The sequence below is a fragment of the Oncorhynchus mykiss genome, chromosome 10 (assembly GCF_057628025.1).
Source record: "Oncorhynchus mykiss isolate SJ-2025 chromosome 10, ASM5762802v1, whole genome shotgun sequence".
Classification (NCBI taxonomy): domain Eukaryota; kingdom Metazoa; phylum Chordata; class Actinopteri; order Salmoniformes; family Salmonidae; genus Oncorhynchus; species Oncorhynchus mykiss.
In genome coordinates this window covers 9,393,130-9,515,025 of record NC_143031.1, presented here as the reverse complement: position 1 = coordinate 9,515,025, position 121,896 = coordinate 9,393,130, and the positions used below count along the sequence as shown (strand labels likewise).

The following is a 121,896-nucleotide window of genomic DNA, read 5'->3' as shown; positions in this document are numbered from 1 at the left end:
AATCTCAGACGATACGGAAGAGAGGTTGAACAGGCTAGTAATAGGGGTTGCAACAATTTTGGCAGATAATTTTAGAAAGAGAGGGACCAGATTGTCTAGCCCGGCTGATTTGAAGGGGTCCAGATTTTGCCGCTCTTTCAGAACATCAGCTATCTGGATTTGGGTAAAGGAGAAATGGTGGGGGCTTTGGCGGGTTGCTGTGTAGGGTGCAGGGCAGTTATCGGTGGTGACTGTTTCCTAGCCTCAGAGCAGTGGGCAGCTGGGAGGAGGTGCTCTTATTCTCCACGGACTTTACAGTGTCCCAGAACTTTTTTGAGTTAGTACTACAGGATGTAAATTTCTGTTTGAAAAAGCTAGCCTTAGCTTTCCTAACTGCCTGTGTATATTTGTTCCTAACTTCCCTGAAAAGTTGCATATCATGGGGGCTTTTCGATGCTAATGCAGAACGCCACAGGATGTTTTTGTGCTGGTCATGGGCAGACAGGTCTGGAGTGAACCAAGGACTATATATATTCCTAGTTCTACATTTTTTGAATGGGGCATGCTCTTGATTGAAAACAGCAGAGGTGTATTTGGAGGGCGAGTTAGTTAAGATGACATCAATGAGGGTGCCCGTGTTTACAGATTTGGAGTTGTACCTGGTTGGTTCAATGATCATTTGTGTGAGATTGAGGGCATCAAGCTTGGATTGTAGGATGGCCGGGGTGTTAAGCATGTCCCAGTTTAGGCGTATTAATGCATACTTTTACATGTGTGAAATAGGACAAACATAAGCACCAGCCAAATTATTAGGGAATAGGGAAGCTGGTCATTCCACTGACATCTTTGACTTTGTTTAGCAATCAGCTATCCCCTATACCTATAGTATTTGAACTACAGATGGTCACTGTAGAATGTGTTTACCAAGCCTGATTATTTGACCCTGCTGGTCATTTATGAACATTTGAACATCTTGGCCCATGTTCTGTTATAATCTCCACCCGGCACAGCCAGAAGAGGACTGGCCACCCCTACATAGCCTGGTTCCTCTCTAGGTTTCTTTCCTAGGTTTTGGCCTTTCTATGGAGTTTTTCCTTAGCCACCGTGCTTCTACACCTGCATTGCTTGCTGTTTGGGGTTTTAGGCTGGGTTTCTGTACAGCACTTTGAGATATCAGCTGATGTACGAAGGGCTATATAAATACATTTGATTTGATTTGATTTGTGATACCGTACCTAAATGGAGAGATTTGTTTTACCACTGCAGGAAGTGCTTCCTCGGGGGTTTACTGACCGTCAACCGAAATGGCGCCAGTGGTTAAACCACACAAACTCTCTATTATCATAGCACACAATGTTCCCAGAGTATCTCCAGTGACTGGTAAACATGATCGGAACAGAAAGAGTGTAGGTAAAAACAGTGTTTTGCAAACCCCATATAACTTCATCATCAGTAAGGAAAATAAAACAAGGAATTACAAGAATGAGAACTACCTGTAAATTTGACTGTGAAAAGCTGTGTTTTATTTTTGCCATTTTCATTCTGAAAACATTTCTCAAGTTGATGTTTCATCAAATTGCAGTTTACATCAAACTCTTGTCCTTATTCCTCTATTTTTTTTTTTTTTAACAAAACGTTTCATTTCTAGCATCATTGATGGTTCAAGCCTCACTCTATCAATCAGTGAAATAGAAGCAAGTACATAATGAATGATCTTTCACCTTCAGAATTTCTTCTGCGTTTCTGTTTTTATTTTTTTATAGGTTTATTATTTTTGGTATAACCAAATGTTAGATCAAAACATGAGCAGCATGTTGTTTTACACTATAAATACATATTAACATACATTTGACAGAATACAGAAGCATACAAACAAACTGCCAGTGCACTCTGAACATAAAAAAGCAAGTACAAATCTGAATAAGTACCACTTACGTATTAAATAAATACATTATTTAAAGGACTGATTGATACAATACACCAATACTACAATGAGAAATTCTGGTAAAAACCACATAGAAAGATTGAATGGAACATAGGCACTTTGCACCCTTTTCTACAAATAATGAAACATTTTAGATGGAGAAGGAAAACTCCACACAGCTGAGAGCCCACAATAAATTCCCTATTGTCATACTGTACGTCAGATAGCTTGAGGGATGAGCGTCACGTTGGTAGTGACACCAACTGACAACAATCTAAATTCCCTAAATTCTCTCCACGGTCTGTTTTAATTCCTCCGTGTCATGTAAAATGACTTCAGTCAAGTTAGTGTGCCCCAATTAGTTAATGGAGATTTCTGTTCCAATTGGGAAATGGCCCACGCATACAATCATGGTTCCGGACTGTCTTTCAGGAGGTCTGTCAGACCATGCCGGGCAGGTTTCCTACGTGGTAAACATAATCCATCTCCCCCCTACATCGCCACAGGTTCCTCTTGGGGATGAACTTTATCTTAAAATGAACTGAGGTAGAATTGTCATCCTCCTAGCTGGAATAGAGCACATGGAGAAACAATAAGCAACCACCTATTTACTTCACTTTATGACAATGCCTCAGACAACAAACAAAAAAAACAGTACGGGGTCATGAATCATTATGCAATAGAAAGACACTCACTCTGTCACTAAATTCTCAAGGATATGCGACCGCCTCAAGCTTGACCTTCTCCTCATTTTCAAGGTTGTATTGACCTTGCTTATGATACCTGATATGACAAAGGAGAAAAACAATACGTGTTATTTGTGGACAGGACAGAGGCAAGTTGGTGATCCTGAAACATCTCAAACCTTTCCAAAAGACAGAAAAACAAGCTCTGAGGCACACTGACCTGATGGCCATTAATATGGCGATGACTGTCAGACACAGAAAGGACACAACCACTGCCACCACAGCCAGTGCTATTGTCCTGTTGTAGCCTTCTGCTTCCTTTGTCACTGGCAGGGTGAAAAGGTGACACCGCTCACCAGAGTATCCAAGCAAACATCTACAAAGAAATACAGTAAACAGTGACTTGAGTTTGGAGACACACACACACACACACACACAGACAAATACACACACACACACACACATACATACATACATACATACATACACACACACACACACACACACACACACACACACACACACACATATACACACACACACACACACATATACACACACACACACACATATACACACACACACACACACACGATAAGTGTCTAACACAATACGGATATGGTGCTGAATGAGAGGACGGGGCTCACATGCAGGATGGCTCTCGTAGTTCTCTCAGGTATTGGCAGACCCCATGAATGCAGTAGTCTTTATACTTCCTCAGACAGGGGTTCCTCTTCTTACCCTTTCCTTTTCTCTTGCCCTCCCTTGTCCTGACTGTGTAAGGAGCCACGGGCAGATCTTTCGGCTTGGTGGAAAATGCCACTGGAGATGAGAGGAAGATCGGAACAATACATTTATTAACAACAAATAATTGGGATTCAGAGATATAAGATCCATATACATTGTATAAATAGGTTCCTTATTAAACATTCCATATGCAAAACGTGAATCTTTGAAAACGTTCTAGACTGGAGGGGCTGATGAATAAACTACTGGTAAACTACTGTACCTTTTGGAAACTGCATTTCATAATCCCCAGACAGATAGTCCTCATCACCATGTTCATAATAGTATTCCTCCTCGTCATATTCTAGCTGGTTGTCTCTTATTTCCTTATCATTGTGGAGGAGACTGACCACAGCTAATTGGACAGGAGACTTATCCCCGTGCCTGTCAATGGTATTGGCAGAGGTACCACTTGATATCCTGAAAGACACTGGAGACACACATAGGAAACTTTATTTACGTGAGATTGAATGCAGCCACACAAAGTAGGACAATTCCTCCCGAGCGATAGCAAGAGAGAGAGAGAGAGGAAACACGCTCCGACTACAGTTCATTGACACTTTAAATAGTTTGACATATTAGGCTATACATCTTAAAACATGCTATAAATGTTAATATATTGCATATAGCCTACTATTATATATTCCTAAAGATGTTATTCTATACATTGTTAGAGCGGCTGGGCGAGCCTATATAATATACCCCTATAAACAAATCGCTGCAACATTGTCACGATTTGGTTTTAAGTGCAGACCAGTCATTGGTCCCGACTCACTCACCTGATCCATAAACTATAAAGATTGCAAATCTGAGATAAATATTCATCGCTGTTTTTCTTTTGAGTTGGCGAAAATACACTCAGAACGAGGCGTAAATCCTTTTGATGTAAATTCCACGGTACGATCTATTCCGAGTTAAACGTGTCCAGTAAGCTAAAGGTGTCGCTGCTTCTCTGCTTGTGACCTCTGTATCCCAGTCTACTGCCTTGGGCGCACAGTTGGAAAAGAACTGTTTCCTACTGGTGCAATTATGTATGTTGCCTCCCAATGATTCATGGCCACACCTTTCAATAGAGGCAGAACCTATACTGTAGTGTGAATTTCATGGCAGATAATATATTGGCTATGCCTCGTATTCAATGAGAGGACATCCTAATGTCATTATTTTTGACATTCCGTAGCCTCCAGTGTGATGATCAATCCAGCAGCAAGCCAGGGACGACGGCAGGTTATATACACCCTGATATCCAATTGTACCTGCCTATCCTCTAATAAAAGGAAGCCTTCAGTGTATACCTACCTACCTATTCATGCACGTGCTAGAACATGTCAGTTTTTTAGACTTTCAATTTACAAATCTCAAGCGATCACTATAATTATTTTATTATAAAAACCTTTGATTTGTCCGAGAATGTAAGTTGATAGAATATGTCAAATAAATAAAAACGGACGGTATTTAGCCTAACGCGCGCATATGGACAGGCACGTTGTCGACCAGTACCGGTGCGCCTAATGTAGGTTAGGGGGCTATTACCAGAAGTGTGCGGCGAAGAAGAAAGAGGTATTTTGCCTCGCACAATTGGCCCAGCGTAGTCCGGGTTACGACGTCATTGTACATTTATATTTTTTATTTTACCTTTATTTCACCAGGTAGGCTAGTTGAGAACAAGGTCTCTTTTACAATTGCGACCTGGCCAAGATAAAGCAAAGCAGTGCGACACATAGAACACTGAGTTACACATGGAATAAACAAAACATACAGTCAATAATACAGTACAAAAACAAGGCTATATACGATGTGAGCAAATGAGGTGAAATAAGGGAGGTAAAGGCAATAAAAAGGCCACGGTGGCAAAGTAAATATAATATAGCAATTATAAACACTGGAATTGTAGATTTGCAGTAGGTGAATGTGCAAAGTAGAAATACTGGGGTGTGAGCTGTATAATAAATAAATACAGTAGGGGTTGAGGTCATTCTTGGGTTATGTACAGGTGCAGTGATCTGTGAGCTGCTCTGACAGCTGGTGCTTAAAGCTGGTGAGGGAGATAAGTGTGTCCAGTTTGAGAGATTTTTGCAGTTCGTTCCAGTCATTGGAACTGGAAGGACAGGCGGCCAAAGGAGGTATTGGTCCTGGGGGTGACCAGTGTAATACACCTGCTGGAGCATGTGCCGCTATGGTGACCAGCGAGCCGAGATAAGGCAGGGCTTTACGTAGCAGAGTCTTGTAGTTAACCTGTAGCTAGTGGGTTTGGCGACGAGTATGAAGCGAGGGCCAGCCAAGGAGAGCGTACAAGTCGCTGTGGTGGGTAGGGTATGGGGCTTTGGTGACAAAACGGATGGCACTGTGATAAACTGCATCCAGTTTGTTGAGTAGAGTGTTGGAGGCTATTTTGTAAATAAGAATGTGGCTGACTTGCCTAGTTAAGAATTATTATTATTTTTAAACAAAGCACAAGTATTCACTAAATAGGTCAACAGCGCCACCAAGTGTTAGAATGGGGTAGTAGGAACTAACAGAATGTCAATGAGCATTCTTCTTATACCAGGAATAGCCTTTAGTTGTCTGGGAAACAGGCTTGTGGTGAATGCCCCAAAATATATGGCTTTAAAAAGGAATGACAAGAGAAAATATGTTAACAAGTTTATTAACGATGCCCAATAGAATCAAAACCAAGACAGTGAGAGGGGATGAGACAACTATGACAAGGTTTAAAACATTTAGCAGTTGAGTCAACCAAAAAGAATATCCTGTTTAAAAAAAAAAAAAAAAGCTATTTCAACATGCTCTTTAACATTATAAAAATCCCTCCGGCTCAAAGCAAGTTTATAGGAACTATGAAAAAGGATCTGAAAATGTTTCTTGGAGGAGCAGTCATGATTACCATATTTACAAAAGCACACGTTGCTTCACACACAATCCAGTCATTCAGGCTTTAACTACAGGTATAACTAGGGCGGAACCGAAATCCATCAGCCCATGAGGTCTCAGATTCACAATACAAAAACAAAAGAAAACATATTATACTGACTCCAGTGAGTTAAGGTTAAGAAAGGCTTGGATAAAAACATGCCCTCCCCTCATCTTTCATACATTAGAGTTGAGCCACTGTACAGAATCTGTAACACTCGCAAAAAACAAAACATGACATACTTTGCCAACAGCGAAGAACCTAGTTTTCCAGCTGCCCGCCCCCTCCCGGAACCCCTACATGCCCCATCCCGCTCCGATGCCGCCATTCATGCCCACGGAGCCACGGCTGCTGCCATAGTAACTGTTGCTCATCCCGCTCTGATTACCTAACAGGAAATAGAAATAGCAGCATTATTACCGACGCAGACTTACCTTCTCCAATACAAACTACGCAAAAATATACATAAAGTGGATACTCAAGACCTCCCGGGTGGCGCAGTGGTTAAGGGCGCTGTACTGCAGCGCCAGCTGTGCCACCAGAGACTCTGGGTTCGCGCCCAGGCTCTGTCGTAACCGGCCGCGACCGGGAGGTCCGTGGGACTACGCACAATTGGCCTAGCGTCGTCCGGGTTAGTCCGGTCTCATCGCGCACCAGCGACTCCTGTGGCGGGCTGGGCGCAGTGCGCGCTAACCAAGGTTGCCAGGTCTCCTCCGACACATTGGTGCGGCTGGCTTTCGGGTTGGATGCACGCTGTGTTAAGAAGCACTTGGTTGGGTTGTGTATCGGAGGACGCATGACTTTCAACCTTCGCGATGAGACAAGATAGTAGCTACTAAACAATTGGATACCACGAAATTGGGGAGAAAAAAAAAGGTTAAATTAAATTTAAATTAAAGTTAAATTAAAATTAAAGAAAGGATGAGCAACGGCAAAATGTCAACAAAATTGTCATTTTTTTGGAGACATGTTAAAATAGTGTAGCTAAAAGTTAGCTAATAGTTTAACTAAAACATTTTAGCTGGCTAGCTAATCATCTTAGGGGGCAAACAATTCCGTTATTTACCATTCATTTTTGGGATTGGGGTACACAAAAAAAAAATGTGCTAGTTACCTAATGATATTATTTTACGATAAATTGTATTGACAATATTGCAATATTATTTTTGCGCTATTTGGCTGTACCTGCACCAACACTCCAGTATTTTTTCCTTCTGTAGCTTGTTCTCCAAAAAGATCCATCTCCATCTTTTTAAATAGGGAGCCAATATGTTTTCAGCACATTTATTACAATGACCGATCAAAACAATCATGGCTTTTCCATCCCCCTGCAGCAGACATATGATGAGCAATGGCCCGACCGCGATGTAAAAATCACCGTATGGAATCACAATACATATAGAATCACGAGAATCTCAATGCATATCGTATCGTGAGGTCCGTTGGCAATTCCAAACCCTAGTTCAAATTTGCCACAACAACTCTCTTTGCTAGTAAACGGGACGCTGTCTCCACAATGGCAATGTGTCTCCAGCAATGTAAATAACTTTGACATCTCCACTTTCCAAGCATATATGACCTCATGTAATATTTTGATTAGTGATGCAAATCGTGAACAATATAGGGCCATGTAAACTATATGTAGAGGTTAGGAATTTTTCTTATCTGACATGGTAAGTAAAAGTAAATTTAAGAAAGAAACTGGCTTAATGTTAGTAACAACTCTCCTGTGACAGGCAGCAGAGAGCTGACACTTACTGTAATCATTGTACCCCCCCATGCCGGACTGGCTGCTGTAACCACCTGTATAACCAGTACTCATCTGTTGGCTTCCTCCATAGGAAGATTGGTTGGCTGTGGAAAATAGAACTCTGTCAAATAAAATACCGTACAACAATATGGTGCATGTCCCAATTAAAGACAAACTGATTCTGCACACAGAACTACACCCGTTGGCCCAGAATATACTTTTATGCCTTCATCTACTTCCCATAAAAACTCACCCATAGCCCCCATCATCTGTCCACCATAGCCACCATTGCTGCCCCCTGCTGTCGAGTTGAGGAACAACTCAACATAACGGTGCTCTGAGGAAGAGAGGGCAGTGTGAAACAAGGCAAACATCCTGATTGGATTTAAAAAAATAAAAAAAATTTTAAAAGACAGAATGTTTAGGATGCAACTACCCAGACAGGAGCAGTGATGATGACCCACACACAGCACATTAAATTACTGCAGACTCACGCATGTTGGCTTTATCCTTGGACATGGCGGCCACAGCGTCCTCATGCGTCGCAAACTCCACGTCGGCCTCTCCAGTCACCCTCCCGTCTGGCCCGACCTCGATGTGCACACGCACTGGGTTCAGCGGAGAGAAAAACTACACGGGAGCGGGGGGGGGGGGGGTGGCAACAATTAGCATTACAAGTCAGTGACTTGAGTGTGTATATAACGTAACTAGTTCTGGTACTCACACTGTAGATGTCAGTCTCTGTTGCCCGGTAAGGAAGACCTCTCATGTGCACGCAGTGTCCGGTCGTACTCTGAAAACTTGAACCACTGTCACCATAACGATCTGAACCTATAGACGTGCACAGAGTTAGAAAGTTTATGATTAGTCCCACCCACGAATACAGTAGAAATATACGGAACTCCGGTACGCATTCTAACACCCAAAAACACGTTTGGTTTTCCCATGCCGATGTGTCCCATCATCACCATCCACCGGTGATCTCCAAAGACAGAGCAGAAACGTGAAGAGAGAAAAAGAAGAAGAAGAGGGATGGCAGGGAACTGAACTATAATCTCACCAGCCTCACCTCCACCGTAGCCCCCACGACGCATCCTGTCGAAAGAGCCTCCTCGGCTCATGCCGTTGTAGCCACGGCCGCCTCCACCACCGGGCCGGTCGTAGGGGCCTGGTCTCTGCATGCCGCCCATGGTTTTGCGTGGGGGCTCGTAGTTCGTCCGCACCTCTGCATTGCTGCTCTTGAATATCTCAATATACCTAAAAAGGCACACAGACGAGCATTAGGCCACAGTGCTAGTACCAAATTGTTTAACGACTATTGAGGAGAATACTGTACACGAGCAAAACAAAAATCGGGTAGCACTAAGGACATAGGAATGTAGCATTTGCATCCTGTTACTCACATCCATGCATGTCAATCATAATATCGATAAGAGAAGTAATGTCTCAAATTAGTTTCTCTTGTTAGGGTTAGTGACATACAGCCACTGAATGCTACAGCTATTTTCCTGTTGATGTTTTAATAAACTATCACTGAGAAATCCAGAAAATGTAAAAAACCTTTTCTTATGGTTACTCAATAGAACCATAGAGAAGTACACTGTCAGTGTTGCCATTATGCAATTAAGAAATAAATGCCATTATTGACCCCCAGAAAATCAAAGCTTTCCTTGTGACTGCAGGATCCATGGCCCAAGGAAGACTGGGTCTCAGTTACATCTGTATGCCATGAGGGCCTGTGGATTAGTGCAGAGTGAAAACTGGTACCATCTTGGGCAAAAACACCATGGTGTCAAGGTGCCATTTTTAGAGAAGACATTTAAATTAAATTCTAAATTAACTAGATTTGGGGAGAGGTAAATGAAAAGCATTTGATTTGTTTCTGGCCCAGTTTAGTGATATATATTCTGAATTCTCCATTTACAGTACAAAAGGTGTTTCCTGACACCTTTGAGTGGAAGTCAATCGAAAACCCAAGCCCAGGACAATCACTCAGCACTAAAGTGTGTTTTGGCCCAAAAATACGAGGTGCGTCTCTGAATTCGAAGAGACTATGGGGGGGGGGGGGGGCGATGATCTGAAATGGATACATGTATGAATAGTCCTTGTAGCATGTGCAGGTTCTTGGCATGTGTCATTACCACAGGAGACGATTGTGGTAACAGGTGAATACCATAAGAAAAGCAGCTTAGCCAGCCAACCATCCATCCCCACCTGTGCCCTATTCTTTCCTTGTGTTTCTTTAGAGCCTTTTCAGCTATATCCTGTGAAGCAAACTGCACGAAGGCCTCCCCCGTACTCCTCCCCTGGAAGTCCATCGGCAATGTTATCCCATTTGGCACGATTTCCAACCCTTCAACCCAAGGACAGATAACCCCAGCAGGGTGGGGGGGGGACATATTAAATCACATGCCCATTCACAGAGTTGTTGCTCTTTTTCTTAAAAAAAATAACAAAATGAAAAAAGAAAGAAAACAACCACATCAGACATGAGAACCCCTATGGAAAAAGAAGAACCGTATGAACAGCGTGCCAGGTGACTGTCAGCATTTGGATAATTCATTTACTTACTGTATTTTCTACTTAATTTTGGGAACATAAAACAAAATAAAGAGGGAGCCATAGAATAGCAGGGAGAAATGAAGTTAGTGCTTGTTTGCACCAATTAATAAAAAGTGGTGCTGTTGTTGCGTGGACGACTAATGTAAGATTCACCCAAAACAGAAGTATCCATCTAGGCTCGAATTAAGTCTCAGGTCTGATGGGACTATCATAGTGATGACATTTAATTGGGATCTGATCTCCGTGATATGACAAGAGGCCATTAAGATAAGAATTTTTCTTCAGCCAAGTCTAGAACTACAGGCAGTGTATTTTCAAAGCTATGTTGATATCAACTGAGGGCGATAATCTTAATTGTACTGGAGGACAAAGGGCAAAAAACACACCTAAGAAGAACTGGACAATCTCCTCCTTGCTACAGCCGAAGGGAAGGCCACGCAGCCTCACAAGCCCGTCCCCCTCAGTCTCTGGGCTGTTTGGACCGGTGTGCTTCATGACCCAGTCCATCTCCACGTTGTTCGACTTGAATACTGAGACAGAAAACAGAACACGGGGATTCTTTAGCATCTAATCTCATATCAGAACCTGTTCGCACAATCACCTTGAAGATAATCATAATTCAAAGATACTATTGGAATCAGAAGACAAACCAAATTAATGAATACCTTCCACATATCGGTGACCCAGGGTCTCTCGGTCTTTCTTGACAGCAATCTTGAGGTCGTCCTCTGACTCCAGCTCTACGAAGGCCTCGCCGCTAGGCCTACCCTCGCGAGTGTAGGTGAAATGGATGCTTGTCCCATTGTTTGCAACTTTACAATCTGGAATATTATTGCACCAATTTAGTCACCTGAAAAACTTACGATATACTTACAGGCTTTGTTTTTATTAGGGGGAGAAAAAAGTATCCCCGTTTTTTTTTTACCAGAGAAAAATCTTGCCACTTCATCCACAGCGCAAGACCAGGGAAGGCCACGAATACGCACCACAAATCCCTCTCCATCTGCCATGGTTATTTTATAATCCGTCAGCCCTGGCTTGAGAGAGACAGTCAAAGTAAGCTACTATACATCAGGGATCGGCAACAAGCTGACCTCGGGCCAAAACATACCAGCGAGGGATTTTTTTATGCCCCTCCGGCAGTTGTTTGTTTTGGGTATAAAAAAAATGTATATCACCAGGATTTTCAGCAAATAAAATTGTTTAATTGCCAAATCTGTTCCCAGGTATTCCCACTAGAAGACATGTGATCATGTGGCTGCTTTGTTGTCTCCACCTTCTTGCCCTTTGTGCTGTTGTCTGTGCCCAATAAAGTTCGTACCATGTTTTGTGCTGCTACCATGCTGTGTTGCTGTCTTGTAGCTACCATGCTGTGTTGCTGTCTTGTAGCTACCATGCTGTGTTGCTGTCTTGTAGCTACCATGCTGTGTTGCTGTCTTGTAGCTACCATGCTGTGTTGCTGTCTTGTAGCTACCATGCTGTGTTGCTGTCTTGTAGCTACCATGCTGTGTTGCTGTCTTAGGTCTCTCTTGTTGTGATGCGTGTTTTGTCCTATATTTATATTGTATTTATTTTAAATCCCAGGCCCTGTCCCTGCAGGAGGCCTTTTGGTAGGCCGTCATTGTAAATAATAATTTGTTCTTTACTGACTTGCCTAGTTAAATAAAACGTTGTTTTCTTAAATGGTGTTGCAGTGTAATTAATGTATGTAATTGTTATTTACAAATAAAATGTGTTTTTGTGCTAAATTGTGGACAATTTGCAGTGTACAAATAATATTATCAGTATTAGTTCTGGCCCACAACCATCGATCAGAAATAAATGACCCGCAGCTTAATCTAGCATGCCAGTGCAATACAGTCAGTGCATCTAGATGGGGAACTAGCATTTATTAAAGATGCACTATGCAGAAATCACCCCGCCATTTCCTGGTTGCTAAAATTATAATAGTAAGCTTAATTTCAGTTTATGGTGACAAAACAAGTATACTGTAGAGAATCATTGTTCCATCTAAACCGCTGTTTGAATCTCTTTTCCATAACCAAACATATTGTATTTTCAGTTGGTGTACAAAAACGAAAGTAAAACATGCGCAAATTAAATTTAAAGGGAAGCATAGAAATAACGCAAATAGAACACGTCTACCGCTTCTTACGCTTGTTTAATGAGAATGACAACACACACTTCTATGTGAATTTGGTCCATTCGCCCAAAAATCTCCTATTGCAGATTTAACGATAACTGGCCATATTAAAAAGGAACATGATATAGCGTTCTCGAAAGTATAAAATGTTTGTCCATCTCGCAAGAGTGTGGGACTTTGCTGAAACCACAGCTGACTATCAAGGAGAATAAACGGGTCAGGCGGGAGCCATTTTGGGAGGTAAAGCCAGAGCTCACCACATCTTCTTCAAATCAGACCCCGGGAAATCACTAGCTAAGCTAACGTTACTAGATAGGCTTACTGTAATACATCATATTTTACACCAGAGTCTATTAAACTCCTGTACCAATGGCATGGCTATTTGAGTTGCTAGCTAAACAGTACTATTTTATTTGGAGGGGGTTCTCCTATATCAATCTCTGGCTGACCTAAAAAAAAAGAGCCAACATTTTAATTAATGAGTAGGTAACCTTAGATAACTAGTTAGATTATGAGTTTAGACTTATAATTATCTTGCACGTCTGTTATTCGTTAGCGAGTAAATGCCTGAATTATACATTTACAAAACCAGCAACAATGTTGGTCGTTTTCTAGTTAGCTACACAAAGCATGCTATCCGCACGCAGACAAAGACGTCGCAGGCCTCAAGACTCCCATGCCCTAGCAAGCGACCCGTTCATTAATCGAGATCAGTCTGCAATTAGAAAAATAATGTATAAATGCTTATACTTGAAACCTGCGTTAACTAACATTTCGGCTTTAATAGAATGCGACCACCAAAATGAAAATACCTTGATGTCTTTTGTAGTCGTGTGTTCGGCGTGGCTCCTGTCTGGACTAGAGAGCCTACAAAGCCGAAACCGCTAAACAAAGATTGCGAAGTTCTTCTTCTTTGAATTTGTATTGGCTGATCGCAACCAACTGAAAGGTGCGTACACCGCCACCTACTGTAATGGAGTGTGAGGACTCCCTATTAATCTATTTATCTTATCTAGCCCTGTGCTTCCGGCTACTGTTCTGGCGTATGAATTAATTACACTATGTGACGCAAAAGGGAAGGGAAATAGGACGGGGAAATGGAAAGAAAAATTGCCCTACCAAATAACCAACCCTACGCTCATTAAAACCTCACCACTATCCCACTACTTAGCCCTATCTGATCCTACAGCAGGCCGGCTGCCTGGGAGGACGGGACAATATTGTTCAACACACATTGAAACTCATCTGCAGTGAAATCTCGTACATACAAGTAGTTATCTGCCGTTGCTACCACAACTATTTATCCATTTTTCGTGATTTATGTTCCGGTTCCGCTATGCAGTTGGTAACCATGGTTATGAACAGATGCAATAAAATGCTAATTAATTACTTAAAAATCATACAATGTGATTTTCCGTCTCTCACAGTTGAAGTAAACCTATGATACAAATTACAGACCTCTACATGCTTTGTAAGTAGGAAAACCTGCAAAATCGGCAGTGTCTCAAATACAGTGCCTTGCGAAAGTATTCGGCCCCCTTGAACTTTGCGACCTTTTGCCACATTTCAGGCTTCAAACATAAAGATATAAAACTGTATTTTTTTGTGAAGAATCAACAACAAGTGGGACACAATCATGAAGTGGAACGACATTTATTGGATATTTTAAACTTTTTTAACAAATCAAAAACTGAAAAATTGGGCGTGCAAAATTATTCAGCCCCTTTACTTTCAGTGCAGCAAACTCTCTCCAGAAGTTCAGTGAGTATCTCTGAATGATCCAATGTTGACCTAAATGACTAATGATGATAAATACAATCCACCTGTGTGTAATCAAGTCTCCGTATAAATGCACCTGCACTGTGCTAGTCTCAGAGGTCCGTTAAAAGCGCAGAGAGCATCATGAAGAACAGGGAACACACCAGGCAGGTCCGAGATACTGTTGTGAAGAAGTTTAAAGCCGGATTTGGATACAAAAAGATTTCCCAAGCTTTAAACATCCCAAGGAGCACCGTGCAAGCGATAATATTGAAATGGAAGGAGTATCAGACCACTGCAAATCTACCAAGACCTGGCCGTCCCTCTAAACTTTCAGCTCATACAAGGAGAAGACTGATCAGAGATGCAGCCAAGAGGCCCATGATCCCTCTGGATGAACTGCAGAGATCTACAGCTGAGGTGGGAGACTCTGTCCATAGGACAACAATCAGTCGTATATTGCACAAATCTGGCCTTTATGGAAGAGTGGCAAGAAGAAAGCCATTTCTTAAAGATATCCATAAAAAGTGTCGTTTAAAGTTTGCCACAAGCCACCTGGGAGACACACCAAACATGTGGAAGAAGGTGCTCTGGTCAGATGAAACCAAAATTTAACTTTTTGGCAACAATGCAAAACGTTATGTTTGGCGTAAAAGCAACACAGCTGAACACACCATCCCCACTGTCAAACATGGTGGTGGCAGCATCATGGTTTGGGCCTGCTTTTCTTCAGCAGGGACAGGGAAGATGGTTAAAATTGATGGGAAGATGGATGGAGCCAAATAGAGGACCATTCTGGAAGAAAACCCGATGGAGTCTGCAAAAGACCCGAGACTGGGACGGAGATTTGTCTTCCAACAAGACAATGATCCAAAACATAAAGCAAAATCTACAATGGAATGGTTCAAAAATAAACATATCCAGGTGTTAGAATGGCCAAGTCAAAGTCCAGACCTGAATCCAATCGAGAATCTGTGGAAAGAACTGAAAACTGCTGTTCACAAATGCTCTCCATCCAACCTCACTGAGCTCGAGCTGTTTTGCAAGGAGGAATGGGAAAAAATTTCAGTCTCTCGATGTGCAAAACTGATAGAGACATACCCCAAGCGACTTACAGCTGTAATCGCAGCAAAAGGTGGCGCTACAAAGTATTAACTTAAGGGGGCTGAATAATTTTGCACGCCCAATTTTTCAGTTTTTGATTTGTTAAAAAAGTTTGAAATATCCAATAAATGTCGTTCCACTTCATGATTGTGTCCCACTTGTTGTTGATTCTTCACCAAAAAATACAGTTTTATATCTTTATGTTTGAAGCCTGAAATGTGGCAAAAGGTCGCAAAGTTCAAGGGGGCCGAATACTTTCGCAAGGCACTGTACTTGTTCTCCCCACTGTACATGTGTGTATATATATATATATAAATAGTGGTCAGACTGATAGGCAGTGGGGACCAGCAGGAGTTGGGCTTGAACAGGGGGACTGCTTTCGCCCAAACTTTAGACTTCTAATTAATTACATCATGAATTACTGGGCGAGTTCATTTTGCATCTTCCAGTGGGTAGAAATTTCACTTTTGGACCAATGGGCACTGGGCAATGCAAAACTAATTCGCCCAATGAAACGAGGTCTAATCGCTTTCCACATAGGCAATTCATGTGAGATAAATCTGAGAAATGACTGAGAAATGATCTGCTTAGGGAGATGGATACAGACATCCTGGTCACATGGATGAGCTGTGCTTTCATAAGCAGTGTGGGAATGCTCATCATGTCGGCACCGTTGAGAACTACAGTGTCTGAGATTCTGTCCTGCCACTTGATACTCAGGAACTTCCTCAAACAGTTCAGGTGAAAATGACCTGGTTTCCTGGCATAGCGTTCGTAGACTGGCAGACAGGATTTGCAGCCATAAGTAAGGGTCGGTAATGTGACTGCCTGGTAAACCGTTTTGTTTCCAGTTTGATGCCTGTCCTTTCCCACACCAAATCTCACAGACGGCCAAAGGCTGCACTAGCCTGGGCGATCCTGATGTTTGTTTCATTGTTTATGTGAATACCGCAATAAATTCCGCTACCAAGATAGGTGAATTTGACCACAGCGGACAGTTTCTGACCTTTCAAATCAAATCACATCAAATATTATTCGTCACATGCGCCAAATACAACAGTGAAATGCTTACTTACGAGCCCCTAACCAACAATGCAGTTTAAAAAAAATATGGATAAGAGTAAGAGATAAAAGTAACAAGTAATTAAAGAGCAACAGTAAAATAACAATAGCGAGACTATATACAGTGGGTACCGGTACAGAGTCAATTTGCAGGGGCACCGGTTAGTTGAGGTAATATGTACATGTAGGTGGAGTTATTAAAGTGACTATACAGAGATGACAACAGAGAGTAGCAGTGATGTAAAGGGGGGGGGGGGGCACTGCAAATGGGTAGCCATTTGACTAGATGTTCAGGAGTCTTATGGCTTGGGGGTAGAAGCTGTTTAGAATAGGTTTTGTTGTGCCCTCTTCACGGCTGTCTTAGTGGGCTTGGACCATTTTAGTTTGTTGGTGATGTGGACACCAAGGAACTTGAAGCTCTCAACCTGCTCTACTGCAGCCCCGTCAATGAGAATGGGGGCGTGCTCTGTCCTCTTTTTCCTATAGTCCACAATCATCTCCTTTGTCTTGATTACATTGATAGGGAGGTTGTTGTCCTGGCACCACACGGCCAGGTCTCTGATCTCCTTCCTATAGGCTGTCTCGTCGTTGTCGGTGATCAGGCCTACCACTGTTGTGTCATCGGCAAATTTAATGATGGTGTTGGAGTTGTGCCTGGCCGTGCAGCCATGAGTGAACAGAGAATACAGGAGGGGGCTGAGCACGCACCCCTGAGGGGTCCCTATGTTGAGGATCAGCGTGGCGGATGTGTTGTTATCTACCCTCACCACCTGGGGGCGGCCCGTCAGGAAGTCCAGGATCCAGTTGCAGAGGGAGGTGTTTAGTCCCAGGGTCCTTAGCTTATCGATGAGCTTTGAGGGCACTATGGTGTTGAACGCTGAGCTGTAGTCAATGAATAGCATTCTCACATAGGTGTTCCTTTTGTCCAGGTGGGAAAGGGTGGTGTGGAGTGCAACAGATATTGCAACATCTGTGGATCTTTTGGGGCAGTATGCAAATTGGAGTGGGTCTAGGGCAGGGGTGTCAAAGTCAAATGGACGGAGGGCCAAATAAAAAAATCAGCTACAAGACGAGGGCCGGACTGTTCGAATGTTCATTGAAAAATTTTTAAATGACGCATATAGTCTAGTGAACCTAATTGAACCTACTGAAAACCTAACAAATATATTACAATATGATCAGATAAATAAAGCAATATTTTCTTATGGCTCTGTCAGTAATCTTTAATTTTCAACAGACACAAAAGACAAATTTCCTTTATATAAATATCCCCATAACATGAACATTAAATGAAAGAAACCGGTATTCAAGGCACCATCAGTAGACTATATTTTCTATTTTAGCAAAAGTGGGCTAAATTTACTTCAAAGAAAAAACAATAATAGCAATTTTCTATCATCCACTCAACTGAAATATTTTTAAAATATAATTGGATTGAAATACAAAAAAATAAAGTGCAAAAATCTATTAATCAAAAACAACACTTTGTTTAAGGAGAAGTAACATGCAGTGAAAACAAATATTAAATTTTAACTTTTAAACTTGAACTGAGTAAAAACTCTAAATATGTGATTGCACAGTAATGTTCACTTGTTTGAGGTTGAGGGTGATACTTGGTGGTGTCCCATCTTTTCCACAAGTTCATCAATGTTCGGGGTAAGGCTCTGAGCTGAAGAAATCCTCAGAATTGAGTGGAGGTGTTCAGCAGTAAGTCGACTTCTGTGTGATGTTTTGTTCAGGTTCATCAAAGAAAACAGTTGTTCACACAGGTATGTGCTGCCAAACATAGACAACGTTTGAGCAGCCTGGATGCGCAGCTGGGGCATTGTGCCGGGGAGGAAACGGGCGAACTCCGCAGCACCCACTGCCGCATATTTTGCCCTCAGTGCATCATTGCATTGGAGGTCAATCAACTCCATTTGGAGGTTTGGTGGTGAGCTTTCCACGTCAACAGCAAATGGGTTACCGAGCAGTTCCAACCTGCTTTTTTGTGCTTCAAAGTCAGCAAATCGGCGTCGAAAGTCAGCGGCAAGCATACCTATTTTATCAGCCAACTGTGTGCTCGGGAACGCACTGGTAGAGAGCTTCTCTTTCATGGTCTGGCAGCTGGGAAAGTGGCTCAAATTTTCTTTCCGCATCTGCGTCTCCCACAGAGTCAGTTTGGTTTTAAATGCCTTCACTGTACTGTACATATCAGAGATGACACGATCCCGACCCTGCAGCTGCAAGTTTATTGCATTCAGATGACTCGTAATGTCACACAGAAAAGCCATTTCACACAGAAACATTTTGTCTCGGAGTTGTGTTGTGTCTTTCCCTTTGCTGTCCAAGAACAGACAAATCTCCTCACGAAGCTCGAAACATCTTTGAAGCACCTTTCCCTGGCTTAGCCATCGCACCTCTGTGTGATAAGGCAAATCACCATGCTCCGTTGAACTGGCGGTGATTCAAACCTTTGGCTCTGATAAAGTTAACTGTGCGCGTGATGATGCTCATTACATGCTCCATTTTCAAGGCTTTACCGCACAACGCTTCCTGGTGTATGATACAATGATAAGCTGTCAGCTCACCTGTCGCGTTTTCCTCTTGCATCTTTTCCCGTATCTTCGCCACCAGTCCGCTCCTGTGTCCACACATCGCAGGTGCTCCGTCGGTTGTCAAACCCACGAGTTTTTCCCAAGGCAGCTCCATCTCATTTACACATCTTGACACCTCTTCATACAAATCATGCCCCGTAGTTGTGCCATGCATAGGACGTAAAGCCAAAAACTCCTCTGTCACGCTTAGGTTGGAGTCCACTCCGCGGATGAAAATTGACAACTGGGCAATGTCAGAAATGTCGGTGCTCTCATCCACAGCCAAGGAATATGCAATAAAATCTTTTCCCTTTTTCACAAGCTGCTCTTTTAGATTGATGGACAACTGGTCTACTCTCTCGGCAATGGTGTTTCTGCTCAGACTCACATTTAAAAAGAGTTGCCTTTTTTCTGGGCAAACTTCGTCACAAACTTTAATCATGCAGTTTTTGATGAAATCCCCCTCCGTAAATGGCCGGGCTGATTTAGCGATCTCTTCTGCCAAAATAAAACTGGCCTTGACAGCAGCCTGGCCTTGTGATTTGGCTTTTTTGAACAGAGCCTGTCGAGATTTGAGGCCTCGTTTGAATTCCTCTGCCTTTTGTAGCCTTTGTTCCATGTCCATATTCTTGTTTTTGTCCGCGTGTTTCGTTTCATAATGTCGTCTCAGATTATACTCTTTCAGTACCGCCACACTTTCTCCACACAGAAGACACACAGGTTTTCCAGCTACCTTCGTGAACATATACTCCGACTCCCACCTTGTTTGAAACCCCCGGTTCTCAGTATCCACCTTCCGTTTTGCCATTTTTGATGGGTATCTGAAAGTTAATTTTACTGTGATGCTGACGACTGCTGTGCCAATAAATATTGAAATGAAGCAGCCTACTGCTCGGTGCGTCACCTTTGCATTGTGGGAAATGTAGTATTGGTGCGTGTAAAAGATCTGCGGGCTGCCGGCTTGCTGCGGGCCGGTTCTAATAATAAATCAAGATCATCCCAGGGGCCGTAAAAAACCTTCTTGCGGGCCGGATGTGGCCCGCGGGCCTTGACTCTGACATATGTGGTCTAGGGTTTCTGGGATGATGGTGTTAATGTGAGCCATCACCAGCCTTTCAAAGCACTTCATGGCTACAGACGTGAGTGCTACGTGTTGGTAGTAATTTAGGCAGGTTATCTTAGTGTTCTTGGGCACAGGGACTGTGGTGGTCTTACAGACTTGGACAGGGAGAGGTTGAAAATGTCAGTGAAGACACTTGCTAGTTGGTCAGCGCATGCTCGCAGTACACATCCTGGTAATCCGTCTGGCCCTGCTCACATCGGCTGCGGAGAGCGTGATCACACAGTCTTCCGGAACAGCTGGTGCTTTCATGCATGTTTCAGTGTTATTTCCCTCAAATCGAGCATAGAAGTAGTTTAGCTCATCTGGTAGGCTCGTGTCACTGGGCAGCACTCGGCTGTGCTTCCCTTTATAGTGTTTAATGGTTTGCAAGCCCTGCCACATCCGACGAGCGTCAGAGCCGGTGTGGTTCAACTCGATCTTAGTCCTGTATTGACGGTTTGTCGGAGGGCATAGCGAGATTTCTTATAAGCTTCCGGTTAGAGTCCCGCTCCTTGAAAGTGGTAGCTCTAGCCTTTAGCTCAGTGCGGATGCTGCCTGTAATCCATGGCTTCTGATTGGGGTATGTACGTACGGTCACTGTGGGGACGACGTCTTTGATGCACTTATTGATGAAGCCAATGACTGATGTGGTGTACTCCTCAATGCCATCGGAGGAATCCCGGAACATATTCCAGTCTGTGCTAGCAAAACAGTCCTGTAGCTTAGCATCTGCTTCCTCTGACCTCTTTTTAATTGATCTAGCATCGGGTGATTCCTGCTTCAATTTTTTGCTTGTAAGCAGGAATCAGGAGGATAGAATTATGGTCAGATTTGCCAAATGGAGGGTGAGGGAGAGCTTTGTATGCGTCTCTGTGTGTGGAGAAAAGGTGGTCCACAGTTTTCCCCCCCTCTGGTTGCACAATTAACATGCTGATAGAAATTAGGTAAAACAGATTTAAGTGTCCCTGTATTAAAGTCCCCATCTACTAGGAGCGCCGCCTTTGGGTGAGCGTTTTCTTGTTTGCTTATGGCGGTATGCAGCTCATTGAGTGCGGTTTTAGTGTCAGCATCAGTCTGTGGTGGTATGTAGACAGCTACGAAAAATACAGATGAAAACTCTCTAGGTAGAAAGTGTGGTCTACAGCTTATCATGAGACACTCTACCTCAGGCGAGCAAAACCTTGAGACTTCCTTACATATCGTGCACCAGCTGTTATTTACTTATATGAATAGGCTCCCGCCTCGTGTCTTACCAGAGGCTGCTGTTCTATCCTGCCGATAGAGTGTTTAACCTGCCAGCTGTATGTTCTTAATGTCGTCGTTCAGTCACAACTCGGTGAAACGTAAGATATTACAGTTTTTAAAGTCCCGTTGGTAGGATATACGTGCTTTCAGTTCATCCCATTTATTTTCCAGCAATTGAACATTAGCTAACAGGACAGAAGGCAAAGGCAGACTAGCCACTCGTCGCCTGATCCTCACAAGGCACCCTGAACTTTTTCCGCAAAATCTCAGTTTCCTTCTCCAGCGAATGACTGGGATCTGGGCCTGGTCGGGTGTCTGTAGTATCTCCCTCCCATCCGACTCATTGAAGAAAAACTCTTTGTCTTATCTGAGGTGAGTAATTGCAGTTCTGATGTCCAGAAGCTCTTTTCGGCCATAAGCGACGGTAGCAGCAACATTATGCACAAAACAAATTACGAACAGAGCGAAAAAACAAACAAAAAAGCATGGTCGGTTAAGAGCTGATAAGACGGCAGCCACCCACTCCGGCGCCATCTTCACTTTATTTACATATCAGTTTACCACATCATATGTTATCGCAATCTGGTGTGCCCGACAGCACAGTCGAGGACGTGGCACGCCACCATTGGTTGATGTAATGCGATGCCTGCCCATCTAGCCGGGCAGGAGCTCAACCAAGGCTTGAACACGACCTTGTGGTACAGGGTGAGCCATAAAGGTCTTGATCTTGGATTCTTTCTACTAAAACATCAGACTTGCCTTTTATAAACCAGCTGTAGACCCACCAAAATTGGGGATTTTTGAAGTATGGGGAGGCATGGGGTTGAATAGATATCTCCATGACTCAATGGAGAGCATTTCCATTGAGGAATTTCTGTGTATTCAACATTCACGGCTTTAATGCCCCAGAAGACTGTGAATGTACAAACTACACGAAGCTTGAATAATACTTGTAGTTCGGTGTCTTGTGGGTTATGTAGTATTGATGCTTTGGTCCACCCCCGGAAGTAGTAACATATATATATCCTCGGCGCGGAATTCAATTTCATCTGATTATCGCGCTACTCTGCTCCTGTATGTCACCTTGGGCTCACTTCGGTAACTTGGCTATATCTAGGTTTTGAGTTCATAACTAGCTAAATAATTGATCCAATATCTCCTTCTTTATAATGGCAACACCTCCTAAGAGAATATGTTCAAGTCCAAGTTTTGACAACAGTTTTGAGAAAAGAACTAAGAAGATATCCATTGAAGGAAACATTGGTGAGTTTGCACAGCCAGCTGGCTACACATTTAACGTACACAATGTGAGAGCTAGCTATCGACATATTTCTAAAATTAGATAGCTAGTTAACTACCTATGTGGATGTTTAACTCCAACATGTTTGGTCTGATTTTACTCAACTCATCCTGCCGAATCAACAGCAAGTGTACATTGCATTCTGTTCACTGTAAACAAGTATTGGCGCCAAAACCATACATTCTCAATCTTAGTCTGCATTTTATTACTCCGAAATACTTAACGTTATCTAGTTGTAATGGCCAAGTTAGCTAAATTGATTAGGCTGGCGAAAAATAACTACACTAGTTAGGTTTGCATCCAATTAGACATTTTAATGCATATATTCTGCATTTTCCCACGAGATGTTTCCATCAAAATGACTTGTTGCGCACAAAAGGCTGTGAGTGATTACCTTGTGCAGTTACATTCTCATGTACCGACTAATTAAACACAAACTAAATGTGTTTCAATATCATTTTCATATCTACTTATGGTTTGTTTACGAAAAATGTTTTTTATATAGTGTGCCCACCCTAGTATTGGTACGCGCGCTCCAGCCCGCGGGTCCAGGTCGGGTTTAGGTTGCGGATAAACGGCAGCCAAGTATCCATGATCATGTCACCAGAATAAAACCCTCGATATTTATTGGAAAATAATATCAAACTCATCTGTTACCTTGCACTTTTACCACCCTGTGAAGTTAATGTATTTAATCTGTAGCCTAATAAACTACATGTTTCCCGAGTGGTAGTGGGAGGACCACATGTGGCTTTAATTTAACATTGGAATTTACTGCCTTGGGAGCAGAAATTTTATATTTGGATTAAGATCACTTAAGAGCCTCTGGGGCAGCATAATTGTTCCCCCCCCTTGTATATGTACCTTATTCAACTTAACATTTCTATAAAGCAAATGTTAGCTGACTTGTGTATTTGACTGCTAGCTAGTTTGCTAGCTTTATATATTAATTCAACATGAGTAGAAGTTGCAAAATGCTTCGCTAACTAGCTTGCTTTGATTAGTTTAGCATGTCGTTGCTAGCTGTTACATTTGACACAACTGGTCTCCTGAAGAGTCTTAGATATTGTCACATTTGTCTGACTACTGTAACTCAACTTGTAACTCAACGTTTTATTTACAAGATTCTCAGTTCAAACGTCTGCCCTGTTTTAAAAGTTTTGTATCTGTTGTACTCTGCCCTTTAAATTTTTTTTTTCATTTATTCTGCCCTAAACCAATTATTGATTCTGCCGCCCAAACCAATGTATGCAAATTAGTATCCAATGTATGCAAATTAGTGCAAATTATTCTGTTTAACTAGCTAACTTAAAAATAAAAATGTTTTCTTGTTTTCCCTAATATATGTTATGTTGGGATACTGCTTGAAAAGTGTTTCTATGTGTTGCAGCTGCAGGGAAGTCTACACTTGTGCACATTTTAGAAAAGTCTTCGGAAGAATGGGAAGTCATACCGGAGCCCATTGGGAAGTGGTGCAACGTTCAAAACACTGACAATGAGTATGAGGTAACTACAATGTTATGTCCAGTACATAATGTTACCTAAAATGTTATCCCATTTTTAATGTTAAATTCATGTGAGTCACAATGTTGGACAATTGATCCTCCGCTTGACCATTTATGTGTTCCCTGTTCCAGGAGCTCAGCACATCTCAGAAGAGTGGAGGCAACCTGCTGCAGATGCTGTATGACAAACCGAGCCGCTGGTCCTACACATTCCAGAGTTACGCCTGTCTGAGTCGTGTGCGTGCTCAGCTGCAGCCCCCTTCTGCAAAGTTGCAACAGGCAGAGAAACCTGTCCAGTTCTTTGAGCGCTCTGTTTACAGTGACCGGTGTGTACCCGTCTGGTGTTTGATTGGTTTAGTTGGAAAATCAGAAGAAGACCTGAGGACCTGTGGTAGTGCTATGACTGTCTTTATTTCACTGAGTCTGACTTGTATATTGTGTCTCTTTTGCCAGGTATATATTTGCCTCCAACCTATTTGAGTCTGGGGACATGAATGAGACTGAATGGGCCATTTACCAAGACTGGCACGGTTGGCTGCTCTCTCAGTTTGAGTCTCAAATCGAGCTGGATGCCATGATCTACCTTCGGGCTGACCCACAGGTGAGTAAAGCCTTTACATCCTCAGTTCAAGTGTTTGAACTCCAGACAGTTTCGTGGTCAGATTACTTTTAATTTTTTTTTATGGTGGTCAGATTACTTTCTAATTTTTTTTATTATTATTTTTTAACACAGCCATGTACTTAAGGATTTAATTTTCATCTTTTGAGGATTTCATTTTCAATTTTACATTCTACTAAAGTGCTTACATGGTCTATATATTTCGGCCTGGTAGAGAAACGAACCCAAAAAATGAAATCTGTCTTTCAGAGATGTATGCAGAGGCTGCACTGCCGAGGACGGGAGGAGGAACAAGGAATTCCAATTGAATATCTGGAGCAGCTGCACTATAAGCACGAGTGCTGGCTGTACCACCGCAGTACTCAGTAAGTGTTTTTTATTTATTTATATATATATATATATATATAGCGCATTCAGAAAGAATTCAGACCACTTGTCTTTTTCCACATTGTGTTGGGTTACAGTCTCCTTATTCTAAAATGAATTTCAAATCTACATCAATCTACACACACATACATACACAACCCCATAATGACCAAGGTTTTTTTTTTTATTTTTTTATATATATTTGCAAATGTATTAAAAATACTGATCATATTTACGTAAGTATTCAGATGCTTTACTCAATACTTTATTGAAGCACCTTTTGGCAGCGATTACAGCCAAGTTTTATAGGGAATGATGCTATAAACTTGGCACACCTGTTTTTGGGGAGTTTCTCCCGTTCTTCTCTGCAGATCCCCTCAAGCTCTGTCACTACGCAGCTATTTTCAGGTCTCTCCAGAGATGTTAGATCGGGTTCAAGTCTGGGCTCCGGCTGGGCCCTTCAAGGACATTGAGACTTGTCCTGAAGCCACTCCTGTGTTGTCTTGGCTGTGTGCTTAGGGTTGTTGTCCTGTTGGAAGGTGAATCTTCACCCCAGTCTGAGGTCCTGAGCGCTCTGGGGCAGGTTTTCTTCAAGGATCTCTCTGTACTTTGCGCCGTTCATCCTTCCCTCAATCCTAACTAATCTCCCAGTCCATGCCACTGAAAAACATCCCCACAGCATGATGCTGCCACCACCATGCTTCACCGTAGGGATGGTGCCAGGTTTCCTCCAGACGTGACGCTTTGCATTCAGGCCAAAGAGTTGAATCTTGGTTTCATCACACCAGAGAATCTTGTTTCCTTTTTACTGAGGAGTGGGTTCCGTCTGGCCACTCTACCAAAAAGGCCTGATAGGTGGAGTGCTGCAGAGATGGTTGTCCTTCTGGAAGGACTTCGGGAGCTTTGTCATATTGACCATTGGGTTCTTGGTCACCTCCCTGATCAAGGCCCTTCTCCCCTGGTTGCTCAGTTTGGCTGGGCAGCCAGCTCTAGGCAGAGTCTTGGTGGTCCCAAACTTTGTAATTAATCTGCAAAAAAATTATGGGGTGTTTTTAGATTGAGGCAAAAAAAATATATATACAATTTTAGAAAAATGCTGTAACAATGTGGGGAAGGGGTCTGAATATTTTTTGTAATGCACTGTATAGATTTCACATGCCTTGGATTACAGATATGCATCTGTTTGGTCACAGATGCCTTGAAAAGAGGTAGTTGTGTAGATCAGAAAACCAGTCAGGATCTGGTGTGACCACAATTTGCCTCATGCAGTGCGACACATCTCCTTTGCTTCGAGTTGATCAGGCTGTTTATTGTGGGATGTACGTACATACCCCAACCAGAAGCCATGGATTACAGGCTACATTCGCACTGAGCTAAAGGGTAGAGCTGCCGCTTTCAAGGCGCGGGACTCTAACCTGGAAGCTTATAAGAAATCCTGCTATGCCCTCCGAACGATCAAACCGGCAAAGCGCCAATACAGGGCTAAGATTGAATCGTACTACACCGGCTCCGACCCTCAACTTTGATTTGATGTTGTCCCACTCCTCTTCAATGACTGTGCGATGTTGCTGGATATTGGCAGGAACTGGAACACGCTGTCATACACGTCGGTCCAGAGCATCGCAAACATGCTCAATGGGTGACATGTCTGGTGAGCATGCAGGCCATGGAAGAACTGGGACATTTTCAGCTTCTGTGAATTGTGTACAGATCTTTGCGACATTGGGCTGTGCATTATCATGCAGAAACATAACATGAGGTCGTCGGATGAATGGCACCACAATGGGCCTTGAGGATCTCCTCCCGGTGTCTCTGTGCATTCAAATTGCCATTGCTAAAATGCAATTGTGTTCGTTGTCCGTAGTTTATGCCTGCCCATACCGTAACCCCACTGTCACTATTGGGCACTCTGTTCACAACGTTGATATCAGCAAACTGCTCGCCCACGTGACGCCATACACGTGGTCTGCGGTTGTGAGGCCGGTTGGACATACTGCCAAATTCTCTAAAACTAGTTGATGCTAAGGAAATAAACATTCAATGCTTTGCTGGACATTCTTGCAGTCAGCATGCCATTTGCACCCTCCAACTTCATACAACCGTGGCATTGTGTTGTGACACAACTACACATTTTAGTGGCCTTTTATTGCCCCCAGCACAAGGTGGACCTGTGTGATCAACATGCTTCTTTAATCAGCTTCTTGATATGCCACACCTGTCAGGTGGCTGGATCATCTTGGCAAAGGAGAAATGCTCACTAACAGGGATGTAAACACATTTGAGATCATTAAGCTTTTTGTGCATATGGAACATTTCTAGGATCTTATTTCAGCTCATGAAACATGGGACTAAAACTTTACATGTTGTGTTTTTTGTTGAGTGTGTTTTAGCCAATATGCCACTTGGTTTTTTTTTCTGGGCTGGTATTAAGTGTTAGGCTATCATGGCGTCTTTCGTCCCATTTTGACAGCATAGATTGAGTGGTTTCTTTTGTCAAAGGGCTGGCATTTTACTAGGAATTTGGGAATGTTATCAGTGTGATATTGTTTCCTACTTCTAGACTTGATTTTGAGTACCTGAAAGATATCCCTATCCTGGTCCTGGATGTTAATGACGACTTCAAGAATGATCGAATTAAGCAGGAAGCTGTGCTGGACAAGGTTAGTGTTGCTTTGCACTTGTATCACCAAGAGTTTGTTTTTAGTTCACCTCGAATCAGAATTTGTTATGGCTTACATGTTGTTGTTTTCATCCCCGGTTTCCACACAGGTCAGAGAATTCCTCAGCACGCTGTGAGCTAGAAAGGAGACCAATGTTAGACTGCACCAGCTCACTTGTCTTATGCTACAGACTGCATCATTCCTGACAGTTTATATCAACTTCCATGCCTCCAAGATTACACTGGTCCTCCATGCCTTAGAGAATACTAGCAGAGAAGATTTGGTAATTTTCTAACTTTATGCAATTCTCATTTTCCCATTGGGTGGAGAAAAATGTGTTCAGTTTTTAATGACTTTTGAGTGACTTACAAAATCAGTTGGGGGGTCCCCCTGTTAGTAATTTGACCATGATTAGATGGTTGGTGGTATATTAGTCTAATCTTTTAAAATTGTTAGCTGACATTGGCTTATTGACTGATTCAGTTACTGACATACAGTGAGACAAACTGCTGCACAACACAATTTAGAATTTGCTCTGGTATATGCTATTCTAACTCTAAACAGTAAATTGAAACTTCGACTGAGTTACTAAAAATAACATTTGATCCACGGGCATATTAAAGGGGCCGCCAGTTTCCCCATCCCTGGTCTGGAGACTGAAGATAAGTTGAACAGGTGTATTAATGCTGAGGTAGAACAAAGCATGCATACAACAGTAGGACTAGGTGGTTGGACACCTGCCTTACCAACTACACCAGCTCACTGGTCTTCTTGTGTCATTCAGACTAAAGATTAACAGGCATTTGGGGGAAAAAAATGTATTTGCCTGCTCACAACAGTCGGTATACTTGAAAATGTATGATTTTAGGGTTGCCAGATTTAGGTGAAACTTTATCTTTTTTAAATGTAATGTGTGAAAGGTGCTGTGTGCTTTATTTTTTTAATGTAGTCAGTTAATTTACTTTTTTTCTTTTGTATTTATATTGTGATATATTATTGTACATAAAAGCACAGATTTAAGCCTAGTCCTTGACTAAAAGTTATTTCAATGGAGATTCTCAATTGAGAATACTTTTTTTTTAGTCCAGAACTAGGCTTAATCTGTATTTGGGAAACCGGACCCAGGAGTTTCTGCAGGATGTTACACTGACTGAATTCTTGATTCAGAAAGTTTTGGTACCACCACCATTGATCATTAGGTGTAAAGGTTCTCTTATGGCTGTTTTTTTAAGTCTGATTGAATCACCGAACTTTCACTTCACAAGTGTTGTACGTGTTACAATTTTAGATTTAAATGGCTCTTTCTTACCCAGCCACATGATGTGCAGTACATCTGTGGCAGGTGGCTGTCGTTTCGTTCAAAAGGGTTCAATTTTTTTTTTGTGTGTAATATGCTGTGATGAAATATACCACTTACAATTTGTTGTTTGATGGGAGTTACATTATTTGTTTCTGAAATAAATGGTCAAGAATGGTGAATGTTATATTCATTGCTATATATAGTGACCATTGTCGTCATAAAAAAATATTGTCATTAAATGTATATATATGACTGATCATTTAGCCTCAGGTATGCTTTTGAAAACTGTTTGTTGTAGAAACCATGGGACTGACTGGTGTTTTGCTTTCAGTTGGCTTGACTGAGGATATTCAATACTATAGTGGCCATCTAGCACAGATAATGCTGTGCATGCTAAATCACTATTGGCTTCATTTACGGGGCAATCTGCAGTTGAACCAACAGTGGATTCTTCGCACCTCTGTCACAAGTGTAACCACTCTAAAATTCGTAGACAGTGCTATGGATGCATGGACTGACCACCAAAGGTAGCGAAATTATAGTTTTGAGGCTGTAAGGTGTTTGTTTATTTTCTATGTTTACAGACATTGGAGTAAAACAAGCTTATATTTTGGCTTCTGATGTGGTACAGTACGCTAAACTCGAGACATTTCTAAGTTATATTCTTCAAGTATCAGTGAGTATATCATTTATGTCCAAAAAAGGGCGGTAAGATTGCTTATATCCAAGATGGCGTAGCAGTCGGATGTGTGTCCTGTCCCGTAAATTTTCCCGTGTATTTTAATCTCACTTTCCATCTACGGACTGAATATCCTTTCCTGCAACCCGCCACACCCAATGTGGTACGGATCTGCTATTTTTATACTTTAGAACCGGAACCCCCCCCCATCAGTAGCTAGCCAGTTGTCAGTTAGCCACTAGCGGTTTTCACCGTTATCTCGGACGCCTGCCAGCCTCAGTTCGGTTAATACCTGCCAGTCTGCACAGTGCGATATCAACCCTTCTCTACCACGTCTCCTGATTCCTAACGCAAGCTCTGAACCTTTACACCGGATCATCACAGCTAGCCAGCTGCTGTCTGAGTGGCTACTCCTGGCTAACATCTCTGTCCCAAAGCAAGCACCAGTTAGCCTGGAGCTAGCCTCAAAATAGGCTCATCTCCCAGCTAGCCGAAGAGGTCCACCAGCTAACTCTTGGGCTACAATTCCTCTTGCCAATTGGCCTGGACCCTTTACTGCCGACACGGAGCCCCGCCGATCCATCACGACTGGTCTGCTGACGTAATTCGTCCGAGGTGGTTTCAACAGGCTTTTCCGTTGTGACGTCGCCAAAGGCCCCTCTGCTAGCCCCGGCCCGCTAGCTGAATCTCTCTGGACTCTAGCTTACCTAGCGTAGTAGCGACTACTGAATCGGCTCCCTGACTCACCTATTGCTACTCATTGGACCCTATGATCACTCGGCTACGCATGCCTCTCCCTAATGTCAATATGCCTTGTCTATTGCTGTTTTGAATAGTGATTGTCTTATTTCACTGTAGAGTCCCCTGCCCTGCCCAATATGCCTTACCCCATTTGTCCCACCCCCCACACGTGGTGACCTCACCTGGCTTAACTGGTGCCTCTAGAAACAAAACCTCACTCAATGCCTAGGTTTATCTCTACTGTACTCACATACTACCATACCCTTGTCTGTACACTATGCCTTGAATCTATTCTTCCACGCCCAGAAATCTGCTCCTTTTACTTGTTTTTTGGAACACACTAGACGACCAGTTCTTATAGCCTTTAGCCGTACCCTTAACCTACTCCTCTGTTCCTCTGGTGATGTAGAGGTTAATCCAGGCCCTGCAGCCCCCAGCACCACTCCCATTCTCCAGGCGCTCTCATTTGTTGACTTCTGTAACCGTAAAAGCATTGGTTCCATGCATGTTAACATTAGAAGCCTCCTCTAAGTTTGTTTTATTCACGGCTTAGCGCACTCTGACAACCCTGATGTCCTAGTCATGTCTGAATCCTGGCTTAGGAAGGCCACCAAAAATCCTGACATTTCCACCCCCAACTACAACATTTTCTGATAAGATAGAACTGCCAAAGGGGGTGGAGTTGCAATCTACTGCACAGTTCTGTCATGCTATCCAGGTCTGTGCCCAAACAATTTGGGCTTCTACTTTTAAAAATCCACCTTTCCAGAAACAAGTCTCTCCATTGCCGCTTGTTATAGACCCCCAGCTGTGCCCAGGACACCATATGTGAATTGATTGCCCCCCCCCCCCCCCCCAATCTATCTTCAGAGTTCGTACTGTTAGGTGACCTAAACTGGGACATGCTTAACACCCCGGCCATCCTACAATCTAAGCTAGATGCCCTCAATCTCACAAAAATTATCAATGAACCTACCAGGAACAACCCCAAATCCATAAACACGGGCACCCTCATAGATATCATCCTGATCAACCTGCCCTCCAAATACACCTCTGCTCTCTTCAACCGGGATGACAGCAATCACTGCCTTATTGCCTGCTTATATTTGTCCTATTTCACACATGTACAAGTGTGTATTAATACTCCTAAACTGGGACATGCTTAGCACCCCAGCCATCCTACAATCCAAGCTTGATGCCCTCAATCTCACACAAATTTATCAATGAACATACCAGGTACAACTCCAAATCCGTAAACACGGGCACCCTCATAGATGTTATCCTAACTAACTCGCCCTCCAAATACACCTCTGCTGTTTTCAATCAAGATCTCAGCGAACAATTCCTCATTGCCTGCGTCCGTAATGGGTCTGCGGTCAAATGACCACCCCTCATAACTGTCAAGCGCTCCCTAAAACACTTCAGCGAGCAGGCCTTTCTAAATGACCTGGCCCGGGTATCCTGGAAGGATATTGACATCATCCCGTCAGTAGAGGATGCCTGGTTGCTCTTTAAAAGTGCTTTCCTCACCATCTTAAATAAGGTCCCAGACAGGATTTACACATGCTGTACATACACAATAGAAAAATTTATGTTTGTTTATGTGTAACTCTGTTGTTGTTTTTGTTGCACTGCTTTGCTTTATCTTGGCCAGGTCGCAGTTGTAAATGAGAACTTGTTCTCGACTGGCCTACCTGGTTGAATAAAGGTTAAATTAAAAAAAATATGGAAATGCCATGTCCCATATGCCAACCTCATCAGTGGCTTTAGGAAAGGGTTTTAATGGTCTAATAAAAGTGGCATGGTTCTGAGAGATTGAGTTGAAATACAGGTGACATTTGTACATTTATGGACAGATACTGACATGAAAATGGAAAGAAGTGGCCTCTTTACTATTGCATTGTTTATGTACCCCTGAAAAATCTTGCCAAAGATTTAGCTCGAATCCTAAGTTGCTAAATATATTGTTGGACTTATAAATTAATGATATATACCCCATTGATATTTCAAAAATTGTTTTTATAAATTCCTGATTAGCTTAGTTCAGCTGTCATACCCCATCATAACCCACCATATAAGCCTGTTTTACTCCCAATGTTTAAACAATTTAAAAACACTATGGACTCAACATGGTATAAACTATTTTGATTTCATGGATGGTCGGTCTTTGCATCCATACCTGTCTATGAGTGTGAAAGTGGTTACATGTATCCAGGCCCACCCCTTAATTAGATTTACGTGTGTTTTGGTTATATGTTGTGAAACTGTTACGATATTACTGCACTGTCGGAGCTAGAAACACAAGCTTTTCTCGCTACACCCGCAATATCTGCTAAACACGTGTATGTGATAATTGCAATTCGATTTGATCCCTCAGCTTTGTACCAAAACGGAAGCAGGGTGTCGTATTGTATCAATTAAGGGTTTCTAAATTTGATAAAGCGGCAATACATTATTAATATTTGTAAGGATAGGCGTATCACGGAGGTGCCACTTTTTGTGACAGACGTGCAGGTGTCCAATCATCTTCCAAATATTTCGTTTCAATTTGTTCTCGTAAACCGACCTTGACGTCGCGTGCTTTTTACTGATAAGCATCTATTCTAGCCAACGATATGTTGGTATTGTATTTTCCTGACCAATTATGCGCATGGATTCTGAATAGAGGCGGGCTAAGTGCGAACTATAGCGAAGCATGTTAGGTTGTTAGAAAGTTAATGGCTTGGAGGAAAGAGACGCTCTTCTCGCTTCAGGATTTTACTGAAGTATAAACATAATTACTAACAACCTCAAAGAAAGTTTAAGACAATATTGCGTCTATTAGAATACAAAATACTAAGGAAAGTATGCAGGATGCAGTAGCCGGGACGGCAATGCTGACGGACGGCTTCGAGGACGAGATTGACTCTGTGACTCCGCGCTCCCCTGCCGTAGGAATGGGGGTTGGAGCCACACCAGGAGCCGGACTCGGGGGTTTAGGGATTGGTGTTGGTGGAAAGAAAGTCCGCTTGTTTGGCGAGGCTGGTGGGCCTGCAGCTGACCGGCTTGATTTCCAGCTCGCAGCGGCCGCAGTGCTTTCCTCCGGCCCTGGATCTGCCAGCGACGATGATGAGGTATCTGAGGTAAGCAACTCATGCTAGCTAAAACTAACCCAGCGAAACTGGACAAGATTCACGTTAGTTAACGTTGCCTAGTCTCTTTCGACGATATCATTGAACCCTCATTACTTTCTTATATCAACAAAAATAATATCAGTCAGATGTCTTGCAATTTTTTGGCGGATAGTTTTGCAGAGACTTGTGGCTAACAAGCTAGTAACATGTTCTGCTATTTGTCATATTATGAGCAGTATTTTTTTTGGCGGAGGGCTTCGATTTAGGCCCGACGTAGTGGGAACACACGGCGCCATCAACTGCTAAAGTTAGCTTGCTTGTGAAATTTAGCTAGGTAGTGAGTGAGTGTAGCTAGCTAGTTAATGTTAACCACACGTTTGTTAGCCTGTTATAGGACAAACTGGTCAGGTGTTTTGAACAGGTAACAAGGTGACGACGCATGTTAATAGTGTCAGATATGGTAACTGGCAATCAATCATGCATTCACTTATTCATTGTCACCCCAGTTGTCTTATTTGGCTCTAACGTTGCTTAACTAGCCAGCTGGCTAGACACATTCGCCCTCATCTTTGAATAGCAAGCTAATTAGTTACAAGTCCTCTTTAACTTGACATGCAGTTTATGAATTTCTTTATTACTTCGCCAGGGTTGATGGCACACTTTCCAAACACAACACGGCCTGACGTGATGTTTGTTGAGAAGCATGATGCCGAGCTGTCAGTCAAGATGCTTACTGGAGTGGTGATGTAACATAATTCAGCAAAGGTTTAGAAATGCCCCGGTGATCAAATCAAACGTGACATTTCAGAGCGAGCTAGTTCTTTCCTCTACCTATTCTAAAATGACTAATCTCATATGTAGGATAAAGTACTGTTCAAGCAAGACACACTCACACTTTGATTCACACTGGACTGGGAATATTTGCAAAAATATTGCAAAAATAAATAGCCAGAATATTTGGTTTGTTTACACTTATTTTCCGCTTCTTAACTGTACACTTTGTAAATGTCTACTCTCAGACTGTGAAGGTGTGTCTGACCAGTTTGAAGAGAGTGTTGGAATAGGGTGATGTGCCTCTACCACCTGGTTCCTCTGTGTGTTCTCACACTCACCTCAAGGAAATTCAAAGATATATTTTTACACAATTTTCTTTTTCCTCTATTTGGTATTTAAGTTAGTCGACTTTTGGTCACAGAAATGTTTGAGAAATACATTTTGAAATTAGCTGTTAATTAAAGGGATCCTAACGATTTTAATTGACTTCACCTATGAAAATAGGTGATGTCAGAACAGTGTAGAGACACGCACATCATCGCAACACATTTCTGTCTGCAGGACAAGGGTGTCTGTTGCCTTGCATAGCTCACTTCCTCCCCTTGGGTTGTTGGTATTTTGGTTTGAATTAAGGGGTGTAATAGAGGGGGAGGGGTCAGCGGGGTATAGTTACTAGCACTGCCCCAGGTAGACTCACCATTAGTCTGCGTTCTTAGATCAGGCAGCCATTTAAAGGCCCTGGCGGCCACACAAGCTGTTTATTAGGGCTGTGACAATGTAATACTTTTTTCCAGGGCAAAAATGAATACACGAAGCAGCCCAAACTCTTAGGTCCTTTAAAAACCTGCTGCATGTGAAATATTGGTTGCTATAGCTTGGAAAATAAATGTGAATCTGGATGACAAAATAATTGTTTTCAACATTAGGGCTGTTTTCATAAAGAAGTTAAATCCATATTTTGTTGCATTGCTACGATACTAACGAGTATCGCGATACTGGTATCGTCCTGCTCCTAATATTTATTTTTATTCAAAAGAATGCATTCATACAGTACAGTTGCTTATAGGGTTCCCCACAACTCAGAATGTATGTGTGCTATGCTTTTGAGATGTGATGTTCATTCCAGAATGTTCTCAACAGAACAACAGGAAGAGGTATGTCTAACATGCACAGCTCCTGGTGGTTGTTGTAAAGTTGGTCATGGTGTTGTCGGCTGCAGGTAGCCTAGCGGTTAGAAGCGCCGGGCCAGTAACAGAAAGGTTGCTGGTTTGAATCCTTGAGCCGACTAGGTGAAAAATCTGTCTGAGCAAGGCACTTAACCCTAATTGCTCCTGTAAGTCGCTCTGGATAAGTGCGTCTGCTAAATTACATGCCTACTTTGTGGGGAGAATCAGCCTTGATTGCTGTAGTCATGTGAATGAGACTGGGTGAAAGCCAGGCTGGTGAGACAGAAGTATAGGGGTCCACTCCACAATGAAAGCCATGCTGGTGAGCCAGAAGTGTAGTGGTCCACTCCACAATGATCCAACTGTCACTTCCTCTTTCAGAGATGGAGCTTGACCCAACTTGACATTGGTATTGATCTGTAGATTTTACCACAGCATGTTTTGTAAGTACAAAGCGGTACAACATTTAGGTAACAGTTCAAATGTTCCAATATCCAAGAGGGGTCCACTGTGCTGCTAGTGAAGGTTTTGCACACGCATGTAAAGGTTATGCAAATTCTGGCTCATCTCACAGCTGGTCATTTTGTTTTATACTTTAATACCGGATCACATTCTCTTGCACAACGGCATGTTGCGTGAATTAGGTTAGTGATTTGATAATGATTTTTAGGTCAAATGCACTATAGACAACGTGACACTTTATCAGTAACCCAACCCCATACAGATTTCTATGTCAAAATAATGAATAGTAAGAAAACACTGATGATTCAGTGACACTTTGAGGGCTTCCTTCCCTGTTTGTGTTGGAGTGACGGCAGATTGACTGGGATTATTCAAGGCCCCTTGACCACAGGATGTTTGTCGTTAATTCCCTGTGAATCTATTAGGCAAACATATTTCCATTTGAAGGTTTAAATACTGTAGCAGCTCAGTAATGTGAGTGTGTGTGTGTGTGTGTGGCTGAGGGTCAGGGGTCGACTATTGGACAGGAGATGCTTAGTTATCGGTGCCATGTACAACAGAAGTTATTGCTGCCGTAAGTCTTCCCCCTCATTGTTATTTATGTATGTGTTTTTGTGGACTTTGACTTTCAGGTAAAGGCTTGTCACAGTGTACTGTACTAGTTTATATTTTCTTTGTCATGAGGTTCACATGGGGGGGGGGGGGGGGGCAAGTCAGAGATTAGATGTACCGGGGTAATTGTAGAGCAAAATAATTTATTTCATTTTTATTTTATTTCACCTTTATTTAACCAGGTAGGCAAGTTGAGAACAAGTTCTCATTTACAATTGCGACCTGGCCAAGATAAAGCAAAGCAGTTCGACACAAACAACAACACAGAGTTACACATGGAATAAACAAAACATACAGTATAAACAAGTCTATATATGAGGTGAGATAAGGGAGGTAAAGGCAAAAAAAGGCCATGGTGGCAAAGTAAATATAATATAGCAAGTAAAACACTGGAATGGTAGATTTGCAATGGAAGAATGTGCAAAGTAGAAATAAAAATAATGGGGTGCAAAGGAGCAAAATAAATAAATAAATTAAATACAGTAGTGAAAGAGGTAGTTGTTTGGGCTAAATTATAGGTGGGATATGTACAGGTGCAGTAATCTGTGAGCTGCTCTGACAGTTGGTGCTTAAAGCTAGTGAGGGAGATAAGTGTTTCCAGTTTCAGAGATTTTTGTAGTTCGTTCCAGTCATTGGCAGCAGAGAACTGGAAGGAGAGGCGGTGTAATGTGCCAAATACCATGATTGTGTGCAACTAACCACGTTTCTATCCACTTCACGGTCGCTGTGATGGAAACAGGAAGTTTCGGTAAAATTTTATAAATGCTGTTCGTTTGACACGGTGGGATGTTTTTGTGTCAGTAAAATTATTGCAGGAATGGCGGTTGAAACGCCCTCATGCGCAAATGTTTTATATAATAGCCATCATATCAAAAATAAACTTGGAGTCACACGATAATGTGGTGTGTGGTTCTTCCACTACGACTTGGGGAAACCATGCAGTTTTATAGGCTAATGAAGAACTTCACAGGATGGTCAAAGTACACAGTGATGAGCTTGGTGCTCCTTTTCAATACATATTGAGGGTCTTATTCTGGTGACATGATGATAGATGCTTGACTGCCCTTAGTGAGAATATATTCTTAAATATTGTAACTAACAATCTTAGTTTACAAGATTAGGAATGAAAAGTCAGTTTAGTGGTGGAATGTCATTTTAATTTTCCTCATTGTGCTCCAGCTGAGAGGTCTCAGAAGTGCAGGACATTTTGGCAGAAGTGGGATTTGACCAAAGAAACTAGCTAGTTTGTAGGGAGCAATGATGTCATGTTTCATGACAAGTATTAATGATCTTCACATGATCTGTTTTTAATAAGGCATTCTATGATTTTAGTTTCCCGCCCTCACCAGCATTACCCGCCTAAGTGTAATGTAGAACGTAAGATCATTTACAGGCTCCATCTCTTTCTCCGTCCCGCCCTGCATCAGGGTCTGTCTCACACACACACACGTACGTAGACAGATGCGTGGATGAGGTAATCAGTTACTTGTTTATGTGGCCTCTTGGTCAGACACACCCTGAGATGTACGCACAAATAAAATTGTATTTGTCACATGCTTCGTAAATAACAGGTCTAGACTAACAGTGAAATGTAATTTTCCAACAATGCAGACGTAAAGATATGTACAGTGGGGAGAACAAGTATTTGATACACTGCCAATTTTGCAGGTTTTCCTACTTACAAAGCATGTAGAGGTCTGTAATTTTTAATCATAGGTACACTTCAACTGTGAGAGACGGAATCTAAAACAAAAATCCAGAAAATCACATTGTATGATTTTTAAGTAATTAATTAGCATTTTATTGCGTGACAAGTATTTGAACACCTACCAACCAGTAAGAATTCCGGCTCTCACAGACCTGTTTTTTTTTTTTTTTAAGAAGCCCTCCTGTTCTCCACTCATTACCTGTATTAACTGCACCTGTTTGAACTCGTTACCTGTATAAAAGACACCTGTCCACACACTCAATCAAACAGACTCCAACCTCTCCACAATGGCCAAGACCAGAGAGCTGTGTAAGGACATCATGGCTAAAATTGTAGACCTGCACAAGGCTGGGATGGGCGACAGGACAATAGGCAAGCAGCTTGGTGAGAAGGCAACAACTGTTGGAGCAATTATAAGAAAATGGAAGAAATTCAAGATGACGGTCAATCACCCTCGGTCTGGGGCTCCATGTAAGATATCACCTCGTGGGGCATCAATGATCATGAGGAAGGTGAGGGATCAGCATAGAACTACACAGCAGGACCTGGTCAATGACCCGAAGAGAGCTGGGACCACAGTCTCAAAGAAAACCATTAGTAACACACTACGCCGTCATGGATTAAATTCCTGCAGCGCACGCAAGGTCCCCCTGCTCAAGCCAGCGCATGTCCAGGCCCGTCTGAAGTTTGCCAGTGACCATCTGGATGATCCAGAGGAGGAATGGGAGAAGGTCATGTGGTCTGATGAGACAAAAATAGAGCTTTTTGGTCTAAACTCCACTCGCAATGTTTGGAGGAAGAAGAAGGATGAGTACAACCCCAAGAACACCATCCCAACCGTGAAGCATGGAGGTGGAAACATCATTCTTTGGGGATGCTTTTCTGCAAAGGGGACAGGACGACTGCACCATATTGAGGGGAGGATGGATGGGGCCATGTATCGCGAGATCTTGGCCAACAACCTCCTTCCCTCAGTAAGAGCATTGAAGATGGGTCGTGGCTGGGTCTTACAGCATGACATGTGTGAAACACACAGCCAGGGAAACTAAGGAGTGGCTCCATAAGAAGCATCTCAAGGTCCTGGAGTGGCCTAGCCAGTTTCCAGACCTGAACCCAATAGAAAATCTTTGGAGGGAGCTGAAAGTCCGTATTGCCCAGCGACAGCCCCGAAACCTGAAGGACGTGGAGAAAATCTGTATGAAGGAGTGGGCCAAAATCCCTGCTGCAGTGTGTGCAAACCTGGTCAAGAACTACAGGAAACGTATGATCTCTGTAATCGCAAACACAGGTTTCTGTACCAAATATTAAGTTCTGCTTTTCTGATGTATCAAATACTTATGTCATGCAAATTAATTACTTACAAATCATACAATGTGATTTTCTAGATTTTTGTTTTAGATTCCATCTCTCAGTTGAAGTGTAACTATGATAAAAAAAATTACAGACCTCTACATGCTTTGTAAGTAGGAACCTGCAAAATCGGCAGTGTATCAAATATTTGTGCTCCCCACTGTATATTTAAAAAAAAAAAAAAAAATAGAAATGGTGACATGAGGAATAAATACAGTCAATAAATAGTAAAATAACATTTTTATATATTTATCCAGGGACTACAGAGTCGGTGCAGGGGTACGAGGTAATTGAGGTAGATATGTACATACACAGCGTTCGGAAAGTATTCAAACCCCCTTTTCCATATTTTATGTTACAGCCTTGTTCTAAAATGGATGGAATATATTGTTTTATAATCAATCTACACACAACACCCCATAATGACAAAGCAAAAACAGGTTTAGAAATGTTTGCAAATGTATTAAAAAAATTAAAAAAAACTTTATTTACATAAGTATTCAGACTCTTTGCTATGAGACTGAAAATTGAGGTCAGGTGCATTCTGTTTCCATTTATCATCCTTGATGTTTCTACAACTTGATTGGAGTCTACCTGTGGCAAATTCAATTGATTGGACATTATTTGGAAAGGCACACAACTGTCTAGATAAGGTCCCACAGTTGACAGTGCATGTCAGAGCAAAAACCAAGCCATGAGGTCCAAGGAAATGTCCATAGAGCTCTGAGAGGATTGTGTCTGCACAGATCTGGGGAAGGGTACCGCTGCATTGAAGGTCCCCAAGAACACACTGGCCTCCATCATTCTTAAATGGAAGCTATTTGGAACCTCGTAGACTTTTCCTAGAGCTGGCCGCCTGGCCAAACTGAGCAATCAGGGGAGAAGGGCCTTGGTCAGGGAGATGACAGATCACTCTGACAGAGCTCCAGAGTTCCTCTGTGGAGATGGCAGAACCTTCCAGAAGGACAACCATCTCTGCAGCAGTCCACCAATCAGGCCTTTATGGTAGAGTGGCCAGACGAAGCCACTTCTCAGTAAAAGGCACATGACAGCCCTCTTGGAGTTTGCCAAAAGGTACCCAAATGACTCTGACCATGAGAAACAAGATTCTCTGGTGTGATGAAACCAAGATTGAACTCTTTGGCCTGAATGCCAAGTGTCACGTCTGGAGGAAACCTGGCACCATCCCTACGGTGAAGCATGGTGGTGGAGGCATTATGCTGTGGGGATGTTTTTCAGTGGCAGGGACTGGTAGACTAGTCAGGATCGAGGGAAAGATGAACGAAGCAAAGTACAGAGATCCTTGATTAAAAACTTGCTCCACAGCACTTAGGACACCCGACTGGGGTGAAGGAGCACCTTCCAACAGGACAATGACCCTAAACACACAGCCAAGACAATGCAGGAGTGTCTTCTGGCCAAGTCTCTGAATGTCCTTGAGTGGTCCAGCAAGAACCTGGACTTGAACCCAATCGAACATCTCTGGAGTGACCTGAAAATAGCTGTGCAGAAACGCTCCCCATCCAACCTGACCGAGCTTGAGAGGATCTGCAGAGAAGAATGGGAGAAACTCCCCAAATACAGTTGTCAAGCTTGTAGCATCATACCCAAGAAGATTCGATGCTGTAATCGCTGCCAAAGGTGCTTCAACAAAGTACTGAGTTTTTTTTTATTTATTGGGGAGGTGGGGTAGATCACCTTTAATAGCACAGATTGTATCTTCCATCAATGCAATTGTCTGCAATATTTACAATCTGTATATGTAAATATATACAGTACCAGTGAAGTTTGGACACACCTACTCATTCCATGGTTTTGTTAGGGTTCATTCCTTACGTCCTTCCTTGTCAATCATTGGTTCATTCCCGCCTTAGTGATGTCACTGACTACGTCATTACCTTTTTACTCCTGAGACCCAAACCCTGCATCCATAGCTATACAAAACCGTTTCAGTGTTATTAAAGCTAGGCAATAAATGTCACCTCCCCAAAGTTGATTTATTGTGGAATGTCCTGAGTAGTCTCTTATCTCCCACACTCCCCTTAAGAGTTCTGTCTGTCACACATCTTTGAGAGAGAGTCTATATAACCCCTCCCCTGCTATTAATATAACATAAGCATAATCAATTATTCTAATACATCAAACATTTGTACAGCCCCAATCATGACCCCTAGGTGAACCCTGACGCAGTTTCTTTATTTGTACTATTTTCTTCATTGTAGAATGATACTGAATATATCAAAACTATGAAATAACACATGGAATCATGTAGTAAGCAATAAAGTGTGAAACAAATCAAAATAATATTTGAGATTTGTGTAAGTAGCCACCCTTTGCCTTGACAACTTTTCACACTCATGGCATTCTCTCAACCAGCTTCATGAGGTAGTCACCTGGAAAGCATTTCACATAACAGGTGTGCCTTGTTAAAAGTTTGTGGAATTTAAATCTTCTTTAATGCGTTGTGTTGTGACAAGGTAGGGGTAGTATACAGAATATAGCCCTATTTGGTAAAAGACCAAGTCCATATTATGGCAAGAACAGCTCAAATAAGCAAAGAGAAATGACAGTCCATCATTGACTGACCTTCATGTCTTAAAGTAATCTGACTCAGTTACACCAAGTGCAGTTCAAAAACCATCAAGCGCTATGATGAAACTGGCTCTCAAGGACCACCACAGGAAAGGAAGACCCAGAGTGAACTATGCTGCAGAGGATACTTTCATTAGTTAACTGAACTAATAAATGCTTCAGAGTTAAAGTAACACACATCTCAAAATTAACTGTTCAGAGGAGACTGTGTGAAATCAGGCCTTCATGGTCAAATTGCTGCAAAGAAACCACTACTAAAGGACACCAATAATAAGAAGAGACTTGCTTGGGCCAAGAAACACAAACAATGGACATTAGACCGGTAGAAATCTGTCCTTTGGTCTGATGAGTCCAAATTTGTGTTTTTTTTTGTTCCAACCGCTGTGTCTTTGTGAGACGCAGAGTAGGTGAACGGATGATCTCACCATGTGTGGTTCCCACTGTGAAGCATGGAGGAAGTGGTGTGGGGGTGCTTTGCTGGTGACACTGTCTGTGATTTATTTAGAATTCAAGGGACACTTAACCAGCATAGCTACCACAGCATTCTGCAGCGATACGCCGTCCCATCTGGGTTGGGCTTAGTGGAACTATTATTTGTTTTTCAACAGGTCAATGACCCAACACACTTCCAGGCTGTGTAAGGGCTATTTGACTGAGAGTGCTGCATTAGATGACCTGTCTTCCACAATCACCTGACCTCAACCCAATTGAGATGGTTTGGGATGAGTTGGACCGCAGAGTGAAGGAAAATCAGCAAATGAGTGCTCAGCATATGTAGGAACTCCTTCAAGACTGTTGGAAAAGCATTCCTCATGAAGCTGGTGGAGAGAATTCCAACTGTGCATAGCTGTCATCAATGCCAAGGGTGGTTACTTTGAATAATATATATGTAAATGTGAATACTTATGTTAATGTGATATTTCAGTTTTTAATATATTTTATACATTTAATACCTTTGTCTTTATGGGGTGTTGTGTGTAGATTGGGGGAAAGAAAGATAAATTCCTATTTTTAGAATAAGGCTGTAACTTAACAAAATGGGTGAAAAGTCGAGGGGTCTGAATACTTTCAGAATGCACTGTAGGTAGGGGTAAAAGACACACCCCCGAGACGACAGACGCTCCCCTCAGCTGGAGCACAGAGCACAACATTCCCAGCCATTCCGCACCCTCAGCACAGAGAAATACCCCGGGTATGGTTTCAATTACATTCACCGCAGTCTTTTTTTTTTCTCTCTCTTTCTCAAAGAAAAATGAAAACGGAGAGTTGCTGATCACACCCTCGGTTCAGGTCATCGGGTCAGTTCTTTTGGCACAGCCTCAGGTCCATTTGTGCCGGTGACGCTTGCTGATATCGGGCAGCTATAGAGTTGTTAGTCGTCCGGTCTGTAAAGAACATTGTTGGATATTGTACGGTTGGGTACGTCCGTCTTAGTAAACAGATTTGCTTCATGTACAGCTTTTAGTCTACTGTTATTCCCGTGATCCAACACACCGCTCTGTCCCTGGATAGTGACCGACGGTGATGGCTGGAATGTATTGGCACACTCTGGTGCTCTTCTGCACTGAAGACCCTCACATGGTTGGACAGCTTGCTCAGTGTCCTGTCCAGTGCAGGAAGTCCTTCCCTGTGGGCCATAAGGCAGGTACAGAGAGAGAGTAGGGGAAACGTGCTGATCAGCTCATCTTGGCGCTTAATGTAATTCAACCAAGGCTCAGGGCCTAAGCACTGTCCAGCTCTGTCTCCTGGCAACATGCTAGAGGGGATGGAGCTTAGGGATTTAAAAAAAACTTTGTCACTGGTGCCCTCGTGCCAATTACTAGGCTATACCTGCATGTGTTGTCACAAAATGGTCCTGCCCATGCCTCTGTCAGAATATGCAAAAAAAAATGTCAACGTTTTACCAGCGTACAGTGTACAAAACATTAGGAACACCTTCCTACTATTGCGTTGCACCCCTCCCTTTTGCCCTCAGAACAGCCTCAATTCGTTGCCATGGACTCCACATGGTGTTGAAAGCATTCCACAGGAATGCTGTCCCTCGTTGAGTCCAATGCTTCCCAAGGTTGTCCAAGTTTTCTGGATGTCTTTTGGGTGTTGGACAAATCAAATCATTCTTCATACACACAAAATGTTGTGTGGAAAAACCCAGCAGCGTTGCAGTTCTTGACACAAACTGGTGCACCTGTCACCTGCTACCATACCCCGTTCAAAGGCAAATCTTTTGTCTTGCCCATTCAGCCTCTGAATGGCACACATACACAAACCATGGCTCAATGGTCTCGAGGCTTAAAAATCCGTCTCCTCATCTACACTGACTTTGAAGCGAATTTAACATGTGACCTCAAAGGATCATAGCTTTCACCTGGATAGTAAATAGGCATGACGGGAACCACACTTGCGGAAACCATCCGTTCATCTACTCTGCGTCTCACAAAGACACAGCTGTTGGAAACACAAATCTCTAATTTGGACTCATTAGACCAAAGGACAGATTTCCACCAGTCTAATGTCCATTGCTCTTGTTTCTTGGCCCAAGCAAGTCTCTTCTTCTTATTTGTGTCCTTTAGTCGTTTCTTTGCAGCAATTTGACCATGAAGGTCTGATTTCATGCAGTCTCTCCTGAACAGTTGATGTTGAGATATGTCTGTTACTTTAACACTCTGAAGCATTTACTTGGACTGCAATCTGAGGTGCAGTTAACTAATGAACTTATCCTCTGCAGCAGAGGTAACTCTGGATCTTTCTTTCCTGTGGTGGTCCTCATGACAGCCAGTTTCATCATAGCGCTTGATGGTTTTTGCGACTGCACTTGAAGAAACTTTTAAAAGTTCTTGACATTATCCAGATTGACTGACCTTCATGTCTTAAGGTAATGGACTGTCACAACCTTGTCACAACACAACTGATTAGCTCAAACACATTAAGAAGGCAAGAAATTCCACAAATTAACTTTTAACAAGGCACACGTTAATTGAAATACATTCCAGGTGACTGCCTCATGAAGCTGGTTGAGAGAATGCCAAGGGTGTGCGACTCTGTCATCAAGGCAAAGGGTGGTTACTTTGACGAATCTAAAATATTTGAACACTTTTTGGTTTCTACATTATTCTGTGTGTATTATTTCATAGTTTTGATGTCTTCAATATTATTTTACATTGTAGACCATTAATAAAAACAGCAAGAACCTCTTGAATGAGTAGGTGTGTCCAACATTTTGACTTGTACTGTATGTACAGTGGCCTGTGAAACTATTTTTCCCCTTGGCATGTTTCCTATTTCATTGCCTTTTATTCCAGGCTGTATCATTTGATTTACCCAACATGCCTACCACTTTGAAGATCCAAAATATTTGTTATTTTGAAACAAACAAGAAATTAAACTTAACTTCATAACTATTCAGCAATTGCAGCTGCAAGTATCTTGGGTTATGTCTCTAAGCTTGGCACATGTAGCCACTGGGATTTTTGCCCGTTCTTTAAGGCAAAACTGCTCCAGCTCCTTCAAGTTGGATGGGTTCTGCTGGTGTAAAGCAGTCTTTATGTCATACCACAGATTCTCAATTGGATTGTGGTCTGGACTTTGACTTGGCCATTCCAAGACATTTAAACTTTTCCCTTAAACCACTTGAGTGTTGCTTTAGCAGTATGCTTAGGGTCATTGTCCTGCTGGAAGGTGAACCTCCATCCCAGTCTCAAATCTCTGGAAGACTGAAGCAGGTTTCCATCAAGAATCTCCCTGTATTTAGCACCATCCTTCAATTCTGACCAGTTTCCCAGTCCCTGCCGATGGAAAAACATCCCCACAGCATGATGCTGCCACCACCTTCCTTCACTGTCGGGATGATTTTCTTTGGGTGATGAAAGGTGTTAGTTTTGCGCCAGACATAGCGTTTTCCTTTGGCCAAAAAGCTCAATTTTAGTCTCCTCTAACCAGAATACCTTCTTCCATATGTTTGGGCAGTCTCCCACCTGCCTTTTGGCTAAAACCAAATGTGTTTGCTTATTTTTTATATTTTTTAAGCAATGGCTTTTTTCTGGGCACTCTTCCGTTAAGCCCAGCTCTGTGGAGTGTCCAGCTTAAAGTGGTCCTATGGACAGATACTCCAATCTCCACTGTGGAGCATTGCAGCTCCTTCAGGGTGATCTTTGGTCTCTTTGTTTCCTCTCTGATTAAAACTTCTTAGAGCCAGGTGAGATGCCAGCGTCTCACCTAGCCAACAGGAAATGGAAGTGCGCAACGCCAAATGCTAATAGTACTCGATAAAACTCAAACTTTCATTAAAACACACATGCAGGGTACTGAATTAAAGCTACACTTGTTGTGAATCTAGCCAACATGTCAGATTTTTAAAATGCTTTTCGGCGAAAGCATGAGAAGCTATTATCTGATAGCATGCAACACCCCGGAATACCTGAAGGGGACGTAAACAAAATAATTAGCGTAGCCGGCGCTACACAAAACGCAGAAATAAAATATAAAACATTCATTACCTTTGACGAGCTTCTTTGTTGGCACTCCTATATGTCCCATAAGCATCACAATTGGGTCTTTTTTTCGATTAAATCCGTCCATGTATACCCAAAATGTCCAAAACGCAACGTCATTTTTTAAAATTAAAAAAGTTGCCTATAAACTTTGACAAAACACTTCAAACTACTTTTGTAACCCAACTTTAGGTATTAGTACACGTTAATAATCGATCAAATTGATCACGGGGCGATCTGTATTCAATAGCAGCTACTCTGGAAATCATGGTCCACATTCTCTCTTCCATTAACTTCCTGTTGTTTACTCGACGAGAGGAAGTGCCTATTTCTCATATCACCAAGGATTAACTTCAATAGAATTGCCAATACTGGTGACATCGTGTGGAAGCTGTAGAAACTGTAAACTGACCGCTATCTATCTATTTTCCCTTGCCATAGACAATTCAGAGACTGGCGGATGGATACTGTTTTTTTTGTTTTTGTGACCAGGTTTTTCTTGGGATTTCGCTTGCTATTCACGTTCTGTTATAGTCACAGACATGATTTAACCCGTTTTAGAAACTTCAGAGTGTTTTCTATCCACACATACTAATCATATGCATATACTATATTCCTGGCATGAGTAGCAGGACGTTGAAATTTTGCGCGATTTTTAACAAAATGTTGAAAAAATTCTAGAGAGCCTTAAAAGGTTTTAAGGCCTTCCTTGCCTGGTCTGTGAGTTTGGTGGTCGGACCTCTCTTGGCAGGTTTGTTGTGGTGCCATATTCTTTCAATTTGTTAAATAATGGATTTAATGGTCCTCTGTGGGATATTCAAAGTTTCTGATATTTTTTTATAACCAAATCGGTATCTGTACTTCTCCACAACTTTGTCCCTGACCTGTTTGGAGAGCTCCTTGGTCTTCATGGTGCCGCTTGCTAGGTTGTGCACCTTGCTTAGTGATGTTGCAGATTCTGGGGCCTTTCAGAGCAGGTGTGTGTACAGTTGAAGTCGGAAGTTTACATACACCTTAGCCAAATACATTTAAACTCAGTTTTTCACAATTCCTGATATTTAATCCTAGTAATAATTCCCTGTCTTAGGTCAGTTAGGATCACCACTTTATTTTAAGAATGTGAAATGTCAGAATAATAGTAGAGAGAATAATTTATTTCAGCTTTTATTTCTTCATTCCCAGTGGATCAGAAGTTTACATACACTCAATTAGTATTTGGTAGCATTGCCTTTAAATTGTTTAACTTGGTTAACCGTTTCGGGTAGGCTTCCACAAGCTTCCCACAATAAGTTGGGTGAATTTTGGCCCATTCCTCCTGACAGAGCTGGTGTAACTGAGTCAGGTTTGTAGGCCTCTTTGCTCGCACAAGCTTTTTCAGTAATGCCCACAAATGTTCTATAGGATTGAGGTCAGGGCTTTGTGATGGCCACTCCAATACCTTGACTTTGTTGTCCTTAGGCCATTTTGCCACAACTTTGGAAGTATGCTTGGGGTCATTGTCCATTTGGAAGACCCATTTGCGACCAAACTTTAACTTCCTGACTGATAATGCCATCTATTTTGTGAAGTGCACCAGTCCCTCCTGCAGCAAAGCACCCCCACAACATGATGCTGCCACCCCCGTGGTTCACGGTTTGGATGGTGTTCTTCGGCTTGCAACTGCCCTTTTTCCCTCCAAACACAATGATGGTCATTATGGCCAAACAGTTCTCTGGTCTGATGAAACAAAAATTGTACTTTTTGGAGAAATGTTCTATCTTTGTCCCCATGTACACTTGCAAACCGTAGTCTGGCTTTTTTATGGCAGTTTTGGAGCAGTGGCTTCCTTGCTGAGCGGCCTTTCAGGTAATGTCGATTTATAGGGCTCGTTTTACTGTGGATATAGATACTTTTGTACCTGTTTCCTCCAGCATCTTCACAAGGTCCTTTGGTGTTCTGGGATTGATTTGCACTTTTCTCCAAATACGTTCATCTCTCTCATCTGACGTTGTCCCATGGTGTTAATACTTGCGTACTATTGTTTGTACAGATGATCATGGTACCTTCAGGCGTTTGGAAATTGCTCCCAAGGATGAACCAGACTTGTCGAGGTCTACAATTTTCCCAATTTTCTTGGCTGATTTCTTTTGATTTTCCCATGATGTCAAGCAAAGAGACACTGAGTTTGAAGGTAGGCCTTGAAATTAGAGGTCGACAACTTAATCGGAATGGCAGATTAATTAGGGCCGATTTCAAGTTTTAATAACAATCGGAAATCGGTATTTTTGGGCGGCAATTTCCGATTTATTATTTTTGTATTTATAAAAATAAAATACAAATGTATACCTTTTTTATTTAACTAGGCAAGTCTGTTAAGAACACATTCTTATTTTCAATGACTTCCTGTGAACTGTGGGTTAACTGCCTTGTTCATGGGCAAAACGACAGATTTTCACCTTGTCAGCTCAGGGGTTCCAATCTTGCAACCGCACAGTTAACTAGTCCAACGCTCTAACCATTGCACTCCACGAGTAGCCTGCCTGTTACGTGAATGTAGTAGAAGCAAGGTAAATTGCTAGCTAGCATTAAACTTCTTATAAAAAACAATCAATAATTATCACTAGTTATAACTACTGATCCAGTTTAGCAGGCAATATTAACCAGGTGAAATTGTCATTTCTCTTGCATTCATTGCACACAGAGTCAGGGTATATGCAACAGTTTGGGCCGCCTGGCTCATTGCGAACTAATTTGCCAGAATTTTAGGTAATTATGACATAACATTGAAGGTTGTGCAACGTAACAATAATATATAGACTTAGGGATGCCACCCGTTAGATAAAATACGGAACGATTCCGTATTTCACTGAAAGAATAAACGTTTTGTTTTCGAAATGATAGTTTCCGGATTCTATCATATTAATGACCAAAGGCTCGTATTTCTGTGTTATTATGTTTGTCTGGTTTGATAGAGCAGTCTGACTGAGCAGCAACAGGCCCATAATCATTCATTCAAACAGCACTTTCGTGCGTTTTGCCAGCAGCTCTTCGCAAGCACAGCGCTGTTTGACTTCAAGCCTATCAGCCTAATGGCTGGTGTAACCAATGTGAAATGGCTAGCTAGTTAGCTGGGTGTGCGCTAATACTGTTTCAAACGTCACTCGCTTTTAGATTTGGAGTAGTTATTCCCCTTGGCGGCTTTTGTGGAGCGATGGGTAACGATACTTAGTGTGACTGTTGTCTGTGTTCCTGGTTCGAGCCCAGGTATGGGCAAGGAGGGGAACGGAAGCAATACTGTTACACTGGCAATACTATAGTGCCTATAAGAACATCCAATAGTCAAAGGTATATGAAATACAAATGGTATAGAGAGAAATAGTCCTATAAATACTATATTAACTACAACCTAAAACCTCTTACCTTGGAATATTGAAGTCTCATGTTAAAAGGAACCACCAGCTTTCATATGTTCTGAACAAGGAACTCAAACGTTAGCTTTTTTACATGGCACATATTTTTACATGGCACATATTACTTCTCCAACACCTTGTTTTTGCATTATTTTAACCAAATTGAACATGTTTCATTATTTATTTGAGGCTAAATTGATTTTATTCATGTTTTATATTAAGTTAAAATAAGTGTTCATTCATTATTGTTGTAATTGTCATTATTACAAATTAAAAAATCGTACGATTAATCGGTATTGGCGTTTTTGGTCCTCCAATAATCGGTATCTGCGTTGAAAAAAATCATAATCGGTCGACCTCTACTTGAAATACATCCACAGGTACACCTCCAATTGACTCAGACTACTTGACATAATTTATCAGAAGCTTCTAAAGCCATGACATCATTTTCAGTAATTTTCCAAGCTGTTTAAAGGCACAGTCAACTTAGTGTATTTTAACTTTTGACCCACTGGAATTGTGATACAGTGAAATAATATGTCTGTAAACAATTGTTGGAAAAATGACTTGTGTCATGCACACAGTAGATGTTCTAACCGACTTGCCAAAACTAGTTTGTTAACAAGACATTTGTGGAGTGGTTGAAAAACGAGTTTTAATGACTCCAACTTAAGTGTATGTAAACTTCCAACTTCAACTGTATGCTGCCACCACCATGTTTGACAGTGAGGATGGTGTGTTCAGCTGTGTTGCTTTTACGCCAAACATAACGTTTTGCATTGTTGCCAAAAAGTTCAATTTTGGTTTCATCTGACCAGAGCACCTTCTTCCACATGTTTGGTGTGTCTCCCAGGTGGCTTGTGGCAAACTTTAAACTACACTTTTTATGGATATCTTTAAGAAATGGCTTTCTTCTTGCCACTCTTCCATAAAGGCCAGATTTGTGCAATATACGACTGATTGTTGTCCTATGGACAGAGTCTCCCACCTCAGCTGTAGATCTCTGCAGTTCATCCAGAGTGATCATGGGCCTCTTGGCTGCATCTCTGATCAGTCTTCTCCTTGTATGAGCTGAAAGTTTAGAGGGACGGCCAGGTCTTGGTAGATTTGCAGTGGTCTGATACTCCTTCCATTTCAATATTATCGCTTGCACAGTGCTCCTTGGGATGTTTAAAGCTTGGGAAATCTTTTTGTATCCAAATCCGGCTTTAAACTTCTTCACAACAGTATCTCGGACCTGCCTGGTGTGTTCCTTGTTCTTCATGATGCTCTCTGCGCTTTTAACGGACCTCTGAGACTATCACAGTGCAGGTGCATTTATACGGAGACTTGATTACACACAGGTGGATTGTATTTATCATCATTAGTCATTTAGGTCAACATTGGATCATTCAGAGATCCTCACTGAACTTCTGGAGAGAGTTTGCTGCACTGAAAGTAAAGGGGCTGAATAATTTTGCACGCCCAATTTTTCAGTTTTTGAATTGTTAAAGTTTGAAATATCCAATAAATGTCGTTCCACTTCATGATTGTGTCCCACTTGTTGTTGATTCTTCACAAAAAAATACAGTTTTATATCTTTATGTTTGAAGCCTGAAATGTGGCAAAAGGTCGCAAAGTTCAAGGGGGCCGAATACTTTCGCAAGGCACTATATATATATATATATATATATATATATATATATATATATATATATATATATATATATATATATATATATATATATATATATATATATATATATATGATCTCATTTAGGGGCCTCATAGCAAAGGGGGTGAATACATAATCACTCACCACTTTTACGTTTTTTTTTTTTGGTTGAACTTTTTGAAACAGGTCATTTATTTTTCAGTTCACTTCACCAATTTGGGCTATTTTGTGTATGTCCGTTACATGAATTACAAATACATGTCTATTTAAATTACAGGTTGTAATGCAACAAAATATGAACAACGCCAAGGGGGATGAACACTTTTGCAAGGCACTGTATATCCATAAAAAATTATACTGATTCTTGATTTCGACCGGCTGAGAAAAGCTGCCTTCACTTTCATTACTATGCGACAGCCGGCGATCGAATTTGAATATTGAAACAATGTTGCAAATGTCGGAGAAAGACAGCAAGGTTTATTCAAATCTCCGCTGTTAAACTATATGTTAGTCTAAAGGAAATGTGAGAACGTCTAGATGCCTTTTTGATGGTGGAGATTAAGTTTATAAATTGCCTGGCTGGGCTGATGAGACGGTGGATAGCGCAGTCAGATGGAACAGAGTAAATAGGCTTTTTTAAAGTCATATTTAGCTGGTGGTAACTCGTGGAATAGGCACCGGCTGTAATGTGGTTTTAACCAATCAGCATTCGGGATTAGACCCGCCTGTTGTATAAAGCACTGTGTAATAGGAACCACTATTGTTCTCATAAGCTGATATGTATAAAAAATATATATATTACAATGACTCCTTAAGGCGATGGGTTTCTCCCAGCAACTATCTCGAGCAAAATAAACATCAGCATGCTTCCTAACTTTCTCATCTTTCTCCTTGTTTCTAGGTGGAGTCCTTCATATTAGACCAGGAAGACCTGGACAACCCCATGCTAAAGACGGCATCAGAGCTGCTCCTGTCCAGCGCTGCCGACGGAGCTGATCTCAGAACAGTGGACCCAGAAACACAAGCCAGATTGGAGGCTCTGTTGGAAGCAGCCGGTACGTATCGTAGTGGTGTGAACCCTTCACCTGTTACTTTATTTTAATTTTAATTTATTTTGAATGCACTTGATTGATCACTTTTAAATTACGAAGATGTTACATGCTACGGCCGCTTCAGTCCTGTTCTCTTTATCAAATAGGACTGCTGCCCTTTTGGGACTTTGAATGCTGAAACCTGCTTGAAACTCCGCCCAATTTAGTATCAATGCTTAATTAAGGCCTACAATTTAGTTTGTACTTACATACTTTTCTGACGTTGTCAGGCCTGTGTCTGGTGTTTCTGTTCCTACCACTGTGCTGGGACATGACCTCGTAGGTGTGTAGAGATGGCACGTTGCCAGGGAGAAATACCTGCGTAACAAACGCAAGTGCTCAAAATAGATGCTGCACTACAAATCAAATGTATTTCTAAAACCCTTCGTACATCAACTGATCTCTCAAAGTGCCGTACAGAAACCCTCAGCCTAAAACCCCCAAACGGCAAGCAATGCAGGTGTAGAAGCACTACAGCCTGCGTTTACCCTGCTTTGCATGTGGTTGTGTTTTGGTTTCTGTCGTCCACCTACTTCCCATGTTGGATTGTCTATGGGGGAGGGGGTGGGGTAACACTGATCAATTACAGTGATCAGTAAATTTGACTGCAGGGTGCTCACAGGCTAAGTGTTGCAAGGCAATTATCAAACCGGCTACAACTCTCGCTCAGGCCTCTGTTGAGCTAAGCTGAACCAGCCCGTCAAAGCACTTAGCCTTGGTCTGTATAGTTAGTGCCTCACTGCTGCCTCTTTAGAGAAACTAAAAAGCTTTCTGAAACAATGAAAGAAGTCTTTGCGTCTAATTTGATGCGCATGAACCTGTGGGATGGATGGATGGTGTGGTGTGCATCAGGAAGACATGCAGTGTGTTAGCCAGGTCCCAGCCAGTCAGTCAGTGTATGGGGAGTTGGTACAGGCTAGCGCAGCACATGAGATGGTAGGTAGCTAGGCTCGCGGGGGCACCACGGGGAAGATTAACATGAGCAATGGATTTCGATAGAGCAGCAACAGCTTCCGTCATGACTCAACCTTTAGTACACTGCTTCTGTGCATGTCTGCCTCCCATCTATCGTTGTCTGTGTGCAACTGTGTGCATGTCTGCCTCCCATCTATCGTTGTCTGTGTGCAACTGTGTGCATGTCTGCCTCCCATCTATCGTTGTCTGTGTGCAACTGTGTGCATGTCTGCCTCCCATCTATCGTTGTCTGTGTGTAACTGTGTGCATGTCTGCCTCCCATCTATCGTTGTCTGTGTGCAACTGTGTGATTGTGTGTGTGTGTACATTTTAACATCTATGTAACCAATCATGTGGCGCATGCAGTGGTTTTTTGCATACCGCTACTAATACTGGACTCTGTTGCTTCTGTTCTTAAGCTTCAATGTTGGCCGATCATCAGATTCTCTTCCATTAATCGTTAATACGCCCACTTACTCAGTCATGTGATTAGGTCCCGCCCCCCCCCCCCCCTTTGATATGTTTCCTCAACGCTGTGTTCACAACTTGATAATCCAGACAATGTGTTTGTTCTCTTTACACCTTGTTGCATAGTTTAATTGTGTGTTGCGTGTGTGTGTGTTGCGTGTGTGTGTGTTGCGTGTGTATGCTGCTGTGTGTGTATGCTGCTGTGTGTGTGTGTGTGCGTCTGAAGGTATTGGTAAACTGTCCACCACCGATGGAAAAGCCTTCGCAGATCCAGAGGTGCTACGCCGCTTGACGTCGTCCGTGAGCTGTGCGCTGGACGAGGCCGCCGCCGCTCTCACACGCATGAGGGCCGAAAACACACTCAACGCCAGCCAGGCAGACAAGTATGTATCCCCTCTGCGCTAAGTCTAAACGTTAAGTGCACTACACCATATTCAGGGATCCTCCCTCACACCAGTCTTGTCTAGGCCATATGTTTCCTTTCGACTTGTTGTGCTTTCTTCAAGTTCGCGTGAACATCTGACAATTCCTTAGGTGAGAATCTTTTAAAAGGGGAACAAAATCTTATTCCTATAATTTACAGTGTTACAAATGTTTAATTTTGTCGTTTTAATAATGTTGGTAGCGACGCGTGGAAAAAAAAGTTGCGCCGATCTGTTGCAGTTCAAGTCGACTACAAAACCCGCAATACAATGGTCTCGCTGGGCCGTCTTTAGCATGGGGTTGTCCAGGTCTTCCTGGTCTAATATGAAGGACTCCACCTAGAAACAAGGAGAAAGTTAGGAAGCATGCAGATGTTTATTTTGCTCGAGATGGGTTTCTCCCAGCAACTATCGCCTTAAGGTAGCTAGTTTGCAAACATAACTACGCACAATAATAGCAAAGTCAATAACGGCATGTGAAGTAGCTACAGTAGTTAGCTGTAAAATTGCCTAAAACAAACTGCACTATCAATTTAGGAGTCTACAATCTCACCGTGTTCACCCTGCAGAGTGGAGTCTGATATTTGCAACGGTACCATGAAAAGCACCCTGGACTGAAGAGGCAGACCAATAAGGGAGATGTGTTAGGACCTCTGTTAAATTACACATTTCTGGAGGTTGTTATATTGCAAAACTATTATCAATGGCTCATTTCTAGAGAAGACACCCTCCTGCGTTATGACATCGGCCAGTATTGAAATCTGACGCTTTATTACTGCAACGTTGAAGCTAGGAACGCAAGCATTTCACTGCACCCGCTATAACAACTGCTAAATATGTGTTTGCGACCAATTTAAAAATGTATTTGATTTGTGTGATGTTTTCACAGTGTAAAAGGCATGCCTATTAATTTCCAGTGTCGTGAGGGAGACTTTCTCAATGCTACGTCATACTGGCCGAATTTCTGCCTGCTTCCACGGATATCTGATACACCTGAAAACGTGAATCGATAGGACATCGCACAGAATGAATCTTAACTTCAGCTGTCCTTTCTCCTGGCCTTTGTATTAAGACTGTGGTTGATTTTTAAGTCCAGTGGCAGCTAGCTGATGCTCTGAATAACGCCCATGATTCATAGAAGATGCGTTTTGTCTCTACTGTTCTCTGACTTGATCACTGTTTTACTGAAAAGCTTTAAGGTGCCATATTGGGTCAAAGGCCGTTCATGAAATGTACTGCTCAGTCCTGAGTGAAAATTAATTATTATCAGGTTGAAATAACTTTTTTCAGTTTCCTTGTTTCTTCTATCGGCTATTGAAAATGAGCACGTTTAATGTATTAGTTGGTTTACAGATTACATTAATAGTAATCTGGCCCCCCCAAAAAACGTTTTATTCTGTCTACAAGGAAGGTAACGAACGGAGGACATGTTTCCAATGACTTGTTCAATCACATGCAGCCCAGATAATGTTTTGTAGACAAAGAGACAAAAAGGTGTGAAATAATATAATAAATCCAGAAAAGGGGGAAGACAGACGCTGTTAGAAATATTTAAAAAAAAATTAACAGAGATCCACATGTGGTGGTTCCTGGGGCTCCATCTTCTTACAATGTCTGATATTGTAGCTAAATCTAAATGTACAAATTATATCGATTTAAATAAATACTGCGTGAATTGTGACAACTCCGTTCATCCTATTGATGCTTTGGTCTGCGCAGCCACAGTCCCAGTAATTGTAGCAGTCTGGTTATTTTCAGCCGTAGCTTGGCGGAGGCGTGCTCCGACGGGGACGTCAACGCTGTGAGGAAGCTGCTGGATGAGGGGAGGAGCGTCAACGAACACACAGAGGAGGGAGAGAGTCTGCTCTGCCTAGCCTGCTCTGCTGGTTACTATGAACTTGCACAGGTATAGCGAACACACACACACACACACACACACACACACACTGACCTTTAGCCACTCACAGTATACTGCTAACATTGTTCTGCCTTTCTGTCATAGTTTCCATCCAGTTCGGTAAGCAAATGTAGTTGTATATCCAAATGTTGCAGAGCCAAAACCTGATCCTTTGTGGTTGTTTGGATGTCTGTTTTTAAAACCCCCCGACCGACGTGTGTCCTCCTGCAGGTCTTGCTGGCCATGCACGCTAACGTTGAAGATCGGGGCATCAAGGGTGACATCACGGCCCTCATGGCCGCAGCCAGCGGCGGCTACGTAGACATCGTCAAACTGCTGCTGGTACACGGGGCTGACGTCAACGCGCAGTCCTCCACAGGTGAACACACACACACACGTCAAACACCACTAGGTGCTGTGACCGAGACCAGAAACCAATCACATCTACTTCCCTAAAACACGGACAACTCTGTCCCCGTCAGGTAACACGGCGCTGACGTACGCGTGTGCGGGCGGCTTCCTGGACGTGGTGAAGGTGCTGCTGAAGGAAGGCGCCAACATCGAGGACCACAACGAGAACGGCCACACCCCCCTGATGGAGGCGGCGAGCGCGGGTCACGTGGAGGTGGCCCGGGTGCTCCTGGAGTACGGGGCTGGTATCAACACACACTCCAACGAGTTCAAGGAAAGTGCTCTTACGCTGGCCTGCTACAAAGGTACGTCCTGGACAATGAACCCTTTAGCCGTGCACCGGAGAGATCAGAGGTCTTTATCCAGAAATCAGTGACTCAAGTGATCCACTTATGTTGACAAACCAGTGTGTGAAACAGGAAATGTAATTGTAGGGATGAAGCACCCAGAGCGTTTTTCCCCCTCTTGTCACCACACACAGGGCACCTGGACATGGTGCGCTTCCTGTTAGAGGCGGGGGCTGACCAGGAGCACAAGACCGACGAGATGCACACAGCACTCATGGAGGCTTGTATGGTGAGACGCACACAGAGACGCACACAGAGACGCACACAGAGACGCACACACTATTAAATTGAAGGTGCAGTATGACCGATGAGGTCTCCTGTTCCTCTGCCCCTCTTCAGGATGGGCATGTGGAGGTGGCGCGGTTGCTGTTGGACAGCGAGGCGCAGGTCAACATGCCCGCTGACTCTTTCGAGTCTCCGCTGACGCTGGCGGCCTGTGGGGGCCATGTAGAGCTTGCTGCCCTGCTGATGGAGAGGGGCGCCAACCTGGAGGAGGTTAACGATGAGGGATACACCCCCCTCATGGAAGCTGCACGAGAGGGCCACGAGGAGATGGTGGCGCTGCTTTTGGCACAAGGTATGGCCTTCTCTTGCTCTCTGGTTTGAATGAAACTAGTGTTCCCAGTAGATAGGTTCTCCCTACTATATTGAGCCTCCAGCTTTGTGTAAATACAAAAATATTTTTTTTCTCCTTTTTTTTAATGTAATGAAAGGCGAAGGGAGGATACCTAGTCAGTTGTCCAACTGAATGAAAGGGAGGATACCTAGTCAGTTGTCCAACTGAATGAAAGGGAGGATACCTAGTCAGTTGTCCAACTGAATGGAAGGGAGGATACCTAGTCAGTTGTCCAACTGAATGGAAGGGAGGATACCTAGTCAGTTGTCCAACTGAATGGAAGGGAGGATACCTAGTCAGTTGTCCAACTGAATGGAAGGGGGGATACCTAGTCAGTTGTCCAACTGAATGGAAGGGAGGATACCTAGTCAGTTGTCCAACTGAATGGAAGGGAGGATACCTAGTCAGTTGTCCAACTGAATGGAAGGGGGGATACCTAGTCAGTTGTCCAACTGAATGAAAGGGGGGATACCTAGTCAGTTGTCCAACTGAATGAAAGGGGGGATACCTAGTCAGTTGTCCAACTGAATGGAAGGGGGGATACCTAGTCAGTTGTCCAACTGAATGAAAGGGGGGATACCTAGTCAGTTGTCCAACTGAATGAAAGGGGGGATACCTAGTCAGTTGTCCAACTGAATGAAGGGGGGATACCTGGTCAGTTGTCCAACTGAATGAAAGGGGGGGGGGGGGGATACCTAGTCAGTTGTCCAACTGAATGAAAGGGGGGATACCTAGTCAGTTGTCCAACTGAATGAAAGGGGGGATACCTAGTCAGTTGTCCAACTGAATGAAGGGGGGATACCTGGTCAGTTGTCCAACTGAATGAAAGGGGGGGGGGGGGGATACCTAGTCAGTTGTCCAACTGAATGAAAGGGGGGATACCTAGTCAGTTGTCCAACTGAATGAAAGGGGGGATACCTAGTCAGTTGTCCAACTGAATGAAAGGGGGGATACCTAGTCAGTTGTCCAACTGAATGAAGGGGGGATACCTGGTCAGTTGTCCAACTGAATGAAAGGGGGGGGGGGGGGATACCTAGTCAGTTGTCCAACTGAATGAAAGGGGGGATACCTAGTCAGTTGTCCAACTGAATGAAAGGGGGGATACCTAGTCAGTTGTCCAACTGAATGAAAGGGGGGATACCTAGTCAGTTGTCCAACTGAATGGAAGGGAGGATACCTAGTCAGTTGTCCAACTGAATGAAAGGGAGGATACCTAGTCAGTTGTCCAACTGAATGGAAGGGAGGATACCTAGTCAGTTGTCCAACTGAATGGAAGGGAGGATACCTAGTCAGTTGTCCAACTGAATGGAAGGGAGGATACCTAGTCAGTTGTCCAACTGAATGGAAGGGAGGATACCTAGTCAGTTGTCCAACTGAATGGAAGGGAGGATACCTAGTCAGTTGTCCAACTGAATGGAAGGGAGGATACCTAGTCAGTTGTCCAACTGAATGGAAGGGGGGATACCTAGTCAGTTGTCCAACTGAATGAAAGGGGGGATACCTGGTCAGTTGTCCAACTGAATGAAAGGGGGGATACCTAGTCAGTTGTCCAACTGAATGAAAGGGGGGATACCTAGTCAGTTGTCCAACTGAATGAAAGGGGGGATACCTAGTCAGTTGTCCAACTGAATGGAAGGGAGGATACCTAGTCAGTTGTCCAACTGAATGAAAGGGAGGATACCTAGTCAGTTGTCCAACTGAATGGAAGGGAGGATACCTAGTCAGTTGTCCAACTGAATGAAAGGGAGGATACCTAGTCAGTTGTCCAACTGAATGGAAGGGAGGATACCTAGTCAGTTGTCCAACTGAATGGAAGGGAGGATACCTAGTCAGTTGTCCAACTGAATGAAAGGGGGGGGGGGATACCTAGTCAGTTGTCCAACTGAAATGTGTCTTCCGCATTTAACCCAACCCCTCTGAATCAGAGGTGCCCTGGGGGGAGGGGGGTTGCCATAATCGCCATCTGATGGCGTTCGAAGCCCGGGGAACAGTGGGTTAAATGCCTTGCTCAGGGGCAGGACGGCAGATTTTCACCCTGTCAGCTCTGGGATTCGATCCAGCAACCTTCTGGTTACTGGAAGGAATGTAATGAAGTCACATGATAATATTTTGAGTTTTGAGCTCATGATCTAATTGGGTTGATGCCGAAGGGACAAGATGGGAGTAGGTTTAGTACTGTTTTTAAAGTGTGTTCCCAGCTGAACCATCTTGAATCCTCCCTCTGTTGTCTGTGTGGTCTGCAGGTGCCAACATCAACGCTCAGACGGAGGAGACCCAGGAGACAGCCCTGACGCTGGCCTGCTGCGGGGGCTTCCTGGAGGTGGCCGACTTCCTCATCAAGGCCGGGGCCGACATCGAGCTGGGCTGCTCCACGCCTCTCATGGAGGCTGCACAGGAGGGACACCTGGAGCTGGTCAAGTACCTGCTGGCTGCTGGTGAGCAGAACCACTCCCCTCTGGACAGCCTCTCTGTCTGTCTCAAAACAAACTCCACCAACCGGTCCTCCCCGCACATTGACTCTGTACCGGTACCCCATCCCCTGTATATAGTCTCGCTATTGTTATTACTTCTGCTCTTTAATTACTTGTTACCCTTTTCATTTATTATTCTTATCCATATATATTTTTTAAAACTGTATTGTTGGTTAGGGGCTCGTAAGTAAGCAGTTCACTAAGGTCCACCACACCTGTTGTTTTCGGCGCATGTGACAATTTTTAAAAATCAACAATTAAAATAAAATTGGATTTTGATCATCATTTCATAAATTATTGAAATTGACTCGGTTATTCCCAAAAACCCACATTTTATATTTGAAGTTTGTAGTTGTTACACCCTCTGTGTGTAATTTGACACCTGTGCTCTTGTCCCCAGGAGCCAATGTCCACGCCACCACGGCGACGGGGGACACGGCGCTGACCTACGCCTGTGAGAACGGACACACAGACGTGGCTGACGTGCTGCTGCAGACGGGGGCTGACCTGGTGAGACCTCCCCCTCTGGAGAAACACACTTCATGTCCATGCACAGACCTATTTTCTTTTTTTGTAGTTGAGTTGTTCACACGTTTGCATAAGTGTGTGTGGGCTTCTTGAATGGCACCCTATTTGTTTTCTAGTGCACTACTTTTGACTGGCGCCCATAAGGCTCTGATCTAAAGTAGTGCACTATATAGGGAATAGGGTCCCTATAGGACTCTGATCAAAAGTAGTGCACTATATAGGGTCCCTATAGGGCTCTGGTCTAAAGTTGTGCACTATATAGGGAATAGGGTCCCTATAGGGCTCTGGTCTAAAGTAGTGCACTATATAGGGAATAGGGTTCCATTTGTGACGCTGTCTCTGTGTTGTGTAGATGCTGGATACGTCGCTGCTTGAATAGGCTCTCTGTTTCTACTTGTGCACGTTACACACTCCTGTCTCTGTTTGTCTTACAGGAGCATGAATCGGAGGGGGGCAGGACCCCTCTAATGAAAGCCGTTAGAGCGGGCCACCTCTGTACTGTACAGTTCCTAATCAGCAAAGGTGTGCTTCTGCTCCTTCACTGTGTAGCAACGCCACACAAAACCACACACACCAGACATCTGACACGTTGTAGCTTGAGCCGCGTGGCTCATCAGATCAGAAACAGTAGAGTATATAAACGTTATAGGGTTGCTGTTGTTTTCCATATGGCCTCAGATTGACCCTGTTCTTGGTCTCTCTCCCTCCACCAGGAGCTAATGTGAACAGGGCGACGGCCAACAATGATCACACAGTAGTGTCTCTAGCCTGTGCCGGGGGCCACCTGGCCGTGGTGGAGCTGCTGCTGTCCCATGGGGCTGATCCTACACACAGACTGAAGGTGAGATCACTTGTCCCAAACTCCTGGGCACAACGGTCTCAGAAGTGACCAGGAAGGAAATCTGATATTAAGATTGTCACACTGCAAGCCTTATAATGGACACCTGTGTAAATAAATCTTTCTCTAACCCCTGTGTAAACAAACCTTTCTCTAACCCCTGTGTAAACAAACCTTTCTCTAGCCCCTGTGTAAACAAACCTTTCTCTAACCCCTGTGTAAATAAACCTTTCTCTAACCCCTGTGTAAATAAATCTTTCTCTAGCCCCTGTGTAAACAAACCTTTCTCTAACCCCTGTGTAAACAAACCTTTCTCTAGCCCCTGTGTAAATAAACCTTTCTCTAGCCCCTGTGTAAACAAACCTTTCTCTAACCCCTGTGTAAACAAACCTTTCTCTAGCCCCTGTGTAAACAAACCTTTCTCTAACCCCTGTGTAAATAAACCTTTCTCTAACCCCTGTGTAAATAAATCTTTCTCTAGCCCCTGTGTAAACAAACCTTTCTCTAACCCCTGTGTAAACAAACCTTTCTCTAGCCCCTGTGTAAATAAACCTTTCTCTAGCCCCTGTGTAAACAAACCTTTCTCTAGCCCCTGTGTAAACAAACCTTTCTCTAGCCCCTGTGTAAACAAACCTTTCTCTAACCCCTGTGTAAATAAACCTTTCTCTAACCCCTGTGTAAATAAACCTTTCTCTAACCCCTGTGTAAACAAACCTTTCTCTAACCCCTGTGTAAATAAACCTTTCTCTAACCCCTGTGTAAACAAACCTTTCTCTAGCCCCTGTGTAAACAAACCTTTCTCTAGCCCCTGTGTAAATAAACTTTTCTCTAGCCCCTGTGTAAATAAACCTTTCTCTAACCCCTGTGTAAATAAACCTTTCTCTAGCCCCTGTGTAAACAAACCTTTCTCTAACCCTTCTGTAAACGCAGAACTGTCTCCATGTATTTGTTCCTTTTTTAATTCTTGATCAAATTCTCCCAAGATCCTGATACTAACGATGACGTGTGTTTTTGTGTCAATCTCTCACCCAGGATGGCTCCACCATGCTGATCGAAGCTGCTAAGGGCGGTCACACCATCGTGGTGTCCTATCTCCTCGACTACCCCAACAACGTCCTGTCGGTCCCCGTGACAGACTTGTCTCAGCTCACACCCCCATCCCATGACACCTCTCCGGTAGGGACTTCTACAAACATGTTTGTTTACTGTTGATGCCAGTTACAAGTATTGATACTAAATATACTTTTCTAATATCCTACCCTAACCCAAACAGGCTCCACGAGTTCCATTCCAAGCCCTGGCCATGGTGGTGCCTCCTCAAGAGCCAGACAGAGTGCCCTCCAACATCACAACACCTCCATCCGTCATCACAAAAGGTCAGATCATACAACGTGTTAACAGCAAATACATTTTCCAACTTTGCCAAGAAGAAAGACCACTAGACCACCATTTGACTGCACAAGGAATCAAAGTGTTACAATATTGCAGTAATCATTGAATGTATGGTACAACCTTGTAGCTAACTGGTTGTGTTGTCCTGTGTGGCTGTCTCAGGTGGCTCCAAGCAGAGGCTGAGCCCCCTACAGGGCAGCCCCGTCGCCGCAGGAGGTCCGGACGTGGACCTGCTGCCTCCTTTCCACCCGTACCAGCCCCTAGAGTGCATCGTGGAAGAGACTGAGGGCAAGCTGAACGAGCTTGGCCAGAGGATCTCCGCTATAGAGAAGGCCCAGCTGCAGTCCTTGGAGCTCATCCAGGGAGAGCCTCTCACCAAAGACAAGATCGAGGAGCTGAAGAAGAGCCGCGAGGAGCAGGTCCAGAAGAAGAAGAAGATCCTCAAGGAGCTGCAGAAGGTGGAGCGCCAGCTGCAGCTCAAGACACAGCAGCAGTTCACCAAAGAGTACATGGAGGCCAAAGGCCTGAAGGACGACCCGGGGCAGCTTGGCCAGGCGGCAGGGGTGGAGCAGCCCGGCACCCCCCTGCCCTTGCAGGCTGCAGAGCCGGGCTCCGACACCGAGGGGGACGGGGAGGGCATCCACCACCATGATGGACAGCCCCACCCCGCCGCTGAGGAAGAGGACGATGAGGAGGAGGAGGAGGAGGAGGAGGACTACGCCAAGCTACCTCAGGTGGACACCATCCTGTATAGACAGGCCCAGGAACCCCCGCCACCCGCTCCTTCTCACACCCAGGCCCTGCCGAGTCCTGCTCCTCCTCACACCCAGGCCCTGCCGTGTCCCGCTCCTCCTCACACCCAGGCCCTGCCGTGTCCCGCTCCTCCTCACACCCAGGCTCTGCAGTGTCCCGCTCCTCCTCACACCCAGGCCCTGCCGAGTCCCGCTCCTCCTCACACCCAGGCCCTGCAGTGTCCCGCTCCTCCTCACACCCAGGCCCTGCAGTGTCCCGCTCCTCCTCACACCCAGGCCCTGCAGTGTCCCGTTCCTCCTCACACCCAGGCCCTGCAGTGTCCCGCTCCTCACACCCAGGCCCTGCCGTGTCCCGCTCCTCCTCACACCCAGGCCCTGCAGTGTCCCGCTCCTCCTCACACCCAGGCCCTGCCGAGTCCTGCTCCTCCTCACACCCAGGCCCTGCCGTGTCCCGCTCCTCCTCACACCCAGGCCCTGCCGAGTCCCGCTCCTCCTCACACCCAGGCCCTGCAGTGTCCCGCTCCTCCTCACACCCAGGCCCTGCAGTGTCCCGCTCCTCCTCACACCCAGGCCCTGCCGTGTCCCGCTCCTCCTCACACCCAGGCCCTGCCGTGTCCCGCTCCTCCTCACACCCAGGCCCTGCAGTGTCCCGCTCCTCCTCACACCCAGGCCCTGCAGTGTCCCGCTCCTCCTCACACCCAGGCCCTGCAGTGTCCCGCTGCTCCGCCCCTCCTGCAGGCCCATTTCTTACCCTCCCATCTCCTGGCCACCCAGCAGTCCACAGACTTCAGTACGGCAGACTACCCCGTCAGCTCCAGCCCCGATCTGGAGAGGGTGATGGTGAACCAGCAGCAGATGTTGTGGCAGCAGTTGACAGACCTGGGACCGGGCCTTCTCACCCAGGCCCCTGAAGGACTCATGGTGGCCACCCCAGCACAGACCCTCACAGATACTTTGGACGACATCATGGCAGGTGTGTTCATTAACACGGTCCTCTCTTTGCTTTGTGCTCTCAGTCCAGGTCTCTTTTTAAAATTTTTAACTCGACTAAAATCAGGAAATAAAACCTCTAACCATTTAAGGACCGCTTGATCACTCATCCTTTTCATTAGCACTGAACTTGGTTTCAGTACATTTTCAACAGACTTTTTCAAATGGTTTTAATCCATCTTGAATTCGAATGGGATGTAGTTATATTTTGAAGGTGGACTAACAACTCTCCTTCCCTCTCGCCCCTGTGACAGCAGCGGTGAGCAGCAGAGTCCCCATGTTGAGCACGACGGCCTCGCCACCAGCACAGACGCCCATCCATTCAGTGTCCCCACACTCTATGCTCCCCCTCTACCCCTCCGTAGACATCGACGCACACGTACGTCACACCACATGTCTAACAATAACACGCTAGTGGGCCTCCCGGGTGGCGCAGTGGTTAAGGGTGCTGTACTGCTGTGCCAGTTGTGCCACCAGAGACTCTGGGTTCGCGCCCAGGCTCTGTCGTAACCGGACATGACCGGGAGGTCTGTGGGGCGACGCAAAATTGGCCTAGCGTCGTCCGGGTTAGGGAGGGTTTGGTCGGTAGGGATATCCTTGTCTCATCGCTCACCAGTGACTCCTGTGGCGGGCCGGGCGCAGTGCACGCTAACCAAGGTGGCCAGGTGCACGGTGTTTCCTCCGGCACATTGGTGCGCCTGGCTTCTGGGTTGGATGTGCGCTGTGTTAAGAAGCTGTGCGGCTTGGTTGGGTTGTGTATCGGAGGACGCATGACTTTCAACCTTCGTCTCTCCCGAGCCCGTACAGGGGTTGTAGCGATGAGACAAGATAGTAGAAACAAAATTGGATACCATGAAATTGGGGAGAAAAAAGGGTTAAAAATTGAAAATAAATAAATAAATAAAACAAAAAAAACAACACGCTAATTTAGCTAATAATAGTCAAACGGGTTTGTCTGGTCTGTCTGTCTGGTCTGTCTGTCTGTCTGGTCAGGAAAATAACACCCGCCTGTATCTCTTGTCAGACGGAGAGTAATCACGACACCGCTCTGACGCTGGCCTGTGCCGGCGGTCACGAGGAGCTGGTGTCGGTGCTCGTCGCCCGCGGGGCTAACATCGAGCATCGGGATAAGAAAGGTACACAACTCCCATACTTTGTCTTTTTAAAAAATATATGTTTTGTAGCAATAAAAAAACAATAAAAAAAACATGTTGGGATCAATTATCAGGGAACTTGATCATTTGTGTTTAGAAGTGGGAGTCCGTCTGTAAGGTTGGAAACTGATTGGATGACTAGATTTAACGGATGGGCATTTGACCGTTTTTTTCTTTTTTTCACTGTTTGAGTCCTGGCAGGATTTATTTTCTAAGTACTTAAATGAAAAATATTATTTGGACACAAGGCATGTACTCAAAATACATATGTGCACATTGATCTATAGGCCTATGCCAACGGTGTGCGACAAATTCCAATTTTTCCTAACCATTACAGAGAACACATCCATAATGACAAAGCAAAAACGGATATCACATTTCCACAAGTATTCAGACCCTTGACTCAGTACTTTGTTGAATCACCTTTGGCAGCGATTACAGCCTCAAGTCTTCTTGGGTATGACGCTACAAGCTTGGCACACCTGTATTTGGGGAGTTTCTCCCATCCTTCTCTGTAGATCCTCTCAAGCTCTGTCAGGTTGGCTGGGGAGTGTTGCTGCACAGCTGTTTTCAGGTCTCTCCAGGGGAAGTTAGATCGGATTCAAGTCCGGGCTCTGGATGGGCCACTCGAGGACTTTCAGAGACTTGTCCCGAAGCCACTCTTGCGTTGTCTTGGCTGTGTGCTTGGGGTTGTTGTCCTGTTGGAAGGTGAACTTTCGCCCCAGTCTGGTGTCCTGAGCGCTCTGGAGCAGGTTTTCATCAAGGATCTCTCAGTACTTTGCTTCGTTCGTCTTTCCCTTGATCCTGACTAGCTCCCAGTCCCTGCCGCTGAGAAACATCCCCACAGCATAATGCCTCCACCACCATGCTTCACCGTAGGGATGGTGCCAGGTTTCCTCCAGACGTGACGCTTGGCATTCAGGCCAAAGTGTTGAATCTTGGTTTCATCAGACCAGAGAATCTAGTTTCTCGTGGTCTGAGAGTCCTTTAGGTGCCTTTTGGCAAACTCCAAGTGGAGTGGGAGTGGCTGCCGTTTGGCCACTCTACCATAACGGCCTGATTGGTGGAGTGCTGCAGAGATGATTGTCCTTCTGGAAGGTTCTGCCATCTCCACAGAGGAACTCTGGAGTTCTGTCATCGGATGATTGTGGAGGCCAGGTCATCTGATGCAGCACTCAATCACTCTAATTCTTGGTAAAATAGCCTTACACAGCCTGGAGGTGTTTTTGGTCATTGTCCTTTTGAAAAATAAATGATAGTCCCACTAAGCTCAAACCAGATGGGATGGCGTATCGCTGCAGAATGCTGTGGTAGCCATGCTGGTAAAGTGTGCCTTGAATTCTAAATAAATGAGACCGTGTCACCAGCAAAGCACCCTCACACCATAATACCACCACCTCCGCAATTTACATAGAGAAATACACATACGGAGATCATCCGTTCACCCACACCGCGTCTCACAAAGACACGGCAGTTGGAACTAAAAATCTGTAAAATGGACTCCAGACCAAAGGACAGATTTTCACTGGTCTAATGATCATTGCTCTTGTTTCTTTGCCCAAGCAAGTCTCTTCTTCTTATTGGTGTCCTTTAGTAGTGGTTTCTTTGGAGCAGTTTGACCATGAAGGCCTGATTTTTAACGCAGTCTCCTCTAAACAGTTGATGCTGAGATGTGTCTGTTACTTGAACTCTATGAAGCATTTATTTGGACTGCAATCTGAGGTGCAGGTAACTCTAATGAACTTATCCTCTGCAGCAGAGGTAACTCTGGGTCTTCCTTTCCTGTGGCGGGCCCCGTGAGAGCCAGTTTCATCGTAGCGCTTGATGGTTTTTGCAACTGCACTTAGACATTTTCCAGATTGACTGACCTTCATGTCTTAAAGTAATGATGGACTGTCGTTTCTCTTTGCTTATTTATTTGAGCTGTTATTGCCATAATACGGACTCGGTCTTTTACCAAATACCTCATGAAGCTGGTTGAGACAATGCCAAGAGTGTGCAAAGCTGTCATAAAGGCAAAGGGTGGCGACTTTGAAGAATTTAAAATACATTTTGATTTAACCCTTTTTTGGTTACTACATGATTCCATATGTGTTATTTCATAGTTTGGTATCTTCACTATTTTTCTACAAACTAGTAAAAAATAAAGAAAAACCCAGCAGTCCAATTGACTGGTACTGTATATATTTAGTCAATAGAAAAGCAAGTGTAATATAAGATAATTGTTTTGAAACCGTAATATCATTATATTATATCGTTGTACACAGTCTTCAAGAACCTCTGCATTGGCACTTGCATTTGAGGCCTTTTGGCTCTGCAATGGCATAGCCTTGCTTAGTTAATTTATCAGACAAGACGCTTATATTTCCCCGAGTCCTTATCACAGTCAAGACACGAATATTATAGTAAAAAAAAATCATTTTTTTTAATATAACAGAATAAAAATATATTTTTCCAAATGAAAAAGGTGGCACTGCAAAAGTGATCCGTATCTCACGTCTGAAACAGTTGTCAGAGATCATTTGAAACCGGGGCTCAAACACAATTTGGGTTTTCGATATGCACAGCTCAAAAAAATAAAGGGAACACTTAAACAACACACTGTATTCTTTCATTCTCCCAGCCTCCTTTCCTTTTATCTCTGAGTTCCTATTATAACTGACATATACACTGCTCAGAAAGGGGTTGAACCTCGACCTAGCAACATTTAATTTTAAGAAAGGGGTTTTATCGGTGTGTTGCTTTTTTATTTTTTATACAGTTCTTCTGAAGATTAATTGCATGTAGGAAATGTCATGCTAAACGGCACAGTAGCAAATAGATGGGCAGCAATGATTCCAAAACTGCAGCTGTTTGTTGGAACACAGAGTTTCCTACTTCAGGATTAAACTGTCATCTTTTGGCTAGAAATGTAGCAGTTAGATACGTTTTTCTAGGTGTTTATTTCTGTCGGACTAAACGGGAGCTTGTGAGCGCTCAGCACCTGGCACGTAGGAAGCGGTCGGAACGCAATTGGGTGAATGAGACATGGAGGGGAAAGGGAATTTGGAAGAAAACGCAAACGCACATGTACACATGGAACACTACAGTCGAGGGAATTATTTTTAAAGACAAAAAAATATATAATTTGGACCATTTTACTTGCCCCCCAGAAAGCACATTTCACCCAATAGTTTTACAGTATTATTTATTTTATTTTTTTTTTAATCTCTGGTTAAAGATTTACCTTTTGTCGGTTCAAGCAGTCGAGTATTCATGCCCATCCTTAGTATGTTGGAGAGTAAATCTAAATGTCTCTAACCATCTGTCCCCAGGTTTCACTCCTCTGATCCTGGCTGCTACAGCGGGTCATGTTGGCGTGGTGGAGATCCTGCTGGATAAAGGAGGGGACATCGAAGCCCAGTCGGAGAGAACCAAAGACACTCCTCTCTCCCTGGCCTGCTCTGGAGGAAGACAGGAGGTGCTGCTCTGCTTGTTATATTTTGTGAACAACAGGATGAGGCAGTGCCGTAAAGCGAGACATTTTAGCGTAGCCACTTTCCCCACAGCACTCTCACCGCAGCTAACCCCAGAAGTCCCAACACTAGCATTCATGCAATTGCAAACACAGCTTTAATTTATTGCATCGAACATACTATATGCTACATTAAGGCTACATCGACCCAAAATACCATGTAGGCCTAAGACATAAGTCTAATGTCCAGAATTTAATCAATATCATTTGTAAATTAGATTTAGCTACAATATCAGACATTGTAAGAAGATGGAGCCCCAGGAACCACCACATGTGGATCTCTGTTTATATTTTTTTAAATATTTCTAACAGCGTCTGTCTTCCCCCTTTTCTGGATTTATTATATTATTTCACACCTTTTATCTCTTTGTCTACAAAACATAATCTGAGCGGCATGTGATCGAACAAGTCATTGGAAACGTCCTCCGTTCGTTACCTTCCTTGTAGACAGAATAAAACGGTTTTTGGGGGGGCCAGATTACTATTAATGTAATCCGTAAACCAACTAATACATTAAACGTGCTCATTTTCAATAGCCGATAGAAGAAACAAGGAAACTGAAAGAAATAGTTATTTCAACCTGGTAATAATTAATTTTCTTTCAATTTGCTCTAGAATCGAATTATCAATATAATAAAGCTTGGCGTAGGATATTTCCTTAAAGTAGACTCAAACAGCTTATGTTGTATATGAATTGGCTTTAGCAAGATGCTGTGCAGATTTAATTCATTTTCAGCACATTGAATTAAAAAATATCTATATATTCTTAGAGATTCTACACAGCGGCTTGTTCTGGCCAATCCTCTCAATCTCTTCATCCATTGGTTGGGCTACTGGTCATTTCCACCAATAGGCTATGGTAGCCCGGTAGCCTATAAAGAAGCTACCAGGTGCATTTTTTTTTTTTTTTTTTTAGATATGAAAGAAGACGTTAAATGTGATTAACAGGTAGGAAAGTGTGGAGATGAGTGTGTGCTGATTGACCAGTAGGATAGGTGTGAATGAACGTCTTCTCAACTGGCCTACCTGGTTCAATAAAGGTAAATTAAGGTGTGAATGTTCTGAAAGCTTAATTTTAATCAATCATATGAATACCCCGTTGAGACCTGATGGGTCATCAGCAGGACAATAGTCTTGCTGTGTCTATGACATGGTACGCCGATGAAGACTGTTATGCTCCACAATGCTCCCTAAATTTCATGTTCATCATCTGCTACTGTCTACATGATTTACAGCGGGTTCCAGTAAGATTCAACAGAGAAAGCATCAAGGAGTAATTACTTTTGTTTTCTGTCTGTCGGACTGGACAGTCTACTGTGCAATTGTGTAGGATAGGCTATTGCGTAACACCCAACAATATTTTCCTTTCTATTATTTAGGACCATGGGCTTAAAAACAAAACGATCAGAGGATAATTCACAAGGGATTTGTTTTTTCCCCAAACGTTTTTCATTCAGGTCAGTCTTTTGACAGAAACCTGGAGGATCCCTAGTCAAATTAAAATATGAACACATATTTTAGGCCGTAGCCTGAAGAAAAAAAAAAAAGCCAGACATGATTTTATGAAAAGCAGTGAACATACACATGGTTTCACCTTCTTGAATAACAGACTCACGAACATGCTTGCATCACAGCTGTTTCTGCCCAGGGAAGCTCAACGTATTGTAGCCTACAGTGCGTTAAGGGCGAGTACGCAGCGTAGAGTAGCTGCTGCTGCATAGAAACAGCTAATGGTGACCCTAATAAAACAACAAAAATAACCTGTGGTGAAACAAGAGGCAGAACGACAACCTTGACAGACACAAACTCACTGTCCGAACCAGCTTAACACGGCATACATTTAGATAAACAATTAGAAGTGTTCTGTGGATTGACTAACCTGTGGTCCGTTCACTCCAGGTGGTGGAGCTGTTGCTGCTGCGCGGGGCCAACAAGGAGCACCGTAACGTTTCAGACTACACTCCTCTCAGCCTGGCCGCCTCGGGGGGCTTCGTCAACATCATCAAGATCCTCCTCAACACTGGAGCTGAAATCAACTCCAGGTATCCACAACCAGCCCTCCTTGCCACAGTTTGTGCAGGCTGTGCCTCTGTCCCAATCTTGAACAGTTTGTGTAATCATCCCTCTCGCCCTGTCTGTTCCCCTCGCCCTGTCTGTTCCCCTCGCCCTGTCTGTTCCCCTCGCCCTGTCTGTTCCCCTCAGGACTGGGAGTAAGCTGGGTATCTCTCCTCTGATGCTGGCTGCCATGAACGGTCACGTCCCTGCGGTCAAGCTGCTGCTGGACATGGGTTCCGACATCAACGCTCAGATCGAGACTAACCGCAACACGGCGCTGACCCTGGCCTGCTTCCAGGGACGGGCGGAGGTGGTCAGTCTGCTGCTGGACCGCAAGGCCAACGTGGAGCACCGCGCCAAGGTGGTAGCAGCTGCAGCAGGCTGGAGCCCGACATGTCCTCATGTTGTCTGGGCTTGTGTCAAAGACATTAGAAATGATGTTCTGGTGTTTGGTCTGTGTGGTGCAGTCTCACTGACCCATTATACGTTCTCTCTCAGACTGGGCTGACCCCCCTCATGGAGGCGGCATCGGGTGGCTATGCTGAGGTGGGGCGGGTGCTGCTGGATAAGAGCGCTGACGTCAACGCCCCACCCGTCCCCTCCTCCCGAGACACCGCGCTCACCATCGCTGCAGACAAGGGCCACTACAAGTTCTGTGAGCTCCTAATCAACCGGTAATACATCTTTTTAATGTACAAGTATGACCGTGAGAAGTACCTTTTCAGTCAGAATATCATTCCTCTCCAGTCTCTCTTCCTCCCTCTACTCAGCCTGTTGTCCTTCTCACAGAGGTGCTCACATTGACGTGCGCAATAAGAAGGGAAACACTCCCCTGTGGCTGGCGGCCAACGGCGGCCATTTTGACGTGGTGCAGCTGCTGGTGCAGGCTGGGACCGATGTCGACGCAGCAGACAACCGCAAGATCACACCACTCATGGCTGCCTTCCGCAAGGTGGTGTACACACACACACACACACACACACACACACACACACACACACACACACACACACACACACGTATGAAATAGCGGAGGCTGCTGAGGGAGGACGGCTCAAAATAATGCCTGGAACGGAGCGAATGGAATGAAATCAAACACATGGAAACACCTGTGTTTGTTGTATTTGATACCGTTCCACTTAATCCACTCTAACCATTACAACAAGCTCATCCTCCCCAATTAAGGTGCCATCAACCTCCTGTGGTATGAAACTAAACTGTGATTAAACACTAGTGTCACTTGCTCCTTTAAGTAAATTGGTTCTGATACTGATACACAGTTGAATATCTCGTATATGACGTGTGCTCCCCGTTCATTTCCTGTTCTTAGCTAATGACCCCGGTGGAGTGTAAATGGAAGTGAATGTATAATAATCCCAGGAGGCTGACCTCTGAACTCTGTCTCACAGGGCCATGTGAAGGTGGTTCAGTACCTGGTCAAGGAGGTCAACCAGTTCCCCTCGGACATCGAGTGCATGAGATACATTGCCACCATCACGGACAAGGTAAGCTGAAATGGACAAGAACAACAACACATTCATTGAAAATGACAAAGGGGGTCTCGACCTTCGCCTCTCCTGAGTTGCAGCGATGGGACAAGACTGTAACTACCAATTGGATATGACAAAATTGAGGAGAAAAGGGGGGTGGGTACATTTTTAGAAAATGACAAAGGGTCAACTTTTTATTTTTCTGAAAGAAAGTGCGGTTCCAACAGTACATTTTTGTCTCGTACTCCTCCTAGGACCTGCTGAAGAAATGTCACCAGTGCATGGAGACCATTGTCAAAGCCAAAGACCAGCAGGCAGCAGAGGCCAACAAGAACGCCAGCATTCTGCTGAAGGAGCTGGACTTGGAGAAGGTAAATTACTTTTCCACCCAACACAACCTTCTGCTCCTCATGGATTTGTATGGATTTACAGCTCTCTGTAGATGTTGCGTGCATCCTAAATGGAACCATGTTCCCGTAGGGTTCTAGGCTAAAATGTAGTGCACTATATAGAGAATATGGTCCCATTTGGGATGCATTCTCTGGCTTGTAATCAAATTATTATTTTATTTTTTTCTTGGGGTGTACAGTCCAGGGAAGAGAGTAAGAAGCAAGCCCTGGCCGCTAAGCGTGAGAAGCGTAAGGAGAAACGCAAGAAGAAGAAGGAAGATCAGAAGAGGAAGCTGGAGGGGGAGGAAGAGGAGGAGGAAGAAGAGGAGGCCAAAGTAAAAGAGGAGTTAGAGGACCAAGACTCCTCTGAAGGTAACCACCTTTTTACTAGCTGTACCTGAACAGCCTCTATTAGACTAACCCAGCACCTGAACAGCCTCTATTAGACTAACCCAGCACCTGAACAGCCTCTATTAGACTAACCCAGCACCTGAACAGCCTCTATTAGACTAACCCAGCACCTGAACAGCCTCTATTAGACTAACCCAGCACCTGAACAGCCTCTATTAGACTAACCCAGCACCTGAACAGCCTCTATTAGACTAACCCAGCACCTGAACAGCCTCTATTAGACTAACCCAGCACCTGAACAGCCTCTATTAGACTAACCCAGCACCTGAACAGCCTCTATTAGACTAACCCAGCACCTGAACAGCCTCTATTAGACTAACCCAGCACCTGAACAGCCTCTATTAGACTAACCCAGCACCTGAACAGCCTCTATTAGACTAACCCAGCACCTGAACAGCCTCTATTAGACTAACCCAGCACCTGAACAGCCTCTATTAGACTAACCCAGCACCTGAACAGCCTCTATTAGACTAACCCAGCACCTGAACAGCCTCTTATAGCCTAACGCGGCAGCACCTGAACAGCCGCTTGTGGCCTGGCGCGGCCTCCGGCGGCCAAGCTGGGCTCCTGAAATCAGCATGGTTTTTGTCTTGAAGATGACCGTCTCTGTCTGTGTGAATTAAAGGATATTTTCAAGTCAGTTTTAATTCAAGTAGTTTAGAACATGAAATCATCTGTCAAATGAACTGAAATGACGCGCTCATGTTAATTTCACCTGAGACGAAGCCGTTCGACATCTTTCTAATGTCCTTTTGGTTGTTTCAGTGGCCCAGTGGTAAAATAAGGGTGAATAACCTTCCGTATTTCACGCTCTGTTTAGACGGTGACGTCCCCATTGACCCGCCCAGCGCTACCACCACCACTACCATCGGCATCTCTGCCACCTTCACCAACGCCTTCGCCAAGAAACGAGCCAATGTGGCGACCACGCCCAGCACCAACCGCAAGAACAAGAAGAACAAGACCGTGGAGCCCGTCATCCTGCAGGACCCCCAGGTGGCGCTGGCTCAGCAGAAGACCGACAAAGACAAGATCCACGGGGAGCCCAGGGGCGGCAGGGTGCCTGGTGGCAGCGACTCGGACAACCTGGACAGCACCGACTGCAACAGTGAGAGCAGCAGCAGCGGAGGCAAGAGCCAGGAGCTCAACTACCTACCGGACATGCCCTCTTCATCTTCCTCATCCTCGTCTTCATCGTCTGCTCCCTCGGGGGTGAGCCAACATCCCCAGCCGGTCCCTGAGAAGAGGCACAGCTCCCGAGACCACAAGGTCACAGTGTGCATCTCCAAACCACACCAGAAGTAAGAGACCAGGTCTTAATGCTGAAAAGCAGTGTCCAAACTGGGAATTCTTAAGTCTAAACTTGTGAATTGTCTACAGTACACCACAGGGCTCTCTGTTTATTTTCGTCTTCTTCTCAGACTCCATGACTGCATCAACGTCCTGGCGCCCAGCTCCCTTCCCCCCTCCTTCAAAACCATTTCAGTGCCGGTCACCTCGCCCAACAGCAAGATGAACCTCACCAGCCCCAAGAGGGGCCAGAAGAGGGAAGACGGCTGGAAAGAGGTGGTACGGAGGTGGGTTGGCCTCAACTCAAACAATGGCTACTGTAGTTACGGTTACTGTGACCTTTACCCATAGAGTGCAGTGAGGGTACAGCATCTCCCTTCCTCTAGTTCGGAATTTATAACTGTCACTTCTTGTTAACTAGCAATCAACTGCACCTGGTATCTACTACGTAGTTGTTAAGTGCAGCCGTTTGACCCCGATATTAATGGAATGGCTTGTTTGTCTTCTGTCAGATCTAAGAAGTTATTGGTGCCTGCCTCTGTGGTGTCTCGGATCATGGGCAGAGGTGGCTGTAACATCACTGCCATTCAGGACGTGACCGGAGCTCACATCGACGTGGACAAACAGAAGGACAAGAATGGAGAAAGGATGATCACCATCAGGTAAGGTCGGCCCACTGATCACCACTAGGTAAGGCCGGCCCACTGATCACCACTAGGTAAGGCCGGCCCACTGATCACCACTAGGTAAGGTCGGCCCACTGATCACCACTAGGTAAGGTCGGCCCACTGATCACCACTAGGTAAGGTCGGCCCACTGATCACCACTAGGTAAGGTCGGTCCACTGATCACCACCAGGTAAGGTCGGCCCACTGATCACCACCAGGCAAGGCCGGCCCACTGATCACCACCAGGTCAGACACTCACCTGCTTCTCTCCCTTTGGTCTTCAGAGGAGGTACTGAGTCGACTCGGCACGCTGTACAACTGATCAACGCCCTGATCCAAGACCCAGCTAAGGAGCTGGAGGACCTAATCCCCAGAAACCACATCCGCACTCCTGGTACCAGCACCAAGATGGGCTCCACCTACACCACCTCCACAGGGGCCACCAACACTACGGCGGCCGGCTCAAAGGGCCTGGCATCGGTGTTTCCGTCGTCCGCTGTGTCCTTCCAGACCCCCCCGGTCTCTCAGCAGGGAGGGAAGATGGGAAAGAACCTGTCCCCCGGGGTGAGGCCCCCCTTTGTTTCACTGCCCCTGGCGTATGCCAACCCACACCTGGCCCTGCTGGCTGCCCAGACCATGCACCACATCCGACACCCACGTCTGCCCATGGCACAGTTCGGTGGCACCTTTTCTCCATCGCCTAACACCTGGGGCCCGTTCCCGGTGAGGCCCGTCAACCCCGGCAGCACTCACAGCTCTCCCAAGCACAACGGGAGCACTGCCCCCCGGCCCTCGCCTGTCTCCGCTGCCCATCCGGAGTACACAGCTCCTGCCTCTACAGCAGCCCCTGCAGCCACCGTCTCGCCCACCAGCACTGCCCCCTCCGGCACCCCAACGCCCTCCTCTGCCAGGAAGCAGCTCTTCTCTGGCGAACCAAAGACGACCAGCATGACAGCAGTCACTTCCACAGTGAGCAACGTTCCCGCCACGCAGCTGGCCCCTGCACCCTCCACCATGTCCTCTACTCCGTCTTCCCCTTCCGTGCCCATCGCCACGTCTGCACAGCAGCTGCCCGTCTCCAAGCCGGAGCCTGCTGGTGGCACCACGCCTGGTAAAGAGAAGTCCTCTCCAGATGCAGCACCTGTCCAAGGTGGAGCGTCGGAAGGTTCCAGCTCCAACGGCCCCATGTACTTCACAGGTCCTCCCACGGCTTCACCATCACTGCCCTCCCAGCAGCCGGACAGCCGACAGCAGCAGCTGCCACTCCCCTTCTCCCCCAGCACAGAGCCCAGCCCCCAGGCCACCCAGCCTCCCTGCTCCCACCTGCCCTCCTCTCACGCTGCACCAGCAGGGGGCAGCACCGTACCTCACTACGCACAGCCTTCTCCCTCATGCGTGCAGCCCTCGGCCCAGGTCTACCCCATGACAGCTGGGACATCTCCGCAGGAGCACCATTCTGTGTTTGTATCCTCTGGAGCCTCCCAGGAGCAACACCAGAAACAACCGCAGCAGTATACCAACCAGGGTATGGCAGCCCCTTCCATGGGCATGATGAACGGCTCCCAGATGCACAGCCACGGGGGCAAGACCCAGCAGCTGCCCCCCAACTACGGCCCCAACGCCCTCTTCAACCATTTCAGCAGCATGTTTGACAGCAATCAGGTGGGCAACAATCAGGTGTGGGGAGCATGTCACCTGCCTGCTCGGACCCCTCCGGAGCAGCCCTACATGGGAGGCATGGGACAGATGGAGAAGGTGATGCCAGCTCCTGACGGCTCCAAGGCTCCAGGGTACCGCTGCAACTCCCAGAGGATTGTCACCAGTCCCATCGGTAAGCAACAAGGACCATAGACTCCACTACACACACACACACACACACACACACACACACACTCTGCAGGAAATAACACCCATAACACCATGTTGTAACCCAAGAAAAAAATCTTGTTCCAGAGAAACAAATTCTACTGATTCCACAAAGCAGCACTAATCATGTTTATATTGACGTACTTGTTCAGTTTATTAGTGGTTTGTGCCTAAATATTTTAACCAGGTCAGTTGACCTCTTTTGTTTCAGGCATGCACATGGACCCGTCGGGAAACGCCATCTCTTCGTCTGCTGCTCTGACCAGCTTCGCCACCAGTATCTCTGGCAGTGCAGTGTACCTGCAGGGTCCGTCCCCGGTGGGAACCCCCTCCTTTAGCCGCCAGCATTTTTCCCCTCACCCCTGGAGCGCCTCCACCTCCAGTAAGAACACAGGGCACGGGGCAGGGCGGGGCGCGGCACGGGACAGGGGGACGGGACAGGGGATGGGACAGGGCGCGGCACGGGACAGGGCGGGGCGGGACAGGGGATGGGATATGGCACGGGACAGGACGGGACAGGGGATGGGACGGGGGACACGGGACGGGACAGGGCGGGACGGGACAGGGGACGGGACAGGGGACGGGACATGGGGGGGGGACGGGACAGGGGACGGGACGGGGGATGGGACGGGACGGGACAGGACGGGGGGCGGGACGGGGGACAGGACGGGGGACAGGACGGGATGGGACAGGACGGGGGACAGGACGGGGGACAGGACGGGATGGGACAGGACAGGGGACAGGACGGGATGGGACAGGACGGGATGGGACAGGACGGGGGACGGGACGGGGGACGGGACGGGGGGCGGGACGGGGGCGGGACGGGGGGCGGGACGGGGGACGGGGGACGGGACGGGGGACGGGACGGGGGACGGGACGGGGCAGTTCATAGATCTAAAGTGTTTTTCACCCCCCTCCCTTTTTTTTTTTTTTTTTTTTTTTTTTTGCAAAGTAGCTTCAATGTCTACTTTTTGGTAAAATAAAGAACTTAAATTAAGCTAAATCAAAGGATTTCATGTGATTTTATCTTAAGTCTTCTTTGATAAATCCAACATTTGGAAAGTTAACAAGCCTTTGCCCCCCTCAGGTGAGTCCCCGGTGTCCTCCGTGTCGTCCCCTCTTTGTGCATCCACGGTGACCACGGCTCTGATTCAGGCTAAGCCCAGCGGCAACAGCCAGCAGGACCGCAAGGTGCCCCCACCCATTGGCACTGAGCGCCTGGCACGCATCCGCCAGACGGGCTCCGTGAACCACGCCATGCTCACCGCCGGCTACACGCCGCCTGTGGGACAGGGAGGAATCTGGTCCTTCGGCGTGGGCAGTGCGTCTGGTGAGTGTTTTGGAGAGAGGTGGATCGGGTTAGTGTACAGTTGTAGAGGAATTGGATAGTTGTAGAACTGATCATCTTTAATCGTCAGTGGTTTAAAGATGTTTATCATAATGCTTTGAAATATATTGTAAAGGTTTTTTTGAACATAACGAGTAACTCTCACACGATCCAAAATCTCAGTCCTCCCCTGCTCTTACCCTCCACCTTTAGAGGCGATGTCAGGCTGGTCTCAGCCCCTGATGGGTGGTCACGTGATACAGCAGCCGTCTGGCTTCTCCCAGCACCAAGCCATGGAGAGGGACGACACCGGCATCGTGAACCCCTCAAACACCTTCCATCAACCCATGCCCACCAACTTCATGGACTTCCCAAAGGTAGTGGACAGACACGGCTAAATAGTTGATGCAAAGATTGTGTGGTTGGAATGATCCAATGAGAACTATCACAAAAACATATTTTTTATATTTATATAGATATATTTATGTATATTTTTATATATATAGATATAGATATATGTGTATATATATGTATATTTATATAGATATATGTATATATATGCATATTTATATAGATATATGTATATTTATATAGATATATTTATATAGATATGTATATTTTTATATATATAGATATATTTATATAGATATATTTATATAGATATAGATATATTTATATTTTTATAGATATATGTATATTTATATAGATATATGTATATTTATATAGATATATGTATATTTATATAGATATATGTATATTTATATAGATATATGTATATTTATATAGATATATGTATGTATATTTTTATAGATATATGTATATATATGTATATTTATATAGATATATTTGTATATTTTTATATATATATAGATATATTTGTATATTTTTATATATATAGATATATTTATATAGATATATGTATATTTATATAGATATATATATATTTTTATATATATCTAGATATATATATATTTTTTTACCCGTTTTTTTATTTATTTTATTGTCCTTTCTAGGGTTTGCCAATGTATGGCGGGACGATCATTCCTCCCCACCCTCCTATGGGAGAGGCCCCTGGGGGCCCCATGTACAACGGGCTCCATAGCGCTGACCCTGCCTGGAATCCCATCATGAATGTGGTCTCCAACTCTGCAGAGACTGCAGAAACACAGCAGGTAAACACTCCCATCAACATCACTAACTTATTTTCACCGTTACTCAGTCTTCCTCTGTTGTGGTTTTGTAACTCGGTGATGAAAACGTGTCGTTTCAGGTCTGGCCTGGGACTTGGGCCCCGCACGTTGGGAATGTGCACCTGAATCACGTCAACTGAACACATCATCTAGCGATTTGAAGCATAGGACCATTAATAACAAGACTCATACACGTTTTAAGAGAACCAGATAATTACATAATATACAAAGATATTAACCTAGGGAGTGTCCAGAAACGGAGAAATTGGATGTTCGGACACCGTTTTGATGTGCCTAACTCAAAAGACGAATCCAGTGTGGGCTGTAACTTGTTTATCACCGTCTATGAACAAACCGATTGCCTGTTAAACAGGATCCATTCTTTGCGTAGTATAGCCATTATTTTTGACTTTAAAAGCCCCCCACATTAATTGTTCTTGGTCTGCAGGGCTCTACAGGACTGTACGCTTATTTATACTCAGTCCAAGAACTAGGTGATAACATAAAGCGAGAACTAAGTCCTTTTAGTGGTAAATACATGTATAATTGTTTACATACAACAACAAAAAAAGGGTTAAAACCAGAGTACATGTCGTATAGTGACTCTACTGTATTAATGTGTAATATTTACCTTAATAGTCAATAAAAAAAATTACGAAACTGTACTGTTGTGCCTTTTATTCATATTGTATTTACCTCATGACATCATACACCTCGTGATTTATCTCGGCACACTTTTTTTGTTGATATGAAGTACCCTTGGTCTGTCTATAGAAGCGAGAGACTGCTTCCTGTGTGTCATGTTTACTCACGATGATGTAATCACTCACTCTGACTGAATGTTCTGGCAATGGGGGTGCTGTTTATCATGCATGGTGAAGTTTCCACGAAAGACTGCAATCGGACACTTGATTTTACATTCACTAAGAGTCTACCCAGAGAACACCATAAGGTCATTTTTATGTTTTGACAGACGTTCAACTAGGATTGCTATCTTTGTTATCCAACTTCAGATTGATTATTGCTAATTGCCTTGTTTGAATTGCACTTGTTAACAAGTAATGCTGGAGATGTTTACTTTGTTTCCCCCCCCAACAAGATTGACTGGGGATTTGATATATTTGAGGAGAGAGCAATCACTCAAACCATAATGTGACAGTCAAGTAATCTTACATTTTGGATGATTTAAGAACAGAAGAATGGAGGCTGGTGGGAGGAGCTATAGGAGGACGGGCTTATTTTAGTGGCTGGGATGGAATAAATGGAACATACTGTATCAAACATTTGGAAACCATATGTTTCATTCTGTCCCATTTCATTCCATTCCAGCCAATACAATGAGGCCATCCTCCTTATAGCTCTTCCTACCAGCCTCCACTGGGAGAAAAACATTGTCATGACGTCACAAACATATAGAAGGTCGAGTTTATTTGGGGGTTGGGCTATTGCGTTAGTATTTTGATTGCATTTAAAAACAAACTTTGTTTGCAAGGTATACAAAGATCAACCGGGGCGGCAGGTAGCCTCGTGGTTAGATTGTTGGACTAGTAACGGAAAGGTTGCATGATCGAATCCCTGAGCTGACAAGGTAAAAACCTGTCGTTCTGCCCCTGAACAAGGCAGTTAACCCACTGTTCCTAGGCCGTCATTGAAAATAATCATTTATTCTTAACTGACCTGTCTGGTTAAATAAAGGTAAAATACAAAAATAAAACCCGGCCTAAGCATGTGACGGTTCATTTCAGTTCACACTGAGTCCACATGTGATTGTGAGCTTTTAAAATGAAATGTTGCGCAGGTTGATACAGTAGTGAGGTGATTGTGAAACTCAAATTAAACCACGCCTCAAATCAGCAGATTTTTCATAAACACCTGCACGTGGCTGCTAGAGCTCACTGCGTCTTACGTCTCCCAGCGCCCCAGTCCCCTAGTTGTCAAACAAAACTTCAGTTGGCGCGGCTTTACTATCTTACAGGCTATAGTAGACATCGATCACAAATAATTTGCAGTGTCTTTTTTTACTTAAAAAAAAAAAGTATTTGTTCTTTCATCTGCTGTCTACGATGTCTTCTAACGGTACCACCAGTATAGGCCTAAACTGCCCTATCCCCAGTCGCTTTGAGCAGTCAAAAGACTGGTCTCAGCTGGCCGACTCCTACAGTCAGACGCCTGGAGGCACCCTGTTCTCCACGACACCTGGAGGTAAGTTTAGCAAAATAAGGGACTATTTATCGTATTGAAGAACACACTGATACGGCCTCGGGAGTTTAAGCGCTGCGCTAGTTTGGAGAACAGCACATTGCGCACAATTGCATAAAGATATAATCTGGGAGCTTGGTGACGCTTTTGTCCAGTTTTGAATGAACGGTTATGTACTTACATTCCTATTGCGTTAAATGCACTTTCACCTGTTCCAATAATTTTAGTTGCATCAGACAATAAACATTTATTGTATGTATCCAGCAATGACAGATTCTATTATCTCTATCAAGATGCAGTTGATCCGAATTATCAACGTGTGTGTATGTGAGGACATTATGTGGCCTTTACAAGGAGGCCAACGTGGAGGGGAGAGAGGCTGAAGGAGTGGGGTTGTTTTCACTGGTGGTGTTACATAGCTGGAATTGCTGAGGACGTTACGGCTCAGTTACAAGGAGGCACTACAGGGGTAGCGGAGTTTGTAAAGCCAGGCAACACACCTGAACTGAGGGGACTGAGATCCAGAGACTTTTTTTTATTTTTTTTATTTCACCTTTATTTAACCAGGTAGGCTAGTTGAGAACAAGTTCTCATTTGCAACTGCGACCTGGCCAAGATAAGGCATAGCAGTGTGAACAGACAACACAGAGTTACACATGGAGTAAACAATTAACAAGTCAATAACACAGTAGAAAAAAGGGGAGTCTATATATACATTGTGTGCAAAAGGCATGAGAAGGTAGGCAAATAATTACAATTATGCAGATTAACACTGGAGTGATAAATGATCAGATGGTTATGTAAAGGTAGAGATAGAGATATTGGTGTGCAAAGACTTCTATTGAACTGTATGACAAAAGAGTGCATAGGTGTGATTGCGTTCAAATTATTTTCCCAGTACAGCATATGAAACATGTCAGACCAGTAGATTCTCAGAGGGTGTTTTCACATAGTCCTCTTTAAAAAAAACAGATCGCATTCCTCTTTATAGTGAATTCTGGGGTAAAAAAAAAAATATATTTCACACTGCCCTTGCCTTTGAATGAGGACTGCGCTGTTTTTCCAGTTCACTTCACCTAAACCCAGAGGCCTCTTTGCATTCACATTGCTATGTTTCGAAAGGAACCAATATATTTTTCCAACATGCACTCTGGATCTTTATAAATTGCAGGACAAGCCATTCAATCAGAATGTGTTCTCAGACAGCTAGATATATCGACTTACATTTTGGAAGCCAATAGATTAAGTTTAGTTAAAATGAGACATAATTGTAATCAGACGATACTATTAACATGTACATTTAATTGGTAACAGAATAAATAGCAATAGAATAAATCATGCTGTAATTGGAAATTGTACACCCAATGTAGGCTACTGCCCCTTTAAGAGCAAGAATAGATTTTGGACCCTGTGTTGTGATTCTTGCCAAATATATTGTCTTCTCACGCTAATCAAACCCCACAATCAATAAACAGTTTATGGCGTTCTCTTAACCTATAAATCACATATTGCTAACAAATAATCTGAACTAAAAACATAACATGTTTGAGTTTATGTGCGTCCTTGATAATCGCCAATCAATATTCAATAACCAAAACCCCGATTTTTCACGAAACCTCCACATCTCTTTTTTTTAGTGGCACCAATGTGCGGGTTTATGGCAGGGGAAACGGTGTAGCAGTAGTCTAGTGTGGGTGCTGCGGGAATAATGACAAGCGAACCTGGGGAGCTTTGCGTTCACATTGTCCTAAAAAAGGGAACCGGACAGTGGCATTCAAACGAATCGTACTCAGACCACCCCTCGAGATGGCTTTGCTTCCGGGGGCTCTTTTGAGTGTGCCGAATTCCTGTTCGAGTGTTCACACTGCACAAAAACTGGCTTAAAGAGACCAGGTGTGAAAACACCCTGATATAGTTGCTAGTAGTATAGGATCCATATCAGATCAAGGTGAGTGAGCTCTTCTATTGAAAAGTACACACGGAGTATAGACCGCCCACTTTTCTATGTAGCCTGCACTAACACACCTTGGATAAATATTGAAGCACAAGAATACCTCATGATCTCGACGGATTGCTGCACATCATGACTCTTGGTCAGTGTTGCCAACTAATTTGCAGGGTAAGTTGTTAGAGGCAGGTTGATTTGTTGCGAAAAGTTTCTAAATGACGTTGTGATGTCATTGCGTGATAACGTAAAGCCGCGTCAAATACATACACAACAACGTTGCTCAAATTAACTGGCCCCCTCGGCAAAAAATATGATTTGACATTTGTTCAGGTACAGACTCCCACTCTTTTCTGTACTTCTGGCTTTTTATTTTTGATTGAGGCATGTTGATTGATGTAAGTCCTGTTCAAGATCAAACATTCGTGACCAACTATATTCATCGAACCCGTACTACTGCTGTCAGCCAACAATGATTTGCTGAAATTACTGCTGCCTGTGCACGAGCTGAGCGCCTGCTGCTGACGTCACTCCACAACGCACTTTTGCAGCCAGGCACGTGTGTTATGACTGAGTGTGTGACAGAGAAAATCGTTTTGTGTCATTTGGAGGGAAAATGCGCGCATTTTAGCGTTCAAGGCAATTTTCTAAAGTTGCTAAAAGTTCCAAATACCTTTTTAAAAGTAGCTACATTTGTTGCTAGGTGCTGTTTGGGAAAAAAACGTTGCCAGGGTAGTCTGACAAGTTGCTAAATCTAGCAACAAAATTGCTAAATTAGCATCACTGCTCCTGGTACTTCTGTGTTCTTACCCGAGACAGACACTTCAACCCTTTGTCCTCACAGGAACCAGGATAATCTATGACAGAAAGTTCCTGCTGGAATGTCGGAATTCACCGATCACACGTACCCCTCCGTGCTGTCTCCCCCACATCCCAGGGGTCACGGCACCGGCCCAGCACCCTCTGGGCAAGCTGAAGGAAATGGACGAGAACAAAGACATCTCGGGTTGGTCTGGATCCTGATACTTACAGTGACACTACTGTATATCATATGAGACCCATTAACCTCTTCCCCTAGCCAGGCCTCTTGGTTACCTGCTCTCCTAAACACCTGACTCCTCTCCCACATGGCTTTGCAGCAGATGTGTTTTTACTAAGCAACACAAGAGGGAACACCTTTTTAAGGGCTCCTCAAGGAAATACTTGAGAAACAAGTTCTCTTGTTTTGTTATTAGAAACTGTGCAAGGAGAGTAAATCAAGTTATTGCATTTATTCTGTCTTAGTTCACAGTGTAGGGAAATGGAAAGCAGTTGCTATGTCTGAAAAGCATCATACTAATATCCCAAGATACAAGTATATCCTTGTCATTCAGTCCCTGTTACTTGATTTAGTCAATCTTGCATTCACATGATGTTCTGATGTCTCACCTCTATAACTTGCCTAATTTTTAAGTCTCCTTGAATTCCTTACCAGTAATTAAAGGGAGGGGATAGGTTGCTTTGTTCATGTGATGTTGGTGACCAATAAGTAGTTTATTTCCGAGGATAAGGAAGTAGGCTACATAGGCCTGTTATCATCAGTGCAGTGTGTATGAGGTGACAAATGCCCAGACTATCACCTGGTGTACAAACCAGTTAGTGTGTTTTGTTGACTCTCTCTTTTTTTTTTTTTTGTACCAGCACTAGACCAAGTTTCAAGGTGAACTGCTCCTCGAGAAAAGCAAACAAAAACCTGTCTGATATGTCAAGCTGCTGGCCAAGCATTATGCTGAATATCTTGTGACCGACCCATTTAGTTTGCAGATGCTCAAAGGTTTTTGGAAGTTTAGGAACGGATATGTCCTCGACGCTGACCTGTGTTCTCTCTTCTGTCCCTACAGCTGACGATGCCCAGTTTGTGATTGACATCTGAACCTACTCGTCCAGACCAATTCTTTTGGAGAAATTGTATTCTGTTCAGACCACTGGGTGGTCGTTCTACTGGTCATACTCTCACTTTAGATTCTCTCCTGTCTAATCCTGGTGGATGATTAATGAACTGTCAAACACTCAGAGAGTTGATCTCTGAGGCTGGAGCAAGAATTCTGGGTAAATTTGGGAAGGGTGGCTGCAGTCAGTCTGTTAACTGCTTTCCATCTTGATGTTCATCTTTATTTTTGTATTTTCTGTTTTTTCAGGATTAATGAATTTATAATTTAGAGTTTTATTCATTTTTTCAGGATTAATGAATTTATCATTTAGAGTTTTATTAATTTTTTCAGGATTAATTGAATTTATCATTTAGAGTTTTATTAATTTTTTCAGGATTAATGAATTTATCATTTAGAGTTTTATTAATTTTTTCAGGATTAATTGAATTGATCATTTAGAGTTTTATTAATTTTTTCAGGATTAATGAATTTATCATTTAGAGTTTTATTAATTTTTTCAGGATTAATTGAATTTATCATTTAGAGTTTTATTAATGGGAACTCATTTTTTTGAAGTTGCATTTTTATACATGGTCTGGGGGTTGGCAGCTGATTACAAGGGTATTCAGAGATGACTTCAATTCATCACTGCGCTCTTTGAGAGTGTGCTGTTCCACTGCAGAGAAAATAAATAAAACAGAAAGAAATGTAAAGTTACATGGTGCTTTGTGTTTTTTGATCATCTGATGGTTTGAAAAGACTTGGCAATAGGCCAAGAAGTGTGGTGAGGTTGAATGAACTCGTATGTTTCAGGACTCTGTACATTACCTCTGGACCTTGAAGCCAGTGCCACTGCCTACACTTAAAAAAAAAAAAATCCTCTAATCAAGAATTGATTTCGACCTGGGACACCGAGTGGGTGTAATTCATTATCAGGTAGAACGGAGAACCAGCAGGCTCCTCTGGACCTCATAAGGGTAAGAGTTGAATACCCCTGGTATAGAGCAGGGATGTTCATTTCTGTTCCTGGAGGGCCAAAACACTTTTTATTTATACCTGGTAGTTACAGTGCCTTGCGAAATTATTTGGCCCCCTTGAACTTTGCGACCTTTTGCCACATTTCAGGCTTCAAACATAAAGATATAAAACTGTATTTTTTTGGTGAAGAATCAACAACAAGTGGGACACAATCATGAAGTGGAACGACATTTATTGGATATTTCAAACTCTTTTAACAAATCAAAAACTGAAAAATTGGGCGTGCAAAATTATTCAGCCCCCTTAAATTAATACTTTGTAGCGCCACCTTTTGCTGCGACTACAGCTGTAAGTCGCTTGGGGTATGTCTCTATCAGTTTTGCACATCGAGAGACTGAACTTTTTTCCCATTCCTCCTTGCAAAACAGCTCGAGCTCAGTGAGGTTGGATGGAGAGCATTTGTGAACAGCAGTTTTCAGTTCTTTCCACAGATTCTCGATTGGATTCAGGTCTGGACTTTGACTTGGCCATTCTAACACCTGGATATGTTTATTTTTGAACCATTCCATTGTAGATTTTGCTTTATGTTTTGGATCATTGTCTTGTTGGAAGACAAATCTCCGTCCCAGTCTCAGGTCTTTTGCAGACTCCATCAGGTTTTCTTCCAGAATGGTCCTGTATTTGGCTCCATCCATCTTCCCATCAATTTTAACCATCTTCCCTGTCCCTGCTGAAGAAAAGCAGGCCCAAACCATGATGCTGCCACCACCATGTTTGACAGTGGGGATGATGTGTTCAGGGTGATGAGCTGTGTTGCTTTTACGCTAAACATAACATCTTGCATTGTTGCCAAAAAGTTCAATTTTGGTTTCATCTGACCAGAGCACCTTCTTCCACATGTTTGGTGTGTCTCCCAGGTGGCTTGTGGCAAACTTTAAACGACACTTTTTATGGATATCTTTAAGAAATGGCTTTCTTCTTGCCACTCTTCCATAAAGGCCAGATTTGTGCAATTAACGACTGATTGTTGTCCTATGGACAGAGTCTCCCACCTCAGCTGTAGATCTCTGCAGTTCATCCAGAGTGATCATGGGCCTCTTGGCTGCATCTCTGATCAGTCTTCTCCTTGTATGAGCTGAAAGTTTAGAGGGACGGCTAGGTCTTGGTAGATTTGCAGTGGTCTGATACTCCTTCCATTTCAATATTATCGCTTGCACAGTGCTCCTTGGGATGTTTAAAGCTTGGGAAATATTTTTGTATCCAAATCCGGCTTTAAACTTCTTCACAACAGTATCTCGGACCTGCCTGGTGTGTTCCTTGTTCTTCATGATGCTCTCTGCGCTTTTAACGGACCTCTGAGACTATCACAGTGCAGGTGCATTTATACGGAGACTTGATTACACACAGGTGGATTGTATTTATCATCATTAGTCATTTAGGTCAACATTGGATCATTCAGAGATCCTCACTGAACTTCTGGAGAGAGTTTGCTGCACTGAAAGTAAAGGGGCTGAATAATTTTGCACGCCCAATTTTTCAGTTTTTGATTTGTTAAAGTTTGAAATATCCAATAAATGTCATTCCACTTCATGATTGTGTCCCACTTGTTGTTGATTCTTCACAAAAAAATACAGTTTTATATCTTTATGTTTGAAGCCTGAAATGTGGCAAAAGGTCGCATAGTTCAAGGGGGCCGAATACTTTCGCAAGGCACTGTAATTGCACTCACATGGTGTCCCAGGTCTGAATTAGTCCCTTATGGGAAGAAGAGGATGTAAAGCAGAAGTGTTTCGACCCTCCAGGACTGACATCGACCAGCCCTGCTATATACAGTACATTCAGAAAGTATTCAGACCCCTTTACTTTTTCCACATTTTGTTACGTTAGCCTTATTATAAAATGTATTAGTTATTTTACCCCCTCAATCTACACACAATACCCCATAATGACAAGGCAAAATAGGTTATTAGAGATGTTTGCACATGTATAAAAAAAACACATTTACATAAGTATTCAGACCCTTTACTCAGCCCTTTGAAGCAACTTTGGCAGCGATTACAGCCTCGAGTCTTGGGTGTGACGCTACAAGCTTGGCACAGCTGTATTTGGGGAGTTTCTCCCATTATTTTGTGCAGATCCTCTCAAGCTCTGACAGGTTGGATGGGGAGTGTCACTCCACAGCTATTTTCAGGTCTCTCCAGAGATGTTTGATTGGGTTAAAGTCCGGGTTCTGGCTGGGCCACTCAAGGACATTGAGACTTGTCCTGATGCCAATCCTGCATTGTCTTGGCTGTGTGCTTAGGGTCGTTGTCCTGTTTGAAAGTGAACCTTCGCCCCAGTCTGAGGTCCTGAGCGCTCTGGAGTAGGTTAAGGATCTCTGTACTTTATTCTGTATATCTTTCCCTTGATCCTGACTAGTCTCCCAGTCCGTGGCACTGAAAAACATCCCCACAGCATGATGCTGCCACCACCATGCTTCACCGTAGGGATGATGCCAGGTTTCCTCCAGACGTGACACTTGGCATTCAGACCAAATAATTTTGTTTGTCTGAGTCCTTTAGGTGCCTTTTGGCAAGCTCCAAGTGGGCTGTCATGTGCCGTCTACTGAGGAGTGGCTTCCGTCTGGCCGCTCTACCACAAAGGCCTGATTGGTGGAGTGCTGCAGAGATGGTTGTCCCATCTCCACAGAGGAACTCTGGAGCTCTGTCAGAGTGACCATTGGTTTCTTGGTCACTTCCCTGACCAAGGCCCTTCTCCCTGATTTCTCAGTTTGGCCAGGTGGCCAGCTCTAGGAAGAGTATTGGTGGTTCCAAACTTCTTCCATTTAAGAATGGAGGCCACTGTTCTTGGGGACCTTTAATGCTGCAGAAATGTTTTGGTACCCTTCCCCAGATCTGTGTCAAGACAATCCCCTCGCCCTCAGGGCTTGGTTTTCTCTGATATGCACTGTCAACTGTGGGACCTTATATAGACGGGTGTGTGCCTTTCCAAATCATGTCCAATCAGTTGAATTTACCACAGGTTTACGCCAATCAAGTTGTAGAATCATCTCAAGGATGATCAATGGAAACAGGATGCACCTGAGCTCAATTTCGAGTCTCAAAACAAAAGGTGTGAATACTTACGTAAATAAGGTATTTTAGTTTTTTACTTGTAATTGTTACACATGCCTCTGAAGAGGGGACGCAACATCCTGCTACAACTCAACTCTCTGTGAAGTGAGAGGTATGGACTGTAGGTGTGAGTAAGGATGACAAAGGCAGAGAGAGTGGTACCATTTACTAGGAATTTATTCCTTCACACGGTAATATGGGGAAAAGGGGCTGGACGGAACCAAAGCAAAGAGTGTAAATGTCAAAGCCCCCTCTCCTAACCTGTCTACCCACTACTTACCTAACCTACCCTCTCCTATCTTACCTGCCTACCCACTACTTACCTAACCTACCCTCTCCTATCTTACCTACCTACCCACTACTAACCTAACTACCTTACCTGTCTACTCACTACTTACCCTCTCCTATCTAACCTGCCTACCCACTACTTATCTAACTTACTCTCTCCTACCTTACCTGCCTACCCACTACTTATCTAACCTACCCTCTCCTATCTAACCTGCCTACCCACTACTTAGATAACCTCTCCTATCTTACCTGCCTACCCACTACTTACCTAACTACCTTACCTGCCTACCCACTACTTATCTAACTTACCCTCTCCTACCTTACCTGCCTACCCACTACTTATCTAACCTACCCTCTCCTATCTTACCTGCCTACCCTCTCCTTATCTAACCTACCCTCTCCTATCTTACCTGCCTACCCTCTCCTTATCTAACCTACCCTCTCCTTATCTAACCTACCCTCTCCTATCTTACCTGCCTACCCTCTCCTATCTTACCTGCCTACCCACTACTTACCTAACTTAGCACCACCTGGTGCGCTAACCAAAATACAGGGGGTGGTGTGCCTAGACAGTGAATATACTACGAATATGTATGCCCGCGGGCCTCTTGCCTAAGCACTCCCTAGGTGCCTCCCCCTTCCCCATGGGAACAAAATTAAACCGAATATTAAACAATCCACTTCACAAAACTGAGAAAAAAACTAACTCAGGCCATTAAAGAAGCTCTGACAAAGCAACAAACACAGAACATACCAAAGCTGCTAACAACATAGTACATACCAACGACCAACATGCTATACCCCTCAGCCATCAACATGCTATACCCCTCAGCCATCAACATGCTATACCCCTCAGCCATCAACATGCTATACCCCTCAGCCATCAACCTCATCTCTCAGCAATAATCTATATCACAATCAATCTCTTCCCTGAACAACAGAACACTGGTGTCCCGGGTCTAAATCAGGCCATGATTATCGGGGAACAATGAAAAAACGCAGCAGAACTGGCTTTGAGGTCCAGTGTTGAGTTTGAGGGCTTTAGTATATTATGGTATAACACTCTATAGATGTACAGAGTATTAGTGACCCAATTCATTACTCATGGTTTCATATGCCTACTCCTGCAATAACGGTTAATATGATGGATGGTGTGTATTATAGATTCTGAGAATTCCAGCTTCACCAGGTTCCAAAGATGTAGGACTTGGATTTTTTGTTGAACTGTGAAAAATTGTTAAAAACAAATTAGATTGGTCGTGTACACATATTTAGCATGTTATCGCGGGTGTAGCGAAATGCTTATGTTCCTAGCTGTTTAAGTATCCTACTAATACTTGAAGTACACACAACACTCCTAATTAATTTCCTATAATATATTTCACCCATTTGTTATGGTGCATTCAAGACAACTGGGAGCTCTGGGGGGAAAAAACAAAGTCAAATCATAACGTCAGTGATGTTTAGGTAGGAAAGTTTGAGATCTAGAAAGATGCCTAGTTTCCAAATTCCGAGCTGGATGACTAAAACTATTTTTCCCAGTCTGATTTTTTATTTATTTTATTTTACGCGAGATCCCAGTGTACTTGAATGCACTGAAGTCGGAGATTCCAGAGTTACCAGTTGTTTTGAACTCAGCATTAAACTCCAAGAAACAACATCCAACATGGTAGGTTCACTGGGTTTCTGCTGACCATGAGGGCTACAGCCTCTGGATTGTTGTAAAATCATGTCACTCACTCTTCCCCTTCACCTACCACAGGGAGGAGGTAGTGTTGGCCTATTCATTACAGGAGGAGGCATGAGGGTGAGTGAGTGGGATTGCTGCCATACTAACAAACTCACTCTTGTCCAGTTCTAAGAAATGAGGCATGCAGAGTGCACCAAAATACCAAAACTTCAGGGCATTGCTTATCCCCATGAGTTATTTTCCTCTGAAATGTAATTATAATTCTGCAATGCACATGGCTGATGTGAAATTTACTTAAACTCTCAAGCAACTTCAGACCATGTTTTAAGTCACTGACAACATTGAAACAACGCGATGTCCCTTCACAACTACTATTCATCTTTTGGCCAATGAATTGGTCATCTGTTCCTAAGTTCCTATCTATCTTGACCCTTTTCACTACCCTTCAATTACATAGTTTAGAAATGTGTTTTTGATTGTTACTATTTTTCGGAGGTGGTCAATCTATTTATTTCTGTACGATATTATTTAGTATTTCTTGACCTGATATGATATCTTCAATCAGGTTTCTATTGAATATTTTGTTTTAATGACGTACTGTGTAAAAGCCAGAAGTGTGAGCTACACCATACAGGAGGAAGGGGCGATTGATATTTGGGGGACATGGGAAGGAACACCTGTTATTTTATCTGTCACCTTTCACACGTTTCTCCACCCTAACCTTGACCACAAATATTGCTGTTATTGCAACAGAAACGGATTTGGTCTTTGAAGTGACCATTCCAAATGTGCACGTGCAGACTCAAATGTGTCAGGATGTCGCTCTCAGGAATGTGTGACAGGACACTGTCATGTCTAGACGGGATACAGCTTTTGTTAACTTGACGTCAAAAGTAAATGTTTTTGCATTCTAGCTAATCCTAACCCTTTTTTCTGACCTTAACCTAATTCTCATAATCTGCTACTTTAATTCTCATAACCTACTGTGTAAATTCTCCTAAAACTAGTATGAAAAGTCAATTTTGACAAAAGCTGTATCCCTTATAGACGAAACCACAGGACACGCCCAGTCCTCTCACCACTGGGTTGACTGTCCTAAATATATTTCATTTTTATTGAACCTTTATTGAACTATATTTTAATATGACGCTCATGCTCAAAGATATAGCAAACCAGAAAGCCCACGTAGCCCAGCCCATATCACATCGGGAATAAGGCAACTTGCTAAAGTAACCGAGAATCATACGTTACCTTTTACCATGGGGCTAGAACAAAGGGTGTTTGTTATAAAGTAGGTAGGTAGCTAATGACAAAAATGGAATTAAATTATTTCTAGTAGCTAGGCTTCATTAGAAGTGGCTATGGGAATATCTGCATGAGCTAAAAAGACATTTACATATTCAAATAATTTATGTAACTGATTATGTTTTATTAGACCTGCTAGATAGGTGAGATAGAACTGCCATCTATTGGTCGCTATGGGGTACACCACAAAACTTCCCCTTTAAGAATTGATGTTGCCGGAAAAAAAATACTCTGTCCTTTTTTTTTCTCTATAAATTAGTGGTGCTGCTTGATCGAGTTGTATGGTTGTGTTTGTGGGAAACGATGCCGGGATATGAATACGGAGATTACGAGGTAAATGTACAGGGTTTACGTGAAGATCGATAATTTAGTAAGGAGTGACGATTTAACGTTAGCTAGCTAAGATTAGCCACTGCTATAAAGGTAGCTTGCTAGCTAACTTTAGCTTGCTCAACGATTTTAGCCACAGGAGCTATGAATGTATGTGAATGCACCTGCTAGCTTGCTATCCCCAGCTAGTTGGGGGTTGTATCCATTAGGCCAGTTGCTGAGTTTAGCATACATGTTTAGTGTTTGTAAGGAGCTATACCAACGTGATTTGCTAATACTGCACAATTTAAACACTTCCCTGATAATTTACACGTTTAAGTAATGTTACTATTAAATTGTGCCTTCATTTATTATAGTTATGCTTAAATGTCAACTCTATTCTACTGAGACATTTTACTTATGTTCGTTTTTCTTTGTTTTTTTAATAGTTCTTATTGTTGTTGCATTGTCGAGAAGGAACCTGCAAGTAAGCATTTCGTTGGACTGTGTGTCCTCAACATAAGAACTAATATACATTTTGAGACCGTAACCAGTTGGACTCGCTAACGGGATCGCTGTTGTGTCTCTACATCCGCGCAACCTCTCGCGAGACCGGAAACAGCTGATCCGGGAAGATGCGCAACAGAAATTATATAAACATTGGCGTTTATTGAATGAGCATAGTAGATATTACATTTTGATATTTCTGTTGACATGAACGAAAAGGAACTTAAGATACATTTCACCCCAGGGCACGTGGAGGTGGTGCAGGTAAAAGTAGAATCGGGGGCATCTTTACTTTTGAGAGAGAATTGCTACGTTAGCTAATAACGTTACATCACTGTATTACAATGAATTCATCTAGCTAATCCTGTTGCTAACTGGTGATGGTCGAAGTTGTTTAGTTAGCCAGTAGATTTCAAATAAATTATTAAGAAATGATCGAGGCGAAGACTTGTAATGTCTCGAATCGTGTCTAATCGGTTTAGGCTCATTGGGCACCCATTTTAGCACCGTAGTGTGACAGGAACTGGGGTGTATTCATTACGCCGAGTCTGTTGCAAAACGTTTCGCAATAGAAACCGTACACTGCAAACGCTGTTCAAGCGCTGTTGGGTTTAAACGGAAGTTGTAGTTCATTTTAATTGTGTGGTTTTCACGCTTTGCCATTCCAATCTGAATAGTTTACGAAGTGTTTGGTACAAGTTGCACATCTATAAATGATCGATTAATTCGTGCTGTAAAGTGGGGCGGGGTACCTTCCTAACTTGTTCCAGATGCTTTTTTTAAATGTTTTTTTTTTTAAGAGACTGAACTACAGCATTCGTTTAAGAACTCGATAGCATTTGGTGTAAACAGTTTCTGTTGCAGACGAAATGTTTTGCAACAGAATCGGCATAATGAATACACACACCCCTGTTAGCACGTATCAGTACATAGGTCAAAATGGAAATGAAAGATCGTTTTACAACATTAAGCTGTAAATGATTATATGAATTTCAAAATGTTTAGCTTCATATAACTGCAAGTTCATATGTGGATTACATCAGTTTTTATTGCCAGGAGTCATAACAAAACAATGTATAACTTAAGTTGTATTTTTCCTGTGTCTCTTCTTTAGGAGAATGTGGCCATCCCCTATAGGCGTGTGCTAGTGACAGGGGCCACAGGGCTGCTTGGGCGTGCGGTTTATAAAGAGTTCCAGAATAATGCCTGGCACGCCTTGGGATGTGGGTACAGACGGGCTCAGCCCCGCTTCCTACGATGCAACCTAACGGACGAGGATGCTGTGCGAGCTGTCATTCAAGACTTCCAGGTGAGGATCGAAGTCTGAAACATAACCTGTGTCTTTTGTCATTCTGTGTAGGCTGCAGAATTCTGGAAGTACGGTATTCCTTGTGGGAATCATTGTCATCAGAAATTTAGATGAAAGGCTAAACAGCCTAAAATGGGGATAAATGGCTTAGATATCATTGCACATACATATTCCTTACTGTATTACCTTGTGTTGAATGTATGCTGTGTCATCAGCCCCATGTGATTGTGCACTGTGCTGCGGAGAGGAGGCCAGATGTGGTAGAGCAGCACACAGAGGCAGCCCTGAACCTGAATGTACATGCATCTGGGACTTTAGCTAAAGAGGCAGGTGGGTCTGCTTTATTATCAGAAGCATACACACTGAAAATTCAGGATGCACAATTTCAGGTGTTGAATGTATACTTTTCGATATATATTGAACAAAAATATAAACGCAACAATTTTAAAGATTTTACTGAGTCTCAGTTCATAGAAGGAAATCGGTCAATTGAAATACATTTTATCAGGGCCTAATCTATGGATTTCACATGACTGGTTAGGGGCACAGCCATGGGTGGGCTTGGGACATCATAGGCCAGCCCACTGAGGAGCTAGGCCCAGCCAATCAGAATTAGTTTTTCCCCACTAAAGGGCTTTATTAGAGTCAGAAATACTCCTCAGCAGCATCCCCCAATCCCCAGACAATCCCGCAGGTGAAGAAGCTGAATGTGGAGGTCCTGGGCTGGCATGGGTACACGTGGTCTGCAGTTGTGAGGCCGGTTGGACATACCGCCAAATTCTCTAAAACGACATTGGAAGCGGCTTATGGTAGCGAAATGAACATTTAATTCTCTGGCAACAGCTCTGTAGGATATTCCTGCAATTTGCACCCTCCCTCAACTTGAGACATCTGTGGCGTTGTTGTGACAAAACTGGACATTTTAGGATAACCTTTTATTGTCCCCAGAACAAGGTGCCCCTCTGTAATGATCATACTGTTTAATCTGCATAAAATTATTTGAGAGAAATAAGCTTTTTGTGCATCTGGAAAATTCTGGGGATCTTTTATTTCAGCTCATGAAACACGGGACCAACACTTTACATGTTGCGTTTTATTTTTGTTCAATATAATAACTTAACTGTGCAGTAATATTTAACACATCTCTTGATAATGCGCTATGTTAAATAAACAAATTCACAATGTTCAAAAAAATGTAAATGAGCTCTTACTCTACAGTGCTAGTGTGCCATCGAGGTTGTTTGATATATAATATTAACAAGTTTCTAAAAAACATGTAGGCCTATGGTTTCTACAGTTCACTGAACATATTTTCCTGTTTGTGTTGTGATATCTGAAGCTGGGATCTTCCTCATCTACATCAGCACTGACTACGTGTTTGATGGTCGGAACCCTCCCTATGGAGAGAACGACGCTCCTAATCCTTTAAATGTGTATGGCAAGTCCAAGCTAGAGGGGGAGAGGGAGGTCCTGAGACACAGCCCTGGTGCGTCAACACTCTACTCATTCCTTTACTATCGGTGTCATTATGGTTGTCATTGTGTTTTTTGTTGTTGTGTACTCTATAGTCATGTGTGACTTCTCATGCATCCTTGGCTCCCTGATCCCCCAAATGTTAATCTGTCATTCCAATTCCTCCCATGTGCAGGTGCGGCTGTGCTGCGAGTGCCCATACTGTACGGAGAGGTAGAGCGTGTGGATGAGAGTGCTGTGACGGTGCTGTGGGACAAGGTTCAGGAGGGGGCAGAGAGCTGCAGTGTGGAGCACTGTCAGCAGCGCTTCCCCACCTACGTCAACGACGTGGCTCGAGTCTGCAGACAGATGGCTGAGCGGAGGCTCCAGGTGAGCTCAAACTGACTGGTTGCTTGAACAGCCCTAAGGCAATGTCTATGGTCTGGTCCCTTCATTATATTAATTGTATCTTCTGCATGTGTTTGTGCTTTCCAGGACCCATCAATACGAGGGATCTTCCATTACTCTGGAAAGGAACAAATGACCAAATACGAGATGGCCTGTGTGATTGCAGATGCTTTCAACCTGTCCAGCAGTCATTTGATACCGGTATGATAGCCTGTGTGCATTTCCTTTTTCTGTTACTCATGAATAAACATGTATTTATTGATCAGTCTCATCTCATGCTGTTTCTCCCACACAAATGCACTTAAAGATAATTCTCCATCTAAACATTATTTCCTGACGCAGTCCTTACAAGCTGTTTATCCCCCCCTCCCTCCCTCCCCAACTTCCTCTGACCCTCTTCTACCCCAGATGACGGAGCAGCCTGCTGGTGCGGGGGCTCAGAGACCTCAGAATGCCCGGCTGGAGTGTTCCCGTCTTGAGCTGCTGGGCCTCGGCGTGGAGCCCATCCCCTTTAAGACGGCAGTGAGGGATAGCCTCTGGCCCTTCCTGTACGACAAGCGCTGGAGGCAGACCGTCTTCCATTGATCGGCGTCAGGAGGCCAAACCCACTGGATCAAGAGCAACCCTTTACCTACTTCAAGCTTTGACTTCTGCCTGCTCCTTAATTGAGAATGTATTTCGTCGTGTATTAGGAAGTAACTGATTCAGAGAATTCATTGACTCTTTCCTGCTGGAATGAATGCACATTGCCTGTGTACCTAACGCATGTAGTGATTTGACCATTTTGAGAATTTTGTTTGAATGTGTAGCTAAAGAATTTTAATTCAATGTTCCCTTATCTGCTGGATCAATTAATTTAGGTCATTTATGTGAAGCCACTGTAGAAAACTGAAATGTCAAATTTTCCATACCAATTAATGGCATATGTAGTCTAAAGATGTTACTAAAGACAGAATTTACTTTTTTATTTTTGAAATACATTTTGTCAATGGGTTACTTATGTATGCCAACTTTTTACTCAAATGAAGAAAAAAAAATGCTTGTTTCTTCACACAAACCCAGGCTGGGTTTCATTCTGTTGGTGAAGGAGACATTTTTATTTTATTTATTAGTCTATCATGCACTATTTGTAATTCAAGCACAATATACAATCGTACTGAAAGACACAGCAAAAAATAAAGAAATCGGTATCTTGTGACGTTTAGTCCTGCTCAGTTTGTGTGACTACCTCCTCAAAACGGTGTGCAAGACGCTGCCACTGATCCTAAACCTCTTGTGTGAAGTTGCCTATTGGAAGACTAAATCAGTATCTTTATCAGAGAATCGCAAGTGACGGTTGTTTAAGGAAATTCCTGTGAATTTGAGTTGCACAATTATATTCTGTAATTGTCAATTTCTCTCATTAAAGCATTACATGGTTTTATGATCTTAGATTCATTTTGGGGATTTTTAAGGAAGTGAAATAGGCTTCTAAATCAAGAACTCTTAAGATTTCCTGGGTTAACAATGTAAGATGTCATTAACCAAACACCTAATCGGTCAGGAAACAGACCTCCAAGACTTTATTTTTTTTCTCCATAAGCAACTGCTTGTTCAATGGCTCTTTAAACAAGGGAGTCAGCTGATAGGCCAATGCCGCTTTCAAAACACATGGAAATCTCTGACTTCAGTGCGTTCACGAAAATTGGGTTTTTTTTTTTTTTTTTTAAAGGTTTTTCCAACTCCATTTCAAGTCTGAAGCTCTGGCATCTTTTTTGAGCTGATTCCATGTTCAAGACAACTGGGAACTGTGCAAAAAAAAAAAAAAAACAGAGAAACTCATTTTGAACGGTCATCCAACTCAAAGTTGTCTTAAGCACCATCAGAATATCCGACCTGAAGATCACCGTCATGATTTGACCTTGTTTTTTTTTTTGAGTTCCAAGTTGTCTTGAAAGCACCCATCGAGTGATAAAGGTCTCTAGTGGCCAAAAGGCCATTTTAGCATGGGCAGTGCCATTGCAGACGTCCACCATTTTAATGTCAACTGGGTGGGACTTCCAACTAATTGGCTGATTCCTCCTGATGACCTTGGAGTCATTTCATGAAGAAAATTGACTACTTCAAATGGACATTGCCTCAATGGCACAGCCCACACTGTCACGTATGTTATAATGGCACAGATATAAAGACTATCTACAGTGCCTTGCAAAAGTATTCACCCCCCCTTGGCATTTTTCCTATTTTGTTGCATTACAACCTGTAATTTAAATGCATTTTTATTTGGATTTCATGTAATGGACATACACAAAATAGTCCAAATTGTTGAAGTGGTGCAACCAATTACCTTCAGAAGTCACATAATTAGTTAAATAAAGTCCACTTGTGTGCAATCTAAGTGTCACATGATCTGTCACATGATCTCAGTATATTTTCACCTGTTCTGAAAGGCCCCAGAGTCTGCAACACCACTAAGCAAGGGGCACCACCAAGCAAGCGGCACCATGAAGACCAAGGAGCTCTCCAAACAGGTCAGGGACAAAGTTGTGGAGAAGTAGAGATCAGGGTTGGGTTATAAAAAAATATCAGAAACTTTGAATATCCCACAGAGCACCATTAAATCCATTATTACAAATTTGAAAGAATATGGCACCACAACAAACCTGCCAAGAGAGGGCCGCCCACCAAAACTCACAGACCAGGCAAGGTGGGGCATTAATCAGACAATCTAACAATTTTTTCAGAATGGCACAAATTCCCCGATATCAGGGTACTCATGTCAACATGTTTGCTTTCAGAGCATATTTGATCCCAAATTATAAGGGGGAATTTCAAGTGTTCTGATGTCCCATGTAATAGAGTGGTCAATAAGGATGTGGAAAAAAGTATAGTGGCACCTGCCTGAGTGTGTAGGCTACATTTCTTAAATAAAAAAAATAAAAAAGACAATACAATATGCAGATAGACAAAGGAAAACCACTTACAAAGCCATAAATAACTGTTTTACATAAGTTCTATATCAAAACAATCCAAAGAGCAAAGAGCAAAGAGACCAAAGATAACCCTGAAGGAGCTGCAAAGCTCCACAGCGGAGATTGGAGTATGTGTACATAGGACCACTTTAAGCCATACACTCACGCTATGTCTGGCGCAAACCCAACACCTCTCATCACCCCGAGAACACCATCCGTGGGGATGTTTTTTATCGGCAGGAACTGGGAAACTGGTCAGAATTGAAGGAATGATGGATGGCGCTAAATACAGGGAAATTCTTGACTGTTTCAGTCTTCAAAAGATTTGAGACTGGGACGGAGGTTCACCTTCCAGCAGGACAATGAACCTAAGCATATCGCTAAAGCAACACTCGAGTGGTTTAAGGGGAACATCTAAATGTCTTGGAATGGCCTAGTCAAAGCCCAGACCTCAATTCAATTGAGAATATGTGGTATGACTTAAAGATTGCTGTACACCAGCGGAACCCATCCAACTTGAAGGAGCTGGAGCAGAAGATTGTACAAAATCCCAGTTGCTTGATGTGTCAAGCTTATAGAGACATACCCCAAGAGACTTGCAGCTGTAATTACTGCAAAAGGTGGCTCTACAAAGTATTGACTTTTGGGGGAGTGAATAGTTATGCACGCTCAAGTTTTCTGTTTTTTAGTTTTATTTCTTGTTTGTTTCACAATAAAAACGTATTTTTCGTCTTCAAAGTGGTAGGCATGTTGTGTAAATCAAATGATACAACCTCCCCCAAAAATCTAGTTTAATTCTAGGTTTTAATGCAAAAAAATAGGAAAAATGCCAAGGGGGTGAATACTTTCCCAAGCCACTGGAATTCCTCTATCTGTCTCTATGAAAGCACCACAAGTCAGCAGACCGTCTCAGCCGTCTCTCGACGACGTCAACACCATCGTCAAGTTCTCCTATGCTGCCTGTGAAAACGGAGGAGCCGACAAGCAACAATCAATGGGTTTTTATACAAAGTAAATCAAGAAAAGGCTTTGTTGATGCAAAAATACAGAAATAAATCGCATAACAGATAGGTCGATTCAACCCGAGGTAATAATGCAATTATTCACCCAGACACATTATAGATATCTTTAACTGTGCAAAGGGAAGATTTGAAATTATCTGCTTGATTTATTTATTCTTCAATGTTGAATTTATACAGTTGTGTCTAAATTAAACTAAGGAAAGTTCAAATATAACTTTGCTGCAGCTGCAGCTGCTTAAAACTATAGTTTTACTTATCTGAAACAAATGTCAAAACTAATATAATAGTATTTGATATGGGTGGGACTTGTCAGCCACAGAAAGGGCTCTTGGCCATATGACCCACACACCTCCTTATTAACTGTGTCTGTGGAAGTGGAAAGTATTGCACATAATTCAATTCAGACCTTGACCTGTTCTCTGATTATCATTACAATGTTAAGATATACTGAACAAAAATATAAACGCAACATGGAAAGTGTTGGTCCCATGTTTCACAAGCTGAAATATAAGATCCCCGAAAATGTCCATACATTATGTGCACCAATTTCTTTTACATCCCTGTTAGTGAGCATTTCTCATTTGTCAAGATAATCCATCCACTTGACAGGTGTGGCATATTAAGAAGCTGATTAAACAGAATGATCATTCCACAGGTGCACCTTGTGCTGGGGACAATAAAAGGCTACTTGTAAATGTGCAGTTTTGTCACACAACACAATACCACAGATGTCTAAAGTTTTGAGGGAGCGTGCAATTTACATGCTGACTGGTGGAATGTCCACCAGAGGTGTTGCCAGGGAATTGAATGTTCATTTCTCTACCATAAGCCACCTCCAACATTATTTTAGAGAATTTGGCAGTATATCCAACTGGCCTCATCTGCTGACCACTGTTGCCAGGGAATTGAATGTTAATTTCTCTACCATAAACCACCTCCAACATAGTTTTAGAGAATTTGGCCTCACAACCGCAGACCACGTGTAACCACGCAGAGCCCAAGACCTCCACATTCGGCTTCTTCACCTGCAGGATTGTCTGAGAACAGACACCCGAACAGCTGATGAAATTGTGGGTTTGCACAACCGAAGAATTTCTGCACAAACTGTAAGAAACCGTCTCAGGGAAGCTCATCAACTAAATCTTGTAGTAAATCATGTGGAAATTGAGCAAGTTCAGATGACTAAACTGCTTGGAGTAACACTAGATTGTAAACTGTCATGGTCAAAACATATTGATGCAGTAGTGGCTAAGATGGGGAGAAGTCTGTCTATAATAATGCGATGCTCTGCCTTCTCAACAACACTACTATCAACAAGGCAGGTCCTACAGGCCCTAGTTTCTACCTTCTTAACAACACTATCAAGAAGGCAGGTCCTACAGGCCCTAGTTTCTACCTTCTTAACAACACTATCAACAAGGCAGGTCCTACAGGCCCTAGTTTCTACCTTCTTAACAACACTACTATCAACAAGGCAGGTCCTACAGGCCCTAGTTTCTACCTTCTTAACAACACTATCAACAAGGCAGGTCCTACAGGCCCTAGTTTCTACCTTCTTAACAACACTATCAACAAGGCAGGTCCTACAGGCCCTAGTTTCTACCTTCTTAACAACACTATCAACAAGGCAGGTCCTACAGGCCCTAGTTTCTACCTTCTTAACAACACTATCAACAAGGCAGGTCCTACAGGCCCTAGTTTCTACCTTCTCAACAACACTATCAAGAAGGCAGGTCCTACAGGCCCTAGTTTCTACCTTCTCAACAACACTATCAACAAGGCAGGTCCTATAGCCCCTAGTTTCTACCTTCTTAACAACACTATCAACAAGGCAGGTCCTACAGGCCCTAGTTTCTACCTTCTCAACAACACTATCAACAAGGCAGGTCCTACAGGCCCTAGTTTTGTCACACCTGGACTACTGTTCAGTCTTGTGGTCAGGTGCCACAAAAAGAGACTTACGAAAATTGCAGTTGGCTCAGAACAGGGCAGCACAACTGTTACTTGGATGTACACAGAGAGCTAACATTAATAATATGCATGTCAATCTCTCCTGGCTGAAAGTGGTGGAGAGATTGACTTCATCACTGCTTTTATTTATGAGAGGTATTGACATGTTGAATTCACCAAGCTGTCTGTCTAAACTACTGGCACACAGCTCAGACACCCATCCATACCCCACAAGACATGGCACAAGAGGCCTCTTCACTGTCCCTAAGTCCAGAACAGACTATGGGAGGTGCACAGTACTACATAGAGCCATGACTACATGGAATTCTATTCCACATTAAGTAACTGACGCAAGCAGTAAAATTTGATTTAAAAAAACAGATTAAAAATCACCTTATGGAACAGCGGGAACTGTGAAGCAACACACACACACACACACACACACACACACACACACACACACACACACACACACTCTCTTCTTTGTCTTGCAGGTTGGCGTTTTATTGTCATGAATCTTGCCCCGGAGGCAGAACTGAACGATTTCTGCTAGATGGGCAGGCTTGTCACGTTCTGACCATCGTTCTTGTGTGTTTTCCTTGTTTTGGTGTTGGTCAGGACGTGAGCTGGGTGGGCATTCTATGTTGTGTGTCTGGTTTGTCTATTTCTATGTTTGGCCTGATATGGTTCTCAATCAGAGGCAGGTGTTAGTCATTGTCTCTGATTGGGAACCATATTTAGGTAGCCTGTTTTGTGTTGGGTTTTGTGGGTGATTATTTCTGTGTTTGTTTCACCACACAGGACTGTTTCGGTTTTCACATTTATTGTTTTGTATATTTGTAGTGTTTTTCCCGGTATTCGTCTTGATTAAAGAGGTGTTTTGGTCCGCCTCTCTTTCACCAGAAGAAAACCGTAACAGAACCACCCACCAACCAAGGACCAAGGGGCGTGGTAAACAGAGGCAAAAGCAACAGCGGCAGCAGGAGAAGCAGCAGAGGCAGCAGGAGAAGCAGCAGGAGAAGCAACAGAGGCAGCAGGAGAAGCAGCAGGAGAAGCAACAGAGGCAGCAGGAGAAGCAGCAGCAGGAGAAGCAACAGAGGCAGCAGCAGCAGGAGAAGCAGCAGCAGGAGAAGCAGCAGCAGGAGAAGCAGCAACAGAGGCAGCAACAGAGGCAGCAACAGAGGCAGCAACAGAGGCAGCAACAGAAGCAGCAACAGAAGCAGCAGCAGGAGAAGCAGCAGGAGAAGCAGCAGGAGAAGCAGCAGCAGGAGAAGCAACAGAGGCAGCAGGAGAAGCAACAGCAGGAGAAGCAACAGAGGCAGCAGGAGAAGCAACAGCAGGAGAAGCAACAGAGGCAGCAGGAGAAGCAGCAGCAGCAGGAGAAGCAGCAGCAGCAGGAGAAGCAACAGAAGCAGCAGGAGAAGCAGCAGGAGAAGCAGCAGCAGCAGAAGCAACAGAGGCAGCAGCAGAAGCAACAGAGGCAGCAGGAGAAGCAGCAGCAGCAGGAGAAGCAGCAGGAGAAGCAGCAGGAGAAGCAGCAGGAGAAGCAGCAGGAGAAGCAGAAGCAGCAGGAGAAGCAACAGGTGCAGCAGGAGCAGCAGCAGCAGCAAAAGCAGCAGCAGGAGAAGCAACAGCGGCAGCAGGAGAAGCAACAGCGGCAGCAGGAGAAGCAACAGCAGCAGCAGGAGAAGCAGCAGGAGAAGCAACAGGTGCAGCAGGAGAAGCAGAAGCAGCAGGAGAAGCAACAGGTGCAGCAGCAGGAGCAGCAGCAGCAGCAAAAGCAGCAGCAGGAGAAGCAGCAGCAGCAGGAGCAGTGGGAGAGGCTGCACTATTTGGAAGAATGGACTTGGGGAATATTGCCCAGGGGAATATTGCCGCCCAAAGCCGAGCTGGAGGCAGCGAAAGCAGAGAGGCATTATGAGGAGCTAACACGGCAGAGCGGCTGGAAGCCCGAGAGGCAGCCCCAAAAATGTATTGGGGGGGGGGGCACAGGGAGAGTGTGGCAGAGTCAGGAGTCAGACCTGAACCAACTCCCCCTGTTTACCGTAAGGAGCCATGGATGTTATCGGAGCTATCGGCAACGCTGAGGGCTGAGTCTGAGAGGGTTGAGGAGTTATTGGACAGAATGGAGGAGAGTGAACGGATGGAAGATGAGGAGACACTCGAGGAGGTGTTAATAGAATTGGGGGAGTGTGAGGAGAGAGAGCAGTTGATTTGGCATAGTATGCATGGCATTCGCCCTGAGGAGCGTGTTAGCTGTCTGATGCCACCTGTGTCAGTTCCGCCTCTCTTTCACCAGAAAACCGTAACAAGGCTGCTATGTCAAAATTTGGCTATGTCGTTTATTTTTTTGGTCTTAATTTAAGGTTAGGTATTAGGGTTGGCACTGTGGTTAAGGTTAGGTCTAAAATTAGATTGTGCCAGCTAGTGACCAATCTGCAGAGCTGCCTCCAGGGCAAGATTCATAACAATAAATGCCAACCTGCCTTTGTCTTCCTCCCTGTCAGTGTATGTGGTGGAGGACAGGAATCGAGATGGCGGAGGAGGAGGAGGGGAGCACGCCTGTCTCACGGCCCTGGACGGCCCTGTGCTGCTGCTGCTGTTTGTGGGACATGATAACCTGATCCCTGAGCCTAACAGTGTACAACGGTTTTGACTAGGTGGAATACAGCTATGACCGGAAGTAACTTTTTCATAGCAGGTTAGGAGAAGTAACGTAGTGGGTTAGGAGAAGTAACGTAGCGGGTTAGGAGAAGTAACGTAGCGGGTTAGGAGAAGTAACGTAGCGGGTTAGGAGAAGCAACGTAGCGGGTTAGGAGAAGTAACGTAGCGGGTTAGGAGAAGTAACGTAGCGGGTTAGGAGAAGTAACGTAGCGGGTTAGGAGAAGTAACGTAGCGGGTTAGGAGAAGTAACGTAGCGGGTTAGGAGAAGTAACGTAGCGGGTTGGGAGAAGTAACGTAGCGGGTTGGGAGAAGTAACGTAGCGGGTTGGGAGAAGTAACGTAGCGGGTTAGGAGAAGTAACGTAGCGGGTTGGGAGAAGTAACGTAGCGGGTTAGGAGAAGTAACGTAGCGGGTTAGGAGAAGTAACGTAGCGGGTTAGGAGAAGTAACGTAGCGGGTTAGGAGAAGTAACGTAGCAGGTTAGGAGAATTAGGTTAAAGTTAGGAAAAGGGTTAGCTAAAATGCTCTTCTAACCGGCTACGAAGTCACTTCCGGTCACAACTGTACTCTATCTAGTCACGACCGTGTACAACCCTCTGGGAGTTTCAATTGACTTTTCACTTCCTGTCTCCGGCTCTTTTTTGTGGTAACTTTATTATACTCGCTTGACTTTGTACGTCATATGCCAAAGAAAAACAAGAAACACTCAAAGTATTAAAGCAAACTTTCGTTTAAAAAAAAAAAGTATTGTCACGTCTTCACCAAAGAAAAATGTCTCAATAAAGGATGAGTAATCAGTTGAATTAATAACAGTTGATATTTAATTGTTGTTTGTTTTTCAGATTGGAGATGTAGGAAACTCAAGTTTCTCTTTCAATCAATAATAGCAAATATTTGCTTTTCATGGTAAAGAAAACTAAGTAAGGTAACTAAGGAACTTCCAAAAAAACAAGTTAAATCATTCAAACAAACAGACTTTACTTGTTAGTCAAAGGAGGTGCTACAGTTAAAACCAGTTATAGCTGGTTTACAGTTTTACAGTTGGCTATACTAAACACATGTAAATATGTGCCTTTATCTGTGTGTTAGTCAGGTGGCTGTTTGCACAACTCATTTTGGGCAGTGCTCCTCACCCCACTGGCTTAAAGCTCTCACATGTGGGCTGAGTGTGGGGCCAGGGAGTGTTTGCATTTCTTTTGTATATCAGTCATTCTGTGAGTTCAGATCTAAGCCCCGTCTATACCTGGTGCTAACATGTGTCCTGATCTTGTCCACATTCTGAATGTGCCCACATCTTTAAACAAGTGTAGACGATAACTGATTGTGATCCCTTGTCGTGATGTGTTTAGTTCTATATTTTTTATTTTTAATCCCAGCCCCAGTCCTTGCCGGAGGCCTTTTGCCTTTTGGTAGGCCGTCATTGTAAATAAGAATTTGTTCTTGCCTAGTTAAATAAAGGTTGAATAAAAAATAAATAAAGATTTTCCTGACCACCTCTGGATGTATTTTGGGACGCGTTATAATGTATCAAGATCTCTTACAAGCGTATACAGATTTGGATTATCAAACCATTTAAACCGTCCCTCTGAAAGGTAGTACCATTGACTCGAGGCATCAATATTTGGCTTAAAATAAACATGTGAATTACACTGAAATATATACCTTTTTGAGAAAGAGGATCATCAAGATTAGAACCGATGACCTTGTGTCTAGTCCACTGTGCCAGTCGTTTTATTTTTTAGTCCGAAAGCTGTTCAGTCAGAAAGTTATAAACTTAGTATATTAAAAATGTGATTAGTTAAGAATGTTGGTTAAGGTTGGAAAACCAAAGTCTCAACTGGAATTTCGAACTCGCAACTTTGCAGGTCGCAGCCTGCGTTTAATGCTGCATTCGTAACCAAATGGGAAGGTGGTGATTACCACTTGTGAATTCGTAAATACCAGTTGGATGCATTCACGTGCTTTGAACTCGTTGAGAAACGGCGATTGGCTAATGGCCAACAAGCTACGTCAACCATAAACTAAAAGTACAACTATCACGCTTGTAAACAAATTAGTGTTTAAAAAAAAACATATTAATAGATAGCTTTTTATAAATAATGTTCTGCAACATTTAACTGCCTGAAAATACTTTAAGAGATAATTACTCAAACAGAAGGATGCTATATTAGCTAGCTGGCTATGACTATCCAACACGGGAACTCTTCCAAGTAAGCTTTCAGTTTTACAAATGTATTGCCACTGTGGCCCACCGGTGTAACTGCTAAACTGCTTACTGAATGTACAATGTCACGTTACAGCATGACAGTAGCGGGTTTACCAACATGTTAGTTCTATTAGCTATGTTGACTACAACATTACTTTAGCTAACACGGTGACAACGATGTAGGTCGAGTGGAGCGGATGGTTTTGCTTGGAAAGGTTTTTCTTGTCTGGTCACAGACAGCTGATGTGTTGTGAATTGAATTTCACAAGAGAAGGGAAAAGGTGAGAGGAGGAGAGCGTGTAGACGGCTTGAAGAAATGCAACGAGCTGTTTGTATGTGGCTATGAAAGTAAACTGTTTTCGTGTGATCAGGGGTGCATTCATTCCGCCGATTCTGTTGTAAAAATGTTTCTTAAACGGAAGCAAACGGAACGAAACGGGGATAAACATACCTGAATTTGTCCAAATAGAAACTCTCGTTTGCAACTTTTGGACTAATGATTACACCCTAGATCAGCTAGATGCAGGCAAGAGTGTGCAAGGTTGTATTGAATGTGTCACTGTCTGTCACCTCAAATCTTTCTTTCAACCTGTGTGCACCTACGTTGTAAACTTTCATTGATAGGCTAGGTTGTAGCAACCTCGTGATGGGTATAGGGAACATTAGAGTATCATGTAGTAGCCTAAACCTAGTGATGTTACATTGAACTGAGTGAATGGAATATGAACGACATCCAATATGCTGTAATAGAAATAAGGCCATACTCATAAAAAAATAGAATCTTCCTCCCTCATCTTAAACGGCACCATCCTCCACTGATGAGACTTTAGACAGGGAGCAGTGGGTTTGATCTGCATGAGGTGCAACTCGTCCAGAGCATTATGACCTGCTGAGTATCTGTCCTGACCCCGTGTTCTATAGATTATCTTACTGTCATGGAGGCGCTCAGGCCGATATGCAAATGGGGATGTTAATGATTACAGATGCTTGTTAGCTTGGAGCCGGACCGTTCTCGACATCACTGCTGTACTCCAGTCAGTCTTTATACGGCAGGGTCAGGGTTCAAAGATGCTTCTGGCAGGTGATAATTAAACCTGTAAAAATAGCCTGGGAGCCATGAGAACCCACTGCAGCTGACAGGAAGTGGTTTGCCTCCAGTGATCTCAATTGGAATAATACAACACTCGCCTTTAATCTTAATTTACCTCAGCATTACCAAGGAAGACAATTTTACCTGCCACTCAGCATTACCAAGGAAGACAATTTTACCTGCCACTCAGCATTACCAAGGAAGACAATTTTACCTGCCACTCAGCATTACCAAGGAAGACAATTTTACCTGCCACTCAGCATTACCAAGGAAGACAATTTTACCTGCCACTCAGCATTACCAAGGAAGACAATTTTACCTGCCACTCAGCATTACCAAGGAAGACAATTTTACCTGCCACTCAGCATTACCAAGGAAGACAATTTTACCTGCCACTCAGCATTACCAAGGAAGACAATTTTACCTGCCACTCAGCATTACCAAGGAAGACAATTTTACCTGCCACTCAGCATTACCAAGGAAGACAATTTTACCTGCCACTCAGCATTACCAAGGAAGACAATTTTACCTGCCACTCAGCATTACCAAGGAAGACAATTTTACCTGCCACTCAGCATTACCAAGGAAGACAATTTTACCTGCCACTCAGCATTACCAAGGAAGACAATTTTACCTGCCACTCAGCATTACCAAGGAAGACAATTTTACCTGCCACTCAGCATTACCAAGGAAGCCAATTTTACCTGCCACTCAGCATTTGGCAGATTCATTTGCTTTGATTTATTCGCAATTTTCAAAGTTTAGGCTAATGATAAAAATAGTGGAAGTGCTGAGTGGAAGTTAGTCCACCACTGCCCTCAGGGAAGCACGTCGAACCACAGCTCCTTGCCGAAAGAGGGGAAAGAACAGTCCATGCAACATGAAAAACCAAGTTTATTCTGATAAACTTCCCACATAATCCTCGTCCTAGTGTAAAGAATGTTTCATGTTACCTATTCATGTACATATTGACATCCATACTGTGGTTCTTCACAGTGAAAATATACGTTTTACAGATATTGGGTGTGGTTACAGAGATGTCACTAGGTTCAAAAAAATAAAAAATGAAATAAAAAGCTCCCGTGTTGAAAGGGGAGGGCTCGAGTTTGACCAATCAAATGTAAAAGGTTCGAGTTTGACCAATCAAATGTAAAAGGTTCGAGTTCGACCAATCAAATGTAAAAGGTTCGAGTTCGACCAATCAAATGTAAAAGGTTCGAGTTCGACCAATCAAATGTAAAAGGTTTGAGTTCGACCAATCAAATGTAAAAGGTTCGAGTTCAACCAATCAAATGTAAAAGGTTCGAGTTCGACCAATCAAATGTAATATGATCCGTAAGTAGACACTCTTCTAGGGATTTTCACAGAACAATAGTAAAGTCTCTTCTTTTGAGAAATGTACAAATTAGACCGCTTTCAGAACATGGATCTGTGTTGCTGAATGAATGTACACATTTAACTTGGTAATGTGTAGGGAAACAGGTTTCACAGTTGTAAAGACAAAAATAAAAAAATGTAAACAATATGAAAACACCACATATATTTGTCCGTAACACGTTGTCTTGGGCTGCAAATATTAAATCAAAAACAAACATTGAGAATACTTTCATATTTTACAAAAAATAAAATAATGTCTTCCTCAATACAAATTCATCATGATTGTCATAAAGTGCAAACAAAAAGAGCAATAAAAATAAAACGGATTAAAATAAATAGCATTTGAGTCCATTTTTATTTTCTACGTGAGAGAGGGCTTCCTGACTGATCTTGGCAGTCAACAACAAGTGAAAGTCTTATTTCAAAGTCTACTGCACGGGAACATACAAATCTACATACATGTCACATCCTCAATATCTGTCTTTGTTCAATTAAAACATATATTACTATGTACTCTGAATGAAGAACAACTGAGCGTCCTTAAACATTGTTCATGGTTATGACTGTATTGGCAAGTGATGGCTCTATGTTCTCCAGACAGCGGTCTGAGACAGTTGAAAAGTTGTTTAGCCACTAGAAAGAAAAGCCTTGACTGGGTTGCCATTGTCTGTGCTGTGTTGGGTACGTCTGATTAGATGTTTGAAAGCAGTTCACTTTTTCCTCATTGGCATCAATACCAATCCCTCCGCAAAAAAAATGTAAAAAAGATTTTCTAGTTTTTCAAAATCCCTTTTTTCCCCTATCTTAAAAAAGTAAGTTCATTATCGTTAGTAGTTAAGGGTGCTTTTTCTAAATCATTGTCTGAACTCATTCAGGCGCTGTTTTAACCATCAGCAAGACATCTGTTTTGTGAGATGGTGTCCTCTCAGATGCCCCTGCAGCACTGCCAGGGAAACCCCCTTTACTCTCCCTAGGAGATGAAGTGTCAAAGGGGCGGGGCTCTGTTACCTCTTGCCCACCTCGTTCTGTCTGAGGAACTGGATGTTGCTGCTGCTGTCTGCCAGTTCTGGGTACTGCTCCACAGGCAGCACATAGTACCCATCATAGCCTGGTACCTTCCCTGTTGCCAGGAGCTGCTGCCTCTCTCCCTCTGCCCATAGCCTCCCTCCCTCTCTGCTCTCTTTCAGATGTTGCTGCTCTCTCATCCAGGCCCCCGACAGGGCCCTCTGGTGGGCCTGCTCTAGCAGGCGACCCCTCTCCTTTTCCAGCACGTCAGCCGCTAGGCCGTAACGTACGCTCAGGGACAACGCCACCGTGTGGATCTCCACAGTGACACCCCGACGAGAGCGTCCGCTGACAGTCACGTTGACGCCGTTCTCCAGAGATTTCCTCCCCCCGCTCAGCCCCAGAGACAGCAGGTCACTGTCAGCCAGGCCCAGCTTCACAAAGAAGTGGCAGTCCTTCCCGTCTATGGTGTAGTGGGTCCCCTCCAGATAGATGGCGTTGTTCAGGACCTGGGCCACTTTACGGCTGTCCTCACTGGCCAGGCCTGATACACCAGTCATCACATGGCCCTCCTTGATGGCCAGCATCATGCCCCGGCCCACGATGGGGATCTTGGTGCCGAACCAGTAGCCAGGCTTGTCCTGTTTGGTCCGGCGCTCCTTGTTGAGCAACCTCCCCTCCAGAGCCATGAAGGCCTGGTTGTGGCGCTCTACTGCATGCTGCACCCCTGTGATCAGCTGGAGACAGCAGAGAGTCAGCCAGACTGTTATATTTCAATGAATTAACATCAATTACATTGAGATTCGCCTGTTTAGTCTTAGTTATCAGTAGGTGAAATATGTATTTTTTAAATGACTCACCGGAACAGTCTCACAGTCCTGGCTCGCCAGTAGTTCATAAGGAGGGTCAACAAAATCCATGGAGTGCCTGGGGAAGCCTGGTATGATGTTACCGAGCTGGAAACCAAACATCACCAACCAGCTCTTCACGTCTGCAAAACAGAATTAAAACACGTCAAGATGTCACAACAAGATGTCACAACCTGATGGATTTGGTTTTTAATAACAGGTCATAAAGGACAACAAACACAATCCCTGTTACCTGTCACATAGCTCTTGATGTCTATCATGTCACTGAGTGGGTTGTTGTTCTTGAACATGTACAGATTGAATGGGGCGGGTTCCTTGCCGATCTTAGGTAAGAGTTTATGGTCTGGTGCAGTCCATCTGCCTGCCAGCACGTCGTAGTCTCTCTGGGCAAAGTGCACCAGCTTGGTGAGGGGGTCGTAGAGTCCTCCGTGGAAGCCCACCACCATGTTGAAGTCAGGGTTGGAGTCGTGGTACACCTCGCCGTAGGCAGTGTACTGGAGCTGCTTGACCATCTGTCCGTTGCTGCTGAAGACGGCGAGCGGCGTGCCCGTGTTGTCCGCGGCGATGTAATACTCCTCTCCGCCGGTCACCTCCATGGCAAACAGATGACCCTGCAGGTCGTAGTAGAACGAGGTGATCTCCCCTCCGGAGTGGTTGTACACGTGGGTGATCCTGCCGGGGTAGTTGAGGTCAGCGTAGAAGAACTGCAGGTGCTCTCCCTCGTTGGTCTTCCTGGAGACGCGGCGGCCCAGGCCGTCGTAGCGGTAACGCACGCTCCACCCCGCGGGCGTGCGGCTGTACGCCTGCTCCAGCAGCCCGTTGGAGTTGTAGTCGAACACGTCGGCGCCGCGCTGGCTCAGGACGCCGTCTTCGTCCACGTGGTACTGCATGTCTCCCAGGCGGGTGATGCGGTCTCGCAGGTCGTAGCGCAGCGGTAGCAGGCGGGCGCTGTTCCCAGGGTTCAGCAGGTGCAAGTTGCCGTTCAGGTCGTAGCTGTAACGCCAGGTGGACCAGTCGTTGACTTTGACCCCGACAAGCTGGCCGTCACCATCGTACTCGTAGCGGTACTGTGTGGTGTTGGCATACGGCCCGATCTTCAGCTCTCTCTTGATGACCCGGCCCATGCTGTCGTACTGCACCGTCATCCAGTACATGAGCGAGCGGAAGATCTCATACTGCACCTCTTTGATGCGGCCGTGGGCGTCAAAGTGCTTGCTGAGGGTCATCACTGCCGTGGTGATTATCTGGTTGATGTCATAGTAGATAATGCCAAACTTGCCAAAGTGCTCCACCTTGCCTGAGATCTCGTCGTAGCGGTAGAGGTCCAAGGGCAGGGGCGTCTCACCGATCACAGGCTTGATGCTGGCCACACGGAAGCTGTTGTCATGGTAGGTGTAGTCGAAGCGGGCGTTGACCATGCCCTCTTCAGAGAAGCGATACATCTGTCTGTCCACTAGGGGGCCTATCTTCCGGTAACGGATGGTGCAGGAGAACCCCCCGCTCTGCAGGTTGACCATCTTCAGCACGCCGGTCGTATCGTCGTAGCCCAACGTGACAGCTGTGCCGTCGTACAGGACCTCAGACAGCTTGGCCAGCTTGCCGTACCTGTAGATGACGCGTCGGGCCGTGCCCAGGTAGAAGGTGGCACGCGGTCGTCCGTCCTCGCTGAAATCGTGGATGACGGTGGCGTTGCTCTCGGGAGGGTTGTAGATGTTGCGGATGTAACCGACGGAGACGTGGGTGGACATGGTGTGTCTGGCCATGCTGGGCATGGTGACAGAGGTGAGACGCCCCGAGGTGTCAAACTCAAACACGTACTGTTTCTGACTCTGCTGGAGGAGCAGCACCATGGACTGAGGAGAGATGGGAAAGAAAAGGCATATTTAGTATTGTATTCTGTACTGTAGTCTGGACACATTGAAAAACATAAACAACAAAACTCAGAGACAGGCAAGAGTGGAAAACTGTCTGGCACTTTGTTCCCAGGCAACTAACAGTACACACACAGACACACAGACACACAGAGACACACATAGACACACAGACACACAGAGACACACAGAGACACACACAGACACACAGACACACAGAGACACACATAGACACACAGGCACACAGAGACACACAGAGACACACAGACACATAGAGACACACAGAGACACACAGACATACAGAGACACAAAGACACAGACACACAGAGACACACAGAGATACACAGACACACAGAGACACACAGAGACACACAGACACACAGAGACACGCAGACACACGCAGACATACAGAGATACACAGACATACAGAGTTACACAGACACACAGAGACACACAGACACACAGACACACAGAGACACACAGACACACAGAGACACACAGACACACAGAGACACATAGAGACACACAGAGACACACAGACACACAGAGACACACAGAGACACACAGACACACAGACACACAGAGACACACAGAGAGACACAGACACACACAGACACACAGAGACACATAGAGACACACAGAGACACACAGACACACAGAGACACACAGAGATACACAGACACACAGAGACACACAGAGACACACAGAGACACAGAGACACACAGACACACAAAGACACACAGACACACAGACACACAGAGACCCACACAGATGCAGAGACACGCAGACATACAGACACAGACAGAGACACGCAGACGCACAGAGACACACAGACACACAGAGACACACAGACACACAGAGACACACAGACATACAGAGACACACAGACACACAGAGACACACAGAGATACACAGACACACAGAGACACACAGACACAGACACACAGAGACACACAGAGACACACAGACACACAGAGACACACAGAGGCACGCAGACACACAAAGACACACAGACATACACAGACACACAGAGACACACAGAGACACAGAGACACACAGAGACACACACACCCAGTAGTGTATCAGAATGCCTCACCCTGTCCAGATAGCTGAAGCTCCACACCTTCCCGTCCACAAAGGTGCGTGACAGGATGCGTCCGAAGGTGTCGAACTCGCTCCTCTGGCTCATGCTGCCTCTCTGCAGGCCCACCAGGCGTCCGGTGGGGGAGTAGGACACGTTGACCACAGCCAGGCTGCTGCTGGGCAGCCAGGTGGCCGGACGGCTCTGCTGGTCATACATGATCCTCAGCGTAAACTTACGGTGGTCGTCATAGATCTTCTCTGTGCGAGTGTTGCGGTCAAAATCAATGGAGAGGAGGTTCCTGCCGTGGGCCTGTGGAGAGAGAGGAAGGTACATTACATTAGTCACAGATACCTGTGGAGAGAGAGGAAGGTACATTACATTAGTCACAGATACCTGTGGAGAGACAGGAAGGACATTACATTAGTCACAGGTACCTGTGGAGAGAGAGGAAGGACATTACATTAGTCACAGGTACCTGTGGAGAGACAGGAAGGACATTACATTAGTCACAGATACCTGTGGAGAGACAGGAAGGACATTACATTAGTCACAGGTATCTGTGGAGAGACAGGAAGGACATTACATTAGTCACAGGTACCTGTGGAGAGACAGGAAGGACATTACATTAGTCACAGATACCTGTGGAGAGACAGGAAGGACATTTCATTAGTCTCAGGTATCTGTGGAGAGACAGGAAGGACATTACATTAGTCACAGATACCTGTGGAGAGAGAGGAAGGACATTACATTAGTCACAGATACCTGTGGAGAGACAGGAAGGACATTACATTAGTCACAGGTACCTGTGGAGAGACAGGAAGGACATTACATTAGTCACAGGTACCTGTGGAGAGACAGGAAGGACATTACATTAGTCACAGGTACCTGTGGAGAGACAGGAAGGACATTACATTAGTCACAGATACCTGTGGAGAGAGAGGACGAACATTACATTACATTAGTCCCAGATACCTGTGGAGAGAGAGGAAGGACATTACATTAGTCACAGATACCTGTGGAGAGAGAGGAAGGTACATTAGTCACAGATACCCGTGGAGAGACAGGAAGGACATTACATTAGTCACAGATACCTGTGGAGAGAGAGGAAGGGAGGAGGGAGGACAACGACCCTAAGCACACAGCCAGGACAATGCGGGAGTGGCTTCGGGACAAGTCTCTGAATGTCCTTGAGTGGCCCAGCCAGAGCCCGGACTTGAACCCGATCGACCTGAAAATAGCTGTGCAGCGACGCTCCCCATCCAACCTGACAGAGCTTGAGATGATCTGCAGAGAAGAATGGGAGAATCTCCCAAAATACAGGTGTGCCAAGCTTTTAGCATCATACCCAAGAAGACTCAAGGCTGTAATCGCTGCCAAAGGTGATTCAATAAAGTACCGAGTAAAGGGTCTGAATATTTATGTAAATGTGATATGAAGTTTTTTAAAATTTTTATAAATTATCAAAAATGTCTAAAAACCTGCTTTTGCTTTGTCATTATGGGGTATTGTGATGTCATTATGGGGTATTGTGATGTCATTATGGGGTATTGTGATGTCATTATGGGGTATTGCGATGTCATTATGGGGTATTGTGTGTAGATTGATGTTTTTTTTAAATCAATTTTAGAATAAGGCTGTAAAGTATATATATATTTTTAAGTCAAGGGGTCTGAATACACTGTATATATATTGAAATACAACAACATTACTCTCTAAATTGTATATCGTAGCTCTATTTTTCTTTCTCAGTGACACATGCCATCATACAGAGACGGCCTTTAGTCTGACAGACAACAAGCTGCATTGATTAAGAAAACCTCCAGAAATGGATTGACATCAGAGCACTCCAGCTTACCCTCAACTTCCTGCCATATATGGTCACTTTACTTTTGATCACTTCCTTCCTCATCCTCCACTCGATGGAATTCAGCCCGCTGTCGGTGGGCAGAGTGATGTTACGCCGACCAATGGTAGGGCTGACTGCGCCGGCTAGGATGTGGGGCTCTGTGTGGAAACTGAGGCCCATGCCGTTGGCATACGACACCCGCAGAGTGCCATTGTAACAGAACTGGTAGTTGTTCCGTACTTGGTCTGCAGGGGGAGCAGCAGACACACACACACACACACACACACACACGTGTTATATGAGAAGTGTTTTATTACAGAGAAGAGACTCCATTTGACGTGATTGAATGCTCTGCATTAGAGGACATGTGGTCTCTGGATGTGTGTACTTTACTCCCAGACAATAACAAGTATCCTCTCTCAGAACGACATGACCAGAGATAAGAGGGTCTCTCAGCCAAATGCAGAACATGAGTCTTTTATTCCATTTCCATGCAGTAATGAGATCATGGACTACAACTGAGGAAAAAAAAGGTATCTGGGAACAAAATAATCCACGGAGTTTTAACGTGAGGAAAACTTCTTGAAACACGTCTAACAAAAACAAGAGTAACTCAAAACCAGCTCTTAACATCTTTCAAAACTCAATTTATCTCCTTGAAACAGGAGAAGTAAACTTTGCGAGCCTTTTAAAGACAGATTTACTTTGGAGACGCCATTTTAGTCAGAACTCCCACATCAGATTGAAATAAAGTGTGCAGTTAGAGGTAGACAAGTCAGTTTGCCCTCTTTTACGAGCCCCCCCCCCCCAGGGTAAACTTTCATATCAATCTCTTCAATTCTTATTCTCACGACTCCAGTCGTTTCCAGACGTACAGATGAAATAGCATTTATTTTCTGTCACACCCCCGTGGGTCAGCGGGGAAATCCGTTCTCTCTCTCCCCCTCCCTCTCCCTCTCTCTCTCCCCCTCCCTCTCTCTCTCCCCCTCACTCCCCCTCTCTCTCCCTCTCCCCCTCCCCCTCTCTCTCCCCTCCCTCTCCCCCTCCCTCTCCCTCTCCCCCTCTCTCTCCCCCTCCCTCTCCCCCTCCCTCTCCCTCTCCCCCTCTCTCTCCCCCTCCCTCTCCCCCTCCCTCTCCCTCTCCCTCTCCCTCTCCCTCTCCCTCTCCCCCTCCTCGCTAAACGTCTGTAATAACCTCTGGGATCAGGGGCCGTCTTGTCGGGCAGCAACATGACGAAAATTCCAATTCGTAGAATATATTTTTTTATGAGATTTAAAAAAAAAAAAAAATGGGGGGGGGGGGGGGGTGACATTGTTAGTTACCTTGCACCACGGTGTAGGACGCCTCCGCAGAGGACAAGTTGGTGATGACGGTGACGTCATCGTCTCTGTTGGAGCGCTCCACGTCGACATTGACGGATTGCTCCATCTCCCGGTGCAGGCTGGTCACCACCCCCGTTGGGTAGGTGACGTTAGTCAGACGCCCCTCACTGTCATACCTGCACAGGGGGAAAGGAACAGGACGGAGCTGAGTCAAGTAGACATGGAGGGAAAACAAATCCTTACACGTGTGCTGGGAAACAAAGCTTGGTTGTTTAATCAAACGTGAGACCAACAGATGTCCTCTAGTACTCAGTGTAGTACCAGTGTCAGATACCAGATGGTGACAGTGACATAACCATACTGTTGATCTGACAGAATCCAGACTCTCTCTCTCTCTCTCTGTCTCTCTCTCTCCCTGTCTCTCTCTCTCTCTCCCACTCTCTATCTCTCTCTCTCTCTCTCCCCACTCTCTCTGTCTCTCTCTCTCTGTCTCTCTCTCTCTCTGTCTCTGTCTCTCTCTCTCCCTGTCTCTCTCTCTCTCTCCCACTCTCTATCTCTCTCTCTCTCTCTCCCACTCTCTCTGTCTCTCTCTCTCTGTCTCTCTCTCTCTCTGTCTCTGTCTCTCTCTCTCTCTGTCTCTCTCTCTCTGTCTCTGTCTCTCTCTCTCTCTCTCCCTCTCTCTCTGTCTCTCTCTCTCTCTCTCTCTCTCTCTCTCTGACTAATGCATTATTTCCATGGTAATTACTCATTTACTTCAGCCCACATGAGCATGTGAGTTATATCACTGAATTGTTCATTTACCCAGTCACATTACACATATATACACAAGGATATTCACACAGAGCGTTGGGCCAGTAACCGGAAGGTTGCTGGATCGAATCCCCTCGTTTTGCCCCTGAGTAAGGTAGTTAACCCACTGTTCCCCGGGCTCTGAAGACGTGGATGTCGATTATGTTAGCCCCCCCCCTCTCTGATTCAGATGGGTTGGGTTAAATGTGGAAGACACATTTCAGTTGAATGCATTCAGTTGGACAACTGACCAGGTATCCCCCCTTTCATTCAGTTGGACAACTGACTAGGTATCCCCCCTTTCATTCAGTTGGACAACTGACCAGGTATCCCCCCTTCCATTCAGTTGGACAACTGACCAGGTATCCCCCCTTTCATTCAGTTGGACAACTGACCAGGTATCCCCCCTTTCATTCAGTTGTACAACTGACCAGGTAGGTATCCCCCCTTTCATTCAGTTGGACAACTGACTTGGTATCCCCCTTCCATTCAGTTGGACAACTGACCAGGTATCCCCCCTTTTCCCTTTCCCTTACTCATAGAAGTTGGTCCATCCAGTCTCATCAGCCTTGGAGGCCAGCAGACCTGTGTTCGCAGCATAGCTCATCAGCGCCACTTCCTGGTTTAGGGCAGATACGGAGCGCAGGCCGCCGGCAGGGTCCAGCCCCAGGCTGACCACCTGGTTCTCAGGCAGCAGCACCAGCCTCAGCTGACCAGAGCCGTCCCTCCTCACCCTCAGGGTGTTGTTACAGTTATCAGCCACAGCAGCCAGCTCCCCGTCCGGCCCGTAGGTGAAGTTATACAGGAGTTCTCCAGTGATCAGACTGACTGTGTGTCTGTGGAGCCCATCTCTACTGAACACGTAGTGCTCCTGTTCCCGCGGTGACCCCACCTCATACAGCCCTATGGGCGTGGCCACGGGCCTGTTGCGCCTCACCGCCCGCACGCGGATGTTGTTGAGGTCAGCGATGAACAGCGTGCCGTCGGGAGACACGGCGAGCGAGGAGGGGGCGTTGAGCCCGGCGTCTGTGGCGTAGCCCTCGTCGCCAGAGAAGCACTGGCAGTTGACGTCGTTCTTGCAGTCGCACTCGGAGGTGGCGCCGGCCAGCGGAGAAATCTCTCCGGAGGCGCTGACATGCCGCACGCGGTTGATCTTCTTCTCGTCCGTCTCGGCGATGTAGAGCACGCCGGTGTGGGAGATGGCGATGGCCGTGGCGCTCTCCAGAGCTGAGTGGATGGCCAGCTTGCTCAGGGAGTAGTCGATGCCCGGGACCTGGCAGTGCATGGGCCTCCCAGCGATGATGCTGACCTGGTGGTTCTCAGTGATGCGCATGATCACATTGTTCTCCAGAACATACAGGGAGTTGTCTGTGGGGTTCACCGCCAGGTCAGAGGGCCACTCCAAGACGCACCTGGATGAACAAGACACAGAACACGTAGTCATCACAAACACACTGGAACTCTCCCCCCCCAGCCCTCCCTCTAAGTCTCCCCCCCAGCCCTCCCTCTAGTCTCCCCCCCCAGCCCTCCCTCTTGCCCCCCCCCAGCCCTCCCTCGAGCCTCCCCCCCAGCCCTCCCTCTAGTTCTCCAGCCCTCCCTTAGTCTCCCCCCAGCCCTCCCTCACTTTCCCCCCAGCCCTCCCTCTAGTCTCCCCCCCAGCCCTCCCTCTACTCTCCCCCCCAGCCCTCCCTCTACCCTCCCCCCCCAGCCCTCCCTCTAGTCTCCCCCCAGCCCTCCCTCTAGTCTCCCCCAGCCCTCCCCTCCCACTCTCCCCCCAGCCCTCCCTCTTAGTCTCCCCCCCAGCCCTCCCTTTAGTCTCCCCCAGCCCTCCCTCTAGTCTCCC

General features: G+C 44.3%; 7 protein-coding genes across 29 annotated transcripts in view; 4 read left to right on the top strand and 3 right to left on the bottom strand.

Moving 5' to 3' along the window:
* Positions 1-1,738: 1,738 nt before the first annotated feature.
* hbegf (Heparin-binding EGF-like growth factor) lies at positions 1,739-4,370 on the bottom strand. Its single transcript, NM_001165167.1, is given in 6 exon segments — positions 1,739-2,470; positions 2,599-2,686; positions 2,810-2,965; positions 3,237-3,411; positions 3,599-3,805; positions 4,155-4,370. Coding segments are annotated over 4 exon segments (420 nt in total). The 5' UTR covers positions 3,615-3,805; positions 4,155-4,370; the 3' UTR covers positions 1,739-2,470; positions 2,599-2,613.
* A 1,636-nt stretch (positions 4,371-6,006) lies between these two features.
* Positions 6,007-13,861, bottom strand: LOC110533394 (heterogeneous nuclear ribonucleoprotein H2). Of its 11 annotated transcripts, none has more exons than XM_090188893.1 (11): positions 13,554-13,811; positions 11,524-11,635; positions 11,264-11,419; positions 10,985-11,128; positions 10,251-10,389; positions 9,097-9,293; positions 8,761-8,867; positions 8,531-8,666; positions 8,290-8,373; positions 8,041-8,140; positions 6,007-6,674 (listed from the first exon to the last, which is right to left on the bottom strand). In XM_090188893.1, the coding sequence occupies exons 2-11, from the start codon at positions 11,606-11,608 to the stop codon at positions 6,671-6,673; spliced, it is 1,152 nt and encodes a 383-aa protein (XP_090045019.1). In that variant the 5' UTR covers positions 11,609-11,635; positions 13,554-13,811; the 3' UTR covers positions 6,007-6,670. The 11 variants fall into 11 exon arrangements, with proteins under 11 accessions (XP_090045019.1, XP_090045021.1, XP_021473219.1 ...); XM_090188895.1 differs by having other exon boundaries at positions 9,106-9,293; positions 13,554-13,723; XM_021617544.3 differs by having other exon boundaries at positions 8,045-8,140; positions 13,554-13,693.
* Positions 13,862-22,209: 8,348 nt separating this feature from the next.
* zgc:110540 (deoxynucleoside kinase) lies at positions 22,210-29,512 on the top strand. The gene is made up of 7 exons (XM_021617560.3): positions 22,210-22,851; positions 24,279-24,394; positions 24,526-24,719; positions 24,847-24,994; positions 25,262-25,377; positions 27,939-28,038; positions 28,148-29,512. The coding sequence occupies exons 1-7, from the start codon at positions 22,758-22,760 to the stop codon at positions 28,172-28,174; spliced, it is 795 nt and encodes a 264-aa protein (XP_021473235.1). The 5' UTR covers positions 22,210-22,757; the 3' UTR covers positions 28,175-29,512.
* A 3,835-nt stretch (positions 29,513-33,347) lies between these two features.
* On the top strand, positions 33,348-81,261 carry LOC110533409 (ankyrin repeat and KH domain-containing protein 1). Of its 10 annotated transcripts, none has more exons than XM_036989637.2 (34): positions 33,348-33,880; positions 52,967-53,120; positions 54,805-54,961; positions 56,744-56,906; positions 57,129-57,276; positions 57,380-57,613; positions 57,790-57,884; positions 57,995-58,232; positions 60,515-60,706; positions 61,143-61,252; positions 61,705-61,792; positions 61,984-62,111; positions 63,141-63,284; positions 63,382-63,484; positions 63,663-65,225; positions 65,500-65,621; positions 66,267-66,378; positions 69,711-69,856; positions 71,810-71,952; positions 72,113-72,326; positions 72,464-72,639; positions 72,755-72,917; positions 73,375-73,470; positions 73,710-73,826; positions 74,045-74,216; positions 75,076-75,556; positions 75,677-75,832; positions 76,058-76,207; positions 76,498-78,044; positions 78,291-78,461; positions 79,167-79,409; positions 79,620-79,783; positions 80,420-80,578; positions 80,677-81,261. In XM_036989637.2, exons 1-34 carry the CDS (start codon positions 33,605-33,607, stop codon positions 80,734-80,736), a joined length of 8,385 nt encoding a protein of 2,794 aa, XP_036845532.1. In that variant the 5' UTR covers positions 33,348-33,604; the 3' UTR covers positions 80,737-81,261. The 10 variants fall into 10 exon arrangements, with proteins under 10 accessions (XP_036845532.1, XP_036845529.1, XP_036845531.1 ...); XM_036989634.2 differs by having other exon boundaries at positions 79,590-79,783; XM_036989636.2 differs by having other exon boundaries at positions 65,497-65,621.
* A 1,182-nt stretch (positions 81,262-82,443) lies between these two features.
* eif4ebp3 (eukaryotic translation initiation factor 4E binding protein 3) lies at positions 82,444-87,363 on the top strand. The gene is made up of 3 exons (XM_021617567.3): positions 82,444-82,798; positions 85,585-85,746; positions 86,621-87,363. Exons 1-3 carry the CDS (start codon positions 82,660-82,662, stop codon positions 86,650-86,652), a joined length of 333 nt encoding a protein of 110 aa, XP_021473242.1. The 5' UTR covers positions 82,444-82,659; the 3' UTR covers positions 86,653-87,363.
* A 6,804-nt stretch (positions 87,364-94,167) lies between these two features.
* Positions 94,168-99,207, top strand: mat2b (methionine adenosyltransferase 2 non-catalytic beta subunit methionine). 4 transcript variants are annotated; one of them, XM_021617555.3, is made up of 7 exons: positions 94,168-94,357; positions 95,955-96,149; positions 96,365-96,479; positions 97,489-97,635; positions 97,798-97,991; positions 98,097-98,210; positions 98,418-99,207. In XM_021617555.3, the coding sequence occupies exons 1-7, from the start codon at positions 94,328-94,330 to the stop codon at positions 98,592-98,594; spliced, it is 972 nt and encodes a 323-aa protein (XP_021473230.1). In that variant the 5' UTR covers positions 94,168-94,327; the 3' UTR covers positions 98,595-99,207. The 4 variants fall into 4 exon arrangements, with proteins under 4 accessions (XP_021473230.1, XP_090045012.1, XP_021473229.1 ...); XM_021617554.3 differs by having other exon boundaries at positions 94,253-95,104; XM_090188886.1 differs by lacking the exon at positions 97,489-97,635 and having other exon boundaries at positions 94,181-94,357.
* Positions 99,208-110,766: 11,559 nt separating this feature from the next.
* Positions 110,767-121,896, bottom strand: part of LOC110534851 (teneurin-2) — a 140,242-nt gene continuing 129,112 nt past the window's right edge. Inside the window, exons 22-28 of the mRNA XM_090188885.1 lie at positions 120,590-121,465; positions 119,265-119,440; positions 117,952-118,187; positions 116,109-116,405; positions 113,374-114,994; positions 113,133-113,263; positions 110,767-113,009 (exon numbers count right to left, since the gene is read on the bottom strand). Of these exons, the coding sequence (XP_090045011.1) occupies positions 112,272-113,009; positions 113,133-113,263; positions 113,374-114,994; positions 116,109-116,405; positions 117,952-118,187; positions 119,265-119,440; positions 120,590-121,465 (4,075 nt within the window). The 3' untranslated portion in view covers positions 110,767-112,271. The remainder of the gene's footprint in view (positions 113,010-113,132; positions 113,264-113,373; positions 114,995-116,108; positions 116,406-117,951; positions 118,188-119,264; positions 119,441-120,589; positions 121,466-121,896) is intronic.

What these genes read in the sequence shown, in the direction of transcription:
- LOC110533394 (XM_021617544.3), bottom strand. Translation starts at nt 11,608, where the DNA reads ATGGCAGATGGAGAGGGATTTGTGGTGCGTATTCGTGGCCTTCCCTGG. An exon ending in AGTGGCAAGATTTTTCTCTG is followed by an intron (nt 11,420 to 11,523) that starts GTAAAAAAAAAA and finishes ATAATATTCCAG; the next exon opens with ATTGTAAAGTTGCAAACAAT. An exon ending in GGGTCACCGATATGTGGAAG is followed by an intron (nt 11,129 to 11,263) that starts GTATTCATTAAT and finishes TTTCTGTCTCAG; the next exon opens with TATTCAAGTCGAACAACGTG.
- eif4ebp3 (XM_021617567.3), top strand. Translation starts at nt 82,660, where the DNA reads ATGTCTTCTAACGGTACCACCAGTATAGGCCTAAACTGCCCTATCCCC. An exon ending in GTTCTCCACGACACCTGGAG is followed by an intron (nt 82,799 to 85,584) that starts GTAAGTTTAGCA and finishes TTGTCCTCACAG; the next exon opens with GAACCAGGATAATCTATGAC. An exon ending in CGAGAACAAAGACATCTCGG is followed by an intron (nt 85,747 to 86,620) that starts GTTGGTCTGGAT and finishes CTGTCCCTACAG; the next exon opens with CTGACGATGCCCAGTTTGTG.
- mat2b (XM_021617554.3), top strand. Translation starts at nt 95,048, where the DNA reads ATGAACGAAAAGGAACTTAAGATACATTTCACCCCAGGGCACGTGGAG. An exon ending in GGCACGTGGAGGTGGTGCAG is followed by an intron (nt 95,105 to 95,954) that starts GTAAAAGTAGAA and finishes TCTCTTCTTTAG; the next exon opens with GAGAATGTGGCCATCCCCTA. An exon ending in CCAGCAGTCATTTGATACCG is followed by an intron (nt 98,211 to 98,417) that starts GTATGATAGCCT and finishes CTTCTACCCCAG; the next exon opens with ATGACGGAGCAGCCTGCTGG.
- LOC110533409 (XM_036989633.2), top strand. Translation starts at nt 33,605, where the DNA reads ATGCAGGATGCAGTAGCCGGGACGGCAATGCTGACGGACGGCTTCGAG. An exon ending in CCGTAGACATCGACGCACAC is followed by an intron (nt 65,622 to 66,266) that starts GTACGTCACACC and finishes ATCTCTTGTCAG; the next exon opens with ACGGAGAGTAATCACGACAC. An exon ending in TTGCCACCATCACGGACAAG is followed by an intron (nt 73,471 to 73,709) that starts GTAAGCTGAAAT and finishes TACTCCTCCTAG; the next exon opens with GACCTGCTGAAGAAATGTCA.
- zgc:110540 (XM_021617560.3), top strand. Translation starts at nt 22,758, where the DNA reads ATGGCAACACCTCCTAAGAGAATATGTTCAAGTCCAAGTTTTGACAAC. An exon ending in ACACTGACAATGAGTATGAG is followed by an intron (nt 24,395 to 24,525) that starts GTAACTACAATG and finishes TCCCTGTTCCAG; the next exon opens with GAGCTCAGCACATCTCAGAA. An exon ending in CTGTACCACCGCAGTACTCA is followed by an intron (nt 25,378 to 27,938) that starts GTAAGTGTTTTT and finishes TCCTACTTCTAG; the next exon opens with ACTTGATTTTGAGTACCTGA.